Source organism: Bombina bombina, chromosome 5 (genome assembly GCF_027579735.1).
Source record: "Bombina bombina isolate aBomBom1 chromosome 5, aBomBom1.pri, whole genome shotgun sequence".
NCBI classification, from domain to species: domain Eukaryota; kingdom Metazoa; phylum Chordata; class Amphibia; order Anura; family Bombinatoridae; genus Bombina; species Bombina bombina.
The window spans coordinates 977713029-977857207 of record NC_069503.1 but is presented as its reverse complement, the minus strand read 5'-3'; the positions used below and the strand labels follow the sequence as shown (position 1 = coordinate 977857207).

At 40.1% G+C, this 144179-nt stretch overlaps 1 protein-coding gene across 1 annotated transcript; it reads right to left on the bottom strand.

Moving 5' to 3' along the window:
* Positions 1 to 26967: 26967 nt before the first annotated feature.
* Positions 26968 to 141191, bottom strand: LRRC69 (leucine rich repeat containing 69). The gene is given in 8 exon segments (XM_053713176.1): positions 26968 to 27456; positions 44436 to 44615; positions 63407 to 63508; positions 72772 to 72873; positions 74211 to 74378; positions 85605 to 85720; positions 126017 to 126143; positions 140911 to 141191. Coding segments are annotated over 8 exon segments (1179 nt in total). The 5' UTR covers positions 141184 to 141191; the 3' UTR covers positions 26968 to 27345.
* Positions 141192 to 144179: the final 2988 nt, after the last annotated feature.

Genomic DNA, 144179 nt, shown 5'->3' with positions numbered 1-144179 from the left:
GGAATAGGGCCCTCAATTCCCCATCTTTGTCTGAAAACGTTTATCTTATATTGTATTATTTCACCTTTGCACTTATATCTTTGTACCCATGAACAGCACTGCGGAATCTGTTGACGCTTTATAAATAAGGAATAAAAAATAATAATAATAATAAATAAAATGTGTCACTTATTCACTCGAGACACAATTAAGATTATTATCCACTCCCTTATCATTTCCCACTTTTACTAGCGCAATTCTGTCTTTTCTGGTCTCCCAAGCTACCACCTGTCCCCGCTGAAATCCATCATGAATACATCTGCCTGACTCATTTTCCTTAAGCATCACTCCACATTTGTTGCACCTCTTTGCCAAAACCTACAATTTTAACCCTAACATACAAAGCCCTCAACAACACTGCACACTCCTATAACTCTGCCCTTATCTGCAAATAATCCCCAACCCGCACCATCCACTATGCCAAATACCAATTTCTCTTTGTCAATGTAAGTTTATTAATGTACAATGTATAGTCTTACATAATGTCTCATTATAAGTTTTTTATTGTATTGTACCCTTATGATTGTAATATACCTTTGTATAGTGCTTCGTGAAATATTGGCCCTCTATAAATAAACTAGTGTTAAAGACCGTGTACACGGGCCACAATGTTTAAGGAAAGAAATATACCTCTTAGGAGGCAATGTGCACTTTTATCTCGAGCACACATTCATCCTTAAAGGGACAGTCTACACCAATTATTCTTTATATGTAATAGACATTACTATAAAGAATAATATGCACAGATGCTGATCTAAAAATCCAGTATAAATCCTTTTAAAAACTTACTTAGAAGCTTTCAGTTATCACTTTTGATTAGGTTCACTGGAACACCCAGTAAAAGCCAAGTATGTAGCTGCCCAACTCCCTCCCCCCTCCCTCATTTATCCACCTCTCCCTCCAAAAACCTTTCCTTACCCTCTGATCCCCCCATCCACTCAGATACCCTCTCCCTCCCTCCTTCCACCTCCCTTCTGCTCTTAGCATACATTTTTTCTGTAGTGTAGTGGTCCCACCTGTTCCCGCCTCCCTCCAGCGATGGGCGACCCACACGTCTCCCTCCTAACCCTACCACGCCACCAACGATCGCCACCAACGCTTCGGTACCTCTGCAAGACTATTTCTGCACTGCCCCACTCATGGGGCATGCAGAAATAGCGCATTCTCACTACTTTTAGCGAGATTGTGGCAGTGAGAGGCCCAGGACAGCAGCACTGTACAGGTATGATGCTGGTCCTTAAGGGCTTAACGACCATCACTTGTGCTTGTCTTGCGCAGTCCCTACTGCACATCGCTGCTGGTCGTTATGGGGTTAACGCCAGGTATGTTTGTCTTGCGCAGTCTCTACTGTGCTTGACTGCATAAGACAAACATATCTGGCCTTTTATTATATAGGATAAAAATAATAATTGTTTTGCCGTCTAATGATACACCCCTTGAAATGGCTCTTGCATATCCTTATCTTACCTCCTTTGCTGTGGCCAATTAAATACAAAATATAAATGAGCTCCTGCACATATAAAGCAATCACTATTTCAAAAGGTAGAAGGGTCGGCATTCTGAATTCCACAAAATGCACTCCATCCTCACATTCTTTATTTTCTTCTTTGTTGATATATAATTGTTTAGACTTATTGATTTGTCTGAGACTGCTATGTTTGGTTGAGTTTCCCATAGATTTTTCTCTTTTGAGAGTAGGTTTACTCAAATTTTAATTTTTTTGGATAACTGAGAAACATTTACAATTTTATCCTTCATTTAATTGACAGAAGTGTTCCTCGTGCTGACAAATAGCAACATACTGCTACTGTGACTTTCAAGATCTAAAAAGTGTGTTTAAAGCAATAACTGCTGAGTCAAGTGAGTTTGAGTACACTTATCCCAACTTCATGCTTTCAGTCTTGTTAAGCAGGTAATCATGCAAAGGTTTTGTTCCTTCCTGACTGCTCAAAAGAACCCTTCTGGTTAACTGTATAAAGTAGCTATACTAAAGCCTAAAAAACAGCAATCTTAAAGACCAATTAACATTGACAGAGGTCAATAGATAAATATTTCATTTTTTAAATACAGCATTATTGCAATATACATTGTTTATTTTTCTACCTTCTATTGTAAAGTACATCTGAAAATTGTGCTTGTTCCACCTACTCACAGAGAGGTTTGGATTAATACTGTTATCTGCTTTTCTGTAAACTAATGTCCCCTTCTGTCAACTGTAATGATATGTAATGCTGAGCCGCAGTTTTGCAGGTAACAAAAATTGAAAAAACTATAATACAAAAAATAGAATGTGCCTCATGGTACAGACCAGTATGATACCAAGCAGGAATGAAGGGGCTAAACAATCCTACTCACATGTGAGAAAGCACTAGATGTGCTCAATAGGCAAGCTGGATCCAAAGAGTCATCCGGGAGCCTCACAACCAACACAGCAGCAGGAGCGATCCTCATCCAACAGTGGGGGAGTCCAGGGATCCAGAGAGTACTGAAACCAAAAGTGGCAGCAAGAAGGCTATATAGGCATGTATAAGCAAATAATGATGTAGCAGCATTAAAGGTTAAAAGGTTTATAACTCTCCCATAGGTTTTATTTTGTGACGCTAGTAAGGGTGTATCCATCCTGTGATACTGTGATTGATGCGGCTCACGCCCCCCCTTCCGTCATGACATACCCATTGGTTTTAATCTTGTAACGCCAATAAGGGTATATCTCCTACACTACCGCCTGATTGGCTATGTCACTATTTAGGGTGTGTAACCACAGCTCCGCCTGATTGGCTATGATATCACTTAGGGGGTGTAATTGTATTCTTTGTTCGGATTGGTTGAGTACTCTTTAAAATGTAGCAGCTGTGTATTAGTTTGTATAGCCTGGGGAAACCGTGCTGTGACACAGAGAAACGTGTTGCTGGTGGTTTCATTGATTTTAATAAACCTTTTAAGCTTTAATGCTGCTACATCATTATTTGCTTATACATGCCTATATAGCCTTCTTGCTGCCACTTTTGCTGACGCTTTTGGTGTCAGTACTCTTTGGATCCCTGGACTCCTACACTGTTGGATGAGGATTGCTCCTGCTGCTGTGCTGGTTGTGTGTCTGCCGGACGACTCTTTGGATCCGGCTTGCCTATTGAGCACATCTAGTACTTTCTCACATAACTTTCCTTTGTCTGACGAGACATCTTAGAAGAGCTGCCTTGTTATCTGGTACCATATCATTTGTTTGGAGACCTTTCATGTGCCGTCACTGATTTGGAGCACTATTGCCTTCTTGCTGCCGCTTTTGGTGTCAGTACTCTCTGGATCCCTGGACTCCTACATTGTTGCATGAGGATCGCTCCTGCTGCTGTGTTGGTTGTGAGTCTGCCAGACGACTCTTTGGATCCGGCTTGCCTATTGAGCACATATAGTGCTTTCTCACATGTAAGTAGGATTGTTTAACCCCTCATTCCTGCTTGGTATCATATTTAAAGATAGGGGCGCCCTTATGAAACTGTGTGTAATGTAATAGTATGATAAATTATTCACATGAATCAAGTGGAGTAAATAGGGCTGTATGGCAAATGTGAATGTGCATATAATGCACACACTCACACGCACACTGTAAATGTGTAAATGTAAATACACACAAGTTAGTGGTGCATACACACACACACACACACCTCTTAAGCACGAGACGATAATAGACAATGGTGTATCTATATAGGACTATAATGCTATATAAGGTGCAAAAGTGAAAAAAGTGATAATGCTGTCCCTATTAGGATGTCCATATGCTAACAAGATAGTATATTAATAAAATACAGAAGTGATGGGTGTGAAATCTACAATTCCCAACACAGGTTTAGTCCAATCTTAGATATAATAAAGTCCACACTGGGTAAATGGTGTTGCAGGTCTAGGCAGCTATCTGTAGAGGATCAAGGCCACGATCCAAGCTCAGCAATCTGTAGATGATACTAGAACACAGAAGCGCCACATGGCCCAATATTGTTTGATAACAAATATAAATAAGGATCAATTGACAGTCACCCAGAAGACTGGCCTCCGGTGGATATTCAGTAATCTGCAGGAAATGATAGAGAACACAAGAGTGCCTATATGGCCTAGTATTGTTTGTACAGGCAGAATCAAATATGATGATATATTACACTCACATTTAGTAGAGCACCTTTCCTGGTGCAAACTAGGCAGGCTAGGTTCAATACAGTCAACCAGCAGACTTAGAACCAGTGATCTGGAACTCCCCAGGATCCACAGGTGGAGATGTAGACGATAATAAACAAGAGTAGTAGATAAAATAGTCCGGCAGCAAGTGGTAAGTATATATAAAAATACTTAACTTTATTTAAAATAATAATATTATTATAATAAAAGCAATGTGTTTCTCAGCCCAACAATGGCTTTTTCATCAGGGAAGGTGCTCTACTAAATGTGAGTGTAATATATATCATCATATTTGATTCTGCCTGTACAAACAATACTAGGCCATATAGGCACTCTTGTGTTCTATATCATTATCTGCAGATTACTGAATATCCACCGGAGGCCAGTCTTCTGGGTGACCAAAAAAAATTTTTATGTTTAAAATAGGGCATGTAATTTTAAACAACTTTCTAATTTACTTTTATCACCAATTTTGCTTTGTTCTCTTGGTATTCTTAGTTGAAAGCTAAACCTTGGAAGACTCATATAATAATTTCTAAGCCCTTGAAGGCCGCCTCTTATCACATGCTTTTTTATTTGGTTTTCACTACAGTGGAGAGCTAGTTCATGTAAACCATATTGATAACATTGTGATCACACAAGTGGCTTGTGGCAGACACTGCACTAATTGGCTAAAATGCAAGTCAATAGATAATAAATAAAATGTCATGTGATCAGGGGGCTGTCAAAAGATGTTTAGATACAAGTTAATCACAGAGGTAAAAAGTATATTAATATAGCAGTGTTGGTTATGCAAAACTGGGGAATGGGTAATAAAGGGATTATCTATCTTTTAAAACAACAAAAAATATGGTGTTGACAGTCCCTTTAAAAGGGACCTTTTGTAGGGCATTGCCCTAATTTAAACAGCTCTTTTACCTGTAAACAAATACAAAGTCCCCCCAACACTAAAACCCACCACCCAACCAACCCCCCAAAATAAAAAACCTAATTTGAACAGCCAATAGGATTTCAGTAGCTTTCATCCTATTGGCGCCGCCTGGATGAAGACTTCTCCCCGTCTGGATGAAGATGGATGTCCAGACTTCAGGAACCGTGAGTAGATATTCTGGGATTAGTGTTAGTTTTTTTTTTCATTTTTTGGGGTGTTGTTTTTTTTTTAGATTAGGGCTTTGGGCTTTGTAAAAGAGCTGATGCCCTTTTAAGGGCAGTGAAAAAGAGCTAAATGCCCTTTTAAGGGGTTAGAAACTTTATTATAGTGTCGGCGATGTCGGGGAGCAGCGGAATAGGGGTTAATAACTTTTATGTGTCTGCGATGTCGGGGGCAGCGGATTAGAGGTGTTTAGACTTGGGGTTTACTCGTAATCTAGGTGATAGTTATTACAAAATAAACAAAACTATACATTGTTACAAAATCTAGTGATGTCCCTTTAACATTGAATGAATCAAGATAAAACATATGGAAAAGGCCCTACAGAATGATCGCTGGGGAGCCGCTACACTACAGAAAATGATTTGCAATAAATAAATAATTACAAATGACACATATAAACTGGGTACTGGCAGAAAGCTGCCAGTACCTAAAATGGCAGACACTAGTTAGAGGGGGGAGGGACAGAGAGATATTTAGAAGGGATCAGAAAGGTGGAAGGGTAAGGGGGATTCCTAAAATGGTGGTGTCCAGTAGGGGTGAGGGAAGATAGCTGTTTGGGAGGGATCAGGGGTGGGAAGTGTCAACTGGGAGAGTAATTTACAACACTACTGCTAAACCTAACCTTACAAGCTACCTGATTAACCCCTTCACTGCCAGGAATTTCAGAAGTGTGGCGTGCAGCAGCAAATAGGGGCCTTCTAATGTCTACTTCTGAACAAAGGGGATCCCAGAAACGCTTTAACAACCATTTGTGTTATGATTGCATAAATAATTTCAATAAGAACCCAAAAAGTTTGTGAAAAAGTTAACAATTTTTTTAATATGATTGCATTTGGGGCAAAACAGTGGCATGAAATATACCATATCTTCCTCCATAACCACATTCCACTTGCTCTCTGGTTTGTAACATACAATTTCGCAACATAGGGCTTGTTTCCATTGAGCCGTAATTAGTTTTGCGTGTGCTCGCAAAACAATAAATATGTTGTCTGAAGCAATTTTGTTCATCGACTGCTTCTAATGGCGCGTTATACCTCAATTTCGAGTACCATAGAAAGTATTAGAAGCCGCTAATCTATAAACGATACCAGGTTTCCAATGAAAGCGCAAGCCGTTAATACACTGTCGGAGGCTGTTGAAGCATTAACAAAAATGACACCCAGCACAACAAGGTGTAAAAGAGGAAAAAGGAGATTTTTAATGCCTGGTTCCAAAATTGAACGATCCCCCCACATAGCAACTAATAATAAAATGTATTAACCTCTAAAGCACCATCCCCCACATCACAACTAATAATAACATGTATTAACCTGTAAACCACCTTCCCCCCCCACAATGCAAAGTACCTATTTAACATATTATCCCCTAAACCGCCATCCCCCCAAGAAAGCAAAGTATTAATCTAATCCCTAAGACCCCAAACACCCCCTAAATTAACCCCATTACATAAAATAAAAAAGACTATTTTACTAATAAATTAATTAAAAATACAAAAATTCAAAATCTAAGACTAAACTACCAATAGCCCTTAAAAGGGCATTTTGTAGGGCATTGCCCTGAAGCAATCAGCTCTTTTACCTAAAAAAGTCTGGACTTCAGGAACGGTGAATACATTTTTGGGGGTTAGTGATAGATCTTTTTTTTTATGGGTTGTTTTTTTTTAGATTAGGGCTTTTATTATTTTTTAATGGGCAGCAAAAGAGCTGATTGCCCTTTAAAGGGCAGTGCCCATACAAATGCCCCTTTAGGGGCAATGGGTAGATTAGATTCTTTATAGAGTTAGGTCTTTTTTATTTTGAGGGGTTGGGTGAGTGGGGGGGGTTTAATGTTAAGACAATATGGAGTAAAGGAGCCCTGTGAGCTAAATAAGATAGTCTGGAGACCTCTATACAATTTGTCAAACGTACATTTATTTTTAAAAAGGATTAAAAAGTTTAATGCAGAGGGGCGGAGCCTAGCCACTGAGCGAGATGGCTGCTAATTGTTAGTGCTCTGTGGTCCCAAGTATATTTTGCCTAAACAAGGAATGATCTCATAGCTGAAAACTGACTTACAATACTCTGAAAAAAACCCTAGACTCACAGCAGCAAATTGGCCAAGTCGTGTGGAGTGGCAGATCACGAAGCGGGGGTATTATTGACGGTACTCAACAAGCCGCACTACGCAACATCTGACCCCGGGCAATCCGCTCTCCACTGCATAATTTGAAATACCTTGCCTACAAGGCGCCCTCCGGAACATACTAACCCACACGGAGATCACCTGAAATACACCTGCATCCCTGACGGTCTCTCCGGATAACCGCGAACTTGCCAGACTCCATCAGGCCGCATCCACGTGGTCGCTCAGGAGGGGTAGGCCCTGAGCCAGGGATCGCGGTACAAGTGCAACACGTTAGCAACGGAATACCCTCCCTGATCGCAATACGGCAACTAGCAGACAACGCTACCTGACAGCGGTAAGTCGGCTAAACGCTGGGGGCAGACACTCAAAATATACATATCGTAAGGTGACAGACAACATTAAAAAGAGGTATACCCCTTTCTGGATAACTGACCCTGGATAGCACTTACCCCACACACTACTATCTATAAGGGGGCTGTATACCACAAACAGTGAGAAGCCATCCTGTTCCCAGCGCAGATAACCACAGGGAATAATTAGTAAAAGAGAGCAAATCTCAATAGAACCTCACTGGGGACATATAACTTTATTGCACTATGGCTAACAGAAAGAATATCAAACCCCATAAAGGAGCACACTCTTCTGTTATGGAGAACTTCTTAATAGCACCTGACCCTATAATCCCCTCCAGTAAGCACTCCCAAGAGAGCATAGGACAGCAAAACCAAACAGCTGAACACGAGCACAGTGTGCAGTCACATGAATATCTCACAAAAAATGACATGTTGCACCTCTCTTCTAAGGATGACATTAAAAATGCCATGTTGGACTTTAAGAACATGTTTGGGGAGCTCAGGAGAGACATGGGAGCAGTGAGCAGGCGGGTTACACAAATTGAAGAAAAGCAAGAAACACTAAGCTCAGACATGCAGCAACAAGCAAGTTATTTACAGGCTCAGGAGGGCACTGTGCAAGGTCTCATGGATAGAATAGAGGACCTCGAGAATAGGAGCAGGAGGAGTAATCTAAGATTAAGAGGCATCCCAGAGACTGTGGACCCCCCTTCACTGCAACAATATATACAGGACTTTATAAAATACCTCAAAAACGATCCCATGTCTCATGATGTACAAATAGAAAGGGCACATAGGGCGCTACGTCCAAAGCCCCCTAGCAGAGCCCCGCCACGGGATATTATAATGAAATTTCTCTCATTCAAAGAGAAGGAAGAAGTGCTCAAACTTGCAAGAACCAAGCATCCTCTTAGATTTAGGGGAACTGAAATCCAAGTATTTTCGGACCTATGCCCTGCAACACTACAAAAAAGAAGGGACTTAAGGCATGTCACCTCAGCACTGAGAGATAAACGGATTCCGTATAGATGGGGTTTTCCCACCAGCCTTATAGCGACCAAAAACAACACCACCCACACCCTCAGGACCCCAGAAGATATTCCAAGTTTTGCACAAGCTTTGGGCCTGGATATCAGGCCGCTCAGAGAAGAAGAAGATGCCCCCAATAACAGAATGCAGGAAGCAGCTCGGCAACCCTGAGCTAGGGGATTTACCTTTTTCACTTTTTTTACAGGTCTACTTGTGTTGACAACAGTGTCCCTACTGTCTTCATCTAAAACTGTCTCAATTTGCTGACCCTTGTGGGGCAATCTCCCCATACGAGGTCCCGACACCTGGGTGGATACAACGGATCCTTAAGGTCGTATGTAAATTTGTTAATAACAGTCATTATGTATGTATAATTAAAGACTCCCTGAAACTTACAAGACATTTAGATAACTCAGACCTGAATGGGCACTCTGCCTTTATGGCGGAATTCTATGTCACTTCGCATCCTGTATGTACTGCCCTGCACCACGATAGGACAATTTTATTGAATAACATGTTCCATTATCTTCTGATTCTGTTTATGATGCCTGCTATGCACAAAGTTATAACTTTTATAAGGATAGACAACAATATTAACAAATAAATAAGGTTTAGTAGCTGGAACCCCTGTCTCCAGCCTTGGTCAGCCATTTCTAACACAAATAAGTAATTATAATTTTTCATATTAAATGACCAGATGAGAGTTAGGAGGCACATTGCACTGACTCTATAATTAATAACCTCAGGGAATTATTGTGTTACACTATACACGAAGCGTAGGTTTACAGATTCAGGAAAGAGCTGCAGTAATTCAGATATCACTTATACGCACTCCCCTGATGTCGGGCGTTTTAGACTTATATACCTCCAGGCACTTCTACCCCTGGGAACATCTCAACCCCTCTGATATAAACAGCGCCTATCTAAGTAATATAGTACCCACACATGGAAATTAATAAAGATAGGGACAAATAGAATATACCAGATTGCCCCATGGGGAGGCACTCACATACACTAGTAGAGGTAAGGGACACTAGTTCAGATGTACAATATTACTTAGGATGTCACCAAGATGTACCTTTAACATGTATTTACTGTTATTTAATTTAGATCATTTCGAGTTAAAAAGTTGATGTTATATGTTTATGACTCAGGCAAAATGTACTGGGACAACTACCCCTGTTTTGTTTAGTAGTTGATATAGTTTCAGCACTGTGTAATATAGAACCTGTTTGTTTTACTGCATTATTCTTGATCTGTTCTATAGATTGCAAAGTTTATGCAGAGCAATTTCGGTCCATCCTAAAAGAGACCGCCTTTGACACCTATACTTATCCTCACTTATATTCTGCTCTAACCTTATCTCCTCCCTTCCCCCCCAGTAATTTGTGGGGGTGGGTTTTTTTTTCCCCTCTCTCTCTCCCTCCTCTCTTTCCTCCTCTCCCCCTCCTCTTGAGCACTCCACTCCCTCCCTTCCCCCGTTTGCCTTACCCTCTTCTATAACAAGTACCCCTACACTGTCGTTCTCTCACGCTCCCCCTAGGGTGCTTCTCCTCAGCTGCCCCCTTCCCTTTTGCCTCCTCTCGAAACCCCTCCCACGAACTGGCGCAGCGACCCTGTAGAGCCCTCCCACTGGAGCTTCTCTCCATAAATGCAAAAGGCTTGAATAGCCCTAATAAGCGTTCCATAGTGCTTAAAGATCTACAAAGAATGGGAGCGGACATAGTGTACTTACAGGAAACCCACTTCTCGATCTCACACAAACCAAAATGGTTTAGCCGGTCATACCCAACTGCATACTTTGCCTCAGGCCCAAATAAAAGAAACAGGGTTGGGATCCTCATCCGTCAAGGAATACACTTTCAGTTGGCGCAAATTCATAGAGACCCTGAAGGCAGATTTATGCTCTTAACTGGCACCCTCTATGGCAGGCCCATAACTCTGGTTAACGTATATTGTCCCAATGTCTCCCAGCACCTCTTTCTCCAGAGGGTTTCCAACAAAATTTTGGAATTACAGATTGGCGTTCTTTTCCTTGGAGGAGACTTCAACGCCTCACTTGACCCCTCACTCGACACCTCCAATGGTATCTCCAGTGCCCCGCAAAAAGTGCGGAGACGCATTATCGCAACTCTGGCGGAACTAGCCTTGCACGACATTTGGCGTACACATCATCCACATACAAAAAATTACACTTTCTATTCGCATCCGCACCGGAAATACTCTAGGATTGATTACCTGTTTACTGACTCGACAGGTCTCATCATTACTAGAAGTAGTAATATTCTGGCGATAACCTGGTCGGATCATGCCCCGGTGTGTTGCTCCATACAATGGTCTACTGTTCCAGTTACCCCTTTTGTATGGAAATTGGATGATACGCTTCTGGCGGACCCAATATTCCAATTGGAGATTCGGAAGGCTCTGACTGAGTTCTTTTTACTCAATACCTCTGCGCAATTAAAAGATACCACCATTTGGGAGGCACACAAGTGCACCATCAGAGGCTTGCTAATTAAACACAAAGCGAAGCTCAAGAGGCTTGGTAGAGAACGCTATAACAGCCTGCTTTCGCAGGTGGAGCGCGCTGAAATGGCCCACAAGGCTCACCCACAGGACGAGGCGCGGTTGGCTCACTTGCAATCCGCCAGGGTGAGTCTATTGCACTTTCTCCAAGAAGGGTACCAAAAGCAGGCACTTGTACTCAAACAGCTTTATTTTGAACAGGGTGATAAGCCTGGTAGGCTGTTGGCCAGAGCGATCGCGAGAAAAAGATTGAAAGCGTTTGTGCACCACATAAACGATAATCAAGGAGGGGTGAGGTCGGATGGCGACTCAATAGCGGATAGCTTCAGGGGCTACTATGAGTCCCTATATAACCTGCCCTGCCCTGGCCGGATAGGGCAATCACCCCGTACACATGAAGGAGAAGAGGCCTATACCCAGACTTATCTCCAGAATACCAAGCTTCCAATGCTGTCAAAGACGGATTCCGAATCCCTAGACTCCCCGTTCTCTAACGAGGAAGTCCACAAAGCTATAAAAGATCTTCCGTCGGGCAAGTCCCCTGGGCCTGATGGCTTTGGTCTCAAATATTACAAACTTTACGCCGACCTTTTGGTCCCGAAGCTAACAGACATGTTTAATGCTTTAGCAGATCATCCAGTCCTACCGGACTCTATGCTAGAAGCCCACATAGCAGTAATCCCCAAGCCGGGGAAGTCCCCGGACAGGCCTGAGAACTATAGGCCGATTTCATTGCTCAACTCCGATGTCAAAATACTGGCGAAAGTCTTAGCTACCCGCTTAAACAGACACCTACCAGACCTTGTCTCATCTGAACAAGTGGGGTTCATCCCCTCTCGCGAGGCCAGGGATAATACCCTCAAAGTACTACAATTGATAACCCATGCTCACCAGCGCAACATGCCGCTGGCCCTGGTCACAACGGATGCTGAAAAGGCGTTTGACCGGGTCAGCTGGCGGTTTATACAGCTTACTTTGCAAAAGTTTGGATTTGGTACTAGCTTTATCAACAGAGCCATGTCATTATACTCGGCCCCGAATGCCAGAGTGAGAGTCAACGGCACTCTCTCAAACACCTTCCAGATCAGGAATGGCACGAGGCAGGGGTGTCCTCTGTCCCCCCTCCTCTTCGCCCTCACAATCGAAGTACTGGCAAGCAGAATTAGAGCCAACCGGGAGGTGAAGGGATTTGTTATTGGAGAAACGGAGCACAAATTGTCAATGTATGCTGACGATATACTGCTCACACTCTCGGACTCCGCAGGCTCGCTGGTGGCTGCCCTAGAGGAGTTTGGATCTTACGGAAGGGTCTCAAACTTCCTCCTTAAGTCGGAAATACTAAACATCACGGTCCCCCCAGATGCCTTCAACGCTACCAAATCAAACTGTCCGATAAAAGTGGCCGATCATAAAATTAAATACTTGGGCATAACAATTACACCAGATATAACAGAGATCATTGAGGTGAATTACAAAGATATCAGTGATGAAATCAAAAAAAGACCTCTGCAATTGGAAAAAGAAAACCATCTCGTGGCTGGGTCGCATTGGCGTGGTCAAAATGAATATACTCCCCAGAGTCTTATATATAATGCAGACAGTGCCTGCCTTGGCGGCCTCCGACTACCTTAGACAAATTCAGACTGCCATGGAGCAGTATATATGGAACGGGATCAGGCCTAGAGTCAAGCGGAGCACCATATATCTCCCTAGAGAGAGAGGGGGATTGGGAGTACCACTATTGAGAGAATATCAGAGATCCATCTTTCTTCAGCGAATTGTAGAATGGTGCAGGAACCCCCCTAATAAGAGGTGGATCCAGGTGGACAACGAGATCCTCGGAAGGCGAAACGTTGGGGCACTGGCATGGGTAACAGAGAGAAATCGCCCTGAGATAATGTCAGCATACCCGATGGTATCTGACGCCTTTAGGGTCTGGGACAAAATCCTGACCAGAGAACCCTTTGTGTCTTCCAGGGCTTCGCCCAACATACCGGTCCACGACAACCCGGACCTTGGCATGGAAACTGAATCACGCGCGCGGGGGTGCGACCACACGCTAGCTGAGATAGCAATATCCAACATTCTGCACCAGGGGAAACTCAAGTCACTCAATGATTTACGGGAGTGGGATGGACGCATGTTTGCGTCCTGGTTCAGATATGTACAAATCACACACTATTATACTACACACAAAGAACGACCCGCACTAAGCAGACGCAGGACTCAATTTGAACTGTTCTGCACAATGCAGCAGACCCCTACTCACCTGATCTCACACCTATACAAAATGCTTTTGACAAGGGGCGGACTGGAGCTCCCGTCCTACACTGCAACATGGCAGACCGAGCTGAACGTAGAACTAACACCCAAAGACTGGGAAAAAATCTTTATGAAAGCCAAGAAGGTGTCAGTCTCGGCGAGAATGCAGGAAATGCATTACAAGCTGCTGAGTCGGTGGTACCTCACCCCTTATAGACTTCACAAGATCTACCCTCAGATGGGGGGGGAGTGTTGGAGGGGTTGTGGGGGCGAAGGAACAATCCTCCATATATGGTGGAACTGCCCGCACATAAAGCCATTCTGGGAGGGGGTGCTGGGAGCGATGAGTAATCGTCTTAAGATCATAATCCCCCCAAAACCAACGTACCTGATTTCCCATGGATTCCCCAAGATAATAGGGGAAGATAAGTATCTTCTTTTCCTCTTGATGCTAAACAGTGCCAAAGGGCTCATACCAGTCCACTGGAAGAGTACGCGGATCCCGACCCTGAGGGAGTGGGAGGACAGAGTGGGAGACCTTCTAAGGCTGGAACGTTATCACTTCCTAAAAATTGGCAAGATCGCAACGCATGAGATGATGATCTTGGCATGGGAAGGCAGGGGATTATAACCCAAAATTCATAGACCCAATAGGAACTAAATAAGTAAATCCCCCTGCTAGAGCTCAGTACCTTACACATACCCCCTCCCGTCCCTTCCCTCTTGCCCTCTCCTTCCTTTCTCCCTCCCACTCTCCCTCTCCCTCATTCCCCAACCTTTTTTTTTTTTTTTTTTCTCCCTTCTTCACTATCTGCCCTTTCTCCCCCTTTCCATGACTCTGCTCTTGCGTGCAGTAAAGTGAAAACATCAGGCATCATGATATACCCAGCACTGTGTAGAAGAAACGCTGGAAACTCTTGATGTAAAATAATAACTGCCTGATGTATTGTTTCAATGTTATTATTCTGTTTATCAGTTCTAATTATACAAGACAGAATTATTCTGTATCGCCATAGCAAGCTCAATGGCCATGTTCACTGAAAAAGTTGTAAAGGACAATTTGAGACTCTAATACATATTGGACAATCTCTCCTTATTCCAATTCTCATTGTGTCATTAACAACAGAATAGCAGGAGGAATTTGTTACAGTAACCCATGTATCTTACAATACCCATGTGTATACTTTTGTCTTAAAAAGCTATGTGTAACTCAATTTGTCATCAATAAAGCTTGTTTTATTTTAAAAAAAAAAGTTTAATGCATTAGTATATATTAGGGACGTCTCCCTGAAATTAAAACAATTTTATATATAAAACAATACAGTGTAAAGTGTTTCGAGTGCTCTTTTTAAATAATTCCACCTTTCTATTTTAGTTATCCTATTCCACCTTAAATAATATGGTGCCGCAGCTGTAGTGGTTTTTTTCTTAGTCTTTCAATCACAAAGCAACAATGTCTCTTTTCATGATTCTATAAATTGTAATTGTGTAAGTCACTTATCTTTACAATGTCTTTTGATGTTTTCTGTAATTTGTAGACTTGTCTGTAATACAGATATTTTTATTTACGTATACGGATGGGCTTACCGGGTCTTCTGACACATCTGTGTCTGATGTAAGTTTCTTGGGTGTCAAAACCTGATCCTCGCTCTTTGGTATCGAAACCTGGACCACGCTCCTGCGTGTATGGGTTTCTTTTATGCTGCCGGTTTGAAGCAACTTTCACCCCTGCAGTCTGGGTTCTTTGTTTCCCGGGCAGCCTCCTGAGACAGGTAATCGCGATGCACGCCTCCAGCGGGTGTATGGGAACTAGGACTTGAATTCGCAAACGGCCGTTTGTCTTAAACTTTCTTTCCCTCTCCTTTTTTCCAAAGTGGGGTTAGTTTAATGGGTGTCCAGTTCTTTGTAGTGTAGAGAACGTCTACGCGTTTCGCCAATAGGCTTTATCAAGACGGATCCGTCTTGATAAAGCCTATTGGCGAAACGCGTAGACGTTCTCTACACTACAAAGAACTGGACACCCATTAAACTAACCCCACTTTGGAAAAAAGGAGAGGGAAAGAAAGTTTAAGACAAACGGCCGTTTGCGAATTCAAGTCCTAGTTCCCATACACGCGCTGGAGGCGTGCATCGCGATTACCTGTCTCAGGAGGCTGCCCGGGAAACAAAGAACCCAGACTGCAGGGGTGAAAGTTGCTTCAAACCGGCAGCATAAAAGAAACCCATACACGCAGGAGCGTGGTCCAGGTTTCGATACCAAAGAGCGAGGATCAGGTTTTGACACCCAAGAAACTTACATCAGACACAGATGTGTCAGAAGACCCGGTAAGCCCATCCATATACGTAAATAAAAATATCTGTATTACAGACAAGTCTACAAATTACAGAAAACATCAAAAGACATTGTAAAGATAAGTGACTTACACAATTACAATTTATAGAATCATGAAAAGAGACATTGTTGCTTTGTGATTGAAAGACTAAGAAAAAAGCCACTACAGCTGAGGCACCATATTATTTAAGGTGGAATAGGATAACTAAAATAGAAAGGTGGAATTATTTAAAAAGAGCACTCGAAACACTTTACACTGTATTGTTTTATATATAAAATTGTTTTAATTTCAGGGAGACGTCCCTAATATATACTAATGCATTAAACTTTTTAATCCTTTTTTAAAATAAATGTACGTTTGACAAATTGTATAGAGGTCTCCAGACTATCTTATTTAGCTCACACCGCTCCTTTACTCCATATTGTCTTAACACTTTGTAATTTTATACGGTAATTATAGGGAAGATTACCTGTAAAGGAGCTTTAAGATTAGATTCCAGGGGGTTTTAATGTTAGTCATTAATTTGTAGGTTTTTTTTAGGTAAAAGAGCTGATTGCTTCAGGGCAATGCCCTACAAAAGGCCCTTTTAAGGGCTATTGATAGTTTAGTCTTAGATTTGGGGGTATTTTTATTTTGGGGTGGCTTTTTTGTTTATATAGGGGTATTAGTTTAAGATAAAAAAAATATTTTAGATAATTTCGTTTATTTTTAATGTAATCTTAGATTTTTTTTATTTTTTGTAATCTTAGGTTTTATTTTTTTATGTAATGCTAGGATTTTTAATTTTGTTATTTATTTATTTATAAAATATTTTACCAGGAAGGATACATTGAGATTTCTCTCGTTTTCAAGTATGTCCTGGGATCACAAAACATTGCATTGATACTATAGGGTACAATAAAATACAAAAACAATAATAATACACAATATATGCAAACATTTAACATAGAGCAGGTAAGAAATATTTAATCAACCATGACAGGACCATTCTGTTTTGAGATATGTATAGAGGGATCTCTTAAAGGATTTTAGGCTTGGGGAAGTTTTTAAAGTGTGAGGGAGGTCATTCCATAATTGTGGCGCTCTGTAGGAAAAGGTGGATCAATCTGCTTTCTTTTTGTATTGAGGCAAGCTAAATAATGTGCTGTTATTGGATTGGAGGTTATAGGAGGTGGGAATAGCAGGGGAGAGAATTCTGCTCAAGTAGGGTGGGAGCTTCCCAGAAAGGCTCTTATAGACAAGGCAGGAAAGATGGAGGGTGCGTCTGGATTCCAGTGACAGCCAGTTTAGTTCTTTTAGCATGTCACAATGGTGGGTCCTGTAGTTACATTGTAGCACAAAGCGGCAGAACGAGTTATATAACGTATTTAGTTTATTAAGGTGCAGGTGCATATACTATGTCCCCATAATCCAAGATAGGCATCAGCATTTGCTCTACAATCTTTTCCTTTACTGTAGGGCTGAGGCAAGATTTGTTTCTGTACAGGGCACCTAGTTTTGGATAAAGTTTAGAGGCAAGTTTTTCTATGTGGAGTCCAAAAGATAGATTGGGGTCTAACAACATACCTAAGTATTTAAAAGAGTGGACTGCGGTCAGCGTGCAATTGGATTTTGTTTTGATGCAAAGATGGGAATTTTGTAATTTTTGTATTTTAGGTCTCGTTCCAAAGATCATTGTGACCGTTTTGTCAGTGTTTAGGAAGCGTTTGTTTTTCGAGATCCACTTTTCTACCTCTGTGAACTGGTCTTGGAGCACTGCTTCAAGCTGCGGCAGATCAGATTTGTTTGCATAGATTACTGTGTCGTCTGCGTACATGTGTACAGTTGAGGATTTGCAGACATTAGGCAAATCATTTATAAATACTGGTATTTATAATTAATTTATTAGTAAAATAGACTTTTTTTAATTTTATGTAATTGGGGTTAACTTAGGGGGTGTTAGGTTAGGGGGTTTAGTGATTAGATGAATACTTTGCGTTGTGGGGAGATGGCGGTTTAGGGGTTAATAGGTTAAATAGGTTCTTTGCGTTGTGGGAGGTGGCAGTTTAGGGGTTAATAGGTTAAATAGGTACTTTGCATTATGGGAGGTTGTCGGTTTAGGGGTTAATAGGTTAATAAGGTAGATTGCGCTGTGGGGGGATGGCAGATTAGGGGTTAATCGTGTAATTAGATACTTTGTGTTGTGGGTGGGTGGCAGATTAGGGGTTAATAACTTTAATAGATACTTTGCGATATAGGGGTTTGACAGATTTTAGTTAATACATTTATTAATTATTGCGGTTGGGGGATGGTGGTTGAGAGGTACATATTGCACATGCATTGTGTTTGCTTTTAGGGAATTACAGTGCTCATATACTCAGCGCCTGCCTATGTGTAGCGAGGTGACAATGGAGTAAAATTACTCAATTTTCACCGTGTAAGTCCTTGCACTGAATATATGATACCTACTTGAGATGCTGGTTCTTTGTATGTTAGTTTATGGGAGAAATAACAGTGAGCGACGGGTAAAATATACGCGCCACACTTGTATGCGGCGCCGTGTATGTGAACGAGTCCCATAGTGTAAGGTCGGGTTACCATAGCAATGAATTATTTCTCAAGAAATCCGGCATCAGATGGAAGCGTTAACACAACGCTAACTTACACATACACGAAAATAGCGACTGCACGCAATCTGCAAAATATTTCAATGGAAACCATGTACTAAAATGGCTCAATGGAAACAAACCCATAGGATGAACACTATTTTATACTCCCGCTATTTATGTGTTATTATAAATATATGTATGTAAATACATATATAAAAATAGAAAAACATAAATACATATGTACACAAATATAGACATATAGAAACATAACATAGATATTTTTTATATTATATTTTTATTGGTAATTTAACATAGTTATACAGACATGTAATTTGTCATAAATCATACAATTTTTAACCAGATACAATTGTAATCTTACTTACTCTCACTATAAATTCTCATTCACAGAATAATGTATACATAATACAGAAAAAAGGAAAACATAAGCAGCCAGCTATTAAACAAAGATTATCTAAGAGAGGTTGGCACTGTTTATTAAGTCCCCTTTTATTTTTTACCTTTATTCATAACCATTCCTCTCTGAGTCTACTTTCCATTATATATAATGTGTTTTCAAACCTTGTAGTGAGTTCCCTTTGGAACTCTCTATCTTGGCTCTTAATCCAAAACTTCCACTTTTCGAAAAACCTGCTGACATTTACTTCAACATTAACCCAAATATCATTTTGCTCAATCAAAAATTGCTTCTGTACTGTATTTTTCAGTGTTTTAAGTGAGGGTGCCCGTTCACTCTTCCACCCTTTTAAAACCAGATTTCTACTTAAAATTATAAGCATTGCTAAGAATATTTTACACTCTATAGCTTCTGTATTCTTAAAACTTAAAAATATAACATGTTCCGCCTGTAGTAGCAATTGCATATTACAGATTTTGTTAGTCCAAAATGATACCATTCTCCAGAATCTTTGTAGTTTTGGGCAGTCCCATAAGCAGTGAATTAAGTTGGCTTTAACCTTTTTACATTTCTCACAATTGTAGTTATTGTACTCATTTCCCCACTTAGACATTATTTCTGGTGTTATATAAGTCATCCATAATATTTTAACCCCTTAACGACCAACGACGTATGGGGTACGTCCTGCAAAAAAATGCAGTTAATGACCAAGGACGTACCCCGTACGTCGTTGGTCTTTGAAAGCAGTGGAAGCGATCCTGATCACTTCCAACAGCTTTCATGTTATAGCAGTGATGCCTCGATATTGAGGCATCCTGCTATAACATTTTTTAGCCGTCCGATGCAGAGAGAGCCACCCTGTGGCCCTCTCTGCATCGGCCATCAATGGCTATGTTCGTTGGTGGGTGGGAGCTGATCCAGGGAGGCGGGTGGGTGGCCATCGGTGGGAAGGGTGGCGGGATCGAGTGCGCGCTCGTGCACGTGAGCGTGTTTGTGCGCGCGCGCGGGAGTGGGAACCCTACACTATGGAACAACAAGTAAGGTGGTACTTGGTGGGAGAGAGGGTGGGAACATTATACATTTTAAGGATCTGGGAGGGTGGGAGGTTGGGGGTTGAGGGGGGGCAGCTACACTACAGAAAAAAGTAGTTTTAAAATAATAAAATAAAACATTTGATAAAAAACATTTGATTTCAAACTGGGTACTGGCAGACAGCTGCCAGTACCCAATATGGCGCATAATAAGGCAGAGAGGGGGGTTAGAGAGCTGTTTGGGGGGGATCAGGGAGGTTGGGGGCTAAGGGGGGATCCTACAGAGCAGAATTATTATTATTTTTTTTTTTTTTAAATCCCCAAAAAACTCTTATTTTAGTACTGGCAGACTTACTGCCAGTACTTAAGATGGCGGGGACAATTGTGGGGTGGGGGAGGGAAGAGAGCTGTTTGGGAGGGATCAGGGAGGTTGGGGGCTAAGGGGGGATCCTACAGAGCAGAATTATTATTATTTTTTTTTAAATCCCCAAAAAACTCTTATTTTAGTACTGGCAGACTTACTGCCAGTACTTAAGATGGCGGGGACAATTGTGGGGTGGGGGAGGGAAGAGAGCTGTTTGGGAGGGATCAGGGGGTGTGATGTGTCATGTGGGAGGTTGATACCTACACTAAAGCTAAAATTAACCCTACAAGCTCTCTACAAGCTCCCTAATTAACCCCTTCAATGCTGGGCATTATACACGTGTGGTGCGCAGTGGCATTTAGCGGCCTTCTAATTACCAAAAAGCAAAGCCAAAGCCATATATGTCTGCTATTTCTGAACAAAGGGGATCCCAGAGAAGCTTTTACAACAATTTATGCCATAATTGCACAAGCTGTTTGTAAATAATTTCAGTGAGAAACCTAAAATTGTGAACAATGTAACGCTTTTTTTTATTTGTTCGCATTTGGCGGTGAAATGGTGGCATGAAATATACCAAAATGGACCTAGATCAATACTTTGGGTTGTCTACTACATTATACTAAAGCTAAAATTAACCCTACAAGCTCCCTAATTAGCCCCTTCAATGCTGGGCATAATACACGTGTGGTGCGCAGTGGCATTTAGCGGCCTTCTAAATACCAAAAAGCAATGCCAAAGCCATATATGTCTGCTATTTCTGACAAAGGGGATCCCAGAGAAGCATTTACAACCATTTATGCCATAATTGCACAAGTTGTTTGTAAATAATTTCAGTGAGAAACCTAAAGTTTGTGAAACAATTTGTGAAAAAGTGAAAAAAAAAATTATTTGATCGCATTTGGTAGTGAGATGGTTGCATGAAATATACTAAAATGGGCCTAGATCAATACTTTGGGATGTCTTCTAAAAAAAAATATATACATGTCAAGGGATATTCAGGTATTCCTGAAAGATATCAGTGTCCCAATGTAACTAGCGCTAATTTTGAAAAAAAGTGGTTTGGAAATAGCAAAGTGCTACTTGTATTTATTTCCCTATAACTTGCAAAAAAAACCATAGAACATGTAAACATTGGGTATTTCTAAACTCAGGACAAAATTTAGAAACTATTTAGCATGGGTGATTTTTGGTAGTTGTAGATGTGTAACAGATTTTGGGGTTCAAAGTTAGAAAAAGTGTGTTTTTTTCCATTTTTTCCTAATATTTTATAATTTTTTTATAGTAAATTATAAGATATGATGAAAATAATGGTATCTTTAGAAAGTCCATTTAATGACGAGAAAAACGGTATATAATATGTGTGGGTACAGTAAATGAGTAAGAGGAAAATTACAGCTAAACACAAACACTGCAGAAATGTAAAAATAGCCTTGATCCCAAACGGACAGAAAATGGAAAAGTGCTGTGGTCCTTAAGGGGTTAATATGCTGTTCACGTAGGGACATTGCTAGTGTGGCTCTTTCTACTACCCTAATGCTTTTTAATATGACATCTGATGTCAAACTAGGAAAGTGCATAACCTTCCATTTAAGTGTAAGTTTATCTAATGGATCCTCATATTCTGTCTGTTTTATAATATTATATAAAAGTGAGATAGAGTATTTCTTATTTTTATATGCACTGGGTAGGGCTGGGTATTCCCAGTCTGTCCCGTATGAATTTATAAGTTTTAAGCAGTAGTCTCTTAGTTGTATATATGCGTAAAAGTGTATATTCCTGCATTGAAATTGTTCTTTGGCCGTCTCAAAGTCTATAACCTTTAAGCTATTCTGTTCCCTATTTACCATATTTGTGTCACCTTAGTTAACCCATGCTCTTCCCATCTCGAGCCAACATCTGTTGAGAAACCCAGTTGAAAATCTTGATTTCCCTTGATTGTAAGATATTTAGACACTGCGAATTTCAGATTCAATTTATTACAGATTTTATGCCACGCTATTATTGAGTCTTTGAGTACCTTTATTCTCCTAAAATAAAGGGGTAATTTATTCATTTCCATATGGAGTATATTTTTCAGATAAAGGGGTTTACTTAATTGATTTTCAATCTCTAATATGGAGAAGTGCCCTATATCCAACATCCAGTCAATTGCTATTTTCCCTGTAGTCACTAGGTTATATAGCTCTATATCGGGCAAGGCCATTCCCAGGAATTTTTTTGGTAATGATAATTTCCTAAAACTTAATTTCACTTTTTTCTTGCCCCACAAGAATGTTTTAATAGCTAAATTGATTTTCTTTTTTTCTAAATTTTTCAATAACAAAGGGATATTTTGAAAAATTTATAATAACGGAGGTAGTGCTATCATTTTTAGTAACTTAATTTTGCCATATAAGGATAAGGGAAGAGTCCCCCACTTCTTAAGAGTATCTGAGAATTTCCTGACCGCTTCCTTCAAGTTTAGGGAATATATATCTTCTGGGTCCTCAGAGAATTTTAATCCAAGATAAACAAATGACTGTTTTATTTCTTTAAAAGTTTGTCTATCTGAGTCTTTATTTTTATGTAGCGATAGTACCTCTGATTTGTTTTTGTTAATTTGGTAACCAGAGAATGATCCAAATTGTTCTACTAATTGGCAAATTAATTGAAAAGTTTTAGCTGATTGTTTGGTAAAAATTAGTAGGTCATCTGCATATGCTGCTATTTTAACTTCTTTATTCTGAATACTTATTCCTGGTAGCCTTGTTCTAAAAATTTTAAGCAGTGGCTCCAAAGCGAGGTTGAATATTAAAGGGGATAAAGGACATCCCTGCCGCGTCCCTCTCAAGAGGGGGAAGCATGCTGTTTTATTTTTATTTATAATTAGGGATGCTTGTGATTTTTTATATAGTAGCTCGATCATATTGTAACAATTTCCATTAAATCCAAATTTACTTAATGTTGTGAATATGTGGTCCCAAACTATGGAGTCAAACGCTTTATGCGCATCGAGTGCTACTATTGCCAAATCTGAGAAACATAACATAGATATTGACGGGAGATAAGAGCCATAGCCCAAGCAAGTCTGCCCGATATTTCCTAACAGTATAAACTTATCTAGTTCGTAGATTAGCCTTATGCTTGTCCCAGGCATTTTTAAAGTCCCCCACAGTGTTTGTCATTACTACCTCTTGAGAAAGTTTATTCCATAAATCAATCACTTTTTCTGTAAAGAAGTGCTTCCTCAAATTACTCCTGAATCTACTACCCTTCAGCTTGAGATCATGACCCCTTGTTCTTGAATTTTCCATTTTATGTAAAATACCCACAGCCTCAGTTTTACTAAGCCCTTAAACGTACTTGAAAGTTGCTATCATATCACCTCTTTCCCTTCTCTCCTCTAAGCTATACCTATTTAGGTTATTGAGCCTCCTGGTAAATTTTATTTTTTAGACCACCTACTATTTTAGTAGCCCTCCTTTGCACAGATTCAAGTTTGTTACTATCCTTCTGAAGATATAGCCTCCAGAACTGCACACAATACTCAAGATGAGGCCTAACTAATGATCTATAAAGTGGCATAAGAACCTTACTATTTCTGCTGCAAATACCTCTACCAATACATCCAAGCATTCTGCTAGCCTTACTCGCTGCATTACTACATTGTTTACTAAGTTTTAAATCATCTAAAATAATAATTCCCAAGTCCTGTTCATCATCTGTAACAGTCAGTAAAGTGTCATTGAGTCTTTAATTAACTTTTGGATTTTTCTTCCCTAAATGCATTATTTTACACTTTGCTGTGTTAAACTTTAGATCCCAGTCGTTTGTCCAATCCTCCAATTGTTGTATATCACTTCTCATTTTGTCTACCCCCACCCCCCCACCCCCCACAGAACATTCACTCCTGTAGCCCTGCTGATATCACAGATAAATATGTTAAACAAAACAGGCCCCAGAACTGACCCCTGAGAAACACCACTAGTAACAGCCCCCCCTCTGCTGAATGAACTCCATTTACTAAGACACTTTGTTTTCTGTCCTTAAGCCAGCATTCCACCCAATCTAGACCAAGGAGATACAGTTTGTGAATTAGTTTATTGTGTGGGACGGTGTCAAATGTTTTGCTGAAATCTAGATATGCTACATCAACTGCTCCACCCTAGTCTAATACATTTGTTACATAATCAAAGAAGTCAATTAGATTAGTCTGACATGATCTCCCTAAAGTAAAACCATGCTGATTTTGGTCCTCTAAATTGTTTGTCTTTATGTAAGTCATAATTCTTTCTTTTAAGAGGCTTTCCATTAATTTCCCTGCTACTGAAGTTAAACTAACTGGCCTGTAGTTACCAGATTCTTCCCTATATATATATATATATATATATATATATATATATATATATATATATATATACACATATTTACATATTTAGACATGTAAATGTATGTATCTCTATATCTTTGCAGGCCTTTTTTTTATAACACTAGTTGCGAGTATAGTCTATATCATAGAAGATAGAGACTGAAAGAATGCACCTAAGTAGCACTTCAGTTCCTTATGAAGTTATTAATATAAGTATGAAACTTAAACAGCCATTGTGAGCCAAAGGTTTGAAAGGAAATTAAAACATAACTTTTATTAAATCAACATTGGATTAAATTTTTTTTTGTAAATGTGTGTACTTTAAAAACACATAGCAACTTTACTGAAGATAAAAAAGTGCACTAAATATCAGGTGGATAGATTCCCTCTATTTTGAAATATTCTTGGATTATATAAATAGTAAATATAAATCTATCCAATGGATAATTGGCTTGTGTCCTGGGGTATTCTACACCACTGTATAATTCAAAATTCTATCATGCAGACATTCACATATATAGTTAAGCAACCGTTTTAGAAAAGTAAATAACAAATTACTATTAGTGAAGGATACTTAGTAACTAATATACCTGAGTAATTTTGTATTTTTCACTTTCTGGATAAGTGAATCTCTATATAAGCATTATTCACTCCTTCAGGTAAATTACTGAGTCCCTGATAGTTGTAAGTTCATAATACGGATTGAACTCAACCTTAATATATTGTTAAGGTTGAGTTCAATCCGTATTATGAACTTACAACTATCAGGGACTCAGTAATTTACCTGAAGGAGTGAATAATGCTTATATAGAGATTCACTTATCCAGAAAGTGAAAAATACAAAATTACTCAGGTATATTAGTTACTAAGTATCCTTCACTAATAGTAATTTGTTATTTACTTTTCTAAAACGGTTGCTTAACTATATATGTGAATGTCTGCATGATAGAATTTTGAATCATACAGTGGTGTAGAATACCCCAGGACACAAGCCAATTATCCATTGGATAGATTTATATTTACTATTTATATAATCCAAGAATATTTCAAAATAGAGGTAATCTATCCACCTGATATTTAGTGCCACTTTTTTATCTTCAGTAAAGTTGCTATGTGTTTTTAAAGTACACACATTTACACAAAAAAATTTTTAATCCAATGTTGATTTAATAAAAGTTATGTTTTAATTTCCTTTCAAACCTTTGGCTCACAATGGCTGTTTAAGTTTCATACTTATATTAATAACTTCATAAGGAACTGAAGTGCTACTTAGGTGCATTCTTTCAGTCTCTATCTTCTATGATATAGACTATACTCGCAACTAGTGTCGTATTATGCACAAGCACTCAAGCTCACAAGGTATATATGCATATACCTATTAAAAATACAGAAATTTGATAAATTTATGCACGGTATCCAGACACAGTCATAGAAAAGGATACGTTGTTTGTAAATAACTTGAATACATTCTCTGTATATATTAAAGTAACATACTGAGCGTTCCTATTTTACCAGTGTAGTGCTCTTGTTACTCTTTGTTAAACTTTTTTTTATAACGCCTGATACCTTTTTTTTGAGCCCTTATAACTTTTTAATGTAATTTTTTTAAAATAATCTTTATCAGGAAGTGTTAATATGAGTGTAACTGTACTGTTAAATAAGTTTTTGATGTGTTTTGTGCAACTTTTTTGTCTTGCATGACAGTTAACCAGAGCTCCGAGTCCAAAGTTGTGCTAACTTGACGCAAATTAAATTTGATTACACTAATGCAACGCTTTTACTTTCAACTCATAATATGTGTGCTATTTCCAATGCGCGCAAAGAGCTGAGAAATACCCATATCTCCCGCTCGCTACAGTTAGCACGCCACTCGTAATCTAGCCCATAGCTTGGTACCCTGAAGCTGGTTGAGGCCTCTAGGTACTGATGAATAATGTGTGACTAAGGGATGCCAGCCTCAGCCATGCTGTCTGACACCAAAAATAGAATTTAGGCAGTCAAAGATCATACAGTCATAGGAAAGTGCTTGGCAGTATGTGTGTATGCCCAGCTAACTAATGACACATACAGGCTGCCATTTATGTGTAGCGATCATACTCACTATCATTTCAGCCCTGACACAGCACACACAGATGGAAGAAGGAGAAACGTTTCTTGGCACCAGGTTGTAATTTTCAGTTGCCATGGCATCCTTATGCCAAGAACTTCTAGAGTCATGTCCAAAAAGGAATAATCTGCCATAAAAAACACCCATTTTATTGATAAAGTAAAAATCATATTAGAAAATATGGCTTTAATACAAAAATACACTTTTGGTTTGCAAACAAATAAATCATTTAACCTACAAAATAAGGGATATAAGGAATAGGTTGTATAAACAAATCTCTAGCTTCCATTTTTGCAATATTGTTACATGCAACTATATAACAATGCAATGTTTCCAATGTATATGTAAAACCTTTAGGATAATAAAATATATAGTTGAAAGATGTTGTTTGAAGGTTATACACTACTATGTTATATGTGTACCAGCAGGTGCTGTTAAAAGTTCAACTCAAAACAATCTAAATATCTATGCAGAAGTCCTCAGATGTTTGTGACAGCTGTTCCGTGTCATGGTACTGCCACTCCAAAAATACCACTTTGTTGTTGATTAAAGCATTTATATGAGCATAATAAAACTCGCAGTGGCAATAACTGTAATTTTCCTGCAGTCTTCATCCCCTATAAAAACAAATAAAGTTAACATTCAAAATCTATAACTTTATTGACCCTGTTGTATTAAATTAGTTAGACATAAGTTTGGCTAGTAAGGTTATTGGATAAGAGTGGGAAACGTCACCTGATTAAAAAAAAAATTGTTTTGCCATGGGCGGCCGGAGGGATTTATTTTAGTATAACGAGCAACAAAAAAAGTATATTTAATCGTAAATTCTGATAAACATCATAAATTAAAGGGATATGAAACACAACATTTTTCTTTCATGATCCAGATAGAGCATGCAATTTTAAACAACTTTCCAATTTATTTCTATTATCTAATTTTATTTGTTCTCTGTAGTCTCAGAATTAAGCAAATTTGATATTAAAAGTAAATTGGAAAGTTGTTCAAAATTGCATGCTCTATCTGAATCACAAAAGAAAAATTTGGGGTTTAATGTCCCTTTAAGGTCCCTTTTATTTATAGCACAGATACAGCTGAGGGTTTACAATCCCTTTAAAGTATTTTTTTTTCTTTTTCATGTACACAAACCTGATCAATAACATTTATCTTTATACATACAAGGTCTTTTCTGGTAAAACGTTTTTGAATGTTTGTTTGTTGAATAAAAGACAAAAAGAGACATATCTAATGTTTATTCACATATGCTTAGGACTACTTAATTTAACTCTTAGAATTATATGACTTAGTACAGGGGTTTTCAAAGATCGAGGCAGTGCTCCTCAGGGGGGTGCTAGAGTATATAAGGGGAGGAGTAGATCAGATGTAAATTCCTCAAATTAAAACTAATAATAAATATCACAATTTTATTTAAAGAGAAAAAAAAATTATGCTTACCTGATAAATTTCTTTCTTTCTGGATATGGAGAACCCACATCGTCATTCAATTACTAGTGGGAATATCACTCCTGGCCAGCAGGAGGAGGCAAAGAGCACCACAGCAAAGCTGTTACGTGTCACGCTCCTACCCATAATCCCCAGTCATTCAACCGAAGAAAAATGGAAAAGGAATAACACAAAGGTGTAGAGGTGCCTGAGGTTTAGTAAAAAATAACTGTCATAATAAAGGGTGGGGTTGTGGACTCTCCATATCCAGAAAGAAATTTATCAGATAAGCATACATTTTGTTTTCTTTCCAAAGATATGGAGAGTCCACAACATCATTCAATTACTAGTGGGAACCAATAACCAAGCTAGAGGACATAGAATGAACAGGGAGGGAGAACAAGACAGGCAGACCTAAATAGAAGGCACCACCGCTTGAAGAACGTTTCTCTCAAAAGAGGCCTCAGCCGAGGCAAAAGTATCAAATTTGGAAAATTTGGAAAAAGTATGCAGAGAGGACCAAGTTGCAGCCTTGCAAAACTGTTTCACAGAAGCTTTATTTTTAAAAGTCTAGGAAGAGGAGATAGCCCTAGTGGAATGAGCTATAATTCTCTCAGGAGGCTGCTGTCCAGCAGTCCCATAAGCAAAACAAATTATACTTCTAAAGAGAAGTAGCAGTAGCCTTTTGACCCTTACGCTTTCCTGAGAAACAAACAAACATGGCAGAAGACTGGTGAAAATCCTTAGTCGCCTGTAGGCAGAATTTTAGAGCATGCACAACATCCAAGCTGTGACGTTCTTTATGAGAAAAGGGATTGGGACAGAGAGAAGCAACAACAATTTCCTGATTAATATTTCTATCCGAAACCACTTTAGGAAGAAACCCCAATTTATAAGGAAGAACAGCCTTATCCGCATGAAAGATAAGGTAAGGCGAATCACACTGCAAAGCCGAGAGTTCCGATACTCTCCGAGCAGAAGAGATAGTAATAAGAAACAAAACCTTTGAAGATAGCAACTTAATATCTATGGAATGCATTGGCTCAAACAGAGCCTGCTGCAAAACTTTAAGAACAAGATTAAGGCTACAAGGAGGAGCAACAGGTTTAAACACAGGCCTGATTCTGACCAGGGTCTGACAAAAAGATTGAACATCTGGCACATCCTCCAGACGCTTCCCAGTTGTCCACTCCAGGAATTTGGATGGCAGATAGACAACAATTGTGAGCTTCCGCCCACTGAATAATCCGTGCCACCTCCTTCATGGCTAAGGAACTCTGAGTTCCACCCTGGTGGTTGATGTAAGCTACTGAGGAGATGTTATCCGACTGAAACCTGATAAACCGGGCTAAGGACAATTGAGGCCAAGCCATCAGAGCATTGTAAATCACTCTCAACTCCAAGATGTTTATGGGGAGAGCAGACTTCTCCCGAGTCCATAGTCCCTGCACCTTTAACAAGTCCCAGACTGCTTCCTAGACTAGCAGGCTGGAGTCCGTGGTCACAAACACCCAGGAAGGTCTCAGGAAGCATGAGTCCTGAGACAGATGGTCCTGAGAAAGTCTCTTGTCGACTGGTCTAGATCTATCCTCTGAGACAGATCCAAATGGTCTCCGTTCCATTGTCTGAGCAAGCATAATTGCAGAGCTCTAAAATGGAATCGAGCAAAGGGAATGATGTCCATGTAAGCAACCATCAGACTAATTACCTCCATACATTGAGCCACTGATCGCCAAACAGTAGACTGAATAGAGAGGCAAAAGGAGAGAATTTTGGATTTCTCCAACATAGGTGTGTCCGGTCCACGGCGTCATCCTTACTTGTGGGATATTCTCTTCCCCAACAGGAAATGGCAAAGAGTCCCAGCAAAGCTGGTCACATGATCCCTCCTAGGCTCCGCCTACCCCAGTCATTCTCTTTGCCGTTGCACAGGCAACATCTCCACGGAGATGGTTAAGAGTTTTTTGGTGTTTAAATTCCATCCGGGGGAGTGGGAACTCCATCCGGAAATCTTTGCCCAAATAACTCAATTATGGGGCACGCCAGACATGGATCTGATGGCGTCTCGTCAGAACTTCAAGGTTCCTTGCTACGGGTCCAGATCCAGGGATCCCAAGGCGACTCTAGTGGATGCACTAGCAGCGCCTTGGACCTTCAACCTAGCTTATGTGTTCCCACCATTTCCTCTCATTCCCAGGCTGGTAGCCAGGATCAATCAGGAGAGTGGCCACGCAGGACTTGGTATGCAGACCTGGTGAATATGTCATCGGCTCCACCATGGAAGCTACCTTTGAGACAGTACCTTCTTGTTCAAGGTCCATTCGAACATCCGAATCTGGCTTCCCTCCAACTGACGGCTTGGAGATTGAACGCTTAATTTTATCAAAGCGTGGGTTTTCAGATTCTGTAATAGATACTCTGATTCAGGCTAGAAAGCCTGTAACTAGAAAAATTTACCATAAAATATGGAAAAAATATATCTATTGGTGTGAATCTAAAGGATTCCCTTGGAACAAGATAAAAATTCCTAAGATTCTTTCCTTTCTACAAGAAGGTTTGGAGAAAGGATTATCTGCAAGTTCTCTGAAGGGACAGATCTCTGCTTTATCTGTTTTACTTCACAAAAGACTGGCAGCTGTGCCAGATGTTCAAGCATTTGTTCAGGCTCTGGTTAGGATCAAGCCTGTTTACAGACCTTTGACTCCTCCCTGGAGTCTAAATCTAGTTCTTTCAGTTCTTCAAGGGGTTCCGTTTGAACCCTTACATTCCGTAGATATTAAGTTATTATCTTGGAAAGTTTTGTTTTTGGTTGCAATTTCTTCTGCTAGAAGAGTTTCAGAGTTATCTGCTCTGCAGTGTTCTCCTCCTTATCTGGTGTTCCATGCAGATAAGGTGGTTTTGCGTACTAAGCCTGGTTTTCTTCCTAAAGTTGTTTCTAACAAAAATATTAACCAGGAGATAGTTGTTCCTTCTTTGTGTCCGAATCCAGTTTCAAAGAAGGAACGTTTGTTACACAATTTGGACGTAGTCCGTGCTCTAAAGTTCTATTTAGAGGCTACTAAAGATTTCAGACAAACATCTTCCTTGTTTGTTGTTTATTCCGGTAAAAGGAGAGGTCAAAAAGCGACTTCTACCTCTCTTTCCTTTTGGCTTAAAAGCATTATCCGATTGGCTTATGAGACTGCCGGACGGCAGCCTCCTGAAAGAATCACAGCTCACTCTACTAGGGCTGTGGCTTCCACATGGGCCTTCAAGAACGAGGCTTCTGTTGACCAGATATGTAAGGCAGCGACTTGGTCTTCACTGCACACTTTTGCCAAATTTTACAAATTTGATACTTTTGCTTCTTCGGAGGCTATTTTTGGGAGAAAGGTTTTGCAAGCTGTGGTGCCTTCCGTTTAGGTGACCTGATTTGCTCCCTCCCTTCATCCGTGTCCTAAAGCTTTGGTATTGGTTCCCACAAGTAAGGATGACGCCGTGGACCGGACACACCTATGTTGGAGAAAACAGAATTTATGCTTACCTGATAAATTACTTTCTCCAACGGTGTGTCCGGTCCACGGCCCGCCCTGGTTTTTTTAATCAGGTCTGATGAATTATTTTCTCTAACTACAGTCACCACGGTATCATATGATTTCTCCTATGTATATTTCCTCCTGTCCGTCGGTCGAATGACTGGGGTAGGCGGAGCCTAGGAGGGATCATGTGACCAGCTTTGCTGGGACTCTTTGCCATTTCCTGTTGGGGAAGAGAATATCCCACAAGTAAGGATGACGCCGTGGACCGGACACACCGTTGGAGAAAGTAATTTATCAGGTAAGCATAAATTCTGTTTTTCTGACCTCCGTCAGAAAAATTTGCATAGATAGGGAATCTATTATGGTCCCTAAGAAAACTACCCTTGTAGCTGAAACAAGGGAACTCTTTTCCAGATTCACTTTCCAGCCATGGGAAAGTAGAAAAGACAACAAAATCTCTGTATGAGAGTTTGCTTGTTGAAAAACACAATTTATGCTTACCTGATAAATTTATTTCTCTTGTGGTGTATCCAGTCCACGGATCATCCATTACTTCGGGATATTCTCATTCCCAACAGGAAGTGTTGTGTCATAGCCAGTCATTCGACCGAAAACAAGCCGAGAAAGGAGGAACAATAGGGTGCAGTGGTTACTGTAGTTTAAATTTAAAAATGACCTGCCTTAAAATGACAGGGCGGGCCGTGGACTGGATACACCACAAGAGAAATAAATTTATCAGGTAAGCATAAATTGTGTTTTCTCTTGTAAGGTGTATCCAGTCCACGGATCATCCATTACTTGTGGGATACCAATACCAAAGCTAAAGTACACGGATGAAGGGAGGGACAAGGAAGGTACTTAAATGGAAGGAACCACTGCCTGTAAAACCTTTCTCCCAAATATAGCCTCCAAAGAAGCAAAAGTATCAAATTTGTAAAATTTTGAAAAAGTATGAAGTGAAGACCAAGTCGCCGCCTTGCAAATCTGTTCAACAGAAGCCTCATTTTTAAAGGCCCAAGTGGAAAGCCACAGCTCTAGTGGAATGAGCTGTAATCCTTTCAGGAGGCTGCTGTCCAGCAGTCTCATAGGCTAAGCGGATTATGCTTCTTAGCCAAAAAGAAAGAGAGGTTGCCGAAGCCTTTTGACCTCTCCTCTGTCCAGAGTAGATAACAAACAAAGCAGATGTTTGACGAAAATCTTTAGTAGCTTGTAAGTAAAACTGTAAAGCACGGACCACGTCCAGATTGTGTAATAGACGTTCCTTCTTCGAAGAAGGATTAGGACACAAGGATGGAACAACAATCTCTTGATATAGTTTGATATCTATGGAATGAAGAGGTTCAAACGTAACTCCTTGAAGAACCTTAAGAACCAAATTTAAGCTCCATGGTGGAGCAACAGGTTTAAACACAGGCTTGATTCTAACTAAACCCTGACAAAATGCCTGAACGTCTGGAACATCTGCCAGACGCTTGTGCAAAAGAATAGACAGAGCAGAAATCTGTCCCTTTAAGGAAATAGCTGACAATCCTTTTTCCAAACCTTCTTGGAGAAAATATAATATCCTGGGAATCCTGACCTTACTCCATGAGTAACCCTTGGATTCACACCAATAAAGATATTTACGCCATATCCTATGTTAAATTTTCCTGGTGACAGGCTTTCGTGCCTGTATTAAAGGTATCAATAACTGACTCGGAGAAGCCACGCTTTGATAAAATCAAGCGTTCAATCTCCAGGCAGTCAGCCTCAGAGAAATTAGATTTGGATGGTTGAAAGGACCCTGAAGTAGAAGGTCCTGTCTCAGAGGCAGAGACCATGGTGGAAAGGATGACATGTCCACTAGATCTGCATACCAGGTCCTGCGTGGCCACGCAGGTGCTATCAGAATTACCGATGCTCTCTCCTGCTTGATCTTGGCAATCAGTCGAGGGAGCAGAGGAAACGGTGGAAACACATAAGCCAGGTTGAAAGACCAGGGTGCTGCTAGAGCATCTGTCAGTGTCGCCTTGGGATCCCTGGACCTGGATCCGTAACACGGAAGCTTGTCGTTCTGGCGAGATGCCATGAGATCCAGTTCTGGTTTGCCCCAACGATGAATCAGTTGTGCAAAAACCTCCGGATGGAGTTCCCACTCTCCCGGATGAAAAGTCTGACGACTTAGAAAATCCGCCTCCCAGTTCTCTACACCTGGGATATGGATAGCTGATAGGTGGCAAGAGTGAATCTCTGCCCAGCGAATTATTTTTGAAACTTCTAACATCGCTAGGGAACTTCTTGTTCCCCCTTGATGGTTGATGTAAGCTACAGTCGTAATGTTGTCCGACTGAAATCTGATGTACCTCAGAGTTGCTAACTGAGGCCAAGCCTGAAGAGCATTGAATATCGCTCTTAGTTCCAGAATATTTATTGGAAGGAGAGACTCCTCCTGAGTCCACGATCCCTGACCCTTCAGGGAATTCCAGACTGCACCCCAACCTAGAAGGCTGGCATCTGTTGTTACAATTGTCCAATCTGGCCTGCAAAAGGTCATACCTTTGGACAGATGGACCCGAGATAGCTACCAGAGAAGAGAATCCCTGGTCTCTTGGTCCAGATTCAGTTGAGGGGACAAATCTGTGTAATCCCCGTTCCACTGACTGAGCATGCATAGTTGCAGCGGTCTGAGATGTAAGCGTGCAAACGGCACTATGTCCATTGCCGCTACCATTAAGCCGATTACTTCATACACTGAGCCACCGAAGGGCGCGGAATGGAATGAAGAACCCGGCAGGAATTTAGAAGCTTTGATAACCTGGACTCCGTCAGGTAAATTTTCATTTCTACAGAATCTATCAGAGTCCCTAGAAAGGAAACTCTTGTGAGTGGGGATAGAGAACTCTTTTCCTCGTTCACTTTCCACCCATGCGACCTCAGAAATGCCAGTACTACGTCCGTATGAGACTTGGCAATTTGGAAGTTTGACGCCTGCATCAGGATGTCGTCTAAATAAGGGGCTACTGCTATGCCCCGCGGCCTTAGGACCGCCAGAAGCGACCCTAGAACCTTTGTAAAGATTTTTGGGGCTGTAGCTAATCCAAAGGGAAGAGCTACAAACTGGTAATGCCTGTCTAGAAAGGCAAACCTGAGAAACCGATGATGATCTTTGTGTAACGGAATGTGAAGATAAGCATCCTTTAGATCCACTGTAGTCATATATTGACCCTCCTGGATCATTGGTAGGATGGTACGAATAGTTTCCATCTTGAATGATGGAACTTTGAGGAATTTGTTTAAGATCTTTAGATCCAAAATTGGTCTGAAGGTTCCCTCTTTTTTGGGAACCACAAACAGATTTGAGTAAAAAACCTGTCCCTGTTCCTCCTTTGGAACTGGATGGATCACTCCCATAACTAGGAGGTCTCGTACACAGTGTAAGAATGCCTCTCTCTTTATCTGGTTTGCAGATAATTGTGAAAGGTGAAATCTCCCTTTTGGGGGGGAAGCTTTGAAGTCCAGGAGATATCCCTGGGATATAATTTCCAACGCCCAGGGATCCTGAACATCTCTTGCCCACGCCTGGGCGAAGAGTGAAAGTCTGCCCCCTACTAGATCCGTTACCGGATAGGGGGCCGTTCCTTCATGCTGTCTTAGAGGCAGCAACAGGCTTTTTGGCCTGCTTACTTTTTTTCCAGGTCTGGATTGGTCTCCAGACCGTCTTGGATTGAGCAAAAGTTCCCTCTTGTTTAGCATTAGAGGAAGTTGATGCCGCACCTGCCTTGAAGTTTCGAAAGGCACGAAAATTAGACTGTTTGGCCCTAGATTTGGACCTGTCCTGAGGAAGGGCATGACCTTTTCCTCCAGTGATATCAGCAATAATCTCCTTCAAACCAGGCCCGAATAGGGTCTGCCCCTTGAAGGGAATGTTAAGTAGCTTAGATTTTGAAGTCACGTCAGCTGACCATGATCTAAGCCATAGCGCTCTGCGCGCCTGTATAGCAAAACCAGAATTCTTAGCCGTTAGTTTAGTCAAATGAACAATGGCATCAGAATAAAAGAATTGGCTAGCTTAAGTGCTCTAAGTTTGCCAAGTTTGTCATCCAATGGAGTCGCTACCTGTAAAGCCTCTTCCAGAGACTCAAACCAGTACGCCGCAGCAGCAGTGCATGCAAGGGGCTGTAGGATAAAACCTTGTTGAATAAATATTTTCTTAAGGTAACCTCTAATTTTTTATCCATTGGATCTAAAAAAAAAAAAAAAAAAGCACAACTGTCCTCGACAGGGATAGTAGTACGCTTTACTAGAGTAGAAACTGCTCCCTCCACCTTAGGGACTGTCTGCCATAAGTCCCGTGTGGTGGCATCTATTGGAAACATTTTTCTAAAAATAGGACGGGAAGAGAACGGCACACCTGGTCTATCCCATTCCTTATTAATAATTTCTGTAAGCCTTTTAGGTATTTGGAAAAACATCAGTACACACCGGCACTGCAAAGTATTTATCCAGTCTACACAATTTCTCTGGCACTGCAATGGTATCACAGTCATTCAGAGAAGCTAAAACCTCCCTAAGCAACACGCGGAGGTGTTCAAGCTTAAATTTAAATGTAGAAATATTAGAATCAGGTATCTTTCCTGAGTCATTAACATCACCCACTGACTGAAGCTCTCTTTCCTCAGCTTCTGCATATTGTGAGGCAGTATCAGATATGGTTCTTAAAGCGTCAGTATGCTCTGCATTTTGTCTCACCCCAGAGCTATCTCGCTTACCTTTAAGTTCAGGTAGTCTGGCTAATACCGCTGACAGTGTATTATCCATGACTGCCGCCATGTCTTGTAAAGTAAACGCTATGGGCGCCCTAGATGTACTTGGCGCCATTTGAGCGTGAGTCCCTTAAGCGGGAGTCAAAGGGTCTGACACGTGGGGAAAGTTAGTCGGCATAACTTCCCCCTCGTCAGATTCCTCTGGTGATAAAAAATTTTAAAGACAGAAAATGATCTTTATTGCATAAAATGAAATCAGTAAATTTGGTACACATTCTAAGAGGGGGTTCCACCATGGCTTTTAAACATAATAAACAAGGAGTTTCTTCTATGTCAGACATGTTTATACAGACTAGCAATGAGACTAGCAAGCTTGGAAAACACTTTAAATCAAGTTAACAAGCAAATATAAAAAACGGTACTGTGCCTTTAAGAGAAACAATTTTTACAGTGTGTATAATAGGCTAACAGAGCAATGCACCCACTTGCAAATGGATGATTAACCCCTTAGTTCAAAAAACGGATCAAAAAAACGAAATAGGCGTTTTTTAACATTCACAACCAACTGCCACAGCAAGCTGTGGCCCTACTTTCCCCAATAAACGACTTTGGAAAGCCTTTGGGCCCTTTAGAGATGTCCTATAGCATTCAGAGGGCCTTTGAGGGAAGCTGGATGTCACAGTTTGTAATTTTAACTGCACCAACTGTAACTTTTATACTACAACAGTGGAAAGCCAGCCATGTGGAAAAAACTAGGCCCCAATAAAGTTTTATCACCAAAGCATATATACAAACGATTAAACATGCCAGCAAACGTTTTATATTGCAATATCATAAGGGTATTACCCCTGGCAGTAAGCATGATACCAGTCGTTATTAAATCACTGTATTCAGGCTTAACTTACATTAATCCGGTATCAGCAGCATTTTCTAGTGTTTTCCATCTCTAGAAAAAATTATAACTGCACATACCTGATAGCAGAATAAACTGCACGCCATTCTCTCGCTGAAGTTTTACCTCATCTGTGTAATCCCCTCAGACATATGGGAGAACAGCAATGGATCTTAGTTACAACCTGCTAAGATCATAGAAACCTCAGGCAGATTCTTCTTCTATTTACTGCCTGAGATAAAATAGCACAACTCCGGTACTATTTAAAAATAACAAACTTTTGATTGAAGAAAATAAACTAGCTATATTTAACCACTCTCTCCTACAACATCCTAGCTTGTTGAGAGTTGCAAGAGAATGACTGGCTATGACAGTTAGGGGAGGAGCTATATTACAGCTCTGCTGTGGGTGTCCTCTTGCAACTTCCTGTTGGGAATGAGAATATCCCACAAGTAATGGATGATCCGTGGACTGGATACACCTTACAAGAGAAAGAGGGCGCATGAACCAATATGTCATCCTGGTATGGCGCCACTGCAATTCCCCAAGACCTGATCACTGCCAAGAGAGCCCCCAGAACCTCTGAGAAAATTCTGGGAGCTGTGGCAACGGAAGAGCCACAAACTGAAAGTGTTTGTCTAAAAAGGCGAATCTCAGGAATTTATGATGATCCCTGTGGACGGGAACATGAAGATACATGTCCTTCAGGTCTATGGTCAACATGAACTGACCCTCTTGGACCAAAGGAAGAATGGTTTCCATTTTGAAGGACGGTACCCTGAGAAACTTGTTGAGGCACTTTAGGTCTAAAATGGGTCGAAAAGTTCCCTCTATTTTGGGAACCACAAACAGATTAGAATAGAATCCTAGACCCTGTTCCCTTATTGGAGCTGGAACAATCACTCCCAGGGAGGAAAGGTCCTGAACGCAGTTCAAGAATGCCTTTCTTTTTACCTTGTCTGCAGATAATCTTGAGAGGTGGAATCTGCCCCTGGGAGGGAAAGTTTTGAATTCTATTTTGTAACCCTGAGATACTATGTCCACAGCCCAAGGATCTGGGACATCTCTTCTTCACACTTGACAATACAGGGAAAGTCTGCACCCTACTTAGACTCAGCTGAGGGTTTCTTTGATTGCTTTGCCTTATTCCAAGACTGACTGGGCTTCCAAGAAGACTTGGACTGCTCCTGCTTGGAAGAGGAAGAGGAAGACTTCTGACCTTTGAAGTTACGAAAGGAACGAAAATTACTTTGACATCCTTTGAATCTGTTCTTCTTGTCTTGTGGTAGAAAAGACTATTTTACACCCATAACATCAGAAATGATTTCTGCCAGACCAGGTCCGAACAAGGTCTTACCCTTGTAAGGAAGTGCCAGAAGCTTGGACTTAGAGGTAACATCTGTTGACCAAGATTTTAGCCACAATGCCCTGCGGGCTAGGACAGTGAAACCAAACATCTTGGCTCCCAGTCTAATAACTTGCATGTTAGCATCAGAAATAAAGGAATTGGCTAGTTTGAGAGCCTTAATCCTATCTTGTATCTCCTCCATTGGAGTCTTTACTAAAATTGATTCAGAGAAGGCATGGCACCAATAAGATGCCACACTTGCTACTGTGGAAATACAAACTGCAGGTTGCCATTGAAGACCTTGATGAACATACAAACACCAATGTTACTTATAATTAAAACAAAATAAGTGTATAAAACAATATCCTATTGACTCTTATCTTAGTCCTGTTTATCATTCAGGGGGGATTTTAAATGTTGGTTCACACTCAATATGGAGTCAGCTCCTCGCCAGGTATTCGATTTGGATACAAACTTTCTCTGTGAACAACAATCACAAGACAAAGGCGCCTCCTAGTGTGATAATGTTGATACAAGATGGACTATGTAAGTGACAAATAGATACTCACAAATGGAGCAGCACCCAAGAAGCCTGATGAAACAAACAGAGGTCTGAGAAACGCGTTGCTATCTGTGATTTTAATATCAGAGTCATATGTTTGACATCTGTTTTATAATTATCATGAAATATTGGAAATTTTTAACTACTTTTTAGAGTCTGAGTGTATTTTACCTATTGAGGACACCTGGGAGACTGGTACCCATATTGGGCCAGTGAGCTGGGACACTTCAAGTTCCCAGAGTGTTTGACTCAGCACAAATGGGTGCTGCTCCATTTGTGAGTATCCATTTGTCATTTACATAGTTCATCTTGTATCAACATTATCACACTAGGAGGCGCCTTTGTCTTGTGATTGTTTTGTTTATCACAGAGAAAGTTTGTATCCAGATTGAATACCTGACGAGGAGCTGACTCCATATTAGGTGTACCAACCTTTGATATCCTCCCTGAATGATGAACAGAACTATCACTACAAAAAGGACATTTTCACCTTTGGATCCAACTAAGGAGTGATATCCTGAACAGATAAGAGGCCATAGGATATTGTTTTATACACTTATTTTGTTTTAATTATATGTAACATTGGTGTTTAGTAATACTCTCATTTTTCATCCAACAGTTATTTGGATATATATCACAATACAACCCACAGTAGGGTTGTTATAGGATTTTTTAGACCCTCCTATTGTGTATTGCGCCCCCTAGAGTTGACACATAGTGTGTACAGCAGGTTATTTAAGAGTCTTTGATGAACATACATCTTCTTCAAATAAGCTTCCAGCTTTCTGTCCATGGGATCCTTAAAGGAGCAGCTATCCTCTATAGGTATTACAGTTCTCTTAGCCAGAGTAGAAATAGCCCCTTCTACTTTAGGCACTGTGCACCAAGAATCTTTAATGGAGTCAGCAACAGGAAACATCTTTTTAAATACGGGGGACAGGAAGAAAGGAATCCCTGGCTTCTCCCATTCCTGTGAAATAATCTCCGTCACATGGTCTGGGACTGGAAAAATTTCCACAGAGGAAAGAACATCATAGTATTTATTAAGTTTACTTGTTAGGGTTGACAATGACAGACGTATTAGACTCGTCCAAAGTAGCCAATACCTCCTACACAAAGGTGTTCAAGCTTAAATCTGAAGTTTAATTCTTCAGCATCAGATGAAGGAATAATACTGTCCGAATCTGAGATTCCAACCTCAGAGGCTACTGACGTATCCTCCTCATCAGACTTATGAGGGAGGGTAACCTGCGTAGCAGTAGGTGGAACAGAAACCTTACTATCTTAATGTCTAATTTTCCTCTTGCGTTTTCCCAGCATAAAAAAAGCAGATAATGCCATAGATACCGCAAAAGATACCTGTGCAGCAAAATCTGCAGGCAAAAAAACTCCTCCAGGAGTCTGAGAGGAACTGCAGGGCACTGTATTTGATGCCATAGAGGCTTGGGACGTTTGAGGAGAAACCTGTGGCATTGCCTGAACAGCATCATCCTGAGAGACATTGGGTTGAGAGGGCAACAATTTATCTTTAAATTGAAGTGTTCTAGCTAAGCATGCAGCACAGAATTGCATAGGCAAAACAATTCGTGGCTCTAGGCATAACAAGCATTTGTCAAAAGACACATTGTCTTGGTCCATGTCCATAATACTAAACAAAAAATTCCCCAAATTGTAGAATTTGTTTTAAATACACTGTCACTTTAAGAATTTTTAATACCAAAGCCGCTTAACGTTATGCAAAAATTCTTTAAAATAATAAACCAATTAGGCCCCCTATACCTCAGAGAGCCTGAGGTGCCTTACCGTAACACTTATACACAATTTGTCTGCCAGAAGTCTCTAACGATCGTAAAGTAGATCGACATTGAATAGACTGAAATTCAATGACACCGCTCCGCTCTGTGAATATCTGACAGCAGAGAGAAGTCACATGACCGTCAGAGAGAGGAAACTACGCAGCAAATAAAAGGCGTGCGTTTCCCTCTGCCTACAACACCGGAGCTTAATTTACCCAAACGCTCAAGCAGTCTGTCAGTTAGCCTGTTCTAGCTAAGCAAGCAAAGAAAACCAACTGCCAAATTTTAAGTTTATACATAAATACCTGTATAAAACATAAGCCACACACATACTAAAAAAGTATTTCAACAAAATTAGCCCAAAGAGGTAAATCGTCCCAATAAAGAAAAAGGTTAACCCCTAGGGATCAATTTATTATAGTGCGAGCGGACATGATACAATGTAGTGTATCATGTCCGATGCACATCGATAAATGCCGACAGCATGCGCTGTTGGCATTTATCATTGCACCAGCAGTTCTTGTGAACTGCTGGTGCAATGCCGCCCCATGCAGATTTGCGGCCAATCGGACGCTAGCAGGGGGTGTCAATCAACCCGATCGTATTCGATCGGATTGATTTCTGTCTGCCACCTCAGAGCAGACGGACAGGTTATGGAGCAGCGGTCTTTAGACCGTTGCTTCATAACTTCTGTTTCCGGCAAGCCGTACGGAGCTTGATAAATTAACCCCCAAGTCTCAACATACATAATGTGCCTGCCCACTGCCAAAGAAAATCCTGTATAAAGGATTTTAAAAATGTCCCCATCTACTGCATATGACATATTCTTTTGAAGTGCAAGTCTCCAAGATCTAGAAGACAAAGCACTTACCTGCAGTCTAGCTGTCCCGCAGGAAGACAGCTCACAAGGCGTGAAAGGATACATACTCCTTACAGAGACCTGTAGAAAATGAAAGAACAGAGTAACTAACTCTGGCTTTTTGTACCATGGACAGCATTGTGTTAGGAAACAAAGCAAGGACTACCTCACAACTTCCTAACTGCTTAAAAGCCACCACTACTCTACTGAAGAGATTGACGTGGACTCAGCTAAACCCAAATCCTTGCTTGCAGGGAAAAGTACCCAAAAAAGGAATTTATTTCTTCAGACACCAAACTTCACTTCCTCCATTGACAGAGGCAAAGAAAATGACTGGGGATTATGGGTAGGGGAGTGACACTTAACAGCTTTGCTGTGGTGCTCCTTGCATCCTCCTGCTGGCCAGGACTCTCCATATCTTAGGAAAGAAATAAAGTAATATCTTTTATTGGGGGATGTCTTGTAAATTTCGTCAGAGGGGTGGCCCACTGCCTAAGACTTTGAAAACCCCAGACTTATGACACACAAACATTTTCTTTTGTGATTCAGACAGAGCGTTCAATATAAAAAGTTTCCATTTTACTTCTAATATCAATTTTTTTGTTCCCATGGTAATCTTTGTTGAAGAAATACATAGGTAGGCATCCGGAGCACTACATAGCAAGGAATAGTGCTGCCATCCAGTGATCTTGCAAATGGAAAACATTATTGCAAAACAGCTGCCATATAGTGTTCCAGACATGTGTATGCTCCTGAGCTTACATCCCTGCTTTTCAAGAAAATATACCAAAAGGACAAAGAAAATTTGAAAATAGAAGTAAATAAGAAAGTTGTTTAAACTTTCTGAATCATGAAAGAAAAAATGTTGTTTCATGGCCCTTTAAATACAGCTTCCTATACTTTCAGATACAAGTGCAAGGCACAAGCTCATGGTTAACCATTGTGCACAAGTGCTAATAACATTAACTTTAGAAATGTTAACCAAAGTGAAAAGCTCTGGTAAACTCATTGTGACTGCTCATACCACTGGCATCTTAGGGTTTATTTTCACACTATTTCAAATGATTTCATTTGTTTTTGTTCATAGACGCACTGAAGTCATTTTAGTTGTACTTAACATACAGTGGACTAGGTTAATGAATCCTGTAGTCATATCTGTTTTTGCTATTGGTTGGTCCTGAAATTTAAATATTTAACTATATTAATTGGCCAGTTATATGTAATGTCACACAGCATGAGAACCAATAGAAACGCAAGAATAAATAAATTACAATCACAACATTGATTTACACTAGTGTAATTTACACTATTCTCAGAACGCCATCTTTCTCCGTAAACATGCCATGGCTTTGGGATAAATTGGTGTTTGTTCACATTCAAGATCCATTGTACGAGTTTTTAAAAATATCAGCATGAAATATGTGGGTAATTAAAAGACACTAAATTAAAATTACAGCATTTCGTGTTATGTGGTGACAGACTCAGTAACAAATATATTTATAGGTTGTGAAATAAATGGTATCTGTTTTTAATCCATTAAAATTTTAATATATTTGAGTGGTGGCATTATGGGTATACAGTGAATGTGTGTAGGATGTATTATGAATATGCATTATAATGTAAAATTGTTCATTATAATTGTTTTCAAATTTTGCTAGCTTTTCTCAAGAATCAAAATACATAAGAGATATTGATATATTACAGAAAAAATGATCAGGATCCCATTCTGTACAGTGAGAACTTGCAGTTTGCAAGAATAAGATGGCTTATTATTTTTAATGGTAGAAATCTCGCTATTTTACAAAACACACCTAGAGCAAAACTATTTTTTTTAGAATAAACAAAGTTTGAAAAGTGTATAATGAACAATTGTACCGTTAAAAGCATATAAATAACACATCCTACACACATGTACTGTATACCCATAATGCCCCAGCTCAAATGTATGAATAATTAATTTACAAGTAGTGTTACTATTCTTTTGGAAGTGAAAAGGATAATTTCACATATGTAAATTGGCATTATCATATCACACTGTACAAACACATATTCTAGTTGAAGGGCCATTGTATTCGTGATTTGCATTTGTTTAGCGTGAAACTGGTAGGTTTCTGGTAACTTGTCAATGACAAACACAGTTTACTATCTACTCTGATAATCTGCTCTCGAATTATATTTGCACTTGAGCAAAAAATAACTTTACTTTCAACTTGAAATATGAGCGCATGCATGATCACAGTATACTTGTGGTATCAATTTCACTTTAGTACAATTTACTCTAGAAATCTCATGCAAAATAGCTCCCCACTTTTCAGGGGATAAACATAAAGTTGTATGCAAATACAAATAACTTAAGTACAATAATAAAACTTAGAGTTGTTGTGTTTTTTACTTTTATGTCCCTTTAAGACAATTGTACAGTATTATAATATGTATTACCTTTTTTACATCCACAAATTTCACACATTCCAGCCACATGTCTAAAAACCATTGTCCACAAAGAGCACAGACATTTTTACTTGAAAGCATTGTTCTCGCTTCTGGATGTTTAATAATTTGTTCTCTTAGAGATGAATCTCTGTTTTGTAGATCTTTTAAAATGAGTCTTGCAGTTATTTCCTTAAAAAGAGCAGATGTTTATATATCAGAGAAGCAGCAAGTGAATTTGAACATGGTAATTTTGCTTATTTTTAAAATGACTTTAAAAGTTACATATATAAAATCTAAACTATACTTAAAGGGACAGTCAACACCAAAATTATTATTGTTTAAAAAGATCCCCATTCCCCAGCTTGTCACAACCAACAATGTTATATTAATATACTTTATTATATTTAAACCTCTAAATGTCTGCCTGTTTCTAAGCCACTACAGATAGCCTCTCATCATATGCTTTTTTATTAGCATTTCACAACAGGAGACTGCTAGTTCATGTGGGTCATATAGAATATATAAAATTGTGTTCACGCTGTGGGTTGTAGATGACACTGCACTAATTGACTAAAAATGCAAGATAATAAAGTCTGTCAAAAGAGGCTTAGATACAAAAAAATATATTAATATAATCATGTTGGCTGTATAAAACTGGGGAATGGGTAATAAATAATAATAAATAATTTTGGAGTTGACTGTCCCTATTTCTATGTTTTGTTTAGGTTCCCCTTTATGAGGGACAGACATAAACCGAAAGACCCACAATTTTCAGGTGATATAAGTTCTCTCCTTTGCCTGCCTTGTAAAAGAGTAATCCAGAGATATAATGGAAGGATGGTTGGAGAATGCTACCTAGGTCATTTTCAGTTTTGTATTTTTATAACGTGTGCAGGCCTTCTTTTTTACTATCGTGGAAAAGGCAAAATATGACATGTTTTAATTAGTTAAATTTACAGGAAACCCAAACATTTTCTTTCATGATTTTTTCATTTTCAACAAGGGATACCAAGAGAACGAAGAACATTTTATAATAGAAGTTAATTTAAAAGTGTCTTAAAATGACATGCTCTATCTGATTCTTGAAAGTTTAATTTTGACTTTCCCATCCCTTTAAGTCCATAAAGTATGCAAATAAAATTGCAAATGTGTATCTGATAGACTGGAATATCACTGTTGAAAAAGTATTAATGTAAAGTGTATGATAGGTGTGAAATCATGAAACACCATTAGAAAAGCATGCAATAAATGAGGCTACTTATTGCATTGAATTTGAAACCCCCAAAGAGCTAGTTTAAAGAAATCTTCCAACAGATAATACATGCGAAAGCCATCAAAAAGAGAAGGTAGGTGCCAGAGTGTGTGGAGTAATTTTTGGATGAAAAATACTCATGTCCGAAGAGCAAGATCACTGAAAATAAAAAGTCCTTCAAAGAAGGGGGACTTTGTATTTACATAGAGGTTATGAAATAATTTACCTGATGGTTATGGAAAAAAAAAAAACTTTCTCCAAAATGTATTCAAACTATTAAGCACTGGGGGGGGGGGGGGGGGGGGCGGAGCTCATAGACAAAGCAATAGGACGTGCACTATGAGAGCTCCTGACTTTGTTACGTTTTTTTGGGCTAGAATCTAAAGATATTAAAGACCCATCTACAAGATATCAATGGTAACATAAGTTATTGATACCAGTTTGGAGTCTAGAACATACAATATGCTCGCATTCTGACTTATGCTCTTTGGATGGGATCACGCGGTTGTTTTTGAGGCTTAGATTGCCAAATCCACCCGCACTAATATAAAAGAAAGAGCCACTTGAGACATAGCTGATCATATACACAACAGTCAAATCCTCAATATGGAAGATACTCACTAAATATTGTTTGCCCTCTTTGCAAATCTAGAGAAATAGCTCCTACGAGAGTTGGATTCCTTACCTCAGATCACCAGTAAGGAACATGCGATACAGTCGGAGGTAGCAAGTGGCACAAGATCTATGACCTACAGTAGCCCTACGCTGCATTCTACGGGCTATACGCTTACCCAAGATGATCAAGTGGGTGGTCTTCCGCTAGAACTGTTTAGAACGAAGGATACTATTCTCTTGCCAATTACCTGCCCGCAGAGAGAAGGAGCCGAAGCCCAGGAGCGGAACTTTGTTACTAAAGGTGACCATTGGCTGAGCCCGGTGGAGGTAGTCGGGAAAGGTAAACGGGGCAGATATGTGCAGCAAGATATGGGAGGAGGATTTGGAGAGACGCAACATTGCGGTGTTAAGATTATCCCAGAAGCCAGCTCAGATGTATATCGGCTATGTCAAATATGGCCGTTTGATACCGAGAGTATGGGAGCTCGAGATAGCAGATATGATGCAATATGGGGACATTCTTTAGCTTTGGCTATAACACCTGAAGCAGCAGGTTGTGATGCACTTGATACACTACTGGAGATCTCCTCTCAAGAGGTAGAAGCCTGCTGGAGTACCGGTGTGAGGTAGGCAAATAGGCCCCATTTGGAAGTGACTGCGTCACTCTACTAGTGGGACAATTGGATATTATTGCTCTCTTACTGAGGGAACTGTAAATGAAGGCCATAAGATCTAAAATCCTGGATCGTTGGTCATATGTGAGAACCTTGGTCTAGTCTATAGTTGTATTTTACTTAAAGTTTAGTTTTGTTAACTAATTATGACCATTCTATAATAAGTTCATTATGCACATGTAGATTACTACATTACTCTAGTTAAAGGGACACTGAACCCACATTTTTTTCTTTCATGATTTAGAAAGAGAATGCAATTTTAAACATCTTTCTAATTTACTTATATTATCTAATTTGTTTTATTCTCTTGATATTCTTTGCTGAAAAGCATATCTAGATATGCTCAGCAGCTGCTGATTGGTTGCTGCACATAGAAGCCTCGTGTGATTGGCTCACCATGTGCATTGCTTTTTCTTCAACTAAGGATATCTAGAAAATGAAGCAAAATAAATAATAGAAGTAAATTGCAATGTTGTTTAAATTTCTATTCTCTATCTGAATCATGAAAGAAAGATTTTGGGTTTAGTGGCCCTTTAACATTTATAAGCCTCTCCTTGAGGATCTGCATACAGAGTGCTAGCGCATTTAGCTTTTAGTACATAACTCTAACCCTTAAAGCTTATACTAATAATCCCCTCTTAAGATTGATTGGCTATAATATACAATATGTTTATTAGTAATACCAAAGCTATTTCTCTTTCTGCTCCTCATGTTTTTAATAGTATTTCATTGAAGCATATGTAATTTTATTCTTATATGTGTAAGAGGTTAAATCTCTATCTCAACTATAGAACTAAGTAGAATATTGAACAATTTCTATATCTGCACCTCACCAAATTTACCATCTACTATTTTCTGGAATCTCAGAAAACGTATGCCTGGGTAGAGGGTGGCTTCCTAGCAGAACTTCTATGTGATTCTATATAGCTATCAGGTTTTCTTACTAGATGGGAGTCAAGCCTTAACTACAGATATACTAGTGAAATATGATTCCTTTAGCTTAACCTTCATAAGCAAGTGATTCAGACCTGCAAGAGGTCCCTTCATAAAGATATGGAGTAGCCTTAGCGAAGTGTATAATACATAACCCTTGTTCTTCAGAATCATATGAGTATAATTTATGATATACTGAGATTAACTACAGATAGTTTGATATGTTTTTTGACTAGTTGTCCGAACCTTAGTTATACTGGTGCATCAATCATACCTCAGACTAAACGAGCCATATTACACCACTCAATTGTATCTAGCTGGACTGGTCTATATTACTCCATGTAGACAATTCATATATAACATTATATCTGTTTGCATATTATCTGATAAAAATCTTTACATGTCTAGGAAGTCTTTGACAGGGCTGATAACTGTATTGCAGTATCTTTGATAGTTGGTTATATGAGGGCTGTGCCATCAGTGGCAGAGATGGCGCAGCCTAGATTTCATGTCAAATGACAGCAAGGAATATTTATAATGCTGATACCTTTCCCTGCCCAAGACTCTATTCATATATGGTGACCAATAATATATCTCTAACAACACTTCCATAGGACATTGATAATTCCAACCCCAATTAGCACCCCATCTCAATGCCTGTTTTTAAAATATTTATAGCACTATATTACACAGCTGCTTTAGCTTCCATAGTACTATTTTACCAATCCTACATCTCTTCCCCCCCCCCCCCCCGCCAGAGGATGCTTACACTGTAAGCATAGGAAAATGTATCCCTCAAAACCATCAGTTATTCCTGCTTCCCCTGAAACCCCCCAAACTAAAAGTCACGTTTTAATGGTTACACCATGAGAGACTCCTACCTACTATTTGGGGATCACATATCACTAGTGGTTTAAATGTTTTGCAAGGGGATATAAGGTTGTATATACTATTCAAAATATCAAAAAATGAGGTACCATATTGTGCAGTCATTGTCTTCCTATAAATTATTGTATTGTGAAATATTTCCACCGATTGTTATACTGTCATACAGCAACTCCTATAGAGTATTGTACCTTGTAAAATGTCTGCTACTCCATGACATATGTACATTTTGATGCATGTTGGAAAACTGATTGTCTGTATTCCCTAAATACCTCAATAAAAAATGTATTTAAAAAAACAACTGCCAAGCACTGTCAGATATGTGTCAATACTAAAGAGGGATATTTATCTGAGACGTATTTATAACTTTACTTTATTGCTTCATTTACAAAAAATAAAAGTAAAAAACAAACTACATCCAAATAAATACATAAATAATTAGCTCTATTCATTTACAGCAGTTTATTTTCCCAAACACCACATCCCTTTATGTGACTATGTAATGAGTAATTGCAGTGAGCAAGGTGACCTAATGCTACGTAACATGTTTGCTCATTCTAGGTAAGTTTATAGAAGCAAGAATGCTACCAAAAAAAAGTAAACAGATTTGGTGATTACACACCTGTAAGCTTATTTGTTATTTGATCTTAATACGTGCATGATACAACATAGTCAGGTGTTGTGCTGAAATGCATTCCTTCATCACACTGCTTAAAGATGTAATTAGTATATTAGAGTAAAAGATCAGTTTCTAATTTTAAAGGAGGACATAAAAAAGATTGCAAAAATATAAATGTAATTAATTTAACAAGAGAAACTATTGATATGGAAGGGAATATGTACCTGGTCCTGGGTTTGTGCACAGTCCAAGTTTTTTTCTTTTTAAATTACAAGTTTTTTGTTTTTTTACTGTCTTGCAATAAATTAACATACTAGGTAAGTTCACAAATCTTTTGAATGCTGCAATAGTTTGTTAGCTGCCAGACTCTACCCAACACTTACCATATTTGGAGAAGCCAATCAGGATTTACTACTGGAATAGCTAAAGTTAGCCATTTTTATTTTGTTAGTAAGATCTCCGTTGTTTGATAGTTTATTATCTTATCATTTCTGTTCATGCCAGTTAGGGATAGATATGTGTCAGAGTCAGATTTGTGAAGCCCACCTTCTGCACATCTAGTTCCCAGAATTGGAAAACTCTTAATTTTAAGGATTAAATTACAGGAAAATGAGGCAAAATAAATCAAAAACATATTGCAATTTTTTATTTTTTTGCTACCCTTAATTAAAGAATTTAAATTACTGTCTCAAAGTGTTTACTTGAAGGTTAAACAGAAGGAATATTATGGTGCCTGGTTGCTTGTCTTATCCTCCAAAATAACAGTGACAATATCCATATGTTCTGCCAACAGCTCTGACACCTGTATATCCTGCACACTTTCATCAATCGTGATTCTTGACAATAACTCCATGATTAAGATCAAACTTAAAGGAATAGGAAAATCAAAATTAAACTTGCATGATTCAGATAGAGCAGGTCATTTTAAGACACTTTTAAATTCACTTCTATTTTTAAATACGCTTTGTTCTCTTGGTATCCCTTGTTAAAAAAAGAATACACACATATCCTACACTTGTGGGAGCTGTAGCTAATTGGTGCTTGTATACATTTGTCTTTTGTGATTGGCTGACTAGATGTGTTAATCTTGCTGGCAGTAGTGCAATGTTGTTCCTTCAGAAAATGATAACAAGAGAACAAAGCAAATTTGATAATGGAAGTAAATTGGAATGTTGTTTAAAACTGTATGTTCTATCCAAATCATGAAAGAAAATTTTGGGCTTTCCTCTCAGTTTAAAGGGATATGAAACCCAACAAAATTATTTTATGAATCAGACAGAGCAAACAATTAAAAAAAAAAAAACTTTCCAATTTACTTCATTTATCAAATGTGTTTTGTTCCCATAATATATGCTTTGTTGAAGAGATACCTAGGTATTGGTCTGTAGTACTAAGGTAGAAAGTAGTGCTGCCATCTAGTGCTCTTGCAAATGGATAACATTCTTGCAAAACTGCTGCCATATAGTGCTTCAGACACATGCACGCTCCTGAGATTACATCCCTGAAGTAAATTAGAAAGTTGTTTAAAGGGACAATCTACTTGAAAATGTTTTATGTTAAAAAAATAGATAATCCTTTTTTTTACCCATCCCCCAGTTTTGCATAACCAACACAATTATATTAATACACTACCTTATACAGATACCTTGTATCTAAGCCTCTGCAGACTGCCTCCTTATCTCAGTTCTTTTGACAGACTTGCATTTAAGCCAATCAGTGCTGAGTGAGCACAATGTTATCTATATGACACACACGCATTAGCTCTGTCTAACTGTGAAAACTGTTAAAATGCACTTAGATAAGAGGCGGCATTTAATAGCTTAGAAATCAGCCTATAAGCCTACCTAGTTTTAGCTTTTAACAAAGAATACCAAGAGAAAAAAAGCTAATTTGATGATAAAAGTAAATTGGAAAGTTGTTTAAAATTGCATGCCCTATCGGAATCATTTTAATTTTAACTTGACTGTCCCTTTTTAAAAAATGTTGCTATATCTGAATCATGAAAGAACAATTTTGGGTTTCATGTTCCTTTAAGCATCCAACCTCATGTCTATAAATCAGTTTCCTCTGCCAAGGCAATCATCCTAAAACTCAACACCTTGTATTATTCCTAGCAATCTAATTGTGTATGAGTCAGAACAATATGTATTTCTTTCATGTAATTAGCAAGAGTCCATGAGCTATTGACGTATGGGATATACATTCCTACCAGGAGGGGCAAAGTTTCCCAAACCTCAAAATGCCTATAAATACACCCCTCACCACACCCACAAATCAGTTTTACAAACTTTGCCTCCTATGGAGGTGGTGAAGTAAGTTTGTGCTAGATTCTACGTTGATATGCGCTCCGCAGCAGGTTGGAGCCCGGTTTTCCTCTCAGCGTGCAGTGAATGTCAGAGGGATGTGAGGAGAGTATTGCCTATTTGAATGCAATGATCTCCTTCTACGGGGTCTATTTCATAGGTTCTCTGTTATCGGTCGTAGAGATTCATCTCTTACCTCCCTTTTCAGATCGACAATATACTCTTATATATATACCATTACCTCTGCTGATTTTCGTTTCAGTACTGGTTTGGCTTTCTACAACATGTAGACGAGTGTCCTGGGGTAAGTAAGTCTTATTTCTCCTGTTAAGTGTAGTCAGTCCACGGGTCATCCATTACTTATGGGATATTAACTCCTCCCCAACAGGAAGTGCAAGAGGATCACCCAAGCAGAGCTGCTATATAGCTCCTCCCCTCTACGTCATACCCAGTCATTCTCTTGCACCTAACTAATAGATAGGACGTGTGAGAGGACTGTGGTTATTTAAATTAGTTTTTATTTCTTCAATCAAAAGTTTGTTATTTTAAACAGCACCGGAGTGTGTTGTTTTTTCTCAGGCAGCATTAGAAGAAGAATCTACCTGAGTTGTGTATGATCTTAGCGGACGTAACTAAGATCCATTTGCTGTTCTCGGCCATTCTGAGGAGCGAGGTAACTTCAGAACAGGGGACAGCGGGCAGGGTTCACCTGCAAGGAGGTATGTTGCAGTATATTATTTTCTAAGGAATGGAATTGACTGAGAAAATACTGCTAATACCGATGTAATGTAAGTACAGCCTTAAATGCAGTAGTAGTAACTGGTATCAGGCTGATATGTGTGTATGTTTGCACTGAAGTATTTCTGGGGAATGGCACTTCACTAAGAAAATACTGTATATATATAACTTATAGCCTCTCTGCAGTGAAAGCGACTAGCAACAGGCTTTTTATTAACATCTCATATATTTATATTTAAAACGTTTACTGGCATGTTAATCGTTTTTTCTCTGAGGTACTTGGTGAAAAATTTTCATGGGCATTATTTTTCCACATGGCTGTCGTTTGTTTTGAATAAAATCAGTTTACTGAGCTTCCCCACTGTTGTAGTATGAGTGGGAGGGGCCTATTTTGGCGCTTTTACTGCGCAGTAAAATTCAGTCACAAGTCTTCCTGTTCTCCCTGCATGATCCAGGACGTCTCTACAGAGCTCAGGGGTCTCCAAAACTAGTTTTGAGGGAGGTAATCACTCACAGCAGACCTGTGAGACTGTGCTTTGACTGTGATAAAAACGTATATATTCTTATTGTTATCCGTTTTTTGGTATTAAGGGGTTAATCATCCATTTGCTAGTGGGTGCAATCCTTTGCTAAATTAATAAATTTAATGTGAAAATTTGGTTTCTATAACTAATCCGGTTCATGTTATTTCAACTGTGACAGTTTTTTTGTGTGCTTCTTAAAGGCACAGTAACGTTTTTTATATTGCTTGTAAATTTATTTGAAAAGTATTTTCCAAGCTTGCTAGTTTAATTGCTAGTTTGTTTAAACATGTCTGACATAGAGGAATCTCTTTGTGCAATATGTTCAAAGGCCAATGTGGAGCCCAATAGAAATCTGTGTACTAATTGCATTGATGCTACTTTAAGTAAAAGCCAATCTGTACATGTAAAGAAAATTTCACCAGACAACGAGGGGGAAGTTATGCCGACTAACTCTCCTCACGTGTCAGTACCTGCATCTCCCGCTCAGGAGGTGCATGATATTGTGACGCCAAGTACATCAGGGCGGCCATTACAAATCACTTTGCAAGACATGGCTAATGTTATGACTGAAGTTTTATCTAAATTGCCAGAACTTAGGGGTAAACGCGACCACTCTGGAGTGAGAACAGAGTGCGCTGAAAATACTAGGGCCATGTCTGATACTGCGTCACAATTTGCAGAACATGAAGACGGAGAGCTTCATTCTGTGGGTGACGGATCTGATCCAAATAAACTGGATTCAGACATTTCAAATTTTAAATTTAAGCTTGAGAACCTCCGTGTGTTACTAGGGGAGGTATTAGCGGCTCTGAATGATTGTAACACGGTTGCAATCCCAGAGAAAATATGTAGGCTGGATAAATATTTTGCGGTACCGACGTGTACTGACGTTTTTCCTATACCTAAAAGGCTTACAGAAATTGTTAACAAGGAGTGGGATAGACCCGGTGTGCCTTTCTCACCCCCTCCTATATTTAGAAAAATGTTTCCAATAGACGCCACCACACGGGACTTATGGCAAACGGTCCCTAAGGTGGAGGGAGCAGTTTCTACTTTAGCTAAGCGTACCACTATCCCGGTGGAGGATAGCTGTGCTTTTTCAGATCCAATGGATAAAAAGTTAGAGGGTTACCTTAAGAAAATGTTTGTTCAACAAGGTTTTATATTGCAACCCCTTGCATGCATTGCGCCTGTCACGGCTGCGGCGGCATTCTGGTTTGAGTCTCTGGAAGAGACCATTAGCTCAGCTGCATTGGATGAGATTACAGACAAGCTTAGAGTCCTTAAGCTAGCTAATTCATTTATTTCTGATGCCGTAGTACATTTAACTAAGCTTACGGCTAAGAACTCCGGATTCGCCATTCAGGCGCGCAGAGCGCTGTGGCTTAAATCCTGGTCAGCTGATGTGACTTCTAAATCTAAATTGCTTAACATACCTTTCAAGAGGCAGACCTTATTCGGGCCCGGTTTGAAAGAGATTATCGCTGACATTACTGGAGGTAAGGGACATGCCCTGCCTCAAGACAGAGCCAAACCAAGGGCTAGACAGTCTAATTTTCGTGCCTTTCGCAACTTCAAGGCAGGAGCAGCATCAACTTCCTCCGCTCCAAAACAGGAAGGAACTGTTGCTCGCTACAGACAGGGCTGGAAACCTAACCAGACCTGGAACAAGGGCAAGCAGGCCAGAAAACCTGCTGCTGCCCCTAAGACAGCATGAAGTGAGGGCCCCCGATCCGGAAACGGATCTAGTGGGGGGCAGACTTTCTCTCTTCGCCCAGGCTTGGGCAAGAGATGTCCAGGATCCCTGGGCGTTAGAGATCATATCTCAGGGATATCTTCTGGACTTCAAAGCTTCTCCTCCAAAAGGGAGATTTCATCTTTCAAGGTTGTCAACAAACCAGATAAAGAAAGAGGCGTTTCTACGCTGTGTACAAGATCTTTTACTAATGGGAGTGATCCACCCGGTTCCGCGGTCGGAACACGGACAAGGGTTTTACTCAAATCTGTTTGTGGTTCCCAAGAAAGAAGGAACCTTCAGACCAATCTTGGATTTAAATATCCTAAACAAATTCCTAAGAGTTCCATCGTTCAAAATGGAAACTATTCGGACAATCTTACCCATGATCCAAAAGGGTCAGTACATGACCACAGTGGATTTAAAGGATGCGTACCTTCACATACCGATTCACAAGGATCATTACCGGTACCTAAGGTTTGCCTTCCTAGACAGGCATTACCAGTTTGTAGCTCTTCCCTTCGGGTTAGCTACTGCTCCAAGAATCTTCACAAAGGTTCTGGGTTCTCTTCTGGCGGTACTAAGACCGCGAGGAATATCGGTAGCTCCGCACCTAGACGACATTCTGATACAAGCGTCAAGTTTCCAAGCTGCCAAGTCTCATACAGAGTTAGTACTGGCATTTCTAAGGTCACATGGGTGGAAGGTGAACGAAGAAAAGAGTTCTCTATTGCCACTCACAAGAGTTCCCTTCTTAGGGACTCTTATAGATTCGGTAGAAATGAAAATTTACCTGACAGAGGACAGGTTAACAAAACTCCTAAATGCTTGCCGTGTCCTTCATTCCATTCCACACCCGTCAGTGGCTCAATGCATGGAGGTAATCGGTTTAATGGTAGCGGCAATGGACATAGTTCCCTTTGCACGCCTGCATCTCAGACCACTGCAGTTGTGCATGCTAAGTCAGTGGAATGGGGATTACTCAGATTTGTCCCCTATGCTGAATCTGGATCAAGAGACCAGAAATTCTCTTCTATGGTGGCTCTCTCGGCCACATCTGTCCAAGGGGATGCCCTTCAGCAGACCAGATTGGACGATTGTAACAACAGACGCCAGCCTGCTAGGTTGGGGCACTGTCTGGAATTCCCTGAAGTCTCAGGGATCATGGACTCAGGAGGAGAGTTCCCTAGCGATGATGGAGGTCTCAAAGATAATTCTCTGGGCAGAGTCTCACTCTTGCCACCTATCAGCGATCCACATCCCAGGCGTGGAGAACTGGGAGGCGGATTTCCTAAGTCGCCAGACTTTTCATCCGGGGGAGTGGGAACTTCATCCGGAGATCTTTGCCCAAATACTTCGGCGTTGGGGCAAACCAGATATGGATCTCATGGCGTCTCGCCAGAACGCCAAGCTTCCTTGTTACGGGTCCAGGTCCAGGGACCCGGGAGCGGTTCTGATAGATGCTCTGACAGCACCTTGGAACTTCAAAATGGCTTATGTGTTTCCACCCTTCCCGATGCTTCCTCGATTGATTGCCAGGATCAAACAGGAGAGAGCATCGGTGATTCTAATAGCGCCTGCGTGGCCACGCAGGACCTGGTATGCAGATCTAGTGGACATGTCATCCTGTCCACCTTGGTCTCTGCCTCTGAGACAGGACCTTCTAATTCAGGGTCCTTTCAAACATCAAAATCTAATTTCTCTGAAGCTGACTGCATGGAGATTGAACGCTTGATTTTATCAAAGCGTAGATTTTCGGAGTCAGTAATTGATACCTTAATACAGGCTAGGAAACCTGTTACCAGGAAAATTTACCATAAAATATGGCGTAAATACTTACATTGGTGCGAATCCAAGAGTTACTCATGGAGTAAGGTTAGGATTCCTAGGATATTGTCTTTTCTACAAGAAGGTTTAGAAAAGGGTTTATCTGCTAGTTCTTTAAAGGGACAGATCTCAGCTCTGTCAATCCTTTTACACAAACGTCTGTCAGAAGTTCCAGACGTTCAGGCTTTTTGTCAGGCTTTGGCCAGGATTAAGCCTGTGTTTAAGACTGTTGCTCCACTGTGGAGCTTAAACTTAGTTCTTAACGTTTTACAGGGTGTTCCGTTTGAACCCCTTCATTCCATTGATATCAAGCTGTTATCTTGGAAAGTTCTGTTTTTAATGGCTATTTCCTCGGCTCGAAGAGTCTCTGAGTTATCGGCCTTACATTGTGATTCTCCTTATCTGATTTTTCATTCAGACAAGGTAGTTCTGCGTACTAAAACTGGGTTCTTACCTAAGGTAGTCACTAACAGGAATATCAATCAAGAGATTGTTGTTCCTTCATTGTGTCCTAACCCTTCTTCAAAGAAGGAACGACTTCTACACAATCTAGACGTAGTTCGTGCCCTGAAATTTTATTTACAGGCAACTAAAGATTTTCGCCAAACTTCTTCCCTGTTTGTCGTTTATTCTGGACAGAGGAGAGGTCAGAAAGCTTCTGCTACCTCTCTCTCTTTCTGGCTTCGTAGCATAATACGTTTAGCCTATGAGACTGCTGGACAGCAGCCTCCTGAAAGAATTACAGCTCATTCTACGAGAGCTGTGGCTTCCACGTGGGCCTTTAAGAATGAGGCCTCTGTTGAACAGATTTGCAAGGCTGCAACTTGGTCTTCTCTTTATACTTTTTCCAAATTTTACAAATTTGACACTTTTGCTTCTTCTGAGGCTGTTTTTGGGAGAAAGGTTCTTCAGGCAGTGGTTCCTTCCGTGTAAAGATCCTGCCTGTCCCTCCCGTCATCCGTTGTACTTTTAGCTTTGGTATTGGTATCCCATAAGTAATGGATGACCCGTGGACTGACTACACTTAACAGGAGAAAACATAATTTATGCTTACCTGATAAATTCCTTTCTCCTGTAGTGTAGTCAGTCCACGGCCCCGCCCTGTTTTTTTATGGCAGGTCTAAATTTTAAATTATACTCCAGTCACCACTGCACCCTATAGTTTCTCCTTTCTCGTTTGGTTTTTCGGTCGAATGACTGGGTATGACGTAGAGGGGAGGAGCTATATAGCAGCTCTGCTTGGGTGATCCTCTTGCACTTCCTGTTGGGGAGGAGTTAATATCCCATAAGTAATGGATGACCCGTGGACTGACTACACTACAGGAGAAAGGAATTTATCAGGTAAGCATAAATTATGTTTTTCTGTGACACTCTAAGCTGTGGTTGGGCGCTTTTTTTATAAAGTTCTAAATATATGTATTCAAACATTTATTTGCCTTGACTCAGGATGTTCAACATTCCTTATTTTCAGACAGTCAGTTTCATATTTGGGATAATGCATTTGAATCAATCATTTTTTCTTACCTTAAAAAATTTGACTTTTTCCCTGTGGGCTGTTAGGCTCGCGGGGGCTGAAAATGCTTCATTTTATTGTGTCATTCTTGGCGCAGACTTTTTTGGCGCAAAAAATCTTTTCTGTTTCCGGCGTCATACGTGTCGCCGGAAGTTGCGTCATTTTTTGACGTTCTTTTGCACCAAAAATGTCGGCGTTCCGGATGTGGCGTCATTTTTGGCGCCAAAAGCATTTAGGCGCCAAATAATGTGGGCGTCTTATTTGGCGCTAAAAAATATGGGCGTCGCTTTTGTCTCCACATTATTTAAGTCTCATTTTTCATTGCTTCTGGTTGCTAGAAGCTTGTTCTTTGGCATTTTTTCCCATTCCTGAAACTGTCATTTAAGGAATTTGATCAATTTTGCTTTATATGTTGTTTTTTCTCTTACATATTGAAAGATGTCTCATGTTGCATCTGAGTCAGAAGATACTTCAGGAAAATCGCTGCCTGGTGCTGGAACTACCAAAGCTAAGTGTATCTGCTGTAAACTTTTGGTAGCTGTTCCTCCAGCTGTTGTTTGTATCAAATGTCATGACAAACTTGTTAATGCAGAAAATATTTCCTTTAGTAAAATACCATTACCTGTTGCAGTTCCATCAACATCTAATGTTCAGAGTGTTCCTGATAACATAAGAGATTTTGTTTCTGAATCTATTAAGAAGGCTATGTCTGTTATTCCTCCTTCTAGTAAACATAAAAAGTCTTTTAAAACTTCTCTTTATCCAGATGAATTTTTAAATGAACATCATCATTCTGATTCTAATGTTTCTTCTGGTTCAGAGGATTCTGTTTCAGAGGTTGATGCTGATAAATCTTCATATTTATTTAAAATGGAATTTATTCGTTCTTTACTTAAAGAAGTCCTAATTGCATTAGAAATTGAGGATTCTGGTCCTCTTGATACTAAATCTAAACGTTTAGACAAGGACTTTAAATCTCCTGTAGTTATTCCAGAAGTTTTTCCTGTTCCTGGTGCTATTTCTGAAGTAATTTCCAGGGAATGGAATAAATTGGGTAATTCATTTACTCCTTCTAAACGTTTTAAGCAATTATATCCTGTGCCGTCTGACAGATTAGAGTTTTGGGACAAAATCCCTAAAGTTGACGGTGCTATCTCTACCCTTGCTAAACGTACTACTATTCCTACGGCAGATGGTACTTCCTTTAAGGATCCTTTAGATAGGAAAATTGAATCCTTTCTAAGAAAAGCTTATTTGTGTTCAGGTAATCTTCTTAGACCTGCTATATCTTTGGCGGATGTTGCTGCAGCTTCAACTTTTTGGTTGGAAACTTTAGCGCAACAAGTAACAGATCATGATTCTCATAACATTATTATTCTTCTTCAACATGCTAATAATTTTATCTGTGATGCCATTTTTGATATTATCAGAGTTGATGTCAGGTTTATGTCTCTAGCTATTTTTAGCTAGAAGAGCTTTATGGCTTAAAACTTGGAATGCTGATATGTCTTCTAAATCAACTCTACTTTCCCTTTCTTTCCAGGGTAATAAATTATTTGGTTCTCAGTTGGATTCTATTATCTCAACTGTTACTGGTGGGAAAGGAACTTTTTTACCACAGGATAAAAAATCTAAGGGTAAAAACAGGGCTAATAATCGTTTTCGTTCCTTTTGTTTCAACAAAGAACAAAAGCCTGATCCTTCATTCTCAGGAGCAGTTTCAGTTTGGAAACCATCTCCACTCTGGAATAAATCCAAGCCTTCTAGAAAAGCAAAGCCAGCTTCTAAGTCCATATGAAGGTGCGGCCCCTCATTCCAGCTCAGATGGTAGGGGGCAGATTACGTTTTTTCAAAGAAATTTGGATCAATTCTGTTCACAATCTTTGGATTCAGAACATTATTTCAGAAGGGTACAGAATTGGTTTCAAGATAAGACCTCCTGCAAAGAGATTTTTTCTTTCCCGTGTCCCAGTAAACCCAGCGAAAGCTCAAGCATTTCTGAAATGTGTTTCAGATCTAGAGTTGGCTGGAGTAATTATGCCAGTTCCAGTTCTGGAACAGGGGCTGGGGTTTTATTCGAATCTCTTCATTGTACCAAAGAAGGAGAATTCCTTCAGACCAGTTCTGGATCTAAAATATTGAATCGTTATGTAAGGATACCAACATTCAAAATGGTAACTGTAAGGACTATCCTGCCTTTTGTTCAGCAAGGGCATTAAATGTCTACAATAGATTTACAGGATGCATATCTGCATATTCCGATTCATCCAGCTCACTATCAGTTTCTGAGATTCTCTTTCCTAGACAAGCATTACCAGTTTGTGGCTCTGCCGTTTGGCCTAGCAACAGCTCCAAGAATTTTTACAAAGGTTCTCGGTGCCCTTCTATCTGTAATCAGAGAACAGGGTATTGTGGTATTTCCTTATTTGGACGATATCTTGGTACTTGCTCAGTCTTCACATTTAGCAGAATTTCATACGAATCGACTTTTGTTGTTTCTTCAAAATCATGGTTGGAGGATCAATTCACTAAAAAAGTTCATTGATTCCTCAGACAAGGGTAACCTTTTTGGGTTTCCAGATAGATTCAGTGTCCATGACTCTGTCTTTGACAGACAAGAGACGTCTAAAATTGATTTCAGCTTGTCGAAACCTTCAGTCACAATCATTCCCTTCGGTAGCCTTATGCATGGAAATTCTAGGTCTTATGACTGCTGCATCGGACGCGATCCCCTTTGCTCGTTTTCACATGCGACCTCTTCAGCTCTGTATGCTGAACCAATGGTTCAGGGATTACACAAAGATATCTCAATTAATATCTTTAAAACCGATTGTACGACACTCTCTGACGTGGTGGACAGATCACCATCGTTTAGTTCAGGGGGCTTCTTTTGTTCTTCCGACCTGGACTGTAATTTCAACAGATGCAAGTCTTACAGGTTGGGGAGCTGTGTGGGGGTCTCTGACAGCACAAGGGGTTTGGGAATCTCAGGAGGTGAGATTACCGATCAATATTTTGGAACTCCGTGCAATTTTCAGAGCTCTTCAGTCTTGGCCTCTTCTGAAGAGAGAATCGTTCATTTGTTTTCAGACAGACAATGTCACAACTGTGGCATACATCAATCATCAAGGAGGGACTCACAGTCCTCTGGCTATGAAAGAAGTATCTCGAATTCTGGTTTGGGCGGAATCCACCTCCTGTCTAATCTCTGCGGTTCATATTCCAGGAATAGACAATTGGGAAGCGGATTATCTCAGTCACCAAACGTTGCATCCGGGCGAATGGTCTCTTCACCCAGAGGTATTTCTTCAGATTGTTCAAATGTGGGAACTTCCAGAAATAGATCTGATGGCTTCTCATCTAAACAAGAAACTTCCCAGGTATCTGTCCAGATCCCGGGATCCTCAGGCGGAGGCAGTGGATGCATTATCACTTCCTTGGAAGTATCATCCTGCCTATATCTTTCCGCCTCTAGTTCTTCTTCCAAGAGTAATCTCCAAGATTCTGAAGGAATGCTCGTTTGTTCTGCTGGTAGCTCCAGCATGGCCTCACAGGTTTTGGTATGCGGATCTTGTCCGGATGGCCTCTTGCCAACCGTGGACTCTTCCGTTAAGACCAGACCTTCTGTCGCAAGGTCCTTTTTTCCATCAGGATCTCAAATCCTTAAATTTAAAGGTATGGAGATTGAACGCTTGATTCTTGGTCAAAGAGGTTTCTATGACTCTGTGATTAATACTATGTTACAGGCTCGTAAATCTGTATCTAGAGAGATATATTATAGAGTCTGGAAGACTTATATTTCTTGGTGTCTTTCTCATCATTTTTCCTGGCATTCTTTTAGAATTCCCGAGAATTTTACAGTTTCTTCAGGATGGTTTAGATAAAGGTTTGTCCGCAAGTTCCTTGAAAGGTCAAATCTCTGCTCTTTCTGTTCTTTTTCACAGAAAGATTGCTAATCTTCCTGATATTCATTGTTTTGTGCAAGCCTTGGTTCGTATAAAAACCTGTCATTAAGTCAATTTCTCCTCCTTGGAGTTTGAATTTGGTTCTGGGGGCTCTTCAAGCTCCTCCGTTTGAACCTATGCATTCATTGGACATTAAATTACTTTCTTGGAAAGTTTTGTTCCTTTTGGCCATCTCTTCTGCCAGAAGAGTCTCTGAATTGTCTGCTCTTTCTTGTGAGTCTCCTTTTCTGATTTTTCATCAGGATAGGCAGTGTTGCGAACTTCTTTTGAATTTTTACCTAAGGTTGTGAATTCAACAACATTAGTAGAGAAATTGTAGTTCCTTCATTATGCCCTAATCCTAAGAATTCTAAGGAGAAATCATTGCATTCTTTGGATGTTGTTAGAGCTTTGAAATATTATGTTGAAGCTACTAAGACTTTCCGAAAGACTTCTAGTCTATTTGTCATCTTTTCCGGTTCTAGAAAAGGCCAGAAAGCTTCTGCCATTTCTTTCGCATCTTGGTTGAAATCTTTAATTCATCATGCCTATGTTGAGTCGGGGTAAAACTCCGCCTCAGAGGATTACAGCTCATTCTACTGGGTCAGTTTCTACTTCCTGGGCGTTTAGGAATGAAGCTTTCGGTTGATCAGATTTGCAAAGCAGCTACTTGGTCTTCTTTGCATACTTTTACTAAATTCTACCATTTTATGTGTTTTCTTCTTCTGAAGCAGTTTTTGGTAGAAAAGTACTTCAGGCAGCTGTTTCAGTTTGAATCTTCTGCTTATGTTTTCATTTAAACTTTAATTTGGGTGTGGATTATTTTCAGCAGGAATTGGCTGTCTTTATTTTATCCCTCCCTCTCTAGTGACTCTTGCGTGGAAAGATCCACATCTTGGGTAGTCATTATCCCATACGTCACTAGCTCATGGACTCTTGCTAATTACATGAAAGAAAACATAATTTATGTAAGAACTTACCTGATAAATTCATTTCTTTCATATTAGCAAGAGTCCATGAGGCCCACCCTTTTTTGTGGTGGTTATGATTTTTTTGTATAAAGCACAATTATTCCAATTCCTTATTTTTTATGCTTTCGCACTTTTTTCTTATCACCCCACTTCTTGGCCTATTCGTTAAACTGATTTGTGGGTGTGGTGAGGGGTGTATTTATAGGCATTTTGAGGTTTGGGAAACTTTGCCCCTCCTGGTAGGAATGTATATCCCATACGTCACTAGCTCATGGACTCTTGCTAATATGAAAGAAATGAATTTATCAGGTAAGTTCTTACATAAAATTATGTTTTCCCATTAACAACAAAAACTACAGACTACAGAACATACTAATGATGTACCCAATATCTAATACTTTTTGATGCAATTTCTTAAATAAATAATAGAAAGATGTAGGTGTTTACCTTCAAGGTCAATACATCTTCTTCTTGTTCCGCAAACACAGGCTCCTTCTGGAGCAAGGGGTTTTCCTCACAGTAGAGCTCATCTAATTGTACAGTGTGCATCTTTTGAGACAAAACAAGTGTTTTTTAAATGATAAACATCACCTGCAATATTTTGCGAGACAGACAGAAGTGATTCTAACATGCACAATTGCCTCTTTAGACCTCAGCAGGCACCTACCTTTCAGTGTAATAAAAGAATGACATTTTTAATTAAAAAAAATTAATTAAACCTGATGCTCATATAATTGAGTCAAATTCATAAACAGAAGTAATTTTGTATTAGCCAGTGCTTCTCATTATCAGTATATGTTTGACTAACTTTGATGTGATATTTGTCTGATTATCTAACTTTATTTAATCTGACGAACATCACTGAGACACAGAAAAAAATACAAAAAAAATGTCTGTAGCGCACAATTATCAACTAATTAGAAAATAAGCTGTATGTCTAAACATCATCAGATATGACTCACACAAACCCAAACAAAAGGTGTCAAGGCCCCCACAAAAATTGCAGGGTTAAGAATGTTTGTGAGATAAAGAATATTGTAATCCACACAGGTCAGTCGCCTCTTCACTTTTATCCTGGGACCACAAGTAAAGCAAAGTCAAAGTAATTTCTCTGTAAAAGCACAAATGGAGCCCACATAGTGTACTCTGTGTGAAATAACTTAAAGAGATCACCCAAGGGGATATTGTACTAACTTGCAGGTGGACCCAAACCAATAGTGTCTATGGACAGGCTGTATGCTGTGAGTCAGCTGGGAAATTCTTATTCCCATCCTGGTTATAGGCACCATTGGTTTGCTATCCACCTGCAAGTGAGTACAATATCCACTTGGGTTATTTCACACAGAGTACGCTATGTGACGCCCCACTTGTGTTTATACAGAAAAATTACTTTCACATCCCTGAGATACATGTTATAGTTTATGCTTTCTGAGCCAGAATACATTTGTTTTAACAAATAATACATATGTTACGCAGCAGTTTTACTTATTCTAATTAATTAGAATGGAATTGAAAAAACACAAATTCCAAAGCTAAGATTGAAGTTTTTGAATATAAAACAATAATTTTGACTTAAATTTGAGGTTGATGTGTTTATTTAAAATTGCATTCTCCATCTTTATCATGAAGCTTGACTTTCATATCACTTTAGGAAGGACAGATACAAAAAATAAAGTCCATATTCAGTTATACAAAGCCACCACCTATAAGTTATACTAATTAAAAAGATGCTCCCATATTGGTGTCTCATCATCCTTATAACCATATTGGTGCCTCATCATCCTTATACCCATATCAGTGCCTCATCATCCATATACCCATATTGGTGTCTCATCATCCTTATAATCATATCGGTGCCTCATCGTCCTTATACCCATATCAGAGCCTCAACATTTATATACCCATATTTGTGCCTCATCATCCTTATACCCCTATCATTGCCTCATCATCCTTATACCCATATCAGTGCCTCATCATCCTTATACCCCTATCATTGCCTCATCATCCTTATACCCATATCAGTGCCTCAACATTCATATACCCATACTGATGCCTCATCATCCTTATATCCATATTGGTGCCTCATCATCCTTATACCCATATCAGTGCCTCAACATTCATATACCCATACTGATGCCTCATCATACTTATACCCAAGTCGGTGCCTCAACATTCATATACCCATATTGGTGCCTTATCATCCTTGTACCCATATTGGTGCCTCATCAGCCTTATACCCATATCAGTGCCTCAACATTCATATACTGGTCAGTGATACATCTGGTGAAAGTTTAAAAACTATAATTACAACCTTTTGTCTTGAAATTATTTGTTTAGGTCCAAAAATGAAGTTATAATAATTAAAAAGATGCTCCCATATTGGTATCTCATCATCCTTATACCCATATTGGTGGCTCATCATTCTTATACCCATATCAGTGCCTCAACATTCATATACCCATATTGGTGCCTCATCATCCTTATACCCATATTGGTGGCTCATCATCCTTATACCCATATCAGTGCCTCAACATTCAAATACCCATACTGGTGCCTCATCATTCTTATACCATACTGGTGCCTCATCATCCTTATACCCATATTGGTGCCCTCATCATCCTTATACCCATATCAGTGCCTCAACATTCATATACCCATACTGGTGCCTCATCATCCTTATACCCATATCAGTGCCTCAACATTCATATACCCATACTGGTGCCTCATCATCCTTATACCCATATCAGTGCCTCAACATTCATATACCCATACTGGTGCCTTATCATCCTTATACCCATATTGGTGCCTCATCATCCTTATACCCATATCAGTACCATCACATTCATATAGCCATATAGGTGCAATATAGCATATGTGCAAAACATAGCATATAGGTCCAAAAATGAAGTTAGAATAATTAAAAAGATGCTCCCTTATTGGTGTCTCATCATCCTTATACCATATTGGTGCCCTCATCATCCTTTATAGCCATATCAGTGCCTCAACATTCATATACCCATATTGGTGCCTCATCATCCTTATACCCATATCAGTGCCATCACATTCATATAGCCATATTGGTGCCTTATCATCCTTGAACCCATATTGGTGCCTCATCATACTTATACCCATATTGGTGCCTCATCGTCCTTATACCCATATCAGTGCCTCATCATCCTTATACACATATCAGTGCCTCATCATCCACATACCCATATTGGTGCCTCATCATCCTTATACCCATATCATTGCCTCATCATCCTTATAACCATATCAGTGCCTCAACATTCATATACCCATATTGGTGCCTCATCATCCTTATACACATATCAGTGCCTCATTATCCTTATACCAATATTGGTGTCACGCCGCTCCTCCGGTATTAGGTGACGTCATCGTTGCACGCCCTGTCTTCCCCTGATGCCGGTCTGGATCTCACCTGTGCTTTCCTTGGCGTGAATCCTGCTTCTATGTAAGTACCTCAGTTGCTTACATCTTTGCCCGGGTATAGGTGTTACTGTATGTGCTCCTGGGTGCTTATTTGCTGAACTGCTGCTTACCTTATCGTTACTGGACTTTGCCTGCTTCAAGACTTTTCTATTGCTTAACCCCTGAACTGCTGATTGCCTTTTGTTGCTGACCTCTGCCTGTTCCTGGCCATTCTACTGGTTTACCCCTGAACTGCTAAACTGCTGGATTACCTTTTTGTTGCTGACCTCTGCCTGTTCCTGACCATTCTACTAGTTTACCCCCTGAACTGCTGGATTGCCTTTCTGCTGCCAACTCTGCCTGTCTCTAACCATTCTACTGGTTAACCCCTGAACTGCTGGATTGCCTTTCTGTTGCCGAACTCTGCCTGTCTCTGACCATTCTACTGGTTAACCCCTGACTTGCTGGATTGCCTTTCTGTTGCCGAACTCTGCCTGTCTCTGACAATTCTCTGCCTTACCCTTATTGCCGTGAAGGAATTCCTGTCTACCGTGAAAACTGCTTACCTCATTTCTTAAACTCATTTTGTTCTGGGATATTTCCTTATCCTTCCACTTGACGCCGGGGATAAGAAGACTACTGGCCGAGTTTGGTCTGATAGGGAAATATGCCACAAGCATTACATAATACTTGGGCCATGGACCCAAATGAGGTAGCAAGAGCAGTCTCTCTTCAGGGACAGACTCTGGGAACCCATGCCATACACTTTAATGTGGATTCTAAACTAGAGGATATAAACCGCTATGCTCTCCTCACTGGTTGCAGAGAAAAACGAGGCTCCTGTTGCCCACACAGCCGGTTCCTGCTGCTAGTGCTGCAATCTCCTCCCCTGTTTCTGGTAGTATACCCCGGACACTGTTGCCTGACAAGTATGATGGTACTACCAACTGTAGGGGTTTTCCTCAACCAGTGCAGGCTGCACTTCCACAATAATCCTCACACCTTCCAGTCTCATCAGTCCAAAGGGCACTTTTATAATTTATTTATTGAAAGACAAGGCCCTAGCCTGAGTCTCTCCCCTTTTGGAACAGAGTGCTCAGCCCCTGAAACAATGCAGATACCTGCATTTCTGCATTATACTCTCTCTTGGATCTCCACCAGAGCAATAGATCTGTTGCACAATACACCATCGAGTTCCGCACCTTGGCACATGAGCCCAGTTGGGATGATAGTGCTCTCAAAGCGGCCTTCAGGAGAGGCCCTGCATGAGCACATCAAGGATGAGCTCACTTATCGTGATGTTCCATCTTCCCTGAATGAATTCTTAACACTTTGCATCAGTCTAGATTCTCGCTTTCAGAAAGACGAGCTGGGAGAGAGAGAGAACCTCGCAGAATCTTTCCCCCTCGTCCTCCTACCCGTCAAGTCTCTAGACTATCCTCTACCCCTTCAGCACCTCCAGTTACATTTGAAGAAGAACCCATGGATCTCTCTTCCCTTAAGCCCTCTGAATCTGAAAGACAGAGAAGGAGATTAAGACTGTGTTTCTATTGTGGTTCTAATTCACACCAACTCAAAATTATGATATACTGTCAGGAAAAGCCAACGCTTAGAGGATAACAGTGGGGTACCTCCTAAGCCTGACCACCTCTAATTCCCACTCACTCTTCTCGGATCCTGGTACCTGTTACCCTTACCTTTCTTCAGAATTCTGTCCACGCTCAAGCCTTTTTTTTATTCAGGGGCAGCTGGAAATTTCCTAGATCACCGTTTCATGATTCACAGCAGGTTTGCCTCTTCTTCAGAAAAAACAATGTCTTAAAATAACTACTCTGGATGGCACTCGCTTTGGATCAGGTTTAATCCATTTCGAATCAGCACCCCTTACCATGACTGTGGGGGTCCTACATACCGAACATCTCCTGCATAACCAGTTATCCTTGGTCTTCCTTGGCTACGTAAACACAATACTCAATCCGACTGGACTGAGGGACAGTTGGCCTCCTGGGGTAAATCCTGTTTTCACTCCTGCCTGGCTAAGGTTACTCTGCAGCATCACATCCCTATAGCCAGCCTTCTGACCTCTTCTAATCTTCCCTCAGTATATGCAGAATTTTTGGATGTCTTTGAAAAGAATGCAGATGATGTGTTGCCACTTCACCGTCCTTACGACCTGCAAAATTGATCTCTTTTCTGGAGCCCCACTTCCTAAAGGGAGGACTTATCTGCTCTCAAAGCATGAAACCAAGACCATGGAGGAATATAGCCAAGAGAACTAGCTAAAGGCTTTATTTGCCCTTTCTCCTCTCCTGCCGGGGCTGTATTTTATTTTTTTGTGAGTAAAGAGGATGGTGGTCTCAGCCCTGTATTGACTACAGAGCCCTAAACAACATTACAATCAAGAACCGTTATTCTATTCCTTTGATCACTGAATTATATGATTTGCTCCCAAAATGCTTGCTACTTGCTACTCGTATCTTCCGGGGCATGAGCTGGAAGACTGCTTTCAACACAAGATCAGGGCATTAAGAATACCTTGTAATGCCTTTTGGGTTGTGCAATGCCCCCTGCTGTCTTCCAAGCATTTATGTATTCTATGACTTAATCGCACTGTCATCGTCTATTTGGATAACATCCTCAATATTCTTCTCCACTCTTGAGGAGGCATCATGAGCATGTAAAACAGGTACCTCTTTCACCTCACGAAACAATTCTCTGGTAGCCAAGCTGGAGAAATGCTCCTTATGTAAGTACCTCAGTTGTTTACATATTGCCCAAGTATAGGTGTTACTGTATGTGCTCCTGGGTGCTTATTTGCTGAATGCTGCTTACCTTATCGTTACTGAACTTTGCCCTGTTTCAAGACTACTCTATTGTTTAACCCCTGAACTGCTAATTGCCTTTTGTGTTGCTGATCTCTGCATGTTCCTGACCATTCTACTTGATTACCCCTGAACTGCTAAACTCTGATTACCTTTTTGTTGCTGACTTCTGCTTGTTCCTGACCATTCTACTGGTTTACCACTAAACTGCTGAACTGCTGGATTGCCTTTTCTGTTGCCAAACTCTGCCTGTCTCTGTCCATTCTACTGGTTAACCCCCTGAACTGCTGAATTGCCTTTCTGTTGCCCGAAACTGCTAATTGCCTTTTGTTGCTGAACTCTGCCTGTTCCTGACCATTCTACTGGTTTACCCCTGAACTGCTAAACTGCTGGATTACCTTTTTGTTGCTGACTTCTGCTTGTTCCTGACCATTTCTACTGGTTTACCACTGAACTGCTGAACTGCTGGATTGCCCTTTCTGTTGCCAAACTCTGCCTGTTCTCTGACCATTCTACTGGTTAACCCCTGAACTGCTGAATTGCCTTTCTGTTGCCGAACTGCTAATTGCCTTTTGTTGCTGAACTCTGCCTGGTCCTGACCATTCTACTGGTTTACCCCTGAAACTGCTAAACTGCTGGATTACCTTTTTGTTGCTGACCTCTGCCTGTTCCTGACCATTCTACTGGTTTACCCCTGAAACTGCTAAACTGCTGGATAACCTTTTTGTTGCTGACCTCTGCTGTCCTGACCATTCTACTAGTTTACCCCCTGAACTGCTGAACTGCTGGATTGCCTTTCTGTTGCCGAACTCTCCCTGTCTCTGACCATTCTCTGCCTTACCCTCATTGCCGTTGAAGGACTACCCTGTCTACCTCATTTCGTAAACTCACTTTGTTCTGGGATATTTCCTTATCCTTCCACTTGACGCCGGGATAAGAAGACTACTGGCCAAATTTAGTCTGATAGGGAAATATCCCACGAGCATTACAATTGGTTCCCTCATCATCCCTTACACCTATATCAGTGCCTCAACATTTATATACCCCATATTGGTGCCTCATAATCTTTATACCCATATTGGTGCCTCATAATCCTTATACCCCATATTGGTGCCTTATCATTCTTATACCCATATCAGTGCCTACACATTCATATACCCATTTCTGGTGCCTCATCATGCTTATACCCATATAAGTGTCTCAGCATTCATATACCCCATATTGGTGCCTTATTAGACTTGTTACCCATATAGGTGCCTCATCATTCATATACCCATATTGGTGCCTCATAGTCCTCTATACCATATGAGTGCCTCATCATCCATATACCCATATTGGTGCCTCATCATCCTGTATACCCATATTGGTGCCTCATCATCCTTATACCCATATTGGTGCCTCATCATCCTTATAACCATATCAGTGCCCTCATCATCCTTATACCCATGTTGGTGCCCTCAACATCCTTTATACCCATTTTGGTGCCTCATCATCCTTACACCCATATCAGTGCCTACACATTCATATACCCATATTGGTGCCTCATTCATCCTTATACCCATATCAGTGCCTACACATTCATTATACCCATATTGGTGCCTCATCATCCTTATACCCATATCAGTGCCTCAACAATCATATACCCATATTGGTGCCCTTATCATTCTTGTACCCATATTGGTGCTTCATCATCCTTTATACCAATATCAGTGCCTCATCATCCTTATACCCATGTTGGTGCCTCAACATCCTTATACCCATATTGGTGCCCTTATCATCCTTATACCCCATATCAGTGCCTCAATATTCATATACCCATAATGGTTCCCTCATCATCCTTATACCCATATCAGTGCCTCAACATTCATATACCCATATTGGTGCGTCATCATCCTTATACCCATATTGTTGCCTCATCATCCTTATACCCATATCAGTGCCTCAACATTCATATACCCATATTGGTGCGTCATCGTTCTTGTACCCATATTGGTGCCTCATCATCCTAATACCCATTATTGGTGCCTCATCATCCTTATACCCATATCAGTGTCTCATCATCCTTATATATTGGTGCCTCATTATCCTTCATAACCCATATCAGTGCCTCAACATCCTTATATCCATATTGGTACCTCATCATCCTTATACCCATATCAGTGGCCCTCATCATCCTTATACCATGTCGGTGGCTCATCATCCTTATACATGCTACTGTTACTGCCTGTTAACCTTAATTGCTGGAAACAAGACACATTTTAAAGACAAGATCCAGCTGCTGAACTGAAATACTGGCAGAATAATATTTCATACAAAACAAAACATATCTAGAGTTACAAATACTGCCAAGATCTGAATTAATAGCAATGCAACAAAACTCCACGTTTATAACTGGGTGCCTTCCACAGAGTGCATGACCATGGTGTCTCAGTAAATGTGAAAATGCCATACGGAGAATTAGACAGAAACTGATGTGTTGACTAGCACTGCTGGGACCACACATGAAGATGGACTGACATGCTTAAAGGGACACAAAACACAAAACTTTTTTTTCATGATTCAGATACAGAATACAATTTTAAACAACATTCCAATTTACTTCTATTATCTAATATGCTTCATTCTTTATATATCCTTTGTTGAAGAAATAGCAATGCACATGGGTGAGGCAATCACACAAGGCATCTATGTAAAGTCACCACTCAGCTACTGAGACTATTTAGATATGCTTTTCAACAAACAATATCAAGAGAATTAAGCATAACAGAAGTAAATTGGAAAGTTGTTTAAAATTGCATGTTCTTTCTGAATCATTAAAAAAAATTGGGTTTCATGTACTGTACTTTTAAGGCAAAGCCATAACACATTATATCCAAGTAAGAGGAAGTATAAATAAAGTTTTACATATGATCATACAGAATAACAGATAAACTGTACAGAACAATGCTGTAGGATGGCAAAGATATTGATGCAATTCTAGGATTCTCTATGGCTAAAAGTTCTTACAACATTCACCAAAGCAATACATTGTATAATGTTAAACTGCTACTCTTACATATGTATAGTTTCAAATATATACTTATATTATGTGACTAGCAGATTTAAAGGGATAGTCTGGTCAAAATTCTTCTTTCATGATTCAGACAGAGCAGGCAATTTTAAGCAACTTTCTAATTTACTCCTATTATCATTTTTTTCATTCTCTTGGTATCTTTATTTGAAAAAAAGGAATGTAAGCATAAAGCATGTCTAAATGTAGCCACCAATCAGCAAGCTCTACCCAGGTGCTGAATCAAAAATGGGCCGGCTCCTAAGCTTACATTCAAATAAAGATTACCAAGAGAACAAAGAAAAAATGATAATAGGAGTAAATTAGAATGTTGCTTAAAATTGCCTGCTCTATCTGAATCATGAAAGTTTTGACTAGACTATCCCTTTAAGTGTAATGTTTATTCAATATACAAGGCAAACCCTTTACTACAGTTTTATTTACTGTGTTTAACAGTGTTTAAGTACAAAGCTTAATAAAACACACAAAACAAGTTAATGCTGCATACTTACTGCAGATGGAAAAGCCCTGATTTGATTTCCTGCCACATCAAGGATTTTTAGCTTTTTCAATGTGCAAAGTCCCTTATTAAGACAAGAAAATATGTAAGGGCACTTATTGAATAAAACAAAATATGGAAAACACAATAGGGGCCTATCTATCAAGCTCCCGAATGGAGAGTGAGGCCTTGTGTTTCTGGCGAGAATGCAGACTCGCCAGAAACAGCAGTTATGAAGCAACGGTCTAAAGACCGCGGCTCCATAAACCCTGTCCGCCTGCTCTGATGAGGCGGACAAGAATCGCCACAATTCAACCCGATTGAGTACGATCGGGTTGATTGACACCTCCCTGCTGGCGGCCGATTGGCGGCGAGTCAGCAGGGGGCGGCGTTGCACCAGCAGCTCTTATGAGCTGCTGGTGCAATGCTGAATATGCAGAGCGTATTGCTCTCCGCATTCAGCGATGTCTGTCGGACCTGATCCGCACTGTCGGATCAGGTCCGACTGACATTTGTTAAATAGTCCTCATAGGGCTAGATTACAAGTAAGGGGCAAATGTTTTTGCGCAAGCAATATCGTGTTTTTTTTTCGCAAGCAGTTTTAATTGCTCTGATATTACAAATTGAGCAAAATCCTTACCGTGATCTCAGAGCTGTGGTTAACTGTTTTCCAAAACTAAAAAAGTACAGTAACACTCATATTAACACTATCTAATAAAAACTACTTCAAAAATATTGCACACAAAAGTTATAAGGGCTCAAAGATATGAAAAAGCGCCAAAATACGTTAACATAGAGATACATATAAATACATTTGGTTAAGATGTATTTATATGTATATAGATATGTTTAACTGTAAATATTTCACATTCCAATGTTCTGCACACAGCAGGCTATGTCTATGTATTTTTAAATAGATATTCATTTAAATATATATATATGTATTTATCTATACCTATATCTAATCATCTATTTATATAGTTATAAAGATATATTTGTGCAAAAACATCAGATATATGCTAGGAATATTTAATTATGAATAAATAAAACATACTTCGTTATGTTAAGAACATTGCAATATAAAATATTAATATTTTCATGTCAGTTAGCGCAATTGCGAAAATGCAATCGTGTTTGCGCGAGAGTGGGTGTTAGGTTTTTTACCACTTTTTGTCTCCATTGACTGCTATGGGGGAATGTGAAAAACACAATGGTAATTTTTTGAATTTCTACTTAAAGCACAATTTGGGTTAAAGCTGGAGAAAAAACTGTTTACTTTCAACTTATAATACCAGCACCAACCTGGCTAGTGCAAAAATGAAAATCATAGCTGAGTTTTCGCTATAGTGAAAACACAAAATATCGCTCCACTTGTAAACTAGCCCTTAATTAATTAAATATCCATAATGATAAGCTCTAAACAATGAATTTCTACCTCTGGAAGTTCAGAACAGCTTGTTCCTAGATACCCCGGAGCTCATTTAAATTACTCAGGAAACCCATTTCTTCTGGTAAAGATTCCAAGTGGTTATTTGCTAGATGTAGTTCACCAAGACCTTTCAGACGACATAGCTCTTTTGGAATGGTTTTTAGGTGGTTATGATTGACACCTAAGAATTTCTATGTGCTGTAATCTACATATAATAAAAACAGAAGATGTAATGTGGCTATGGTATTAGCCTGCAGTGCTCTTTCTTATCTAATAAAATTGTAAATCAACATAAAAAACAGATAATTTTCTAAGAGTTATCTCTAGTCCACCAAGAAACCTTTGGTAAGTTTAATTATGTAAGTGCATCAACAACCCACTAGTGGTTTACTATGTTTGAAATGTGCTATACAAAAATAAAAATCATTATTCTTGTACCAAAATATATCTTCAACGTATCTTATCATTGTTGTTTGTCGTTAAGGTTTACAAATAGAATATGATCTAGCCCTCAATTTACACGTTATTGTATAATAGTGGATCCTACTCCATGGGATTATCATGTTCTTTTATTACTATGACCTTGTGGGCAAAGATTCCCAAAGCTATAAGAGCACTTAATTCCTCCCACTTCTCTGGTATTCCAGTCTAACATATAGCCAAGAACATGAAGTAGAAAGGTAGGAAAGAACAAAGCAGGGAAAATGAGGTGCAAACTAGAAATGCCATCAGAATTTTTTTGTAAAAAACAAAAATGGGCGAGTCTCATGGACTCTCACCACCATATCGGGTAAGCATAAATTTTGTTTTCTTTTTGTATTGTGGTGAGAGTCCATGAGCCATTACTTCTGGGAACTATTGCCCACGCTGTAGAGTCAACTAGTAATTGGGCAGGAGAAAACATTTTTAAGGCAGGCACCTAATTACCAGGCACTGCTACCTCTGGTTAATTTCTAAATGTCACCCAATTGTCCCCAAAATCTAGTGTTAGTTCCCATTTTTTTTTTTTAAATGTAGCATTTAGAAGAAAAAAAAAAGACTGCACTAAGCAGTGTTTGGTGGCTAAAGTTGGGGGCTAAAGTTGCAGGCTGTGTGTCTCAAGGCATGAGAACGAGGCTCCCATTGGAGCCTATGGAAGTGCACTCTCATGAGTGCAATGCTGCCGTGCAATACGAATGCGAGGTCGCGTTTGCATTGTACCTAACTTGTAATACCAGCGCACATTTGGGTGTCTTTTTTTTATAACTAATAGGCATTTATTCATCGTGCTCCATAGAAGTCTAAGAGGAGAAGGTGTCAGGGCGGTCACTATAAGTACTGAAGTTAGCGCGCCTGAGTCTTTCACTTTTAACTTTTAACTGGGAATATGCAAGCTAATGTGTCTGTGCCAATTTAATAATAATGGAAAAATAAAATAGTATGCCACTTGTAATCTGTCCCAAAAACAGCATAAAATGCTGTAGTTAGTGTGGCGAGTAAATTAACTGCAGTGTTACTGACTGCTTCTCCAAACGAGTAAACAAAAAAAATTAAGAAAAACAAAGTGCACTATCCCGAGTCAGGAGCGTGAATTTGAAAAAGCCGGTGCATGTTAAAAGTAAAGGAATAACTTTAGTGCGCCAGAAAAATGGACTGCTGCGCTGCTGACCGATATACTAATATTATTATAAAATAACGTTATCCCAAGTCGGGGGGCACGGAAGTGAAATAAAAATGCATAGAGAGGGCCGGTACTTGCGTGCTATGCAATGCGAAAAAATAAAAATACCAGAGGTGACTAAAAATAATTCATTAATATTTAAGTACCAAGTGCACACAAAAAATGACACACAAAGAGAGTCCTAATATGCGCAAAAAACATTCAGCTAGATTACGAGTTTTGAGCGATATAGGGATTTTTAACGACCCGCCACAAAAGCGGCGTTATTTCACCTCCCTATAGCGCTGCTATTACAGGTTTTAAAAAAAAGCAGGTTTGTGCGGGCGATATGGTGGTGTTGAGCTCCATACCGCACCGAAAACAAGCGCTACTTTGAGGTGCTCGTACACGATTTCCCCATAGACACCAATGGAAGACCCGGCAAAAAAAAAGCCTAACACTTGCGAAACGCGGGAAGCAAAAGCGCCGTAACGCAGCCCCATTGATGTCTATGGGGAAAAAGAAAAACATAATTTATGCTTACCTGATAAATTTATTTCTCTTGTAGTGTAGTCAGTCCACGGGTCATCCATTACTTATGGAATATATCTCTTCCTAACAGGAAGCTGCAAGAGGATCACCCAAGCAGAGCTGCTATATAGCTCCTCCCCTCACATGTCATATTCAGTCATTCGACCAAAGCAGACGAGAAAGGAGAAACCATAGGGTGCAGTGGTGACTGGAATTTAATTAAAATTTAGATCTGCCTTAAAGACAGGGCGGGCCGTGGACTGACTACACTACAAGAGAAATAAATTTATCAGGTAAGCATAAATTATGTTTTTCTCTTGTTAAGTGTAGTCAGTCCACGGGTCATCCATTACTTATGGAATACCAATACCAAAGCTAAAGTACACGGATGAAGGGAGGGACAAGGCAGGAACATTAAACAGAAGGAACCACTGCCTGAAGTACCTTTCTCCCAAAAATAGCCTCCAAAGAAGCAAAAGTGTCAAATTTGTAAAATTTTGAAAAGGTGTGAAGCGAAGACCAAGTCGCAGCCTTGCAAATCTGTTCAACAGAGGCCTCATTTTTAAAGGCCCAGGTGGAAGCCACAGCTCTAGTAGAATGAGCTGTAATCCTTTCAGGAGGCTGCTGTCCAGCAGTCTCATAGGCTAAACGTATTTATGCTACGAAGCCAAAAAGAGAGAGAGGTAGCCGAAGCCTTTTGACCTCTTCTCTGTCCAGAGTAAACGACAAACATGGAATAAGTTTGACGGAAAATCTTTAGTTGCCTGCAAATAGAACTCAGGGCACGGACTACGTCCAGATTATGCAAAAGTCGTTCCTTCTTTGAAGAAGGGTTAGGACACAGTGATGGAACAACAATCTCTTGATTGATATTCCTGTTAGTAACTACCTTAGGTAAGAACCCAGGTTTAGTACGCAGAACTACCTTGTCTGAATGAAAAATCAGATAAGGAGAATCACAATGTAAGGCAGATAACTCAGAGACTCTTCGAGCCGAGGAAATAGCCATCAAAAACAAAAACCTTCCAGGATAACAGCTTGATATCAATGGAATGAAGGGGTTCAAATGGAACGCCTTGAAGAACATTAAGAACTAAGTTTAAGCTCCACGGCGGAAGCAACAGTCTTAACACAGGCTTAATCCTAGTTAAAGCCTGACAAAAAGCCTGAACGTCTGGAACTTCAGCCAGACGTTTGTGTAGAAGAATAGACCAGAGCAGAAATCTGTCCCTTTAACGAACTAGCAGATAAGCCCTTTTCTAAACCCTCTTGTAGAAAGGACAATATCCTAGGAATCCTAACCTTACTCCATGAGTAACTCTTGGATTCGCACCAATATAAATATTTACGCCATATCTTATGGTAAATTTTTTCTGGTAACAGGCTTCCTAGCCTGTATTAAGGTATCAATAATGACTCAGAGAAGCCACGCTTTGATAGAATCAAGCGTTCAATCTCCATGCAGTCAGCCTCAGAGAAATTAGATTAGGATGGTTGAAAGGACCCTGAATTAGAAGGTCCTGTCTCAGAGGCAGAGAACACGGTGGACAGGACGACATGTCCACTAGGTCTGCATACCAGGTCCTGCGTGGCCACGAAGGCGCTATCAGAATCACCGAAGCTCTCTCCTGTTTGATCTTGGCAATCAAACGAGGAAGCATCGGGAATGGTGGAAACACATAATAGCCATGTTGAAGACCCCAAGGGGCTGTCCAGAGCATCTATCAGCACCGCTCCCGGGTCCCCTGGACCTGGATCCATAACAAGGAAGCTTGGCGTTCTGACGAGACGCCATGAGATCCAGATCTGGTTTGCCCCAACGATGAATCAGTTTGAGCAAAGACCTCCGGATGAAGTTCCCACTCCCATGGATGAAAAGTCTGGCGACTTAGAAAATCCGCCTCCCGGTTCTCCACGCCTGGGATGTAAATCGCTGACAGGTGGCAAGAGTGAGACTCTGCACCAGCGAATTATCTTTGAGACTTCCAACATTGCTAGGGAACTTCCTGGTTCCCCCTTGATGGTTGATGTAAGCCACAGTCGTGATGTTGTCCGACTGAAATCTGATGAACCTCAGAGTTGATAACTGACGGCCAAGCTAGGAGAGCATTGAATATTGCTCTTAATTCCAGAATATTTATTGGGAGGAGTTTCTCCTCCTGAGTCCAAAATCCCTGAGCTTTCAGGGAGTTCCAGAACTGCCGCCCCAGCCTAGAAGGCTGGCGTCTGTTGTTACAATCGACCAATCCTGGCCTGCGAAAGGTCATCCCCCTTGGACAGATGTGGCCGAGAAAAGCCACATCATAGAAGAGAATCTCTGGTCTCTTGATCCAGATTTAGTAGGGGGGACAAATCTGAGTAATCCCCGTTTCCACTGACTTAGCATGCACAATTGCAGCGGTCTGAGATGCAGGCGCGCAAATGGTACTATGTCCATTGCCGCTACCATTAAGCCGATTACTTCCATGCACTGAGCTACTGACGGGTGTGGAATGGAATGAAGGACACGGCAAGCATTTAGAAGTTTTAATAACCTGGCCTCTGTCAGGTAAATTTTCATCTCTACAGAATCTATAAGAGTCCCTAGAAAGGGAACACTTGTAAGTGGTAATAGAGAACTCTTTTCCACGTTCACCTTCCACCCATGCGACCTCAGAAATGCCAGAACTAACTCTGTATGAGACTTGGCAGTTTGAAAACTTGACGCTTGTATCAGAATGTCGTCTAGGTACGGAGTCACCGCTATGCCTTGCGGTCTTAGTACCGCCAGAAGTGAGCCCAGAACTTTTGTAAAGATTCTTGGAGCCGTAGCTAATCCGAAGGGAAGAGCTACAAACTGGTAATGCCTGTCTAGGAAAGCAAATCTTAGGTACCGATAATGATCCTTGTGAATCGGTATGTGAAGGTAGGCATCCTTTAAGTCCACTGTGGTCATGTACTGACCCTCTTGGATCATGGGAAGGATGGTTCGAATAGTTTCCATTTTGAATGATGGAACTCTTAGAAATTTGTTTAGGATTTTTAAGTCCAAGATTGGTCTGAAGGTTCCCTCTTTCTTGGGAACCACAAATAGATTTCAATAGAATCCCTGCCCGTGTTCCGTCCGCGGAACTGGGTGGATCACCCCCATTAGTAAGAGGTCTTGTACACAGCGTAGAAGACGGCCTCTTTCTTTATTTGGTTTGCTGATAACCTTGAAAGATGAAATCTCCCTCGTGGAGGAGAAGTTTTGAAGTCCAGGAGATATCCCTGAGATATGATCTCCAACGCCCAGGGGATCCTGGACATCTCTTGCCCAAGCCTGGGGCGAAGAGAGAAAGTCTGCCCCCCACTAGATCCGTTTCCGGATAGGGGGCCCTCTCTTCATGCTGTTTGTGGGGGCAGCAGCAGGTTTCTTGGCCTGCTTGCCCTTGTTCCAGGACTGGTTAACTTTCCAGCCCTGCCTGTAACGAGCAACAGCTCCTTCCTGTTTTGGAGCGGAGGAAGTTGATGCTGCTCCTGCCCTTGAAGTTACGAAAGGCACGAAAATTAGACTGTTTGGCCTTTGATTTGGCCCTGTCCTGAGGTAGAGCATGGCCCCTTACCTCCCGTAATGTCAGCTATAATTTCTTTCAAGCCGGGCCCGAATAAGGGTCTGCCCTTTGAAGGAATATTAAGCAATTAGATTTAGAAGTCACGTCAGCTGACCAGGATTTAAGCCATAGCGCTCTGCGCGCTTGGATGGCGAATCCGGAGTTCTTAGCCATAAGTTTGGTTAAATGTACGACGGCATCAGAAACAAATGCGTGTAGCTAGCTTAAGTGCTTTAAGCTTGTTCTTAATTTCATCCAATGGAGCTGTGCGAATGGCCTCTTCCAGAGACTCAAACCAGAATGCCGCCGCAGCAGTGACAGGCGCAATGCATGCAAGGGGCTGTAAGATAAAAACCTTGTTGAACAAACATTTTCTTAAGGTAACCCTCTAATTTCTTATCCATTGGATCTGAAAAGGCACAACTATCCTCCACCGGGATAGTGGTATGCTTAGCTAAAGTAGAAACTGCTCCTCCACCTTAGGGGACCCGTCTGCCATAAGTCTCGTGTGGTGGCGTCTATAGGAAACATTTTCCTAAATATGGGAGGAGGGGAAAAAGGCACACCAGGTCTATCCCACTCCTTGCTAATAATCTCTGTAAGCCTTTTAGGTATAGGAAACACGTCAGTACACACCGGGTACCCCGCATAGTATCTATCCAACCTACATAATTTTTCTGGAATTGCAACCGTTGTTACAATCATTCAGAGCCGCTAATACCTCCCCTAGCAATATGCGGAGGTCTCAAGCTTAAATTTAAAATTAGAAATCTCTGAATCCAGTCTCCCTGGATCAGATCCTGTCACCCACAGAATGAAGCTCTCCGTCTTCACGTTCTGCAAACTGTGACGCAGTATCTGACATGGCTCTCACCTCATCCGCGCCGCTCTGTCCTTAACCCAGAGCTATCGCGCTTGCCTCTTAATTCTGGCAATTTAGATAATACTTCTGTCATAACAGTAGCCATGTCTTGCAAAGTGATTTTGTAAAGGGCCTCCCTGATGTACTTGGCGCCACAAAATCACGCACCTCCTGAGCGGGAGGCGAAGGTACTGACACGTGAGGAGAGTTAGTCGGCATAACTTCCCCCCTCGTTGTCTGGTGTTAATTTCTTTACATGTAAAGATTGACTTTTATTTAAAGTAGCATCAATGCAATTAGTACACAAATTTCTATTGGGCTCCACATTGGCCTTTAAACATTAGTGAACAAAGAGATTCATCTGTGTCAGACATGTTTATAACAGACTAGCAATGAGACTAGCAAGCTTGGAAATACTTTTCTAAATAAATTTACAAGCAATATAAAAAACGCTACTGTGCCTTTAAGAAGCACAAAAAGCTGTCACAGTTGAAATAACAATGAACCAAAATAGTTATAGCAACCAATTTTTCACAGTAAATGTATTAAGTTTAGCAAAGGATGCACCCACCAGCAAATGGATGATTAACCCCTAAATACCCAAAAACGGATAACAATTTAATAATTAACCGTTTTTCTCACAGTCAAAACACACTGTCACAGGTCTGCTGTGACTGATTACCTCCCTCAAAATGAATTTTGAAGACCCCTGAGCTCTCTAGAGACGATCTGGATCATGGAGGATGAAGTAGACAGATTGTGACTGAATTTTTACTGCGCAAAAAAAGCGCTAAAATAGGCCCCCTCCCACTCATATTACAACAGTGGGAAGCTCAGAAAACTGTTTCTATGCAGAAAACAAAGATGGCCATGTGGTAAAAATCATGCCCCCAATAAGTTTTATCACCAAGTACCTCACAAAAAACGATTAACATGCCAGTAAACGTTTTAAACATACATTTGAAAAGTATGAATTGTTATAATAAGCCTGCTACCAGTCGCTTTTACTGCAGTTAAGGCTCATACATTATTTCAGTATTAACAGTATTTTCAGAGTCAATTCCATTCCTTAGAAAAATACATTCAGTGTACACACACTCATCAGCCTAACTACCAGTCGCTATCACTGCATTTAAGGCTGAACTTACTTTACATTGGTATCAGCAGTATTTTCTCAGTCAATTCCATTCCTCAGAAAAATAATTACTGCACATACCTCTTTTGCAGGGGGGGCCCTGCATGCTATTCCCCTTCTCTGAAGTTACCTTACTCCTCAGATGAGAACAGCCAGTGGATCTTAGTTACGTCTGCTAAGATCATAGAAAACGCAGGCAGATTCTTCTTCTAATGCTGTCTGAGAATAAACAGCACACTCCGGTGCCATTTAAAATAACAAACTTTTGATTGTAGAAATAAACTAAGTTAAAAAACACCACAGACCTCTCACAGCGATCTTTACTTAGGCTGCAAGAGAATGACTGAATATGACATGTGAGGGGAGGAGCTATATAGCAGCTCTGCTTGGGTGATCCTCTTGCAGCTTCCTGTTAGGAAGAGATATATTCCATAAGTAATGGATGACCCGTGGACTGACTACACTTAACAAGAGAAATAATGTTTAAACCTAACACCCTAACATAAACCCCAAGTCTAAACACCCCTAATCTGCTGTCCCCTGACATCGCCGCCACCTACATAAAAACTATTAACCCCTAATCTGTTCTCTCCCCTAATCTGTCGCTCACAAACTTACCTGTGAGATAAAACCTAACCTGCCTTACACTAAAACCTAACATTAACAAAAACAAAATAAACACTAAAATTACTAAAAATGAAAATAACTAAATTACATAAAAAAACAAACACTAAAATTACAAAAAATAAGATACAAATTATCAAAAAATAAAAAAGAATTACACCTAATCTAATAGCCCTATCAAAAAAAAAAAAGCCCCCCCCCAAAATAAAAAAAGCCCTAGCCTACCAATAAACTACCAATGGCCCTTAAAAGGCCTTTTGTGGGGCATTGCCCCAAAGAATTCAGCTCTTTTACCTGTAAAATAAATACAAACACCACCCCAACAGTAAAACCCACAACCCCCACAACCAACCCCCCAAATAAAATAACTATCTAAAAAAACTTAAGCTCCCCATTGCCCTGAAAATGGCATTTTTATGGGCATTGCCCTTAAAAGGGCATTTAGCTCTTCTATATGCCTAGACCCTAATCAAAAAATAAAACCCACCCAAAAAACCCTTAAATAAACCTAACACTAACCCCCGACGATCCACTTACAAGTCCCGCTTGAAGGATCCATCCAGCTGGCGAAGTCCTCATTCATACGGCAAGAAGTCTTCATCCAGACGGTCTCTTCCATCTTCATCCAGCCGGCAAAGTCCTCATCCAGGTGGCAAGAAGTCTTCATCCAGACGGCATCTTTTATCTTCATCCGGCGCGGAGCGGGTCCATTCTGAAGACATCCGACGTGCAGCATCCTCTTCATACGGTCTCCGCAGTAAAATGGAACTTCAATGCAAGTGAAGTCATCCAAGATAGCGTCCCTTGCATTCCTATTGGCTGAAAGATTTCAATCAGCCAATAGGATTAGAGCTGCTAAAATCATATTGGCTGTTCCAATCCGCCAATAGGATTGAGCTCTCATCCTATTGGCTGTTCCAATCAGTCAATAGGATGAAAGCTCAATCCTATTGGCTGATTGGAACAGCCAATAGGATGAGAGCTGCTCAAATCTTATTGGCTGATTGGAACAGCCAATAGGATTTTAGCAGCTCTAATCCTATTGGCTGATTGAATCTTTCAGCCAATAGGAATGCAAGGGACACCATCATGGATGACGTCACTTGCATTGAAGTTCCAGTTTACTGCGGATACCGTATGAAGAGGATGTTCCGCGCCGGATGTCTTCAGAATGAACCCGCTCCATGCCGGATTGATGAAGATAGAAGATGCCGTCTGGATGAAGACTTCTTGCTGTCTGGATGAGGACTTCGCCGGCTGGATGAAGATGGAACAGGCCGCCTGGATGAAGACTTCTTACCTAGCTGAATTCTTTGGGGCAATGCCCCACAAAAGGCCCTTTGAAGGGCCATTGGTAGTTTATTGTAGGCTAGGGTTTTTTTTATTTTGGGGGGGCTTTTGTATTTTGATAGGGCTATTAGATTAGGTGTAATTCTTTTTTATTTTTTAAAATTTGTTTCTTATTTTTCGTAATTTAGTGTTTGGTTTTTTTTGTAATTTAGTTATTTAAATTTTTTTGTAATTAGATACCTTTTGGAATTTTTAGAGTAGTGTTAGGATTTTTTTAATGTGTAGTTTAGTTTTATTTAATTGGTAGTTAGTTAATTTTAGTTTAATAATTATAATAGTTTAATTGTTAGCTTAAAATTATTTTTTTTAAATTTGACAGGTTTTAATTTAATTTAAGATAGGGAAATTGTAATTTTAATATAAAGTTAGGGGGGCATTAGGTTTAGGGGTTAATAGTTTATTTTAGTATATTTCGTTGTGGGGGCTTTCGATTTAGAGGTTAATAGTTATATTATAGTGGCGGTGTGGATTAGGGGTTAATTATATTTAAATAGTGTTTGCAATGCGGGAGGGCGGCAGTTTAGGGGTTAATAGGTTTATTATAGTGGTGACAATCTCGGGGAGCGGCAGAATAGGGATTAATACATTTTAATAGTGGTGGCTATGTCTGGAGCGGCAGATTAGGGGGTTAATACATTTAATATAGTGTTTGTGATGCGGGAGGGCCTCGGTTTAGGGGTTAATAGTTTATAGGTGTTAGTGTACTTTTTAACACTTTAGTTATGAGTTTTATGCTACAGATTTGTAACATAAAACTCATAACTACTGACTTTAGATGGCGGTACGGATCTTGTGGTTATAGGGTGTACCTCTCCCAGGCAAACTCGTATTACCGGCGCTATGGGAGTCCCATTGAAAAAGGACTTTTTAAAAGTGCGGTACTGACGTTGCGTGACAGGCTAAAAGGTGTGCGGTACACCTATACCGACAAGACTTGTAATAGCAGCGTTAGGGAAAAAGCAGTGTTATGGGCCATAACGCTGCTTTTTCAATCATAACGCCAAACTCGTAATCTAGCTAAATGTCTTTTTAAAATTAGACCCAATGAAACATACAGTCTAGGAAACAAAAGGTGGTATGTCTACAAATGAATGTGTCCCCTGGCTATGACGTACCTGAGATGGTACCTCCAAATAGCCAGCGGGCTATGTGAGTGCATAAATCTTTATCACTTACCTCAGAAACACCCACTCTATCATGGGATTATAGCTGCAGTAGTGAGCTCATCTAGTGCTGTGCTAAGTCCCTGCGACACCTGTGGCAGACTAACTCAACAGGAGGAGGCTAATGGACAAGTTCCTGTGACACCTGTGACAGGCTTGTGACTAACTCCAAGAGGGTGTTCTTCTGTCAATACTCAGTACTCCAGGTTCTCCTCTCTTCTCTTCTGGTTCTGTGAGGGGAAAACTAGGTCTCACATAGGTCTGAGATCCCCTTTCAAAAAATAATCTGGAGCACCTTAACTCTTCACGTTTCTCCTGTGGAGGCAAAAACAAGACTGGAATACCAGAGAGGTGGGATGAATTAAGTGCTCTAAGAGCTTTTGGAATCTTTGCCTCCTAATAATAGCCAGGGGTTGAATACCCAGGAGTAATGGCTTGTGGACTCTCACCACCTTATGAAAGAAATATACTGTATATTAAAAAAGTAATTTTCTAATGCCACATACTTAAGGAGTCATGGTATATACTGTAGCACAAAGACAATTGCTTGCAGAAGATATTTAGAGTAGGTAAAGCCAACTTACCTATGGATTTCTGAGGGAAGTTTCTCAAGCATGTTGTTGTTCAGATTGAGAGATATCAAATTTTCTAAGCCCTCTTCAAAAAAAAAAATTTAAGTTGAGAAAAATGCAAAAACAAGAAAACAGCAAAAAACAAAATGTGTTCAGTAATACAGACAATTAACTTAAAAAAGTGAAGCTAGATATAAATGCTAATCTTCCTAACCTATACAATTATACCGAATTTGAGTGCTAACCACATTTATACAGATAGTTTTCTTTAGACAGTAGTAGCATCTGGAGACTCTTGCATGTATCTCTCATACTCTTCACTTAAAGAACGTTATGTTTAACAAAAAAAACATGTCTGGGGCGTGTCTAGGTGGCGGCCATGTTAGGTTGCAATATCTGTGGCTCCAAGTTTGAGTTCCCTAACCTGCCGGTTATCGAGTCCATCCTGTAACCTATAATAAACCCATCTGCAGTTTTGAGTAGCTCAAAATACACAGATCAGAAAGATATCAGGTTGCAGAGTTCATGACAACAGGACCCAGATCTGGACTGCTGGAACCTCAGGCGGCGGCCTTTCCACGAGGCTTCAGCTCCCCCCCCCCCCCCCCCATGCTGGGGTATAGCTGTCAAATCTAGACTGCCTTCTTTATTTCTAAGAGAGAACCATCACTAATACGACGGCACTACCTCAAAGGCCCATCCTATCATAATAACTACATCCAACCCACCAAGTACAAATGGAGGCCCTGGCAAGATGGGAGACATGAATTAACAGCCTTATACAAGAACACTTCCACGACCTAGAGAGGGACCTATGTGCTATCCTCTTTGAAGGAAGACTACAGAGTGAGAAGCTTCAGGCACCCGCTGAACATGCACTGGCGGCAGAGGTTGAGGACCCGGTTACCTGCTTGGCCGGGAGGGCTTACAGGGGGGAGGCCCCCTCGGCAATAACACAGACCCCATCCAGCTTGTGTCCAGCAAAGACCCTGCCCAGATCAGTACCTGCATTGGGGGTTCATGAGACACCTGGAGATGAGACCTATGCCACGGTCCCTTCTAATCTTTGGCCGGATCACAGGTTGGATAGGAAAGACGGCGTAACAGCCAAAACAAGTGAGGAGGAGATCAGCAGGAAGCCATGCTTTGTGCCCACTGCCTTAATTGAGACTACTGCTATTCCGGATAATACCACAAAGGCAGTTGCAGCTGAACCTGAGAACCAGTGTGGAGCCTATATGGGAATGACGGATCCGGTCTACCTTAATCTGACAAACAGCTCTGAAGTCACACCGGGAGGTAATTCCTATTTGGCCATTACAATCTGGTCCATAACTTTAAAGGGACAGCTGCTGCGATATACAAAGTAGCAATTTGATTACTTGGTACAGATGCAATGTGGAGATCTGGTTTTGGGACGACCCCTAATCAACATGGCTGCCTTCGAAAAGGACCTAAAGAAATTCTCACTTTACTTACAGGGTCCCTCCTTCATACCCACGGCGGTAAGACACTCTAAATCACAAAGACTGATCAGTGTTTGGAAGGTGGGGATAGAATAGATCACTTGGAAGGGCCTGTGCTACCCTAACATTTATTAGCCTGCACAGAACAAATATGACTGGAACTTTATAAGTTTTACTCCGTCACTATAGCCAGTTCATCTTAGATATGATATAGAATGCTCTGGAGTCTATGTTTAACATGCCATCATTTATGTTATTTGAAATAACTTTCTATGTGTTCTCTCCCCTATGGAGTATTATTGAGGACAGAAGCTGTAAATATGAATGAATAGCAATATAATTGAATGTGTGTTTCTACATGAAGATGTTATGTCTGTTACACAGAAAGTTTTTCAATATGTTGCCTGCACTATTACACTATCAAGGTAATAATTAGGTATTGTTATTCAGTGTTAATATCCCATTATATCCAGGTTGTAATATTGTAATATTCACACAACACACTCCCCGAGAAGATACAGATCACCACTAGTTGTTCCTAACTCTGGCATTATTTCTCATCTAGTACATTTCCATCATGGAGGATAGATACCTATAGCTTTATCTAGCTATCACATCAGACCAACAGTAATGTAGTGTGCCAGTAAAAGACAACACTTTTACATGGGTGTTCTATAGACACACATAGAGCAGGTAGGATATTCTACCAGTATATAACCACCTTAGTCACTATGCTAACAAGAATAGCTTTTGTCATGTTCATTGCGGCCGGAGGGACATGGGAATCTCAGTTTAATGTTGCTGTCTGTGACCTGTAATGTAGACACCCCCTACCAGCTAAATTACTAAATTCATGTGCAGAATTCTACACCACATGAATATATAATTTGGCTCAATGTCAGTATGGCCTCAATTATACATTTGTTTACTACCCTCATTACTTAGGGGAACATACCTGTATCCGAGACTTACTGGATCAGAGTTGGACACTACTCTATAACGTGGTTTATAGTTTTTTATTATGTGGCACAGCCTCTAAATAGAAGTGAACAGCCATTCTCTTATGGTAACTTAGTTAATTAATATAAGATGGTTCTTGTGTGAGCTAAGCTATTTCATTAGATACCCTAATTCATATGTCAATGTTATTATTAATATTAAGAAAAGAGGTTAACTAACTGAGACCCCAAAGTTGTCTCCTCAGTCTTAAATGACCACCCACAGTATTATAATGTTGTGGAGGCCCAAGAGTGGCCTCATGCTTCTCCTGGGAGGTCTCTAGATGGTATACTCCTTATATACTGTTTACATGAGAATTGTATTACCCTATGTGTATTATTCATAATGTTATATTGTTGACTGATCCATTGTATATCTGATGCTACTTCATGCGATACGCAAATTGTTATTGCTATTACAATATTGTATGTTGTGAAATCAACCTCAATAAAAACATTTAAAAAAAACAATTAAAAACATGTCTTCTATTTGATTGTAACGAATAATTAAATTCCATATATACTGCAATTTACAAGGGACAGTAAAGTCAAAATTAAACGTTTATGTTTCAGGATTTTCAAACAACTTTACAATATCTAATTTTCTAGGTATCCTTAATTGATAAGCATACCTAGGTAGGCTCAAGAGAAACAAATGGGAGCTAGCTGATGATTGGTGGCTGCACCTGAATGCCTCTTGTCATAGGCTCCCCCAATGTGTACAGATTGCTGCTCCTTCAACAAAGGATACCAAGCGAATAAAATACATAATAAAATACATTTGATTAAAGTTGTAAACTGGAAAGTAGTTTCAAATTGTATGCTCTCCCTGCATCCTGAAAGAAAAATTGGGGGTTTTATGTCCCTTGAAGTATTAAACTCTTTTCAACACATACAGCAGATTTTTGTTTTCTCTTATGATGGACTAGTAGTATATCTAGTAGTATAGCAAAACTATTTGTATATGTGCCCTTTCCAGTAATACTGGGTAATGGCTATTCATCACTGTTAAAAGAGCTGATAAAGCCATATTAAAACACAATAATTAGACTATTAACCCATAAAGCCTGTTTCTAAGAACTTTGCAGGATCACCTACTGGGGCTGCCCTCAGGGAATTTTATAAAAAAAAAAGATGCTCTCCCTGCGAGTTGTGAGATATCTCCCATAAAAAGTAATAGAGCTTGCTGGACAGAGAAACTTTACTGGGGAGAGTGAAGCTAGCAGGGAGCAGGTGGCACCCTTTAAAAAATAAATGAAATAAATAAAAATAAACTAGATTACACTGTTTTCAGCGTGTAGTACCTGTTTTTCTATTAGGGCAATAAGTATTTTATGTATTTTGACACAATCTTGCCACCTTTTAATTTGCAAGAAAAACAGTGAGACCTGCAAGGGGGAAATATTTCCAGAATATGCAATCCCTGGTGGCTAAATATCAGCTACACCCGTGGAACACCCCCTGTTCAGTTTACTAGCGGAAGCGGGGAAACTAATTATACAATAAGGAAAATAACATACTTTGAATTTCGTATTATAAATATGAACTTCACAGTGTTGTTTGCATTTGTAGTGTAGTTTTATTAGGATTTCTACTGTGCACCTAAAATCATTTCTTCTTGCGCAAATTTAGTATTTCAGTAATTTGTTCATAAAATACAATTTTGTTATGGTTTTTAATGTGAGTAAACAAAACAACTTTTATATTGCGTAATTTTAAATCAATATTTAGTTTATTCATTTTATAAGATTTTTAAATTACGTTTTTTTGTGTGCTCAATTGCTGGGAACACCCCTTTGCGAGACACAATGTCCTCAAGGTATAAACTGCCTTTAAAGAATTAGGACAAGGGCTTCATAGTGCTATCAAGATTTCTTATACAATCTAAAAAAAAAAAAAAAACTTATAGAATCGAACCAAAAGTTTGCAAGCAAAAACATGAAAAACCAGATCACATTTAGCCTTGCAGCAGGGAGAGTCTAGGTGCAATTATCAAAGAAAATGGGCTGTCCCTGCGAGTGGTGAGCTGTTTCACATAGAAATAATGAAAACTATGCAATATAAAAGTATGCAATGGAGGACAAAGTAAGAATCCAACATAAGCTTAAATGAATAGTCTAGTCAAAATGAAAGTTTCATGATTCAGATAGAGCATGCAATTTAAGCAACTTTCTAATTAACTTTTTTTCTTCGTTCTCTTGGCATCTTTAACTAAAAAGAAACCTGAGTTACAAAGTCTGTAACAAAAAAGAGTGCTTTACCCCTACAATTATATAGGAAAAATTCTCACTGAATAATACAGGAAGGTTTTTTAACCATTCATACTTTATCTTTATTGGTTTAACTATTCAATCATACACGTTTAAAAACACTTAAACTCTCTAGATATCAATACATAGTATAGGTGTGTGAATAATACCTCTGAGAATCGTATTTAGATGTGAAACATTGTACTTGGTTTGTATAATATCAAGCAGTCAGATACAAACAATATCTTTTGTAGCCGGCTATTAATAAAATCAGAGGACCTGTTAATATGTGGGATGTCAAATTATGAGATTAAAGCTATCTAGCTAATACTCTATCTGTAATTATAAAGTCCTTGCTTGCACAGTTAACTTTAGCACAGCTGCTCAGTGTAATAGATTCTGTCTGCTTAAGAAAAAGTGTGTAAAGATGAACAAGTGGCAGCCTTGCAAAGCTGATCTATAGAAGCTGATCTAGAACAATCTTTGGGGACAGATCTGTATAATCCCCGTTCCACTGACTGAGCATGCATAACTGCAGAGGCCTGAGATGGAACCGAGCAAACGGAATGATGTCCATGACTGAAACCATCAGACCAATAACCTCCATACACTGAGCCACCGACGGCTGAGGAGAGGACTGAAAAACAAGGCATGAATTGAACATTTTTTACTTCCTTGCTTCTGTCAAAAAAATCTTAATTTCTAGAGAATCTATAATGTTTCCCAAGAAAACCACCCTTGTAGCCGGAATAAAGGAATTTTTCCCTAAATTCACCTTCCAACCGTGGGAGCGCAGAAAAGACAACAACTCTGTGTGGGAGCTTGCTTGTTGAAAAGATGGCGCCTGAACTAGAATGTCGTCCAGATAAGGAGCTACTCCAACCCCCCTGCAGCATGAGCACTGCCAGTAACGCACCCAGGATTTTTGAGAACACCCTGGGAGCTATTGCAATACTAAAAGGAAGAGCCACAAACTGAAAATACTTGTCTAGGAAAGCAAATCTCAGAAATTTGTGATGTTCCTTGTGAACAGTAATATGCAGATATGCATCCTTCAGATCTACTGTAGTCATGAATTGACCCTCTTGAACCAGAGGAAGGATTGACCGAATAGTTTCCATCTTGAAAGACGGAATTCTGAGAAATTTGTTTACACTCTTGAGATCTAGAATAGGTCTGAAGGTTCCCTCCTTTTTGGGAACGATGAACATATTGGAATAGAAACCCAGACCCTGCTCCAGAACCGGAACAGGAACTATCACTCCCATGTTGGAAAGATCCTGCACACAGCGTAAGAACACCTCTCTTTTTATCTGGTGTACAGATAACCTGGATAGAAGAAACCTTCCCCTGGGAGGAAAAGTCTTGAACTCTAGCTTGTATCCCTGGGACACAATGTCTACCACCCAGGGATCTGGAACATCCCGAGCCCAAGTTGAATCAGCAACGGGCTTCTTAGATTGTTTCCCCTTGCTCCAGGACTGATTAGACCTCCAAGAGGGCTTGAACTGATCCTGTTTGGAAGAGGAGGAGGAAGGTTTACCAGAGAAGTTATGAAAGGAACGAAAATTACTCTGACAACTCTTCTGTTTATTTCTCTTATCCTGAGGGAGAGAATGTCCCTTCCTTCCCGTAATATCCGAAATAATCTCAGCCAAACCTGGCCCAAAAAAGGTCTTACCCTTGTAAGGAATGGACAAAAGCTTAGATTTGGATGATACATCCACAGACCAGGACTTTAACCATAAGGCCCTGCGCGCCAAAACAGCAAAGCCAGAAATCTTTGCTCCCAACTTGATAACCTGTAAAGAAGCATCCTCAATAAAAGAAGTGGCCAATTTTAAAGCCTTACTTCTATCCTGAATCTCCTCAAGAAGAGTATCCTGCTGAATAGAATCAGACAACGCATCAAACCAATATGCAGCTGCACTGGTAACCGTAGCAATACACACAGCAGGCTGCCATTGGAACCCCTGGTGAACATACATCCTTTTGAGCAAAGCCTCCAACTTCTTATCCATGGAATTCTTAAAAGAACAACTATCCTCAACAGATATAGTGGTTCTCTTAGCCAAGGTAGAAATAGCTCCATCCACCTTGGGAACCGTCTGCCAAGATTACTTAGAATCCGCAATAGGAAACATCTTCCTAAAAATTGGAGAAGGAGAAAACAGAATTTATGCTTACCTGATAAATTACTTTCTCTTACGGTGTATCCAGTCCACGGATTCATCCTTACTTGTGGGATATTCTCAATCCCTACAGGAAGTGGCAAAGAGAGCACACAGCAAAGCTGTCCATATAGCTCCCCTCAGGCTCCGCCCCCCAGTCATTTGACCAACGGTTAGGAGAAAAAGGAGAACCATAGGGTGCAGTGGTGACTGTAGTTATTTTAAAAATTAAATTTGAACCTGACTTAATTGTCAGGGCGGGCCGTGGACTGGATACACCGTAAGAGAAAGTAATTTATCAGGTAAGCATAAATTCTGTTTTCTCTTACTTGGTGTATCCAGTCCATGGATTCATCCTTACTTGTGGGATACCAATACCAAAGCTTTAGGACACAGATGAAGGGAGGGAACAAGTCAGGTAACCTAAACGGAAGGCACCACTGCTTGCAAAACCTTTCTCCCAAAAATAGCCTCCGAAGAAGCAAAAGTATCGAATTTGTAAAATTTGGCGAATGTATGCAGTGAAGACCAAGTCGCTGCCTTACAAATCTGTTCAACAGAAGCCTCATTCTTGAAAGCCCATGTGGACGCCACAGCTCTGGTGGAATGAGCTGTAATTCGTTCAGGAGGCTGCTGTCCAGCAGTCTCATAAGCCAATCGGATGATGCTTTTCAGCCAAAAGGAAAGAGAGGTAGCAGTCGCTGTCTGACCTCTCCTTTTACCAGAATAGACAACAAACAAGGATGATGTTTGTCTGAAATCTTTAGTTGCTTTTAAATAGAATTTTAAAGCACGAACCACATCAAGATTGTGTAAAAGTCGTTCCTTCTTAGAAACTGGATTAGGACACAGAGAAGGAACAATGATTTCCTGGTTAATATTCTTATTAGAAACCACTTTTGGAAGGAAACCAGGTTTGGTACGCAAAACAACCTTATCTGCATGGAACACCAGATAGGGTGAATTACACTGCAAAGCAGATAATTCAGAAACTCTTCGAGCCAAAGAAATGGCTACTAAAAACAAAACTTTCCAAGATAATAACTTAATATCTATGGAATGCAAAGGTTCAAACGGAACCCCTTGAAGAACTGAAAGAACTAAATTTAGACTCCATGGAGGAGCCACAGGCTTGTATACAGGCTTGATTCTAACTAGGGCCTGTGCAAACACCTGAACGTCTGGTACAGCTGCCAGACGCTTATGTAACAGGATAGACGGAGCAGATATCTGTCCCTTTAAGGAACTAGCTGACAGACCTTTCTCCAATCCTTCTTGGAGAAAAGACAATATCCTTGGAATCCTAAATTTTCCTTGTGACAGGCTTTCTGGCCTGTATCAGAGTGTCTATAACTGATTCAGAGAAACCACGCTTAGCTAGAATTAAGCGTTCAATCTCCAAGCAGTCAGTTGCAGAGAAACTAGATTTGGATGCTTGAAAGGACCTTGAATTAGAAGATCCTGCCTCGATGGCAGTTTCCATGGTGGGACCGAAGACATGTCCACTAGGTCTGCATACCAAGTCCTGCGTGGCCACGCAGGTGCTATCAAAATTACCGAAGCCTTCTCCTGTTTGATTCTGGCTACTAGCCGAGGGAGAAGAGGAAACGGTGGAAAGACATAAGCTAGACTGAATGACCAAGGCGCTATTAATGCATCTATCAATGCCGCCTTAGGATCCCTGGATCTGGATCCGTAAAGGGGAAGTTTGGTGTTCTGACGGGACGCCATCAGATCCAATTCTGGAATGCCCCATAGCTGGGTCAGCTGAGCAAAAACCTCCGGGTGGAGTTCCCACTCCCCCGGATGGAAAGTCTGACGACTTAGAAAATCCGCCTCCCAGTTGTCTACCCCTGGGATGTGAATTGCAGATAGATGGCAGGAGTGATCCTCCGCCCATTTGATGATCTTGGATACTTCCTTCATCGCTAGGGAACTCTTTGTTCCTCCCTGATGATTGATGTACGCTACAGTCGTGATGTTGTCCGACTGAAATCTGATGAATTTGGCCTCCGCTAGCTGAGGCCACGCCTGGAGCGTATTGAATATCGCTCTCAGTTCCAAAATGTTTATCGGGAGAAGAGATTCTTCCCAAGACCAAAGACCCTGAGCCTTCAGGGAGTCCCAGACCGCACCCCAGCCTAACAGACTGGCATCGGTCGTGACAATGATCCACTCCGGTCTGCGGAAACTCATTCCCTGAGACAGGTGATCTTGAGACAACCACCAGAGAAGAGAGTCTCTGGTTTTCTGGTCCATTTGTATTTGAGGAGACAAATCTGCGTAATCCCCATTCCACTGTTTGAGCATGCACAGTTGCAGTGGTCTGAGATGAATTCGGGCAAAAGGGACTACGTCCATTGCCGCAACCATTAAACCAATTACCTCCATGCCCTGAGCCACAGAAGGCCGAGGAATGGAATGAAGAACTCGGCAAGTATTCAACAGTTTTGACTTCCTGACCTCTGTCAGAAAGATTTTCATTTCTACCGAGTCTATTAGTGTTCCCAGGAAGGGAACCCTTGTGAGCGGGGACAGAGAACTTTTTTCTACATTCACCTTCCACCCGTGAGACCTTAGAAAGGCCAGAACAATGTCCGTATGAGCCTTGGCTCTGTGAAAAGACAACGCCTGTATTAAGATGTCGTCTAGGTAGGGTGCTACTGCAATGCCCCATGGTCTTAGTACCGCTAGAAGGGACCCTAGCACCTTTGTGAAAATTCTGGGAGCAGTGGCCAACCCGAAAGGAAGGGCCACGAACTGGTAATGTTTGTCCAGAAAGGCGAACCTTAGGAACTGATGGTGATCTTTGTGGATAGGAATATGTAGATACGCATCCTTTAGATCCACGGTAGTCATATATTGACCTTCCTGGATCATCGGCAAGATTGTCCGAATGGTTTCCATCTTGAAAGACGGAACTCTGAGGAATTTGTTTAGAATTTTTAGATCCAGGATTGGCCTGAAAGTTCCTTCCTTTTTGGGAACTACGAACAGGTTTGAGTAAAAGCCCAGTCCTTGTTCTGCAATTGGAAATGGGTGTATCACTCCCATTTTTAGAAGATCTTCTACACAGCGTAAGAACGCCTGTTTCTTTGTTTGGTCTGAAGACAAACGAGAAATGTGGAACCTTCCCCTTGGGGGAGAATCCTTGAATTCTAGAAGGTACCCCTGAGCAACTATTTCTAATGCCCAGGGATCCGGAACGTCTCTTGCCCAAGTCTGAGCAAAGAGAGAAAATCTGCCCCCTACCAGATCCGATCCTGGATCGGGGGCTACCCCTTCATGCTGTCTTGGTAGCAGGAGCAGGCTTCTTGGCCTGTTTACCCTTATTCCAGCCCTGCAAGGGTTTCCAGGTTGCTTTGGGCTGGGAAGCGTTATCTTGCTTTGCGGCAGCAGAGGTTGCAGCAAGTCCGCTCCTGAAGTTGCGAAAGGAGCGAAAATTAGCCTTGTTTTTGGCCTTAAACGGCCTATCTTGTGGAAGGGCATGGCCCTTGCCCCCAGTGATATCTGAAATAATTTCTTTCAGCTCTGGGCCGAATAGGGTTTTCCCCTTGAAGGGAATGTTTAACAGTTTCGTTTTGGACGACACATCCGCCGACCACGATTTGAGCCAAAGCGCTCTTCGCGCCATGATGGCAAAACCTGAGTTTTTCGCCGCTAGTTTAGCTAATTGGAGAGCGGCATCAGTGATAAAAGAATTAGCCAGCTTTAGAGCATGAATTCTATCCATGACCTCATCGTATGAAGTCTCCCTCTGGAGCGACTCCTCCAGGGCCTCGAACCAAAAAGCCGCTGCAGTAGTTACCGGAATAATGCAGGCAATTGGTTGAAGAAGAAAACCTTCCTGAACAAAAATTTTCTTCAGCAATCCTTCCAATTTTTTATCCATAGGATCTTTAAAAGCACAACTGTCCTCTATTAGTATAGTTGTACGCTTAGCAAGTGTTGAAACAGCCCCCTCTACCTTAGGGACCGTCTGCCACGCGTCCCGCCTGGGGTCGTTTATGGGGAACATTTTCTTAAAGATAGGGGGGGAACAAAGGGCACCCCTGGTCTCTCCCACTCCCTAGTCACAATATCCGCCACCCTTTTCGGGATCGGAAATGCCTCAGTGTATACGGGGACCTCTAAAAACCTGTCCATCTTACACAATTTTTCTGGGACCACCATGGGGTCACAATCATCCAGCGTAGCTAAAACCTCCTTAAGCAGGACGCAGAGGTGTTCCAGCTTAAATTTAAACGCTAAAGAATCTGACTCTGCCCGCTGAGAAACTTTTCCTGTGTCAGAAATTTCTCCCTCAGACAGACCGTCCCTCACTGCTACTTCTGAGTTTTGTGAGGGTACTACAGATAAATCATCCAAAGCTTCTGATTGCTCATCCTCTGTATTTAAAACTGAGCTATCGCGCTTTTTTGGAAAAACTGGCAGTTTGGACAAAAATGCTGCAAGGGAATTATCCATTACTGCTGCTAATTGTTGTAAAGTAATAGGGGCAATGCGCTAGAGGTACTAGGCATCGCTTGTGCGGGCGTAACTGGTGTCGACACATAGGGAGAGGAAGAAGGGCTATCCTCATTACCCTCTGTTAAGGAATCATCCTGGGCTACATTTTTAAGTGTCACTGGATGGTCTTTAAAATGCTAAGATGTTTTAGCACACTTTACACATAAATGCAATGGGGGTACCGCCATGGCTTTTAAACACAAAGAACAAGGTCTATCTGAAGGCTCAGACATGTTTGACAGACTTATACAGCACTACAATACAGAAAAAATCACTTTTTGAAAAAACGTTACTGTGTCTTTAAATAATAAAAAGCACACACTTTTTTACCAAATCACCAAAAAACATCCGATCTTTATGAAATTTTCACCACATGATCCTAATGCTTTGAAATGATTGCACACAAATTTTCCAATCAATTAACCCCTTATTGCCCAAACCGGAGCAAATTGAAGTAAACAACCGGTTTAACACACTACAGCACGGTGCCACAGTCTTTGCTGTGGCCCTACCTTCCTTTTGGGTTATTTGTAGAAGAAAAATAAGCCTCCCTGATGTCCTCCTGCACTCTCAGGACTCTACACGTGAAGCTGCATGAAGCTGTCTTGAAAATCAACTGCGCAACTGAGGCGCGAAAATGAGGCGAAAGAAACAACCTCAGAATCAGCCGAAGGAATTACACTATCAGAGTCTGAAATTTCACCCTCAGACGCTACAGAAGTATCTTCTTCCTCAGACCTATGGGAAGAAACATTTGACATAACTGCAACAGAATCAGAAACCTTATATTTCCTTTTGCGCTTCCCCTGCAATGCAGGAAAAGCAGACAAAGCCTCAGAAACAGCAGAGGATATGTGAGTAGCCATATCCTGCAAAGAAAAAACAACCTGAGACGAAAAACAGGGCACAGCATGTGAAGAGGATAGAGATTGGGATGATTGGGGAGAAAGCTGCGGTATAGCTTGAACAGGAGACTCCTGAACAACATTCTCTTTAGAAAAGGAAGATTCTGAATCAAAAAGCCTATCCCTGTACTGTAATGTTCTCTCTATACAAGAAGAACAGAAAGGAATAGGTGGCTTCACATTAGCATCTAGACATAAATTGCAAGTAACTGCTTGCAAGTCTTCTTGGTCCATCTTAACCAATTAAACAAAGAATTAATCAAAAATCAGATTGATTCAGCCAATAGAATGCGAGCTCAATCTGATAGGCTGATTGGATCAGCCAATCGGATTGAACTTGATTCTGATTGGCTGATTCCATCAGCCAATCAGAAAATTCCTACCTTAATTCCGATTGGCTGATAGAATCCTATCAGCCAATCGGAATTCGAGGGACGCCATCTTGGATGACGCCCCTTAAAGGAACAGTCATTCGTCGTTCAGTCGTCGGGCCGGATGGATGTTCCGCGCTGGAGGTCTTCAGGATCCTGCCGCTTCGCTCCGGATAGAAGACCATAGAAGATGCCGCCTGGATGAAGACTTCAATCGGATGGAAGATCCTCTTCTGCCCCGCTTGGATGAAGACTTTGACCGGATCATGGACCTCTTCAGCCCCCCGCTTGGGCTTGGATCAGGACATCGGAGGAGCTCTTCAGGACGGATCGGTGAACCTGGATGGTGAAGACAAGGTAGGAAGATCTTCAGGGGCTTAGTGTTAGGTTTATTTAAGGGGGGCTTGGGTTAGATTAGGGGTATGTGGGTGGTGGGTTGTAATGTTGGGGGGGGTATTGTATGTTTTTTTTTACAGGCAAAAGAGCTGAACTTCTTGGGGCATGCCCCGCAAAGGGCCCTGTTCAGGGCTGGTAAGGTCAAAGAGCTTTTACCTTTTTTAATTTAGAATAGGGTAGGGAATTTTTTATTTTGGGGGGCTTTGTTATTTTATTAGGGGGCTTAGAGTAGGTGTAATTAGTTTAAAATTGTTGTAATATTTTTCTTATGTTTGTAAATATTTTTTTATTTTTTGTAACTTAGTTCTTTTTTATTTTTTGTACTTTAGCTAGTTTATTTAATTGTATTTATTTGTAGGAATTGTGTTTAATTAATGTATTGATAGTGTAGTGTTAGGTTAATTGTAGGTAATTGTAGGTAGTTTATTTAATTAATTTATTGATAGGGTAGTGTTAGGTTTAATTATATCTTAGGTTAGGATTTATTTTACAGGTAAATTTGTTATTATTTTAACTAGGTAACTATTAAATAGCTATTGTACCTGGTTAAAATAATTACCAAGTTGCCTGTAAACTAAATATAAATCCTAAAATAGCTATAATATAATTATACTTTATATTGTAGCTATATTAGGATGTATTTTACAGGTAAGTATTTAGCTTTAAATAGGAATAATTTATTTAATAAGAGTTAATTTATTTCGTTAGATTTAAATTATATTTAACTTAGGGGGGTATTAGTGTTAGGGTTAGACTTAGCTTTAGGGGTTAATCCATTTATTCTAGTAGCGGTGAGCTCCGGTCGTCAGATTAGGGGTTAATAATTGAAGTTAGGTGTCGGCGATGTTAGGGAGGGCAGATTAGGGGTTAATACTATTTATGATAGGGTTAGTGAGGCGGATTAGGGGTTAATAACTTTATTATAGTAGCGCTCAGGTCCGCTCGGCAGATTAGGGGTTAATAAGTGTAGGCAGGTGTCGGCGACGTTGAGGGGGGCAGATTAGGGGTTAATAAATATAATATAGGGGTCGGCGGTGTTAGGGGCAGCAGATTAGGGGTACATAAGTATAACGTAGGTGGCGGCGCTTTGCGGTCGGCAGATTAGGGGTTAATTATTGTAAGTAGCTGGCGGCGACGTTGTGGGGGGCAGGTTAGGGGTTAATAAATGTAATACAGGGCTCGGTGGGGTTAGGGGCAGCAGATTAGGGGTACATAAGTATAACGTAGGTGGCGGTCGGCAGATTAGGGGTTAAAAAATTTTAATCGAGTGGCGGCGATGTGGGGGGAGATCGGTTTAGGGGTACATAGGTAGTTTATGGGTGTTAGTGTACTTTAGGGTACAGTAGTTAAGAGCTTTATGAACCGGCGTTAGCCCAGAAAGCTCTTAACTACTGCTATTTTCCTGCGGCTGGAGTTTTGTCGTTAGAGCTCTAACGCTCACTTCAGAAACGACTCTAAATACCGGCGTTAGGAAGATCCCATTGAAAAGATAGGATACGCAATTGACGTAAGGGGATCTGCGGTATGGAAAAGTCGCGGCTGAAAAGTGAGCGTTAGACCCTTTAATCACTGACTCCAAATACCAGCGGGCGGCCAAAACCAGCGTTAGGAGCCTCTAACGCTGGTTTTCACGGCTAACGCCAAACTCCAAATCTAGGCCAAAGTTTGAAAGGGAACTCCTTACATGGACTTGTGGAAAAACAAAAAAGACTGAGTAAACCTACTCAGACTTTTTAAAAGAAGGGCAGCACAAATTACATGGGAGGCGTAGAGGGGATTATACCCCCCAAGTTCCCAAATGCTTAAAAGCCACCATTGCTCTACTGAAGAGACTGACATGGACTACGGATACACCCCAAAAAAACAAAGCAAACCTGCTTTGCTTAAAAAATTAACTAACTCTGTATTGAAGAATCAGACACCTAACTTTACCACCTCCTTGCAACTGATACAAGCAAAGAGAATGACTGGGGGTTCTGGGTAAGGGAGTGGTATTTAACAGCTTCGCTGTGGTGCTCTTTGCCTCCTGCTGCTGGTCAGGAGTGATATTCCCGATAGTAATTATAATGATCCGTGGACTCACTGTGTCATTAGAAAGAAATATTGTTTGTATCTAACTGCTTGATATTATACAAACCAAGTACAATGTTTCACATCTAGATACATGATTCTCAGAGGTATTATTCACATACCTATGCTATATATTGATATCTAGAGAGTTTAAGCATTTTTCATATAAATATATATAATTGTAGGGGTAAAGAACTCTTTTTTGTTACAGACTTTGTAACTCATGTTTCTATGAGTCTCTTTAGTGCTATATTGCCCCCCTAACAGGTGCTTGTTGATTAAAAAAATATTTGGCACCTATAGGTACTTACCATTAGAACTACTTTACCTACTATATTGTTAGAAGCCGGCCCATTTTTGGTTCAGCACCTGGGTAGCTCTTGCTGATTAGATGGCTACTTATAGACACCAATCAGCAAGCACAACCCAGTTGCTGAACCAAAAATGGGCCGGCTCTTAAACTTAAATTCCAGCTTTTTTAAATAAAGATACCAAAAGAACGAAGAAAAAATGATAATAGGAGTAAATTAGAAAATTGCACGCTCTATCTGAATCATGAAACTTTAATTTTGACTAGACTATCCCTTTAAATTTTAATATGACGCCTAATACAAATCAAAATACGCTGTTTTTAGTGCACTGTAACTTAAATTTGCATATGCATAGGTTTCCTTTCAGAGTAATTCGTGTTTTGAGTATTTTAATAAATGCTTGCCACCTTTTAAGTCGCTAGAAAAACCAGTGAGATCTGTAGGACGGAAATGTTTAGATAATTACGCTAGGATTTGATAGACAATGTCATACACGTCCATGGAACACCCATTTTGTATGATAATTAAAATTACGATTTTTATTGTGCAGTTTTGTAATGTATGCATCTCCTCCTCACACGAAAATGCAGTATACGCCACTTAGCGGTACACCCTGTTTTCGGGGTAAAAAGTGGCTTTAGATAATTCCACCAGGGAAATAAAAGTACTGGTGAACAGTCTTAAATAATCTCGCCAGCCCAGAGACCTTTAAAAAAAATCAGACCTTTAGTCTCAATGTATTAGGCACGCTAATTTAACTTATATATGGATATTAAACTCATTTGCTTGCTGCAATAGAGCAGATTTCAGATGTATATCTGAATGTCAAAGTATCTCCCTGTACTTACTTTTTGATGCATTTTTATTTCCACTGTATGGTAAGGATAAATGCTTGTGCTAACAAATACTAACGGCTAGATTTAGAGTTTTGCGTTAGAAGGGGTGCGTTGGCTACGCGTGTTTTTATCCCCAGCACCTTTTAAACAACGCTGGTATTGAGAGTTCTCTGAATGGCTGCGTTAGGCTCCAAAAAGGGAGCGTAGAGCATAATTTACCGCCACTTCAACTCTCAATACTGCTTACGGACGCGGCCAGCTTCAAAAACGTGCTTGTGCACGATTCCCCCATAGGAAACAATGGGGCAGTTTGAGCTGAAAAAAAACTAACATCTGCAAAAAAGCAGCGTTCAGCTCCTAACGCAGCCCCATTGTTTCCTATGGGGAAACACTTTCTATGTCTGCACCTAACACCCTAACATGTACCCCGAGTCTAAACACCCCTAATCTTACACTTATTAACCCCTAATCTGCCGCCCCCGCTATCGCTGACCCCTGCATTTTATTATTAACCCTAATCTGCCGCTCCGTACACCGCCGCAACCTACATTATAGCTATGTACCCCTAATCTGCTGCCCCTAACATCGCCGACCCCTATATTATATTTATTAACCCCTAATCTGCCGCCCCCAACGTCGCCGCTACCTTACCTACACTTATTAACCCCTAATCTGCCAACCGGACATCGCCGCTGCTCTAATAAATGTATTAACCCCTAAAGCTAAGTCTAACCCTAACACCCCCCTAAGTTAAATATAATTTAAATCTAACGGAAAAAAATAAATCTTATTAAATAAATTATTCCTATTTAAAGCTAAATACTTACCTGTAAAATAAACCCTAATATAGCTACAATATAAATAATAATTAAATTGTAGCTATTTTAGGATTTATATTTATTTTACAGGCAACTTTGTATTTATTTTAACTAGGTACAATAGCTATTAAATATTTGTTTACTATTTAATAGCTACCTAGTTAAAATAAATACAAAATTACCTGTAAAATAAATCCTAACCTAAGTTACAATTAAACCTAACACTACACTAGCAATAAATTAATTAAATAAACTACCTACAATTATCTACAATTAAATAAACTATACTAAATTATAAAAAAAAAAACACTAAATTACAAAAAATAAAAAAAGATTCCAAGAATTTTAAACTAATTACACCTACTCTAAGCCCCCTAAAAAAATAACAAAGCCCCCCAAAATAAAAAAATGCCATACCCTATTCTAAAATAAAAAGTTAACAGCTCTTTTACCTTACCAGCCCTTAAAAGGACCTTTTGCGGGGCATGCCCCAAAGAAATTAGCTCTTTTGCATTTAAAAAAAACATACAATACCCCCCAACATTACAACCCACCACCCACATAACCCTAATCTAACCCAAACCCCCCTTAAAAAACCTTACACTAAGCCCCTGAAGATCTCCCTACCTTATCTTCACCACGCCGGGTATAACCAATCCGTCCAGAAGAGGGTCCGAAGTCTTCATTCTATCCGGCAAGAAGAGGTCCAGAAGAGGCTCTGAAGTCTTCATCCTATCCGGCAAGAAGAGGATATCCGGACCGGTAGACATCTTCATCCAGGCGGCGTCTTCTATCTTCATCCATCCGGCGCGGAGCGGGACCATCTTGAAGCAGCCGACGCGGATCCATCCTCTTCTTCCGGCGACTCCCGACGAATGAAGGTTCCTTTAAGTGACGTCATCCAAGATGGCGTCCCTTAAATTCCGATTGGCTGATAGGATTCTATCAGCCAATCGGAATTAAGGTAGGAAAAATCTGATTGGCTGATTGAATCAGCCAATCAGATTCAAGTTCAATCCGATTGGCTGATCCAATCAGCCAATCAGATTGAGCTTGCATTCTATTGGCTGATCGGAACAGCCAATAGAATGCGAGCTCAATCTGATTGGCTGATTGGATCAGCCAATCCGATTGAACTTGAATCTGATTGGCTGATTCAATCAGCCAATCAGATTTTTCCTACCTTAATTCCGATTGGCTGATAGAATCCTATCAGCCAATCGGAATTTGAGGGAAGCCATCTTGGATGACGTCACTTAAAGGAACCTTCATTCGTCGGGAGTCACCGGAAGAAGAGGATGGATCCGCGTCGGCTGCTTCAAGATGGTCCCGCTCCGCGCCGGATGGATGAAGATAGAAGACGCCGCCTGGATGAAGATGTCTACCGGTCCGGATGTCCTCTTCTTGCCAGATAGGATGAAGACTTCAGACCCTCTTCTGGACCTCTTCTTGCCGGATAGGATGAAGACTTCGGACCCTCTTCTGGACGGATCGGTGATACCCGGCGTGGTGAAGATAAGGTAGGGAGATCTTCAGGGGCTTAGTGTTAGGTTTTTTAAGGGGGGTTTGGGTTAGATTAGGGGTATGTGGGTGGTGGGTTGTAATGTTGGGGGGGGTATTGTATGTTTTTTTTAAATGCAAAAGAGCTGATTTCTTTGGGGCATGCCCCGCAAAAGGCCCTTTTAAGGGCCTGTAAGGTAAAAGAGCTGTTAACTTTTTATTTTAGAATAGGGTAGGGCATTTTTTTATTTTGGGGGCTTTGTTATTTTTTTAGGGGGCTTAGAGTAGGTGTAATTAGTTTAAAATTCTTGTAATCTTTTTTTATTTTTTGTAATTTAGTGTTTTGTTTATTTGGAATTTAGTATAGTTTATTTAATTGTAGATAATTGTAGGTAGTTTATTTAATTAATTTATTGCTAGTGTAGTGTTAGGTTTAATTGTAACTTAGGTTAGGATTTATTTTACAGGTAATTTTGTAATTATTTTAACTAGGTAGCTATTAAATAGTAAATAACTATTTAATAGCTATTGTACCTAGTTAAAATAAATACAAAGTTGCCTGTAAAATAAATATAAATCCTAAAATAGCTACAATATAATTATTCGTTATATTGTAGCTATATTAGGGTTTATTTTACAGGTAAGTATTTAGCTTTAAATAGGATTAATTTATTTAATAAGATTTATTTTATTTTGTTAGATTTAAATTATATTTAACTTAGGGGGGTGTTAGGGTTAGGGTTAGACTTAGCTTTAGGGGTTAATACATTTATTAGGGTAGTGGTGAGGTCCGGTCAGCAGATTTGGGGTTAATACTTGAAGTTAGGTGTCGGCGATGTTAGGGAGGGCAGATTAGGGGTTAATACTATTTATTATAGGGTTTCTGAGGCGGGAGTGAGGCGGTTTAGGGGTTAATACATTTATTATAGTGGCAGCGAGGTCCGGTCAGCAGATTAGGGGTTAATAAGTGTAGGTAGGTAGCGGCGACGTTGGGGGGGCAGATTAGGGGTTAATAAATATTATGTAGGTGTCGGCGATGTTAGGGGCAGCAGATTAGGGGTACATAGGGATAATGTAGGTGGCGGCGGTGTGCGGTTGGCAGATTAGGGGTTAAAAATTTTAATTATAGTGGCGGCGATGTGGGGGGGCCTCGGTTTAGGGGTGCATAGGTAGTTTATGGGTGTTAGTGTACTTTAGAGCACAGTAGTTAAGAGCTTTATAAACCGGCGTTAGCCCATAAAGCTCTTAACTCCTGACTTTTTTCTGCGACTGGAGTCTTGTCGTTAGAGTTCTAACGCTCACTTCAGCCAAGACTCTAAATACCAGCATTAGAAAGATCCCATTGAAAAGATAGGATACGCAATTGGCGTAAGGGGATCTGCGGTATGGAAAAGTCGCGGCTGGAAAGTGAGCGTTAGACCCTTTCCTGACTGACTCTAAATACCAGCGGGCGGTAAAAACCAGCGTTAGGACCCCTTAACGCTGGCTTGGACGGCTAACGCAGAACTTTAAATCTAGGCATTAGTTTGGTCTAACATGTAATTAAAGGGACTGTATACACCAATTTTGATATAATTGCATGCAATAGACACTACTATAAAGAAGAATATGCACAGATACTGATATACAAAACCAGTATAAAACCTTTTGAAAACTTACTTAAAAGCTCCCAGTTTAGCACTGTTGATGAGTTTAGGCTGGGACACCCACTGAGAGGGGCTCGGAAAGCAAGAAGAGCAAACAGTACCCCCTCCCACCTCCCCTGCATATGAAAAGAATCATTACACAACCAGGAGTCTGTAGACATTCGTATACATCAAAAACATTGGGGCTTGGTTAGGAGTCTGAAAATCAGCACAATATTATCTAAAAATAAGCAAAACTATACAATATTACAAAACCACTCTTATATGGGCTATAAAAATAGATCATCTACAAAACATTTATGCAAAGAAAAATCTAGTGTATAATGTCCCTTTATGTTCATTACAGTCTGGCAACAGTAATACTTTGTAAAGTGGGAAGTAAACTGTGTTCTTTTAAGAATAAAGTAAATCAAACAGCCGTATTATTATTATTATTATCAGTAATTTGTAGAGTGCCAATAGATTCCACAGATTAAACATCATGCATATAGTTATACCCTATATATAGATAGATATTCCTTAGTGTGAGACAACAGAATCCACTTTGTCATCAAACGTACTGGGTGTATTTACAGAAACACAGATATTTAGGGGCATATTTATCAAGCTCTGTATGGAGCTTGATGTCCCATGTTTCAGGCAAGCTTTCAGTTAAAAGACCGCTGCTCCATAACCTGTCCGCCTGCTCTGAGGCGGCGGACAGAAATCAACCTGATCGAATACGATCAGGTTCATTGACACCCCCTGCTAGCGCCCGATTGGCCGTGAATCTGCAGGGGGCGGCATTGCACCAGCAGTACACAAGAACTGCTGGTGCAATGATAAATGCCGACGCTATATTGAATCATGTCCGTTTGCACCATAGTAAATAGGCCCCATAGTCCCAAATGTATAAGACAGATATGTTTAAAGGGACATAATAGTGCAAAAGCAAATGATCTACTGAGCAAGAGCATTCTCATATCTGCACTACTGTGTGCATCTAACTATGGCGTTGATCACAATCTTGTGCTTGTTTTTAGCAGATAACGAGTTCTGAGTGTCAGCTTGTATTGTCAGTATAGTTTTCCATTATTCATTCTCACAAAATGCTTCTGCCGCTAATAACCCTCTTTATTGTTATCTCTCTAAACAAGAGGAAATCATGTGCATCATTCATTTCCTGATTTCATAATCCAAAAATGAAATTTGCACCATTCATGACAAACAAAACTGAAAATGTTTGGGTTTAGGGATTATATCACGGGTTGAATGGTCAGTATGTTGATTGGTCGTTTTTAATAGTGTGCAATGATGCTAACAGGTGATCTACAGTAGCTTACTAATGTCTTGTAATATAACAGGGGTAATATACAAAACCAGTGTTCCATTCTAAAACTTTTTGGGGTAGTTTTAATAATTTAAAAGTATTCTCCAGGGTTTATGAAGTCAATTTAGCAGTGGAATTCGAAGTGAAGAATGGCCCCATAAATGTGTTGTTAAAGGGATAGGAAAGTCAAAATTCAGATTTAGATAGAGCATGTAATTTTAAGACACTTTTAAATTCACTTCTATTTGCAAATGTGCTTTGTTCTCTTGGTATCCCTTGTTGAAAAATAAAATGTACATATCCTACACTAGTGGGAGCTAGCTGCTGATTGGTGCCTGCACACATTTTTTTTTGTGATTGGCTAACTAGAAGTGTTCAGCTAGCTGCCAGTAGTACAATTTTGTTCCTTCAGCAAAGGATAACAAGGGAATGAAGAAATTTTGATAATAGAAGTAAATTGGAAAGTTGTTTGAAAATGTATGTTTTATCGGAATCAGGAAAGAAAATGTTGGTGTTTCCTGTCCCTTTAAATATCTAACAATGAAAGAACTACAGATAAAAGAGATAACAGAGGGGCGTCTCATGTGTGAATCAGTTTGTCAGAATAAGTTGGTCAAATAGACAAAGCCAAATGGGTACTCACATTTAGCCCAAGTACACTTATGTACTGGTTGAAGCAGGCTGGTAACTTGGGGTGTATCAGCTAACCCTCTCCAGGTGAAGATCAAACAGCGCAGGGGTATCCTGCCAAACTCAGTGTGTAGTGGATTCCAATGGAAAAGGTCAGAAGCAGTGGCTAAACTGCTCAAGAAGGTGCTGAATCAGAGCTTGTATAAATCAAGCTTGTTTATTTAAAAACAGATTAAAAACAGTTACAAGCAAATGGTTACATGTAATGCAACACGTTTCTCAGCCTTAGCATCGGCTGTTTCATCAGACATAATACACCTTCCAACTGATATGATATTTAAACCAAATCTGACCAATAGTGAACAAATGCACACCCATAATAGGTCGTGTGAAATTTCATACATCATTAATTGGTTAATTAACAAAAAACAGTAATCTTGTAGTTAGAATAGATATAAAATATTGCTATACAAAGCTATACTATAGTAACGGCAGCATAAGTAAAATCCCAGCAATACAATAGTAATAAGGCAACACCATACAATGTTATATCTTGTTAGTTATAGCATGGAATATAGTCATAATGCTGCCTATATAATATATGTCTATGCACAAATATGCAGCAAACAAACAGTAAGATCGATAAAAATGTATATAAATCACAGATCTATGATTGTGTCATCTGATGACTAAGTGTATTATGTGAGTGTAAACCCAGTAATGGACACATGTATAATCATAGCCCACCAATGATTACTAAGATTTTATTAAGAATTGCTTCATTAAAACATAATGTCTCAAGACATACGCCTAGATTTAGAGTTTTGTCGGTAAAAACCCGCGTAGCTAACGCTGCTTTGTTTCCCAGCGCACCCTTCAAACAACGCTGGTATTTAGAGTTGTCTGAGTGGCTGCGTTAGGCTCAGAAAAGGGTGTGTTGAGCCTAATTTAGCTCCACTTCAACCCTCAATACCAGAGTTGCTTACGGTAGCGGTAAGCTAGAAAAACGTGCGCATGCACGATATCCCCATAGGAAACAATGGGGCAGTTTGGGCTGAAAAAAACCTAACACCTGCAAAAAAGTAGCGTTCAGCTCCTAACGCAGCCCCATTGTTTCCTATGGGGAAACACTTTCTAAGTCTACACCTAACACCCTAACATGAACCCCAAGTCTAAACACCCCTAACCTTACACTTATTAACCCCTAATCTGCTGCCCCCGCTATCGCTGACACCTTCATTATATTATTAACCCCTAATCTTCCACTCCGGACACCGCCACCACCTACATTATCCCTATGAACCCCTAATCTGCTGCCCCCAACATCGCCGACACCTTACCTACACTTACACTTACCTACACTTATCTGCCTCGCAGCCACTATAATAAATGTATTAACCCCTAAACCGCCGCACTCCCGCCTCGCAAACACTATAATAAATAGTATTAACTCCTAATATGCCCTCCCTAACATCGCCGCCACCTACCTGCAATTATTAACCCCTAATCTCCCGCCCGCAACGTCGCCGCTACTATAATAAAATTATTAACCCCTAAACTCTAACCCTAACCCTAACACCCCCCTAAGTTAAATATCATTTTAATTAAATGAAATAATATTCCTAAAATAAATTATTCCTATTTAAAACTAAATACTTACCTATAAAATAAACCCTAATATAGCTAAAATATAACTAATAATTACATTGTAGCTATTTTAGGATTTATATTTATTTTACAGGCAACTTTGTATTTATTTTAACTAGGTACAATAACTATTAAATAGTTAATAACTATTTAATAGCTACCTAGTTAAAATAACTACAAAAATTACCTGTAAAATAAATCCTAGCCTAAGTTACAAATACACCTAACACTACACTATCATTACATTAATTAAATAAATAAACTATAATTAGCTAAACTAAAATACAATTAAATAAACTAATCTATAATACAAAAAAAACCACTAAATTACAAAAAATAAAAAAAAATTACAAGACGTTTAAACTAATTACACCTAATCTAAGCCCCCTAATAAAATAAAAAAGCCCCCAAAATAAAAAAATGCCCTACCCTATACTAAATTACAAAAGTAATCAGCTCTTTTACCAGCACTTAAAAGGGCTTTTTGCGGGGCATTGCCCCAAAGTAATCAGCTCTTTTACCTGAAAATAAAAATACAATACCCCCCCAACATTACAACCCACCACCCACATACCCCTACTCTAACCCACCCAAACCCCCCTTAAAAAAAACTATCGCTAACCCCCTGAAGATCATCCTACCTTGAGTCGTCTTCACCCAGCCGAGCCGAATTCTTCATCCAAGGTGCGCAGAGGAGGTCCTTCATCCGGTAGAAGTCTTCATCCAAGCGGGGCAAGAAGAGGTCCTTCATCTGGTAGAAGTCTTCATCCAGGCTGCGTCTTCAATCTTCATCCATCCGGAGCGGAGCGAAGCCATCTTCAACGGAGCCGACGCGGAGCCATCCTCTTCAACTGACAACTTCCCGACGAATGAAGGTTCCTTTAAGGGACGTCATCCAAGATGGCGTCCCTTCAATTCCGATTGGCTGATAGGATTCTATCAGCCAATCGGAATTAAGGTAGAAAAAAATCTGATTGGCTGATGCAATCAGCCAATCGTTTTGAGCTCGCATTCTATTGGCTGTTCCGATCTATTGGCCTCCTCTGCGCACCTTGGATGAAGAATTCGGCTTGGCTGGGTGAAGACGACTCAAGGTAGGATGATCTTCAGGGGGTTAGCGATAGGTTTTTTTAAGGGGGGTTTGGGTGGGTTAGAGTAGGGGTATGTGGGTGGTGGGTTGTAATGTTGGGGGGGTATTGTATTTTTATTTTCAGGTAAAAGAGCTGATTACTTTGGGGCAATGCCCCACAAAAAGCCCTTTTAAGGGCTGGTAAAAGAGCTGATTACTTTTGTAGTTTAGAATAGGGTAGGGCATTTTTTTATTTTGGGAGGATTTTTTAATTTATTAGGGGGCTTAGATTAGGTGTAATTAGTTTAAACTTCTTATAATTATTTATTATTTTTTGTAATTTAGTGTTTGTTTGTTTTTGTATTATAGAATAGTTTATTTTATTGTATTTTAGTTTAGCTAATTGTAGGTAATTTATTTAATTAATTTAATGATAGTGTAGTGTTAGGTGTATTTGTAACTTAGGTTAGGATTTATTTTACAGGTAATTTTGAACTTATTTTAAATAGGTAGCTATTAAATAGTTATTAACTATTTAATAGCTATTCTACCTAGTTAAAATAAATACAAAGTTGCCTGTAAAAAAAATATAAATCCTAAAATAGCTACAATGTAATTATTAGTTATATTGTAGCTATATTAGGGTTTATTTTATATGTAAGTATTTAGTTTTAAATAGGATTCATTTATTTAATTTTAGGAATATTATTTCGTTTATTTTAAATTATATTTATGTTAGGGGGGTGTTAGGGTTAGAGTTAGGTTTAGGGGTTAATAACTTTATTATAGTAGCGGCGATGTTGGGGACGGGAGATTAGGGGTTAATAATTGTAGGTAGGCGGCGGCGAAGTTAGGGAGGGCAGATTAGGGGTTAATACTATTTATTATAGTGTTTGCGAGGCGGGAGTGCAGCGGTTTATTTATTATAATGGCGGCGAGGTCTGGTCGGCAGATTAGGGGTTAATAAGTGTAGTTAGGTAGCGGCAACGTTGGGGGGGCAGATAAGGGGTTAATAAATATAATATAGGGGTCGGCAATGTTAGGGGCAGCAGATTAGGGGTTCATAGGGATAATGTAGGTGAGCGTTAGACCCTTTCCTGCCTGACTCTAAATACCAGCTGGCGGTAAAAAGCAGCGTTAGGACCCCTTAACGCTGCTTTTGACGGCTAACGCCAAACTCTAAATCTAGGCGATAGTGTCTTACAACATGGTAAACAAAATACCTTTGTGATCACCCCACTAGAGAGCATCTCATGCTCTAACAAGGGCAACAGATATAATCGTTTACGCCAGAGGGAGACATACTGGATCTATCGTTTCCATTCCCCTTTTTCCCTCTGGATTAAACAAGGTAATTGACTTAGCCGCTTTTTGATGTATACTGTGCACCCCAAACATAGTGTCTCAAAACATAGCAATTATTCATATGGGTTATGTGATGGTACACATTAGTGCTGGTCACATGTTAACAGTCTACCCATTAATGATGTTCCTTGTTACTGCCCCTAGTTATTATTATTGGTGGCTTTTTGGCTAGAGTCAATTATTAGGACCATTGTTTTGGTAAATATAGTCATTATTTTTAGTAGTATTATTTAAGAATATCATGACTGATACTGCTATTTCACACTATCATTGTTTTTTATCTCCACATGTGTATATATTCCACATTATAGTATTAATTCACATATTTAATATACTAGTCCTAAAGCCCGTTCACACGGGCCATTTTTTGCAGTACAGCGGTCCCACCCCTTGCGCTCTCTCCCTCCCCCTCTCTTTTACTCTCTCTCTCCCCCTCTCTTTTGAGCTTTCTCTCTCCTCCCTCTCTTTTGAGCTCTATCTCTCCCCCCTCTCTTTTGCACTCTCTCCCCCTCTCTTTTGTGCTCTCTCTCCCCCTCTCTTTTGCTCTCTCACTCCCCCCTCTCTTTTGAGCTCTCTCTCCCCCTCTCTTTTGCGCTCTCTCCCCCTCTCTTTTGCGCTCTCTCCCCCTCTCTTTTGCGCTCTCTCTCTTCCCCCTCTCTATTGCGCTCTCTCTCTTTCCTCCTCTCTTTTGCGCTCTCTCCCCCATCTCTTTTGTGCTCTCTCTCTCCCCCCATCTCTTTTGCGCTCTTCCCCCTCTCTTTTGCGCTCTCTCTCTCCCCCTCTTTTGCGCTCTCTCTTCCCCCCTCTTTTTTGCGCTCTCTCTCCCCCCTCTCTTTTGCGCTCTCTCCCCCTCTCTTTTGCTGTCTCTCTCCCCCCTCTCTTTTGCTGTCTCTCTCCCCCCTCTCTCTTTTGCTGTCTCTCTCCCCCCTCTCTCTTTTGCTGTCTCTCTCCCACTCTCTCTTTTGCTCTCTCTCCCCCTCTCTTTTGCTATCTATCTCCCCCCTCTCTTTTGTTGTCTCTCTCCCCTCTCTCTTTTGCTGTCTCTCTCCCCCTCTCTTTTGCTGTCTCTCTCCCCCCTCTCTCTTTTGCTGTCTCTCTCCCCCCTCTCTCTTTTGCTGTCTCTCTCCCACTCTCTCTTTTGCTCTCTCTCCCCCTCTCTTTTGCTATCTATCTCCCCCCTCTCTTTTGTTGTCTCTCTCCCCTCTCTCTTTTGCTGTCTCTCTCCCCCCCTCACTTTTGCTGTCTCTCTCCCCCTCTCTCTTTTGCTGTCTCTCTCCACCTCTCTCTTTTGCTGTCTCTCTCCCCCTCTCTCTTTTGCTGTCTCTCTCTCCCTCTCTCTATCTCCCCTCTTCTGCTCTCTCTATTCACCCTCTTCTGTTCTCTCTCCCTCCTCTCTTTTGAGCTCTCTCTCCCCTCCTCTCTCCCCTCCTCTCTCTCTCTCTCCCCCCTCTCCATCTCTCTACCCTCTCTATCTCTCTCCCTTATATCGCGTGAGCCCACTTCTGCCGCAGATCTGCTAGGGACTCAAAGGCCAGGTGTGTTTGTCCTTGTGCTGTCTCTACTGCGCATGACAGCTTCGGACAAACACACTTGGCCTTTTATTATATAGGATATTTTATAAGATCTTATTATAGTATTATTTTTATTATTTTTATGCTGTTTTTAATGTGTATGTCTGGAGGCATATATGATTTGATGCATGCACATGAATAACACAACACTATAAGTCTTACACTAGTATATTTATTATATATAGTGTCATATGATCTCACATTTTAGTTTTAATTAATACATAGCCACTCACCACATAAAATTTATTACACATACGGTAATATAGCATTTATATTATACCATGCAAATAATCTATTAACTATACATTTAGATAATTATACGTTCACAATAATGGATCTATATACATGAATATTATGCTATGTTCTATTGATTCGTGTTATTATGCTCCCTTATAGTGATGTTGAAAGACACGTTTAGTTCACTCATGCTTTCTTTATTATTTTTCATATACAGTATTACATATTGTACATATTGGGGGGTAGTTATCAAGCCGTCTACTTTTCTGGCTTCGCCGGCCCAATACGCCCGCCTAAGCTCGCCTCACATCGCCGCCGCGGACCTGAAAAAATACGCCTAAGTTATCAAATAAAGCTGTCAAAAAGCCGCGGGGCGATGAGCAGCGGACTGTGACAGTTATCACTCATCCGATCTCGCTGCCCTTCGGCTTTTTCCCAGCTTTATTGCTAGCCTGTCACTAAGCACTCACACTAAACTACACTGTTCTACCCCCTATACCGGCGCCCCCGGAGCCTCCCGCAACTCAATAAAGTTACTAACCCTTAAACCGCCGCTCCTAGACCCCGCCGCAACTCTTATAAATGTATTAACCCCTAAACCGCCGCTCCTAGACCCCGCCGCAACTCTTATAAATGTATTAACCCCTAAACCGCCGCTCCTAGACCCTGCCTCAACTCTTATAAATGTATTAACCCCTAAACCGCCGCTCCCGGACACCGCTACCACCCACAGTATACCTAGTAACCCCTATCCTGCCCCCCCTACACTGTCGCCCTCTATTATAAAATTATTAACCCCTATCCTGCTGATCCCGCACCTCTCCGCAACTAAATAAATAGTTTAACCCCTAAACCGCCGCTCCCTGAACCCGCCGCAACCTATATTAAACCTATTAACCCCTATCCTGCCCCCCCCTACACCGTCGCCACCTATAATAAATTTATTAACCCCTATCCTGCCCCCCACTACACCGCCGCCACTGTAATAAAATGATTAACCCCTAAACCTAAGTCTAACCCTAACGCCCCCCTAACTTAAATATTAATTAAATAAATCTAAATAAATTAACTCTTATTAACTAAATGAATCCTATTTAAAACTGAATACTTACCTTTAAAATAAACCCTAATAGAGCTACAATATAAATAATAATTATATTCTAGCTATCTTAGGATTTATTTTTATTTTACAGGTACCTTTCAATTTATTTTAACCAGGTACAATAGCTATTAAATAGTTATTAACTATTTAATAGTTACCTAGCTAAAATAAAGAGAAATTTACCTGTAAAATAAATCCTAACCTAAGTTATAATTACACCTAACACTACACTATACTTTAATAAATTATTCCTATTTAAAAATAAATACTTACCTGTAAAATAAACCCTAAGATAGCTACAATATAATTAATAATTATATTGTAGCTATCTTAGGATTTATATTTATTTTACAGGTAACTTTGTATTTATTTTAGCTAGTTAGAATAGTTATTAAATAGTTATTAACTATTTAATAACTACCTAGCTAAAAGAAATACAAAATTACCTGTAAAATAAATCCTAACCTAAGTTACAATTAAACCTAATACTACACTATCATTAAATTAATTAAATAAACTACCTACAAATAACTACAATTAAATACAATTACATAAACTAACTAAAGTACAAAAAATAAAAAAAGCTAAGTTACAAAAAATAAAAAAATAAGTTACAAACATGTTAAAAATATTACAACAATTTTAAGCTACTTACACCTAATCTAAGCCCCCTAATAAAATAACAAAAATTAAATTAACAAACCCCCCCCAAAATAAAAAAAATGCCCTACCCTATTCTAAATTAAATAAATTTCAAAGCTCTTTTACCTTACCAGCCCTTAAAAGGGCCATTTGTGGGGGCATGCCCCAAAGAAAACAGCTCTTTTGCCTGTAAAAGAAAAATACAACCCCCCCCCAACATTAAAACCCACCACCCACATACCCCTAATCTAACCCAAACCCCCCTTAAAATAACCTAACACTAATCCCCTGAAGATCATCCTACCTTTAGTTGTCTTCACTCAGCCGAGCCACCGATGGAACTGAAGAGGACATCCGGAGCGGAAGAAGTTAATCCTCCAAGCGGCACTGAAGAAATCTTCCATCCGATGAAGTCATCATCCAGGCGGCGCTGAAGAAAAGTCTTCGATCCGGCCCATGTCATCTTCAAAGAGGCGCTGAAGAGGTCTTCTATCCGGGCGAAGTCATCTTCCAAGCTGGGTCTTGAATCTTCCTTCCGCCGACGCGGAACCATCTTCCAATCAGAATTTTCCTACCTTAATTCCGATTGGCTGATAGAATCCTATCAGCCAATCGGAATTGAGGGGACGCCATCTTGGATGACGTCCCTTAAAGGAGCCGTCATTCGTCGTAGTCTGTCGGTGAAGAAGGTGGTTCCGCGTCGGCGGAAGGAAGATTCAAGACCCGGCTTGGAAGATGACTTCGCCCGGATAGAAGACCTCTTCAGCGCCTCTTTGAAGATGACATCGGCCGGATCGAAGACTTTTCTTCCGTGCCGCCTGGATGATGACTTCATCGGATGGAAGATTTCTTCAGCGCCGCTTGGAGGATTAACTTCTTCCGCTCCGGATGTCCTCTTCAGTTCCATCGGTGGCTCGGCTGAGTGAAGACAACTAAAGGTAGGATGATCTTCAGGGGATTAGTGTTAGGTTTTTGTAAGGGGGGTTTGGGTTAGATTAGGGGTATGTGGGTGGTGGGTTTTAATGTTGGGGGGGGGGTTGTATTTTTCTTTTACAGGCAAAAGAGCTGTTTTCTTTGGGGCATGCCCCCACAAATGGCCCTTTTAAGGGCTGGTAAGGTAAAAGAGCTTTGAAATTTATTTAATTTAGAATAGGGTAGGGCATTTTTTTATTTTGGGGGGGTTTGTTATTTTATTAGGGGGCTTAGATTAGGTGTAAGTAGCTTAAAATTGTTGTAATATTTTTAACATGTTTGTAACTTTTTTTTTTTTTTTGTAACTTAGCTTTTTTTATTTTTTGTACTTTAGTTAGTTTATGTAATTGTATTTAATTGTAGTTATTTGTAGGTAGTTTATTTAATTAATTTAATGATAGTGTAGTATTAGGTTTAATTGTAACTTAAGTTAGGATTTATTTTACAGGTAATTTTGTATTTCTTTTAGCTAGGTAGTTATTAAATAGTTAATAACTATTTAATAACTATTCTAACTAGCTAAAATAAATACAAAGTTACCTGTAAAATAAATATAAATCCTAAGATAGCTACAATATAATTATTAATTACATTGTAGCTATCTTCGGGTTTATTTTACAGGTAAGTATTTATTTTTAAATGGGATTAATTTATTAAAGTATAGTGTAGTGTTAGGTGTAATTGTAACTTAGGTTAGGATTTATTTAACAGGTACATTTCTCTTTATTTTAGCTAGGTAAGCTATTAAATAGTTAATAACTATTTAATAGCTATTGTACCTAGTTAAAATAAATTGAAAGGTACCTGTAAAATAAATATAAATCCTAAGATAGCTAGAATATAATTATTATTTATATTGTAGCTATATTAGGGTTTATTTTAAAGGTAAGTATTTAGTTTTAAACAGGATTCATTTAGTTAATAAGAGTTAATTTATTTAGATTTATTTAATTAATATTTAAGTTAGGGGGGGCGTTAGGGTTAGGGTTAGACTTAGGTTTAGGGGTTAATAATTTTATTACAGTGGCGGCGGCGTAGTGGGGGGCAGGATAGGGGTTAATAAATTTCTTATAGGTGGCGACGGTGTAGGGGGGGCAGATTAGGGGTTAATAAATTTATTATAGGTGGCGACGGTGTAGGGGGGGCAGGATAGGGGTTAATAAATTTATTATAGGTGGCGACGGTGTAGGGGGGGCAGATTAGGGGTTAATACATTTAATATAGGTTGCGGCGGGTTCAGGGAGCGGCGGTTTAGGGGTTAATACATTTATTATAGTTGCGGTGGGCTCCGGGAGCGGCGGTTTAGGGGTTAATATGTATAGAGTAGCTTGCGGTGGGCTCCGGGAGCGGCGGTTTAGGGGGTAATAACTTTATTTAGTTGCGGCGGTGTAGGGGGGGACAGATTAGTGGTGTTTAGACTCGGGGTACATGTTAGGGTGTTAGGTGTAGACAGCTCCCATAGAAATCAATGGGATGTCTGTCAGCAGCGAACTTGTACTTTCACTATGGTCAGACTCCCATTGATTCCTATGGGATCCGCCGCCTCCAGGGGTGGCGGATTGAAAACCAGGTACGCTGGGCCGTAAAAGTGCCGAGCGTACCTGCTAGTTTTTTGATAACTAGCAAAAGTAGTGAGAATGTGCCGCACTTGTGTGCGGAACATCTGGAGTGACGTAAGAATCGATCTGTGTCGGACTGAGTCCGGCGGATCGATGCTTACGTCACAAAATTCTACTTTTGCCGGTCTCGAGCCTTTGATAACTAAGGCGTATCAGCCTCGCCACAAATACGATGCGGAATTCCAGCGTATTTGAGGTTGACGGCTTGATAACTAGGCCCCATTGTCCATAATTAGGGCTATACAACATATACAATAGGGTTTATTACTAACATGTAAGTAAGGAATGCCCACATAAGAGCGTCACTATACCTTTCACACATCTCATTGCACATATTGCCCACAATTAGGGTCATTACCACAAACACAATAGGGTTTATCACAAATATGTAAGTAGGGAACGCCCACATAAGAGCATCGCTATTTCTATTCTTTTATTTTGAATGAAACCCATTCTCACATTAACACCGCCCAATGCCTTAATAACAACACGATCCGTTTGAGCTATCACTTTACATACTTCACGCCTTATGTCAGGCGTCACATGTTCTGGCCCCACTATTGGTTAGTCATGAAAAATAAGACATAACGGTTGGATATAGTCCGTATGATGTAAAAGCTTCCACGGACCTGGTCTACTAGCAACCTTTATTGAAACAATACATGCCCTCTCATAGCATTCCTTCATTTTTCGATTGTTCATAATATGGCGATTTTTTTAAAACATACACTCTAATAAACATTAGATCATAACTGACATCTGTAAGTATTATAAATATCCTATTGGAGTTTAACCAAGTAAGTCGATTTCTTAATAAAATCTTAATAATCATTGGTGGGTTATGATTATACATGTGTCCATTACTAGGTTTACACTCACATAATACACTTAGTCATCAGATGACACAATCATAGATCTGTGATTTATATGCATTTTTATCGATCTTACTGTTTCTTTGCTGCATATTTGTGCATAGACATACAGTATATTATATAGGCAGCATTATGACTATATTCCATGCTATAACTAACAAGATATAACATTGTATGGTGTTGCCTTATTACTATTGTATTGCTGGGATTTTACTTATGCTGCCGTTACTATAGTATAGCTTTGTATAGCAATATTTTATATCTATCCTAACTACAAGATTACTGTTTTTTGTTAATTAACCAATTAATGATGTATGTAATTTCAAGTGTGCATTTGTTCACTATTGGTCAGATTTGGTTTAGATATCAGTTGGAAGGTGTATTATGCCTGATGAAACAGCCAATGCTAAGGCTGAGAAACGCGTTGTATTACATGTAACCATTTGTTTTTAATCTGTTTTTAAATACAAACTTGTTTTATACAGGTTCTGGTTCAGCACCTTCTTGAGCAGTTTAGCCACTGCTTCTGACCTTTTTCATTGGAATCCACTACACACTGAGTGTGGCAGGATACCCCTGCGCTGTTTAAACCTCACCTGGAGAGGGTTAGCTGGTACACCCCAAGTTACCAGCCTGCTTCGACCAGTACATAAGTGTACTTGGGCTAAATGTGAGTACCCATTTGGCTTTGTCTATTTGACCAACATATTCTGACACACTGATGCACACATGAGGCACACCTCTGTTATCTCTTTTATCTGTAGTTACTTCCGGACAAGTCTGTGTGGAGGAGAGCAGCCATCCACCTGTGCCCCATATTCAAAGTTGGACTATCTGGCGAGATTGGATTTACCACACCACGATTAATCTGATACTCTAATTGGGACTTCCTCAATTCATCTATGATCATTGGATTATATGGTTTGCTAAATATGCTACATTAACACATGTTTTATATATGCTATATATGTTATTGTAGAAATTGGTTTATAAGATTATACTGAAGCTTTCCATTGCACATTATATTATACATAGTGCCTTAGAGCGCCCCCTCATTCCTGGTATTTTAACAATGAAAGAAGTGCTTCCGATAAACAGTGAAAATAACTAATTGTGTTTGCACCAACATAGATAATTATCAAGTGATATAAAAGTCAAAAAGAAAATGTTCTAATATCTAAGAGCAATTTATTATTCCAGTATTGCTGGCATATAACTATGTGTTAAACCCCTGCAAAGATGTTAAAAACATAGTTAAAGTCATCTCAAGAGCAGCAGTGCAATACTGGGAGCTAGCAGGACACATCGGATGAGCCAATAACAAGAGACTATGTGTGTAGCCACCAATCACCAGCTAGCTCCCAGTCGTGTATTGCAGTATATGTAGATATGCTTTTCTACAGAAATTAATTTAAAAGTGTCAAAGTTTCTAAAGTTCTAAAGTTTCCTATCCTAACCACTTAAAATGTCCACGCTGGAGTGGCAATGCACTTACACAATAGTGAGCCAGTGAGGAGTGGCTAAACACATAGGGAAGATCACAATTCTTTAAAAAAGCGTATTAAATTATTTATCTACAAAATTCCTTGTAGATTTAAATGGTGAATTTTGAAGAAAAATCATAAAATTTACTTTTTTAATGAATTGTGACCAGCCCAATAGTTAGATGCACACAGTATTAGAGCATTATATAATTGTCCCTTTAATGGCTGAGATAAAGATACATTGCAGCACATAGCAACTTATTAGGTAGGGGCACAACGCATTAAAGCATTAAAGGGACAGTCAACATAAAATGTGTTATTGTTGCAAAGATAGATAATGCCTTTACTACCCATCCCCCAGCTTTGCACAACCAACATTGATATATTAATATACTTTATAACATTTAAGCTCTACATTTCTGCCTGTTTCTAAGCCATTACAGACAGCCTCTTATCACATGCTTTTCTATTAGCTTTTCACAACAGGGTGGTGTTAGTTTATGTGAGTCTTATAGATAACATTGTGCTCATTCCTGTGGGTTGTGCACAACACAGCACTAATTGGCTTAAATGCAAGTCAATAGATAATAAATAAAGTAATGTGATCAGGGGGCTGTCCAAAGAGGATTATATACAAGGTAATCACAGAGGTAAAAAGTGTGTTAATATAACCATGTTTTCTGTGCAAAACTGGGGAATGGGTAATATAGGGATTATCTATCTTTTAAAACAATAAAACATTTGGAGTTGACTGTCCCTTTAAATCATTCCCACTCCTAACACAGAAAATAGAGCGGTACAAAATGTACAATGTATGGTGGTGAGTTTTTGATCATTGGGCCCTCAGACAGATGTGGGCAATATTTCTGATCTGAGCTGAACAGTCCTTGTAACAGCTGTATCCCATAATCATTTATGGAGCAGGGGCACTTTTGTATTACATTGTCTCTACCTTTATAATTTAAATCATTATAATGTAAATATACCAAGCCAGAAATAATGCTGTAACCATAGTTAAACTTTCTGACTGTTCACTATTGCTTCTTTTTATTTATTTGGATTTTCATGTGCAACCTTATTAGATTCCAGTTTAATAAAATATGTTTTGTTGGGCTTCCGGTGGGCGGCTCTAGAAGATGGCTGCGAGCTTGTGTAGCTCTGAAGAAATCTTCTTCTGATCTCTGCTATACTGCCATCGTCCTATGCCATCTGCATCTCCTTTGACAGATAAGCTGTCCAGGAATCTCAAGCAGATAGAAGCACTTTCATCTCTTCTTCCCCGGAAGGCACTTAACTAGGCCATTTGGCGTTTTGCCGTGTTTCTTACCGCCACGTTTTGCTTAGCTCCATTTCAACTCATCAACCTTAAGAAATGGATAGGCACATCACAAAAAAATCAGGCTGCAACAAAGACATTCTTGCTGAATTAAAGGCCACTGCCTAAGCTGACCCGACTCTTATCATCCTGTACTGAGCTATGCGAAATAGCGATGATGAAGGAACAGCCTCCTCGACTTAAGGAGCCCGTTTCCAACAGACATGCCCCTACCTTAAAAAGTATGGCTAACAATACCACACGCCACTTATGGGCAACAGTCGGCTGCCTTAAGACCCCTGCTCCCCCACAGAACAGACCAGCGGCAGGAATATCGGAGAGTAGAGCAACTCCCTCCTGCCTGGACCTTTCAGAATCTGCCACGGAACTACTTCTGGATTCAAAGAAGTATCTACCAAATCCTTATACGTCTATGCAGGCGTCTACCTCAGCTGTGGACATGGATCTAAGCCTAAGTTTAGTAGAGAAGACTGCACGCGACACCTCTTTTCCTGTAATAGAGCCAGAAAAATCCCACAGCTCCCAACTTACCAACATCGTTACATATGGAGATCGACAGAATCACTGTGCATGCAGTGAGGATGGCACGTCTGTGGGACTAGTCGTCAACACTGGAACGGTTACAATAATTGTCACAGTGGTATTGGATCGTAGTAACAAGATACGAGGTCTAAGCACGCAGAAATTATTCGGCCGCAGTCACTACAAGACAAGTTTTCCTGAGTTCCTATGTGGCAATGTATCAATTTGGAGATCAAGAATACTGGCAATCCGGATGTTCAACACATCGGCAACAGAGCCGTTTGCAGCTGCTTACAATCCTAGCCCCACGTGGAGGACAATTCATGGGACCTGCATTGGAAAAGGGGCATCGGCTGATTGATGGTATAAGCAAAGCCACAATGGGTCAACTTAATCATATGTGTTGACGAACTGACCCCCTGTAATAGAGGCACAATATAACTCACTTTTGTATGGGGTGGTATTATTTTGATCACCGTTCAGCCTTAGCCCTGTTGGCTGTTTGTTTTGTTTAATAGTGTTTCTGGCTTGTTGTTGTGGCTGTTTTGACGAGTCCCTCAGACATACCTGTATCTGTACTTATTCTTATCATTGACCATGTACTTGGTTTTTTTTTGGTAGATACACCTCTGTCAAATTGTATCACATATAATGATTCTGCATAATGCAATATCTTAAATTAAACTTCTTTATGTCGGAATTACTCTGATGCAGCACTGGGAATATAGTCTGGAATGTATACCTCTTTGGGTCTACTTTGCTAATTACATACATGATAAGTCTATTGTACTACCCAGGGATACTCTCAGTAATTGGGCTTAGATTTGTCTACTACACTTTCTAACCCTGATGCACTACATTTAGTTACACCTGACCACTATTGCCAGCCTTGTAGATATTTTGACTTCTATATATATATGGGCCCATGGAGGCAGTACTTTTTAAAATTAAATTAAACCACATTAACTTAGGGAATTCATCAAGCTATGCGCGTCACTGGTCGACTCATGATCCTGATAATCATTGGGATCGTGCCGGAGATTGTGAGGCTACATAAATTGCAGGCAGTTAACATATCCCTACAATACGGTACAGACATTGGCTTAGTAGCTCTTAACCTTATAACCCTCTCCTACTTAGTTGGCTGCTAACCGTTCAAATACCTAAGGGTCATTTTCCTCAAGAATACCATAGATGTCTATAAACTCTGTCAAAAACTGTGGGAGTGGTTGGAATAGCTATGATGACAGTGAAGTTTTGTTTTGTGCTGGGTTGTTTGTTATGTGTTATGTTGTTTGTTTATGTTTTGTGTTTAATAAAAAAAACAAAAAACTAAGAGGCGCAGGTTTATTATGAGATGATACTCAACTAATTGTGCTATAACCCTCAATGCAAGAATTATCCCATATTATAACACCGCTTTTATTTCAAACTTGTAGATTTCATATGTAATATGTTTTATGAATCGAAGTTGTCGTTTCACTTTGTATCTAAGGATAGCAACGGTGACATTACTGATATTGTATTGATTTTCAATGTGTTGTGCTCATTTCATAATATAAATTGTAAGGTTGCTGTAACTCTACCTGACAATATGTGTACTTAATTAATTGTACCTGTGTTTCTTTAATAAAAAGAATAAATATGTTTTGTTAAATAATTAAACCTTGCAGTAGTTTTCCATGCACAACTTATTGCATAATGCAATGTAGATAATCCCTTTTTTAATGAGATTGTTTATATGTGGCACTGACAACTTTTAAATATCTTTACTTAAATGTGTTAGTAGTTAAAAGAAACAGGTTGTATAAATGTGATCTTGATTAAAGGGATACCTGAATTGTTTAGAATTGAATGCTTTCATTACTCTGTGATCCTGCTTTCATGCAAGTGAGCTTATAATCAAAACCCTCACAAGGCTAGAACTCTTATTTACTAACTAGCTTACAGAGAGTAACCATATTCTAATATTTAATAGGCTCAAATAGAAATTGGTCGGCTTCCAACCATACGTCCCTGCTATTTAATAAAAGATATCAAGATAACGAAGAAAAATTGATAATAGAAGTAAATTAGACATTTTTTAAAATCACATGCTCTATTTGAATCATTAAAGAAAAAAATTGTGTTCCATGTCCCTTTAAATATTTAGAGATTCTGCCAAATTTACCAAGCATCAGTCTTTTTTGAAGATGACTATGTGAAGTGTGGACCAGTGGATATTTCGGGCCTGATGATCCAAACCACCATTATTTTGCATTTGTCTCTCCTTCACATTCAGAACTCTGTATATAAGAGATAAACAGCTATCAAGCTAAAATGTGACTTTCTAAAGTTCTTTGAGGGATCTCATAGTACTGACAAGACTTATAAAATAAATTACCTAGAGTAGCTTTAGATCATTAAACACTAAGGCTTCTTTGTTACACAGGAAACACGTGATGATAAAAAGCTTGTGATTAATGTGATCAATGCATTATTTATTTTTTATGTATTTTTAATATGTTACAACCAAAAGGTTATCCCTCCAGTTGCAGATTATAATAACTATACTATATAATATAAGGAAGGCTAATAATGACTAAAAACATCAAACATACAATTCCATATATTACTAAGCATGAATTTCTGAAATCTTCTTCACTGCTGCTTTTGAAAGTGCAAAGGCACCTTTGCCTTTGGTGCTTAACACTGTACTTCAACTCAGCAGCGCTGTTATGACTCCAGGTTGCCATGACACTATTTTGATTCCAGGTTGCTCCGTTTCCAGTCGCCTGTGGCGCATCGCGTCGCCTGTGACATATAGTCACCTTTGGCACACTTTTTCCTTTAAATGCCATTCAGATTCTCTATTTCATTGCCCTTGTATTGTGTTTTGTGCTATATATTTGGATATCGAACTTTGGCGTGTGACCTGGACCTCCTTTGACTATTCTTCTGCCTGCTGATTTCACCTTGTTTCTTGCCCGATTGGTTCTGACCTTGGATTTCCCTGACTACTCTTCTGGATTCTGATTCTGCTTTCTGTGACTGTTTGGTTAATTCCCTGGCTTGTCGACTCCGCTTTGACCTTCTCGGTCTCTTCCTGGTATTCAGCTCCTTATTATTCTCCTATACAATAGTCATCTTCCTCCTGGGTCCTATCGCTACTTTCCTAATAGATTTTTCGTTATCACTCCACTTGACGCCGGGATAAAAAGACTACCGGCCAGGATTAGTTTGATAGCAAAATATCTAAAAAGATCCTAACAAGCGATAGCTACTCTGCAGGTCCTGAGCGTGACTTTTAAATATGCTTTTAATTTGTTAAAGCATGCAATTCTAAGACTAGCGGCCCTTCACTTTTATGTGTTTAACTCCCACAAAGGGGCTAAATACATAGTATAAGTACCTCTGTGGGTCATGATCATTGTCCTGAGCAGAAACTGCCACTGAACCAATTAGTAGCTTTATTCGTATGACCCTGTTGTGGACTGGATCAGCAGCAGTTTTGCTTGGGACCAGCAGTGCTCTGTAGTTCCTGAGTGGTACCTTTTCTGGGGTTAAACACATAGAAGTGCAGGGTCGCTAGTATTTAATAAAAGCATGCAATTGTTCTTCACTATAATGGCTGTTTAAATCATTTGTATTATATTAATAGTTAACATTACTTCACCATAGATAAAATGTGCACCTTTAGAAAGTTTTAGGAGCAAGGGCAACCAGGTTTCTGGGAATTTTCCACAATGCGTCATATGTCTGCTTTTACTAGGACTTACCAAATATACTGGCAGGTATTTCAGTAATCCTATTTCCAAACAAGTGAAGTCTCTGCAGTGATTTGAGATGCTTTAATTGTTCTGGCACTTTTTCAAAGTGGTTATTTCCTAGATTTAGGACAGTTATCTGAAAAACAATAAAACAGATATTGTAATATATACTGCTGTTTATTTATTGTTGTTTAATAAATAGGGACTTCAAGAGGTGCAAACAGTGTAAAGAGTGTATTGCTGCATGAAATAGACTAAACGGCTATTGTGTGATGCCCAGAGATCTGTGATCATATTCTACATGAAAAGCAATAAATTACTTATAAGCTAACAATAGTCATTATTGCAAGCGATAAGGGGTTTATCCCGGGTGTTTGCGCTCGTCAGTTTTAAAGCTGGTATTACGAGTTGAAAGTATACGCATTGCTTGAGCGCAAACGCGATTTACGCTATAATGATTACCGCATCCTCAGAGCTCTGGTTAACTGTTTCGCAAAACAAAGAATTTGCACAAAACACATCAAAAATACATTACAATGTATAGTTACATTCATAACACCTGTTTACAGACATATATACCCATATAAACACATAAATACATATGTACACATATACTGACATGTATATATATATATATATATATATATATATTTATATAAATTTATATAAATGAACTGACGATGAAAGCATGTAAAAGTATATTTATGCAATATTCATATTTAATAAAGTGTTATACTGTGTATTTACTATAAATATTTCACACTCTACACATAGCAGAATATATTCTACTAGTCCTAAAGCCCGTTCACACGGGCCATTTTTTGCAGTACAGTGGTCCCACCCCTGGCGTTCTCTCCCTCCCACTCTCTTTTGCTTTCTCTCTCTCCCCCCTCTCTTTTGCGCTCTCTCCCCCTCTCTCTCTCCATCTCCCCCTCTCTCTCTCTCTCGCTCCCCTCTCTCTCTCCCCCTCTCTCTCTTTCTCTCTCTCCCCCCTTTCTCTCTCTCTCCCCTCTCTCTCTCTCGCCTCTCTCTATCTCACCCCTCTCTCTCTCTCTCTCCCCTCTATCTCTCTCTCTCCCCCCCCTCTCTCTCTCTCGCCTCTCTCTTTCTCTCTCCCCTCTATCTCTCTCTCTCTCCCCCTCTCTCTCCCCTCTCTCTCTCTCTCCCCCCTCTCTCTCTCTCCCCCCTCTCTCTCTCTCCCCTCTCTCTCTCACCTCTCTCTCTCTCTCCCCTCTCTCCCTCCCCTCTCTCCCTCCCTCTCTCCCCCCCCCTCTCTCCCCCCCCCCCTCTCTCTCCCCCCCCTCTCTCTCCCCCTCTCTCTCCCCCCTCTCTCTCTCCCCCCCCTCTCTCTCTCTCTCTCTCTCCCCCTCTCTCTCTCCCCCTCTCTCTCTCTCTCTCTCTCTCTCCCCCCCTCTCTCTCCCCCCTCTCTCTCTCTCTTCTCTCTCTCTTTCTCCCCCCTCTCTCTCTCCCTCCTCTGTCTCTCCTCTCTCTCTCTCCCCCCCTCTCTCTCTCCCCTCTCTCTCTCTCCCCCCCTCTCTCTCTCTCCCCTCTCTCTGTGTCTCTCCTCTCTCTCTCCCCTCTCTCTCTCTCCCTCTCTCCCCCATCTCTCTCTCTCCCCCTCTCTTTCTCATTCTCTCTCTCCTCTCTCTCTCTCTCCCTCTCCCCCCTCTCTCTTTCCCCTCTCTCTCCCCCCTCTCTCTCTCCCCACATCTCCCCCCCTCTCTCCACATCTCCCCCCTCTCCCCACATCTCTCCCCATCTCCCCACATCTCCCCCCTCTCTCCACATCTCCCCCCTCTCTCCACATCTCCCCCCTCTCTCCACATCTCCCCCTCCCTCACTCCACATCTCCCCCCTCTCCCCACATCTCCCCCCTCTCTCCACATCTCCCCCACATCTCCCCCCTCACTCCACATCTCCCCCCTTACTCCACATCTCCCCCATCTCCCCCCTCTCCCCACATCCCTCCACCCTCTCTTGAGCTGTTTGAGCTCTCTTCACGGGCCTTCACGCTAGGCTCCGCCCCCTTCGCGGGCCTTCGCGTTAGGCCCCGCCCCCTTCACGCTCGACCACGCCCACTTTTGCTTGGCGCAGTCGGCAGAACAGGTAGGGACTTAGGCCAGTGTGTTTGTCCGCGTGCTGTCTCTACTGCGCATGACAGCTTCGGACAAACACACTTGGCCTTTTATAGTATAGGATGTATTTCTAAATAGATATTCCTATATCTGTATATACCTATATATAATCATGTATGTATATTTATTTATTTATGGATAAATAAAACATATTATTTTATGTGAAGAACATTGGAATGTGTCAGGTTAGTGCACATGAGAATATGTGATCGGGATTGCGCGCGAGTAGGGTGTTAGTTTTTTCCAACTTTTTTTGCTCCATTTACTTCTATGGGGGAATACGTGAACGTGCACGCAATAAGTTCGGCTTTTTGTGCTTGTTGGGTTAGCGTGCAAGCGGAAACAGCTTACTTTTAACTCATAATACCAGCACAACCCGACAAGCGCAAAAAATTAACTTCTAATGCAGTTAACGCTCTAGCAGGAAGGTTAATTAGCGCTCCACTTGTAATCTGGCCCAAAGTAGGCTACATAGCTCTGAAAAGTTCTTAGCAGCTGTGCATGTAACAGTTTTAGGCAAAGTGAAATATAATTGCACCATGGGAGTTTCCCCCACATAGCAATATTGCAGCCACCATACTATTGTATCAAGGATTTTACAGGTGTCATAATCTCACCATGGGCATGTGTCCCAAGCAATGTCATTTTTAATTTAGAAGAAACATTGACAGAAGGGGAGCAAACATCCCTTGGACACCAGGAGGGGCTCCAAAAGTTTATAATTACTTTTTTTGAAATGACAGTTCCTTTTTCTAAGTGAAACACCATTGTCCATTTGTAAAGGTTGTCTGTTTGAACTTGTTCTACATATGTTAAAGGGACAGTATACACCAATTTTCATATAACTGCATGTAATAGACACTAATATAAAGAATAATATGCACAGATACTGATATAAAAATCCAGTATAAAACCGTTTAAAAACTTACTTAGAAGCTTCCAGTTTAGCTCTATTTAAAAGATTACTGGAACACCCATTGCAAGTGGGAAATAGCAGAACCCCCCCCCTTCCTCTACATATGAAAAGACTCTTTACACAAACAGGAGCAAGCTGGAGTAGTTATACGTCGGTATTCTCCTAAAACTTTTGGGCTTGGTTAGGAGTCTAAAAATCAGAGCAATGTTATTTAAAAATAAACAAAACTATTCATTTCTATAAAAAAAAAAAATGTTATGGGCTATATAAATGGATCATCTACAAAACATTTATACAAAGAAAAATCTAGTGTATAATGTCCCTTTAAGGGAGCACTGAACATGTTGTGTGTGTGTATATAAAATTCAGAACATGGCATAAAATCTTAGCATCATTAAAATCTGCAAATAATACTGCTGACTTCAAGACTATTAGTGTTTCTCTTTGGGTAGGTAAATCATTGGCAGAGATTATAGTAAAGCACAATAGGAAAAATACATGTTTCTTATACTAAGCACATGGGTCTAGATTCATTAAAACTCACTGTCAAACCAAGACTTGTTATGTCTACAAAGTCAATCAAAAAAATGCAGGAAAAAATATGTTCCATTAACACTCACTAAATTTCATGATTTTAAGAGGGAGAAAGACAGATGCAGACATTGGATTTTGAGTTTAGCACTGCAAGATGTATTCATTATTTACCTCTTATTTTGTATTTGTGCATCATATTTCATTCTAGACTTGATATTTTGTGAATGACTGTACTTAGTAATATCATATTATTTGATTTTGTGCTCTGAGCTATATAAATGAAGTATTGCAGTGTCATCTAATGGGCTGGACAAGGGAATCCCTTTGATGTTTCTGAAGATCTCTAATGACTATCAGTGTGAGTGGTAAGTGCTGTATCTCTGAGGGCTTATAGATGTCATGCAAAGACTATGTTTGCATATTTTAAAATAGGAGGCAAATGGTCACTAATAGGAGTGATGGTCACTAATGGAAGGATTAGTCTCATTACATTATACCCACATAATAAAACAAAATTAGCCACAATTTTGGTTAAAGGGGCAGTCTAGGCCAAAATAAACTTTCATGATTCAGAAAGAGCATGTAATTTTAAACAATTTTACAATTTACTTTTATCACCAATTTTGCTTTGTTCTCTTGGTATTCTTAGTTGAAAGCTTAACATAGGAGGTTCATATGCTAATTTCTTAGACCTTGAAGGCCACCTCTTTTCAGAATGCATTTTAAAAGTTTTTCACCACTAGAGGGTGTTAGTTCATGTATTTCATATAGATAACACTGTGCTTGTGCACGTGAAGTTATCTGGGAGCAGGCACTGATTGGCTAAACTGCAAGTCTGTCAAAAGAACTGAAATAAAGGTGCAGTTTGCAGAGGCTTAGATACAAGATAATCACAGAAGTTAAAAGTATATTAATATAACTGTGTTGGTTATGCAAAACTGGGGAATGGGTAATAAAGGGATTATCTATCTTTTAAAACAATAAAAATTCTGGTGTAGACTGACCCTTTAACTATTACACATAACATTAGCTGCTACTAATGAAATTAATTTAACTGTATACATTACTCAAATTTACTAATTGTGGTAAAAGTAAATATGCCTATTTACCTAATGAAGAGTGTGACTGCTTTTTCAATAAATTATTGATGGAGAGTGAATATGTTCCACAGGCTGGAGTTTGTGGCCCCCGTTATAAAAAATAACTAAAAATAAAGTAGAAGTAAACACAAATTAAACATCAGCTAGATTTGTGGTTCTCAACCAAAGTGACCTCAAGGCCCAGTAAATTTTAGCTAGACATGTCCGGGGCCCAGTAGTTTATTTATATATATATATATATATAGTGAGCAACAGGGGCGGTCTGATCAGCCAGGCAAATAGGACCTGGACCGAGGGAACAGCAAGTAGGGGGGCCCACAAATGGTATCTCCACGGATCTTGGTGCATTCCTTAAGCTGGAGTTTTCGGTTGCTCTATCAGTAACTAAGCAAATAAGTGTGGGTTTAGTGGGGGCCCTGGCAGGGGTCTGTCACTTTGAGGGCCATGGAGTATGGGGTCTGGCCCTGGAGGTTGGGTGCCCTTTCTCTGGCCCTTAATGTTGGGGGTCCTGGCTCTGGAGGATGAGGGGCCTGTTGAGGGCAGGACAGGAAGGCTACCATGATTTGCATACAATTTAATACATTTTGGTCAGTGTGAGACAGTGTTCCTGAGGCCTTGATTGGTCTCAGTCTGCACCTGGTTTGCAGTGGGGTAAGAGTGTGCAGTGGGGGCATGACAGGTCAGGGTCCACCAGCAGGGCTATCACGGCCCGGTACTGGGCCACGGCCTGGCTGTTGAGAAACAGGGAGCTAGAAAGTTTTAGATGGTGCTAGGTGTCATTATGTTAAACCTTGTATTGCTGTGCGAGAAGCAGCCTTCTATCGAGCCCATTAGTTTATACGTGAAACAGCTCGGCTTGTTTTCTTTCTTTATTTTAAGGTAGCTGCTTGGGTAAATAATAAAAGCGTTTAGCTCACAAACCCAACGGATTTTAAAGTAACTGGTCCCTGGTACCTATTCATAAGTAATCTAACTTTAGTCTTATTTTACATCTTGCTGGCTGGGATGGGTACCCCCATTTCAAAATAACCCTTTCTGTGTGTTTGCGATCAGAAATAGCTGGGCAAGAAACCACACAGGGGCAAAATGAGCTGCTTCTCTGTGACTCTGAGTCATCCTCCCACTTTGGTTAGTCCACACCAGAGAAAATGTAGCCTTAATGTACAAATATGGTGGCAGTTTTTTCTTTACAGCAACATCTGCCACCATTTTTGAAATGGCAAATCCATAGACTTTCCTTACACTGAGTGTCTTGGGGCACAAATACGACTGGAGACAATAGCTATGTAGCCTGGGCCCAACCAGCCCCTCCTGTAGCAATCCCCACAGTGACTGTAGGCCAGATAGGCCCCCTAGAGGTGTGAGCCTAGTCTCAACTGAGACCCCTGTAGTTATGCTGCTGCTGGAGAAATGACAGCTATATTAAGGATGAAGTGGTTTTTAGTTATAAATTTAAAGGGACAGTCTACACCAGAATTTTATTGTTTAAAAAGATAGATAAACCCTTTATCACCCATTCCCTAGTTTTGCATTACCATTGCTCATTGGAACTCCACGTGCGTGAGCACACTGTTATTATATATGACAAACGTGAACTAACACCCTCTAGTGGTGAAAAACTGTCAAAATGCCCTGAGAGAAGAGGCGGCCTTCAAGGGCTTAGAAATTAGCATATGAACCTCCTAGGTTTAGCTTTCAACTAAGAGAACAAAGCAAAATTGGTGATAAAAGTAAATTGGGAAAAAAATTAAAATGACATTCTCTATCTGAATCATGAAAGTTTTTTTTGGACTAGACTGTCCCTTTAATGCCAGAATATAGGCTCTAGTTAAAATGTAAAAAAACTGAGAAATACTTGGTTTCAGCTGCCTCCAAAAATAAATTTAAAACTTAAAGGGACACTGTACAGTCAAATGGTTTTCAAATAACTTGTTATACCGGCTGCAGAGTATTATATGTATGGACAATTGCTAATTTGGTTATTTTTTAATATAAAATAGCTGATTTTGCTAAATGAAACCACAAAAAGGACAGAAATAGCAGCAGCATTTAAATTACCTCTTTATTTATATAAAAACAACTAATTTTCTTATCTTTTTCTGTATACTCAAATTCCAATACTTAAAGCAATTGAAAATAAACATGTTAGTATCTAGCTCAACAACCCCCACTATGTTGCTGCTGCCTCTTGTTTGCATGATCTTTCTTAAGAGAATACTACAGTATTTGTATTTTAGGTATAGGTGGTGGTCTCAACATGCAAAATTAACTCTTTAAAATAAAATAAAGGTAAATAGCAATTTGAGATACAATAATTTATGTTTGCATTTTCACTAAAGAGAGAGCTCCAAAATGAATTTATCCTGCTTTTTTGAGTTTAAAAAAAAAATATTGCAGTGCAAATATTGCATGGTCTTAGTGCATGTCATTTTTGCACTGTGAAGCTCTATGTGAACACAGGCAGTGATTGGTGGGTTGTGTGATTGCTGCTGCTGATTGGTTCAACTGATGTTTGCTATTCATAACCAGTACTTCTCTGTGGCTACAGAGAGTAGTGCAAAAATGACATTCTCTAATCTAATTAGCATGTCATTTTTCACTACAAAGGAGTTCATTTATGAAGCTGTATTTGCAGATTGTTCACACATGCTGCTTTCTTATTACTTTGTTCCACCACCTCAGAGGTGGCAAATTAAAATGATCCCAGACTGCTCAGACCGGTATGTGTGACATTCAGGATTGCACAACAAAGTTTAAAGGGACAGTCGACACAACACATGTTATTGTTTAAAAAGATAGATAATCTCTTTATTCACCAATTCCCAGTTTTGCATAACCAACACTGTTATATGAATATACTTTTTACCTCTATGATTACCTTGTATCTAAGCTTCTGCAGATGGCCTCCTTATCTCAAATCTTTTGACACTTGCATTTCTGGCAATTAGTGCTGATTCTTAAAGGTACAGTCAACTCCAAAATTGTTGTTATTGTTTAAAAAGATAGATAATCCCTTTATTACCTATTCCCCAGTTTTGCACAGCTAACATGGTTATATAAATTTATTTTTTACCTCTGTATCTAAGACTCTTCTGACAGCCCCCTTATCACATGACTTTTTATTTATTATCTATTGACTTGCATGTTAGCCAAATAGTGCTGTGTTGAGCATAACCCACGGGCGTGAGCACAATGTTATCTATATGGCTCACATGAACTAGGAGTTTCCTGTTCTGAAAAGCTAATAAAAAAAGCATGTCATAAGAAGCTGTCTGTAGTGGCTTAGAAACAGGCAGAAATGTAGAGGTTTAAATGTTATAAAGTATATTAATATAACAATGTTGGTTGTGCAAAGCTGTGGAATGGTTAGTAAAGGTATTATTTATATTTTTAAACAATAACATTTTTGGTGTTGACTGTCCCTTTAAATAGCTCCATGGGCGTGAGCACAATGTTTTCTATATGTCACTCATGAAAAAACAGTGCATGTTATTAGCTATTCACAGCCAGACGTGAGATAAGAGGTGGACTGCAGATTCTGAAAAATCAGCCTATGAGCCTATATAGGGGGACATACTAAACTGCATATTGTAATGATGGGATGATTGGCTGCAATGCTAAACACTATCACTAGATGTCATTATACTTTTTACACACCTTCATGGTAATGATTCTGCTGTACCTCAAAATATGTTGTTCTTTTCTGCAGTGCTTGATACTAAGTTCCAAACAGTAGTTGCAAATGTTTAACTATTCACTTGCTAATATACTGTATATACAGTTGTATAATTGAATCACATTAAATAATATAATAGAAAAATGAGTCAATACTTTTATAGGACTAGATTACTTAATTTAATATAGTACATGTATGTGCAACCTTTAACCTGTTTCTGATAGGAATATGGTTATAATTATTTTTATACATTGGGATTATGGGTGGAATATCACGGTTACACATTTAGAGGAACACATTTTACCTGTTTCTGATAGGAATATGGTTATAATTATTTTTATACATGGGGATTATGGGTGAAATATCACGGTTACACATGCAGAGGAACACATTTGACCTGTTTCTGATAGGAATATGGTTATAATTATTTTTATACATGGGGATTATGGGTGGAATATCATGGTTACACATGCAGAGGAACACATTTGACCTGTTTCTGATAGGAATATGGTTATAATTATTTTTATACATTGGGATTATAGGTGTAATATCACAGTTACACATGCAGAGGAACACATTTGACCTGTTTCTGATAGGAATATGGTTATAATTATTTTTATACATGGGGATTATGGGTGGAATATCATGGTTACACATGCAGAGGAACACATTTGACCTGTTTCTGATAGTCATATGGTTATATATATTTTTCTACATGGGGATTATGGGTGCAATATCATGGATAAACTTGCAAAGGAACACATTTGAAACAGGTCAAATGTGTTCCTCTGCATGTATAACCATGATATTCCACCCAGAATCCCCATGTAGAAAAATAATTATAACCATATTCCTAACAGAAACAGGTCAAATGTGTTCCTCTGTATGTGTAACCATTGTATTCCACCCATAATGTCCATGTATAAAAATAATTATAACCATATTCCTATCAGAAACAGGTCAAATGTGTTCCTCTGCATGTGTAACTGTGATATTACACCTATAATCTCCTTGTATAAAAATAATTATAACCATATTCTTATCAGAAATAAAACAAATATTTTCCTTGGCATGTGTAACCCATAATCCCCATGTTTAAAACATCTATTCACAGGTTCCTACAGGGAGTGCAGAATTATTAGGCAAGTTGTATTTTTGAGGATTAATTTTATTATTGAACAACAACCATGTTCTCAATGAACCCAAAAAAACTCATTAATATCAAAGCTGAATAGTTTTGGAAGTAGTTTTTAGTTTGTTTTTAGTTATAGCTATTTTAGGGGGATATCTGTGTGTGCAGGTGACTATTACTGTGCATAATTATTAGGCAACTTAACAAAAAACAAATATATACCCATTTCAATTATTTATTTTTACAAGTGAAACCAATATAACATCTCAACATTCACAAATATACATTTCTGACATTCAAAAACAAAACAAAAACAAATCAGTGACCAATATAGCCACATTTCTTTGCAAGGACACTCCAAAGCCTGCCATCCATGGATTCTGTCAGTGTTTTGATCTGTTCACCATCAACATTGCGTGCAGCAGCAACCACAGCCTCCCAGACACTGTTCAGAGAGGTGTACTGTTTTCCCTCCTTGTAAATCTCACATTTGATGATGGACCACAGGTTCTCAATGGAGTTCAGATCAGGTGAACAAGGAGACCATGTCATTAGATTTTCTTCTTTTATACCCTTTCTTGCCAGCCACGCTGTGGAGTACTTGGACGCGTGTGATGGAGCATTGTCCTGCATGAAAATCATGTTTTTCTTGAAGGATGCAGACTTCTTCCTGTACCACTGCTTGAAGAAGGTGTCTTCCAGAAACTGACAGTAGGACTGGGAGTTGAGCTTGACTCCATCCTCAACCCGAAAAGGCCCCACAAGCTTATCTTTGATGATACCAGCCCAAACCAGTACTCCACCTCCACCTTGCTGGCGTCTGAGTCGGACTGGAGCTCTCTGCCCTTTACCAATCCAGCCACGGGCCCATCCATCTGGCCCATCAAGACTCACTCTCATATCATCAGTCCATAAAACCTTAGAAAAATCAGTCTTGAGATATTTCTTGGCCCAGTTTTGACGTTTCAGCTTGTGTGTCTTGTTCAGTGGTGGTCGTCTTTCAGCCTTTCTTACCTTGGCCATGTCTCTGAGTATTGCACACCTTGTGCTTTTGGGCACTCCAGTGATGTTGAAGCTCTGAAATATGGCCAAACTGGTGGCAAGTGGCATCTTGGCAGCTGCACGCTTGACTTTTCTCAGTTCATGGGCAGTTACTTTGCACCTTGGTTTTTCCACACGCTTCTTGCGACCCTGTTGACTATTTTGAATGAAACGCTTGATTGTTCGATGATCACGCTTCAGAAGCTTTGCAATTTTAAGAGTGCTGCATCCCTCTGCAAGATATCTCACTATTTTTGACTTTTCTGAGCCTGTCAAGTCCTTCTTTTGGCCCATTTTGCCAAAGGAAAGGAAGTTGCCTAATAATTATGCACACCTGATATAGGGTGTTGATGTCATTAGACCACACCCCTTCTCATTACAGAGATGCACATCACCTAATATGCTTAATTGGTAGTAGGCTTTCAAGCCTATACAGCTTGGAGTAAGACAACATGCATAAAGAGGATGATGTGGTCAAAATACTAATTTGCCTAATAATTCTGCACTCCCTGTATTAAAACAGGTAAAAGGTTGAACATACATGTTACGGTACCAACAGTGTACCAAGGGTTAATACCAGATGAACAATGTCCTGCATAGGGAATCAGCAATTCACAACCCAGCCAGTTTCAGGTTTAAAACAGAATGTCATTTATTAAAGGCTAGATGCCTAGTATTTATACAGGTTTGACCCCAGATGGGGGGGGTTGAAAGACTCTTGTACATTTAGATAAAAAGGGGAAGACGCCCTTTTATGAAACAGTAGAATTACATTACTTAAATACTTTACTTAGGCAGATAACAACTTAAACACATTTGGCTTGTCTTATCACCTAGCGTCTGCTCTCTGAGGGTGATTAAACAATGGCCTGTTTATTACTTAAATGTAATTATAGCACACAATAGCTGAGGCCAGCAACTCTGTCTTTAGAAATTAGATTCTTAGCTAAACACAATTAACTCCTTCAGTCCTGACAGAAGGGTCTGTCACATATCTCCCCCCTTGTGGAACACTCCGGCAGACCCGGCTTGACCCTTTGGCGGGTCAACCTGGGGATGACCGGACTAGGAGGTGGTAGGCATGTCAGTTTGCCAGGACAATCCATCTGTATTCCCGTTATGAGAGAGAATTCCTGTCCATACAAAGAAGGGTTCAACTTCCTCAGTGCCCAGACTAGGGCTAAACAGTCCTTCAAAATCCCATCAGCTTCTTTACGAGTTTTCTGTACCTGCTCTTTATAGGTATCCACAATCCCTTCATACTGACATAGGGTGCCCTTGAGTTGCTGCACCTCACTATGAGCCAGCGTCAGCTTCTCCTCAAGTGTCGCTAAGTTTGTCTTTAATGTTTCATGTCCCACTCTCAAGCTGGTGTTTTCTGCAGTCTGTCGGTGCAGCTTGTCTAGCAGAGATTCACGTTCTAAACGTGCTTTTTCCTCTGCGCTCCTCTTCTCCTTCATCAGCGCATTGTAACGGGACTTCCACGTATCAATAGCGGATAGAGATTTACTGAGCTCAGCGTCCTGGGGCTTAGCAGCAGGGGGGTCAGTCTCTGCTGCACGGATCTGAGCACAGGTAGTCACAGGGTTAACATCAGCGGGACCCATGGGAGCATAGGCAGAAACAAGGGGAGCCAAGTCATTTCCAAGAAGAACATCAGCAGGTAAGTCCTTCTTGACCCCCACATTCACAGGTCTAGCGCCCACTCCCCAATCCAAATGTACCCTGGCAACAGGTAGGCTGAACACATCGCCCCCTGCTACCCTCACAGCCACAGTGTCTCCAGTGTACTGTTTCTCAGACACCAAGTTCTTTTGAAGCAAGGTCATGGTAGCACCAGTATCCCGTAGACCACTGACCTTCTTCCCATTCACTTTAACCAGTTGCCGGTTATTCCGGTGGGCAGCTTGCACAAGGTTTGCCTCATGTAGGATGCTCCAGCATTCTTGCGCCTCTACGTAGCGGGCCGCAGGCTGAGAGTTACGTGGGATTCCGCCGGCGGGTCTTCTCCAGGACTGTGCTTGGTTCGCTGCATTTAGGGGACACTCTGGTCTTTTGTGCCCTAGTTGCTTACATCCAAAGCACCAAATAGGCTGTGAGTAGCCCCGTGAATTGAACCGGGCTCTCTGAGGGTAGTTCGTGGCCAGAGGCCGTGTGGTATAGCGGTGCGCCGGGGGTTGGTAACTGGCAGCTGCTGGGGTGACTGGGGGTCTGTACTCCACTCTAGCAGGGGGCTTAGTGGTAGAAGTGTCCAGTTTGCGGGCATCCGTATACTCATCTGCCAAGCGAGCCGCTTCATGCAGGGTGGAGGGTTTACGGTCCCGAACCCACTCTCGAACTCCTGCGGGTAACTTGTCGAAGCAATGTTCCAACAGGAATAGCTGCAGCACCTCTTCCCCAGACACGGCTTGGCACCCCGCTATCCAGTAAGCTGCTGTGCGGTGCACCTTACATGCCCACTCAAGGTAGGAATCTCCAGTTAATTTAACAGTGTCTCTGAACCGCCTCCGGTATGCCTCCGGTGTAACCGCATACCTGGAGAGCAGAGCCTCTTTTACAGTATTATAATCCCCGACTTCCTCATCTGGAATGGCCCGAAAAGCCTCACTGGCCCGGCCGGATAATTTTCCGGATAATATCATGACCCAGTCCTCTGCGGGTACCTTGTGTAGTGCACATTGCCTCTCAAAATCCGCAAGGTACCCATCAATCTCTCCTTCTGTTTCCAGGAAGTTTTTAAAAGCTGCAAAATTTACTTTTCTCTTTTCCACTGGGTTTGCTGCAGCGCCGCTTTGGCGAAGTAGGTTGGCCTCCACAGCTGCTATGACCCGGTCGATAATTTCCGCAGATGGGTTGGGGCCATAATGTGCCAGTCTTATTTTAACCGCCCGATCAAAGCTTGCTTCTGCGGGGGTTCTGTCTGCTATGCTGGGCCCATTGGTTCCTTCTGTCCCTGGTACTCTTTCCATCTTAGTCAGTATTGTAATAATCCCCCTCTTCCTGAGGTTACTGGCTTGTGTAGTTGCTCTTCTGGGCGATAAGGTTCATTCCGTCGCTTGCCACCAATGTTACGGTACCAACAGTGTACCAAGGGTTAATACCAGATGAACAATGTCCTGCATAGGGAATCAGCAATTCACAACCCAGCCAGTTTCAGGTTTAAAACAGAATGTCATTTATTAAAGGCTAGATGCCTAGTATTTATACAGGTTTGACCACAGATGGGGGGGTTGAAAGACTCTTGTACATTTAGATAAAAAGGGGAAGACGCCCTTTTATGAAACAGTAGAATTACATTACTTAAATACTTTACTTAGGCAGATAACAACTTAAACACATTTGGCTTGTCTTATCACCTAGCGTCTGCTCTCTGAGGGTGATTAAACAATGGCCTGTTTATTACTTAAATGTAATTATAGCACACAATAGCTGAGGCCAGCAACTCTGTCTTTAGAAATTAGATTCTTAGCTAAACACAATTAACTCCTTCAGTCCTGACAGAAGGGTCTGTCACAATACATGTACTATATTAAATTAGTAATCTAGTCCTTCAAAAGTATTGACTCATTTTTCTATTAAATTATGTATTGTGATTTCATTATACAACTGTATATATATCAGCAAGTGAATAGTTAAACATTTGCAACTACTGTTTGCAACTTAGTATCAAGCACTGCAGAAAACAACATATTTTGAGTTACAGCAGTCATTACTATGAATGTGTGTAAATAGTATAATGACATCTAGTGTTAGTGTTTAGCATTGCAGCCAATTTACCATCCCAATATGCAGTTTAGTATGTCCCCTATATAGGTTTAGCCTTTAACAACAACAACAAAACACCTAGAGAAAAAAGCAAATTTTATGATGAAAATAAATTGTAAAATTGTTTAAAATGACATGTCCTGTCTGAATTATGAAACTTTAATCTATACTTTACTGTCACTTTAAATGTCTCCAGGCAATATTGCATTGCCAGTGGTGATTGCAGGTGGACAGGTTCCCTCACTGGGCAAATGTCTGCCACCTGTACAGTCGTAAACATAACTGTCCATACATTTAAATATATGTTCACACACTATATTCTTTGTATGTACTAGAATATTAAATTAATTATTTATATTTGAATTTATTTCTCACAACCGATAAGAATTAATTTAAAATAAAAAAGTGAATTCTAGATGAATACGTAAATAGTTAAACATTTACCTCGAAATGGGTATGTAGTTAATAGTAATATTGTAGTCACTGAGATTATAGCTACTATTGATGCAGGGTGGCTCTTTACACCTACAGACATTATATTAGTAGTACATGCAACCACAATATTATACCAGCCCAAAATAAACAAATTATCCCGAAGCTCACATTGCTGAGAGCCGACATATCCTCTGGCAGCTGAGACAGAAAGTTGTTCTTAAGCTGCAGCGTTTTGAGAAGGCTCAGGTTGCCCACCGCTTCGGGCACCCGCTGAAGTCGTTTCCCGTTCAGATTAAGTGTCCTGGCATTGCCCCTAATAGCTCGGAGGATCAGAATGTCAGCCATGTCACCGGAGGTGAATGACATGTGCTTGTGTGTATGTTGCGATATACGGTTACTATAGTAACAGCGTCCTACTGAAAGACAACAGGCTCGGTCCATGGCAGCAGCCAGTTTCCATCCAGCTAAAGGACTTGTGATGTTAGAGCAGTCACGTGAGGTTAGGTACAGAAAACTACTGGGCGAGGCGTTGCATGACAGACAGTAGACGAATCTATGCATTTTTTTGGGTCATCATATTAATAAATTATAGGACATAGCTTTGATGTATTATAAGTTTTGTATTTATTAGATAGCTGGTGTAGCTGGCGATTAGGTTAGTGGCTGGAACCATTGGCCATTCTGTGCCTTTTTATTTAAAGGGACAAAAAATGCAAAACTTTTTTTAAAAAGAATACACTCAATATGTTTTAGCCAGTAACATTGTTGTATTGCTTGTATATAACTGTGTTTAGCCTAGTACAGGAGTTCTAGTAGAAATCAGCTCCAGCCCAATATATCACAAGGAGCTAGCTGAACACATCTGGTGCACCACTGAGTAGGGTTGCCAGGTGTCCAGTATTCAACCAGACAGTCCAGTATTTTAGCAGGCTGTCCATTAAAATCTGTACAAAAATACTGGACACTTAAAGGGACAGTCAACACCAGAATTGTTGTGAGTGCTAATGACGGCTCAGAGCCGTCGCCTCACTCAACTACCTTTTTAGCAATCTGGGGGCTCCTACCGACTCCCACCCCGGCGATCGGACCTATATAGTGACAGGCATCGCCGGGGCTTTCCGTTGAGCGCGGTGACGTCACGCGCAATAACGTGATGACGTCACTGCGCAACTTTATTAAAAATGTACAATAGAAACTATAGGGAAAGGGGGCATACTGCTTAGAAACCTGTATCTCAGGCATCTAAGCAGCTACAGACCCCCAATACCCACCGTTGGAAAGGTAATCGCCTAACCTTTCCAACCCTACAAGTCTTGGGGATCTGGGGGGGGAGTCAAAATTTTTTTTTTTTTAAAAATGGTACAAAACAAAAAAATGAAATCCATTTTAGCACTCAAAGGGTTGAAAAGATAGATAATACCTTTATTACCCATGCCCCAGTTTTGCATAACCGACACAGTTATAAATAATAATACAGATTTTACCTCTGTAATTACCTTGTATCTATGCCTCTGTAAACTGCCCCTTATTTCAGTTCTTTTGACAGACTTGCATTTTAGCCAATCAGTGCTCACTCCTAGGTAACTTCACATGTGTGCACTCAATGTTATCTACATGAAACACATGAACTAAAGCCCTCTAGTGGTGAAAAACTGTAAAAATGCATTCAGATTAGAGGCGGCCTTCAAGACTTCCTAGAAGGAGGAGCTAGACAGAGCACGCGAAAGTAGCGTGCTACCTGCAGGAGCTCAATGAAGAACCAATACCGGTCACGGTCCGTTGCTGGAGTTTGTAACATACTCCCTAGGACACTGCCCTACCTCAACTAGGGTGCGACCTGGAAGTCTGCTGTTAGCCGCCGGAGGCTCACTCGCTAGAGCCACAGCCAAGCCACTGTTACACGGCTTAAATAGCGAGCAGTCTACAACAAAGAATAGAGACTGATCTTACTTAGCAGAGAATCGGACTAATGCTGCACTTAACATAAGGGGTGCCACTTCTTAAAATAGAGGTCTGACTAAGTCCTCACGCCTTGTTTATGAAGCGGCTGAGGTGAACGCTGAGAAAAAAATGTTTTGATATATCAGCGCTGAGATATATCCTAAGCTGTGAAACACAAAAGGGGGCCTAACCAATCCCCTAAAGGAAAAGAATCTCAAAACAATGATAGTGATCACAGCGCCAACCGGCCTAAGGATAATTGCACACTCACACTGAAAAGGATTGAATAAATTTATTTTACAAATAGGTACTAATAAAATCAATATTGATCTGGACAAGAGTAAAATAGCATAAAATTTATAAACATAAAGATCTATTATTTAAAATAAACACACAAAAAAAAAAAATAAGTATCACAAGTTAAATGATCCCAAGATGGGGGCAAACAATCCGGAAACAGAGTGGACTATTACGTCTACTCCGTTGACAACAGTAGTGTTGCAATAAGGGTCTAATCTAAATAAGGGTGTAACCTAGTGTTTCTGACCGTGGGTGAGCGAGGACTAAAACCACTAGACTGATAAACCCTTAAAGGAGGCAGAAAAGCGTTAATGGCACCGTTTAGGGCCTAAGCTTGGTAAGTAAAGTGCAGAAAATAAAGCACGATAAATGTCAATGGGATTATGGATCCATATCCAAGGGTCAGCTCCAGTAAAGATCCTACAATCAGAGTGCTTGACATCAGCCGCACTCAAATTAAGGTCTATGAACTAACCCCTGTTACAGGGATATCTGGCTAACCAGTATATGTTAGTATGACATAAAATATTGAACAATAGAAAATAGACGCCTCGGTGATCAATACATGGATTACTACAATCAGTCCAGCATTCTAAATGAACGAAATACAAAAATACAGAGAGAACGGTGTGGACAACACAACTAGTGCTAATTCCCCAGACCGTGTACAATGGTAAATCAAACTTTAAAAAGAAAAATGACTTTTCAACAAAAGATAACAATAAATTTCACAGTGCTAATGTGCGGAAGATATCAATGAAAATACACATGTGATCAACGTTTGTGCGAACAACGTTTGTGCCAAAGATGGGAAACAGGACAATAGTAAAAAATTGGGGATAAAAATAAAAATAATAAATAATATATATAGGTGATGTGTCGTGTAGTGTCTTTGAAAACAAATCTCTGTGAACTCCTGTTGGGACAAAGGGAAAAAAGAAAAGAAAAAACTGTCGACAAAAAATAGAAAATATGTGAAACACAGTGAAAAATTGACTGAGTGAGGAAAAATAAAATTGAAAAATATAAAAATATAAAAATAGAACTAGTAAATGTCAATGCACCAATCAGGTTAGTGAAAAAACCCCAGTCTATTACAGACTACAGTCTATTGAAAAAGTTCCATTATAGAAGTTTATCCGTTGAAGAAATAGTAGTAGCTGGAAAAAAAAAAAAAAAAAAAAAAAAAAAAAAAC